We start from the raw sequence: 141,770 nt of genomic DNA on the forward strand, positions 1-141,770 counted from the left end.
GGGTAGCCTCGAGGAAGGGAAGAAACAGTTGCTTTCACAAGCCTTCCTCTCTTCCTCTTCCCTCCTCCTTTCCCTCTGTTGGATTCAGAATCCCAAACAAAACCAGGCAAAGAAACTCTCATGAAACACCAACGGAGCCCACTCCCTTCAGCCAGCTGCAGCCAGGAGCTGTATTTTATGAGCATCCTGATGGGTTCCCTGCCTTTCTCTCTCCCCTCACAGTGCCTGGACAAGCCACACTGCAAAAGACCAGGGGGAAAGGAGTTGAAGTCACAATCTGTCTCAGACACCACTTTCAAAAGCCACTTTGCAACACGGGAACCCAAAAAGCCCTTCCTTGGCTCCGTGCCCTGGATGGCAGTGACATACAGGAGACAGGCTGAGCATCTCCACCGTCCCCTGAGCCCTAGGATGCCCCTAAGAGCTGTGCCCACACCAAAGCACGTTGGGGTCCACCCGACACAATGCCAGCAGGCATGTTTTGTATTTATTTCCCTTGAAAACATTTGCTTAACAGGTGCTTAATGCTATGATTAAGCGACAAGGAATTACACATTTTATTTAAGAGCAGGCACGAGGAACAGTGTAATTCCCTGTAGACTAATGGTGTATTTCTCCTCACAGACAGCCAATTAAATATTTAATCAGCAGAATAGCCAGTTAAGTATTGTATATGGGCATAAATTCAATGCAATACTTTTCCATGCCACATTAAGCTAAAGCTTGTGGACAGTTGTCTCCTCAGCATCAGTCACAACGGCTCGGTCAAGGCATCATTCAAAAATAGATTCTATTTCTTTTCTGCTAGGTAAAGCAGGCATCGTTTCTGTCCTGTCCCAGCCAAGTACATTAACTCTTCAGCAGCACTGTATGAATAATCTGCATCAAATTGTGGATTAGGGGAAGATTGCCACCTTCCTGCTCAGCAGCTATCTGAGCTGACTGTCAATTTCCACAAATAATTTCTCTTTTGGTCACATCCTGGAGCTTCAGTGACACTGGAGGGCCATTGCTCTCTGCACTCCTCAGATGCTTTAGAAGAATCAGGAGGTTTATCAATTAAAGACACAAGCTAAAGAAAAAGGGGAAAGAGCAGATTTCCACTTCTCATTCAATGAAACATGCTGAGGTTAAAAAAAATCCATTAAAAAACGGCTTTTGAGACAGAGCATTGCCACAGGGAGGGAAGGACGTGGCTTACAGCACCCTCCATGGACACATTGGACCACTCAGCCTCAGCTCTGGTGAAGGTGCAGCACAAGCTGTGGCTGTGGGCACGAGTGGGGTTTCCCACAGGCAAGCAGAGCTGGCCCCAAAGGAGGAAGAGTATGGGGTCCATGACTGCAGGGCTATGCCCACTGCAGTGTACCGAGGGAAAAACGTTCATTCCGTTTTCCCACCATCCAGGGGCATTCATTCCACGAGTGTCTTCCTTCGGGGCTGATTGCTGTTCAGCTGTCTTTCAGCCTCCACTTCCCAAGCTCTCATCGGCTCGATTATAACTGTAAGAGTAAATCTATTTACGGTGCATTGTTGCAAAATGAATCGATAGACACGGAACAAACATAAGGGCAAAGCCTCAGTAACTTGAGCAGGCAGCTTTGCGTTGGCTGCAGCAGGGGCTGCCCCCCACACCCCCCTTGTATTTCTCAGGAAAGGGCTATTTGCAAACACAAAGGTTGTTCCCGGGAGAGAAAGTTAAGCATGATGAATTATTGACAGATGATTTTCTTTTCTGGCCTCTGAGTGACTTCAGATATGAGTCGAAATCTTATTCTCAGTTCTGCAAGCCATAGTGATCAGTGCTGGTGAAGTAAGGAGGGGAATATGAGCCACTGCTTGTGGAGGCAAAGTACTCTTGGAAAAGGGGTGTTTGCTTATTTCAAGACAAGGCTATAACACAGAGCATGCTGTGATCCAGCACCTAAACGTGACAGAGACTGAGAAATAATGGGATCACTGTCAGACAGCACCTTCTCCACTCAAAGCATTCTAGGGCTTTGCAAAGCTCCAAACTGGCAGAACACACGCAGGGAGAAGCTGGCGCTAATCTGTCCCACGCTAGGATGGGCTTCCCAAACATCAGGAATGGTTTAACTAGAGGGACATCAGGGTAAATCCTGCAAAATATCTTTATACACAGGCTTTTTGAGCCATCCTTTAGAGAGCTAGAGACTGTGGAAGGATGGTGAACAAGCAAAGTATGAGAGGGACACTAGCTTTGTCTTAATTTTATCTGTCTTAGGAGAGTTGCTCTAGAAATCTGTTATGTTAAATAAAGGTTTTGGGAAAGCGAAGGCTGCGTGCCTTGCTGGAGACCCATGAACCAGCACCGCAGCACCATTCTACCCCCGTGACCAGGGCCGATGGGCTGGGCTACACTGAGCAGGTTCACATCTCCCCAGTGAGCTGTGGTGGCCAGCCAGGACTGGGATAACAGGCTTCATGATCTCATGGTGCTTTAATCTAACATGTTATTCCATCCTTGGCCAGGCTGTAAAGACCCTTGTGACGATTACATCATCTTGTCTGAAGCACAGTAAAGCTTTAAGCCGCATGAATGTCCTCAGTTCTGCACCCATTGCTTTAATTACAACCTGAATTTCATCAAAGGTTAATTTAATCCTAGACACGGGGAGAGATGAAGCTGGGAATCTGTCCCCAAGTGTCCCCAGCCATCCCCACTGGCTTCCTACTAATAAATCTCTTTCCCTTAAGAAAAAACAGGCAATGCTAGGGGTGGTTTCCACTTTCCTATCTCTGCTGCTCTTAGTTCAACCTCTGCAACAGCTGCCAGGAGCCATAAATCACTGAGCACAATCTTGGAGCTGGGGATCACTGTCTTGTAAAACAAATATCTTCCAGATTTTGTAGCGCCTGATGCTTGTTACAAACTGTTGGTTGTCAGGTTCCTCCTCTTCTCTCCCATTTATTTCCCAGCCCTGCATCTCTGCTACTCCTTGTCCGCTATATATCTCCTGTTTATTGTTATTTCTTTTCCCCCTTTGTTTTAATAACTCTTTTACTGTGTGTTCTTGTAAAAACAGCTGCTCTAGCCAGTAAAGAAAAAAATAAAGGAGTATCTGGAAACAGATGCCCTGGCATTGCTTCAGCTGTAATCTGCTAGATTTATAATTTGTCTTTGGTTCAATATTGATTCAGAATAAAGCAACTCAAAACACACTGGCAGCTCATAGCTTTTTGTAGTCTTCTTCCATCTTTCTTCTTCTCTGCCATGACATTTCTTTTCATCCACACAACTAAAACGTACAGAGCAACAAACCAATGCAAGCTGATGAGAGACACCCGGGTGCCTGTAGAGCAGAGGGTTTATGTCTGCAGAAACTCAAGGAGATGTTGTCAGCTCATTTTTTGTTGTTTTCATTTCTTCCCTCTTGTCCAGTATTATCTGCCTCTTCTCAGCATTCCGCCTTAAGTCGCTCTCCCGTGTTTCATGGACTTACAGAGTCCCTGGGGCTCCCACGAAGGCAATGGCAGCCTGGCAGCCCTGGTCCAGGCTGTGGCACCTGCCATAGGGTGCAGTTATGCTTGTCCTCCTTGGGTGTGGGAGCACAGAGGGCAGGCACTGGGGCTCCTTCTCAGTCCATCCGCCTCTGAACGGCTGTGCAGGGGTTAGTGTGTCCCTTGACATCACACTGAAATGGAAACACTAGCATTTCCCTTTCGTGAAGTGCCTTGAGAGACACAGAGAGAAAGCTACTAGAACACTTCTTTGGGGTTTGTAAAATAAGCCCATTTGGGATACAAGTATTAAATACACAATTTATACCTCCACCAGCAGCCTGAGTCCAGGCCTGCCTGTAAATGCCTTAAGGGTCACACCATCCACCCACCAGCACACAGATCTCTTCTGACATACCCCATGCTGATGATGAGACTGCATCTACATGCAGAGTAAAAGGTTTCTTTGGAGTGTACAGGAGGAATCTGCTCCTTTGAACATTTCCCACCTGTCAGACAATGCCACCTCTCCCCTAACTCTCTGTTTCTTGCAGGGCTATTTGGTTTGAATACTTGGGACTATTTATGTATGGCTCTTCCCTTCCAAGCCCAGTCCTCCCTTGCTCCTTCCTGGCAAAGCTCTGCAAGCCCTACAAGCTGTGTCTTCCTGGCAGAGCTCTCATTTGGGTGCTGTAAATTAGCCTATTAATTTCTTCTTCAGCAGAGGAGGTGGTCTGGACTCTCTTTAGCTTGTGAAATCTCAGGTGGTCTCCAGTTACCACATCTCACCCAGATACAGTACCACCTGCATTCTCCAAGCCCAGCACAGCCCTTTGGGTTCCCTCCAGGTTCTCCCCTGGGTTCCCCTGTCCCTCTGGCTGCCTTTGCCTCTGAGGAGAGGGATCCAGCTCAAGGGCAGCACATGAAGCCCAGCAGCCTCACATGTCTGTGCTTACCTAAAGCCTGGCAGTAAGGGACACAAATTTAGGAAGCAGAAGTAAGGGATCAGTCCTACAATTAGGCAAGAAACATCTTTTCTAGCAGAGCTGCATTGTGGCAGGGCTTTTGATTTGGGAAAACAAGATCCAGTCCTCCTAGCCAACAGCCAGGCTGGCTGTCTCGGTTGGGCAAGAAGTTCACTGATTCCTTGGGCTCTGCCACATGTCAGCCTGAGGCTGGGAAACCTTCAAACAATCATTTACATTGCTGTGCCTAGAATGGCAGGAATGCTCCCAGAGGCTCTACATCAGCAGAAGAGCCGCTCGCTCTCTGTGCTGTCTGCCTGTGGACTGGACTGCCTGTACTCTCCCAGTATGGAACAATATGGCAGAGTGGGTGATTTCTTCAGCAGGCAGAAGGGATGAGAACGTGCATGAGTTTAGCAAGCTCAAAAGCCATTTTTGGCATGTTGTCCCAACCCAGAATATGTACTAGCCTAGGAAAGTGTCACGGGCAGGTGGCTTTCTGTGCCGAGAGACCTTGTGGTCCCCAACCAGACATCAGACCCAGCCTGCTGTAATCAGACAGCTGAGAGCTCCCACTGCCTACCATGACTGCAGCCCAGCAGAGCACGTGGGCAGCCCTGGAAAGCTGTGAGAGAATGGCAACAGCGAAGTAACTGAGTGTTTCCAGCAAAGCATGGGCAGAGGTGTTTGGGGTTCTAGGGGTACAAGAGTGCATCAGCATTGTTCCCTGCTGTGGTCCATCACCACTGGTAATCACTTCAACAGTCAGCATTTCCAAGGATGTGCAAGCAGACAGATTCCAACACGGCCTCGATGTCGAAGGCAGGGAGCAGTGCTGTCCCAGCCCTGTCCCAGCCCAAGGAGGAACAGGGTCCTGTGGGCAGCAGGTCAGAATGGAGAGGGTTCGCCTGGCCCAACAGCCGCCAGGAGCTGGCAGGCATGTGCCAACCCGTCTGGGCTTGTCTTAATTTGATTATATGTCAGCTGCCTTCAGGGTGCCAGAGACGATGTACTCAGCCAGGATGTGCTCACGGGTTCGTGACAGAGATTCATTAGGCTCATTGCATACCCTGTTAGACACAGTTATGAGAGCAAGTGCCTCTGACACAGCTCTCCAGCAAAATTTGCACTGACGCTGCTCTTCCTTGGACTGTCTTTATTTGTTCCTGGGAGGGAAGGGGGATCTGGACATGATGGTGGCTGGAGAAATGGCCTGTGTAAGTCCACAGGACAGTTCATACTTCTGTATGTAGGAGCAAGGAAACGTTGTTTCCCAGTTGAGAGCATCACTTCTCCAGCACTGGACGCATTTGCTGTGTGTTCATGAGGCCCCTCTTCATCAGCAGTGGGTAAAACACCCTCCAGAGGAAAGAAAGGCAGATGTCTCTGGCTCTGTGTCAGCAGGAGTAAGCAGTGCTGGGGCTCTGTCAGGAGCTGGCCAGGGTGGCTCTTGAACCTTGATAAATCATAGCTACTCTTCTCCCTTCTCAGACAGCCCAGCAGCAAAGCAAGATGCTGCTCTCTGATCTGTAGTTCAAGCGGATCCTCCCTCCTGTGCTCTCCTGGGCAAACCCATACATCAGCTCCAGGCTGAAATCCAGGAGTCCCAAAACTGACCTTTTTCTCTGTTTTATTTTTCCAGGTTTCAGCAAACTCAGCAAGCAAACACTGGACTTGCAGCTGGGTGTGCTGGGGCACAGCTGACTATGAACATGTCCCCTTTGTCTCTACCTTGGTAATAGGGGAGTCCTGATAGTCCACCTCCAGCTCTGGCCCATCGTGACAGTGATCACACAGCTCAGGCCAAGTGATTTTTGTGGCTGTTATTTCCCCTCTGCTGCCTCTCCACAATATGGACAAGGCTCAGCCTCAGGTCTCCCTGAGAAAATGGATTTCCCTGACACCTTGGAAGCTTTGAGGTGTTTTTTCCCAGGAGGGAGGGTCTGGTGAACCCCATGGGAAGTGCTTTGTCTTGCAGTGTTGTTTATTGCAAGACAATGGTTGTTAGCACACTGGAAGAAGCTGCCAGTTATCTTTCACCCTGCTGTATCCCCTGGGAATAAGAAACCTCTGCATAGAGGCTTGCTCACTCGGCTCAAGACTTAACAGTAGGGTTGCTGAGTTACAAATCCTCAGCAATGGTAGCAGCAATGCGATACAACAGCCATAGCCTGGGATGTCTCTAGTGTCTTGTGTCTGCATCTTCTAAGCCACACAGGTATGGGACATGCGGAATTTTGCTTCCCAGGCTTTCTCCAGAAGCATCCCTTCTCTCTTCCTACCATCACCCCAGCCCAGTGTTGGTATCCTCACATCCTCCTCCCTGCAGAAGGAGCCCAAGGAGTGCAAGCAGACTGCCAGTACTGACAGCTTGTCATGGTGAGTTTTCCTGATGGTCCCATCTCATGCAAACAGCTATTTGAGCTGTGTCACAGTGCAGGAGGAGAGGAAGGAGGTGGAGGAGGATGGGAGGGATGGACTGCAGACTGCAGGAAGAGGAGAAGGAAGGACATTTGGTACCTTCAGGATGAAGGCAGCACTCTGTACCCTGAGCTTTACTCCAATTTTCCAGTCCAAGTGAGTCATTGTAGCATTTTATGTAGTTAAAGAAGAAAGAAACACCTTCAAAGAAGCAACTGTCTGTTAGAAATAACTGCCAGGACAGGGCCTTCCAGAGAGATGACTGCCTCTTCATTGACCTTGATAGTCTGTGTGTACTTGCAGATATCAGAGTTAAAGAATAATGGGATTTTGGTTGAGCTGTACAAGTCCTTACACAATGTCTTTGTGTGTTTCAGAGGTCAGAAGTATTACCAGACTCTGATGCAACAAAAAGAACAAGAGAAACCCTGGGGACACTGGGCAGGAGAAAGGATACAGGAAGGTATCCAAACCTCTGGCTTTATGAGTTTATCTCTAAAAGATAACAACTGGGAAAATAAACCGAGTGGCTGAGCAACTCCATCACTGACTGATGAGTACCTGAAGCCAGACAGCAATCTGGAGATGTGAAACTCCTTGAAGATGTAGAAGACAATGCCTTTGAGACACAGCAAAATGCTGACCTGACCTGGCACACCTCAAACTGTGGGCCTGAGCAGTGGGTTCCTGGTGACACAGAGCTCTCTGCTCTCCCAGTGCATCACCGTGGGTCTGCACCACAATACCAGTGAGCACCTGCCCTCCCAATCTCACCTTCTTGTCTCATCCTGCACTGCATCTGCCTTGCTTCCCTCCTTCTCAAACACTGGGGTTTTTCTGCCTTTCATTTTAGAAACTGAAAATAAAGGACAAAGGACCTGTTTTCCTTCTGGCTCTTGATCACAAGAGCCCTTGGAGAGGGCCTATTTTAAGAAATGAGAGCCTTCCCCCCGCTGGAAAAGCAGCTCAGCAAGGGCAGGCTCAGCGCCATGCCTTCTAGTCAGGCACTTGAGACACCTGCTAGCAGCCACTTCAGCCACCAAATACTCATCAGGCAGCGGCAGAAACCACCACTGCACACCCCCTACCCTGGCTCGCTGCTCGGGCGGTGGCAATGCCACCTTCTGCCCAGGGTGGGCACACCACAGGCGATGGGCTGAATGGCTCAGACCCGCTCCGAGGCTGAACATCTCACACTTTGAATCCACGGGGCTGAGGAAGCAGGAGGTCCCCATGAGAAGAGCTGCCCAGGCTCTCCTTGCTGATGGCAGTCATTTTTCAGTATGAAAACTCCAGAAGCTGATGCTATATGGGATGCAGCAGAATGCAAGGCAGGGCAGAACCCTGCAGAGGCCATTTGGCACATCCTGCTCTCACACTTGTGCTCCAGGGCCACATCTCACCTTGGAAATCCCCGACGTGGCCCCTCCAGCCTTGTCTAGCAAGTCATTCCCTGCTTTCCTGATTCTCCACTTGGGAAGGTGTTTCTTGACATCTGTTCTGAATTTGACTCTCTTCAATTTATGTTTTACAGCCCTTGCTCCTCTCCCCTTGGTGGAGCTGAGAGCTGTAACTTGAGATTATATTACCCATATCGCTTAAGTTTTTATGCACTTCACTTAAATTTTCTCATAACCAGCTTTATTTTCCCCTTTCTCCTGGCTATCATCAGCACTAGATATTTTAGTGCTTGGTTAGGCATCTTTATCCTTCTTTCCCTTTTCCACAACGTTATTTTTTAATGCTGTAAGCATAGTTTATCGCACTTAGCAAATAAAGGACAAGTTGAGCACAGAAGTGTTCTTGATCCATTGCAGATCCTCCCTGAAGAAGACCTCGGACCCAAGCAATGCTCCTCTCATCCTGGAGTGCAACCAGTGAGCTGGAAGAAGAGCATATCTCTCCTCCAGGTTCAGTTAGTGATGCACAAACTACTCATGTCCATAGGAAAGCTGCAAAACTCAGCTATCGGCTGAGTACTCTCAGCTGCTATGGGAAAGAGTCAGAAAAGTGAGGCTGAAGGCTAAGATGTTCAAAGCTGTCTTTATTAGAGCGTGAGCTTTCAAATCCCTCAAGAAGCACAGAAAATATTGGCCTCAAAATTCATGGTGTGTTCAGAGAAGTGAGAGCCAGGGAGTTTTGGGGACATCTTGACTGCAGTCTGCCTGGCTGGCTCCACTGGACTTGGAATCAGTCCGATTCATTGCAGCAGCTCTGAATTCAGAGCAGAGGGAGCAGACAAGGCTCATTGCCTATTCCAGCCAGAAAGACTGCAACAGCAGTTGTGGGTTTTGTTTTTTTTAATAAAAAATAAGGTTACTTGAATAGATGGCCAGGATTAGACCCTCTGTCTCTTCATCCCCAGAGCGACCCTCGCTGATAATTATGCACAAACCATCAGGGCTGCTTTGGGAAAACATTGCTAGAACTAAAGCAGCCTGGTGTGGTTTTGTGCAGTGCTTTGCCTGGAGAAGCGAGTTCCTCAATGACCAGTAACGTCCAGAGGGGAGAGCAGGGACTATTCAGTCCCTGCAATGTGATGCAAGGACTTTTTCTCCTCAGCCACTAATGGTCCTGCTGGTTGGGCAGCCAGGCCCAGAGGTGGGCAATGGATTCAGGTTACTCCTGGGGAAAAGCATATTCCCATGCAAAGAAAATCTCCAGATTTGCTGGTACATTTGTTTGCAATGTGGAATGCATGAGCCTCACATCCCTCCTTGCTTCACGCTCTGCTCCAGCATTTATCCTCCCAGCAAGCCATCACCACCTCATCCTTCAGAACTGTGCTTCAACTTAGACATCAGTAATTTCCCCTGCCACAGGCAATCAAAGAAATTACCCACCTGATTTAAGGCCAGGGGAGTTAGAAGAGTGTTACACTCCAGGAAACTCTTCCAACAGCTTGGTTGCTTTTACACCTCTCCAGGCTGCAGACAGACCCAGACACTCCTACTTTGCACCAGGTGAGAGGAGTGATCACTGGCAATGGCACTGCTTTCAAAGCAGGATCCTGAGCATCTTCCACCAGCATCCAGCTTCAGATGCTCTCTCCTGCCCCAGGCTGCTGGGCCCTGTTTGTCCAAAGCAAATGCAGGCAGATTTCCCTGTTGACTGTTGGGATTTTGCTTGTTCAGGTGGATCCACTGGGAATATCAGCATTTCTGGTTTCTTTTCCTGCTAAAAGCTGTGCATTGGTCTGTCCTATGCAGATAACCCCCCCAGGTTATGCCACAGATAGCATCCTACCTCATTTATGGATGTTGGTGCCCTCTCTCCATCCCTGGAAGGGGATGGGGAAAGGGTTGGATGACCTCCCACCATGCCATGGCTTGCCATTTCCTTTTAAAAGCCTGTAATCATCCTCACTTCTCTGAGCTAGTGAACCATTTGCATTGTTTCACAGAATGTCGAGTGCCATCTGGAAGCAGCTTCAGAGTTCAGGGGGAGCCCAGCAGGATTGCTGTGTGGGGCTATGCTGGTGGGTACCCCCCTGCTGAGAGCAGAGGAGGGCTGTGCTCCTGCCAACAGGTGAGCTGGCTCCTGGGCTTTGTCTTTTCTTGGGAAAGAGAAAGGGGAAAAAAAAGCCCGAACAAATCAATTCTGTTCACATGAGATTTGAGCTGAATTTTAAGCAATAAACACTGAAGGATAAAGAAATGCAATGGAAAAAAAAGTCCTGTTGTGACACAACCATGGGTGAGGTTTTTTATTTTTGTTCTTTTTCAGACAAGAGAAAGCATCACCAGTGTACTTTGCTATCAGAGGCAAATATGTCATCTCTCTGACAGTATTTTCTCCCACTAACCCAGTTAGGCTGGCACAGCAGCTGGGGACATGGAAAGCTGGGTCTTATCTCACTCATGACCACTTGACAGGAGAGAAGGGACCTCATAACTGTTCAGCTGTCTTGCAGGGATGTAAAGGAACCCACTGGTTTCCATCACCCACCCCTGTGGGAGTCCCAAAGTCAGAATCCAGCCCTTCACGTGAGTCAGCCTCTGCCCTGAGGAGCTGCAGCAAGAGAAGACCAGACATCAGGAGAAGATTGATCCCCTGCATCTTTGCTATCTTGTTTCCATACTGTTATGCCAGCTGTGGGCTTTATCCCAGGAACTCCTGTCACATCCACTCTCATTGGCATTTTGCAAAGATCTTTTGCTCTTTCCCAGTACCTGCTGACAAAGTGCCTCTGGTCATACCTGCTCCTCAACCTTCATCCAAGGCTTCATGATGCTGCTACCCTCTCTTGCTGCACTCTGCCCTACAGCATCTCAACAGATGAGCTGGAAACCATGCAAGCCGTCTCACTAGCAAAGACAGCTTCCAAATGAGGACGGAGTTGCTATTAATTTATCCTACATTTGTTTTGAAAAGATGCCTGGGGAAGGTACACCACTTCCCTTTCCAGTTAGATGCTCAACAGCCACAGGGTCTCTTCTTTCTCGGAAACATAAATCCATGTTTATTTTGCATGTACCCAATTAAACTCCAAGGCATTGCATCCAACAGGCCAAAATCAGAGGTCTGTCTCCACCAGAACACTTCAGGAGGAAGTGGAGAGGGAGAAATGCAGGACCTTTAATAGAAGAAACTAATCTGTTTATTTGGTAGAGTCAGCTGCATAAATGATTTTACTTGGTAACTCCAACAGGATTCACTCTGTCTCAAAGAGGGAAGGAAAGACATGGAAAATCCTTTTCCAGTGTGATCTGAGTAGGAGCCAGACTTCAATTCCTATGAGGCTCTTCAAAGGTTTTGATCGTTCAGGATGCTCTCATATAAAAATACTGATTTACCTGCAGAGCCATCCATATTCTGTTCCCAGTTAAAACTTGTGCAACTCTGCTGAAGCCAATTTACGAGGCAAACATTTAATTTAGCAAGCAGACTCACAATCCTAAATTTAAACATATGTCAAGCCAGCTAGTAGCTTTGTTTTAATTAACTCTCAAACTTTGTGGCTGTCATTTCTTTATATAAACGAGGATGTTCTGCCAAGGGCAGACTGTAATCCTATGTGCATACCTACAAAACCGCCTGCTATTTCACAACCACTTTTCAAAGAGCTCTTGCAGAGGCAAGGGGATGGGGATGTTATTATAAGGGTCCATATGGCAGTACGCTGGCATCGCAGTATTAAATCAGAGGCATTGTAGCATTCCAGCCTAGATTCGCACAGTACCAGGTAACGTATATGTAGCTTTATTGTTGTACAATTTTAGTGGCCATGCATTATTCAACAGCAGCCAAAGTCTCTGCGCCGCCAGAGGTGATTCAGTGATGATAAAGGGAATACGTTTTGCTCTAAAGGCAGGAGCAAAGGGATTTCACAGGTCGGTATCTTCTCCACCCACAGAGGAACGGTGAAAGCATTAACATTTCTAGTAAAGAAATCAGCAGTCGAAAAGTTCTTGTTGATAATTAAAATGAAAGTACAAGCTGCCTTAACATGCAGTTAGACTTAGGAAGTGTAACCTTCTCTGCAAATTAAATGCTTTCCTCGATAATTTGGCTCTTTCAGTGGGCATGGAAATCTGCTGGAAGATGCCATCTAGTGGGTTATGGAAGTTTTTTGAAGTTTAAATCCACTTGCAAGAGTGAAAAGAACTGCAGATGCTGGGGTGTATAATGGTTTTCACAGACTTTCTGTTGTTGTTGTTCAAGGAAATAAAAAAATTGCCTGCAGGGGTTTACATTAGAAGAGACCAAATGTTTATTTTATCCGACCTCCTAGGGGGGCAGGGGACTGCCACAGCTCCACTGTTGACTTCAGCCAAGCCGTAGGGCTGTCCCACTGGCAGGGCATTCTCCTAAGCATGAGGGCTGTTTCTCATCATTTAAGGAAGGAATTCACCCCCCTTGTTGGGAAAACCTTTACAGCCATTGCTTCCTTATTAAAAAAACCGCACCAACCTATGCCTATAAATTATCTAGTTTATTCTATAGTAGAAACTACCTAATTGGTACCCAAATAAACAGCACTCCTTTCTAATGGGAGCCACTGATGGGGAACGGATTGGAAGCAACCCTGCCCGTCAGGAAGGCCACGGGCCCATTGGCCAAGGGCAGCTCCATGGATGGAGATGCCATGGACAGCAGCCCCACCATCCCTGCAGCTGCCACGTGTCCGTGGGGCAAGCTGCAGTCCTTCAGGGACCACCTACACCCCTCCGGGACCACCTGCAGTCCTTCGGGCAGCTCTACCCTCTCCTCCAGAGCCCCATTTATTCCCCCCTATCCCCGGGGGCCCGTTCCCTCTCGCTCTCCTCCCGTGCCGGATCCGTCCCTCCACACATCCCACGTGCTCCCTGTCTCACAAGCCGCTAATTCATTTTTCCGGGAGAGCCTTAAGGAGCGCCGCTCCGCCGCTTACTGGCCGCGGTTAATGCCGCCGGGCCGCTAATTGCGGAGCCTCTCTGAAGCGATTCATCGCCTCGGATTCCCCTCATCGACGGCCGGCTGGGAGCCCGCTCCCCGGCCTGTTCCGCGGCGCCCAGCCAGGCGCCCGCCGGTGCCCGCGCAGCCTCGGGCGGCCGCTATTGGAGGCTCCCGAAGGGCGGCTCGTTGGCGCGGAGCGGGCGGGCGCGCCGTCGGGGCGGTGGGCGGGGCCTCCCCGGGCGTGGGCGGGGCCTCCCCGGGCGTGGGCGGGGCCGGCGAGGCCACGCCCCCTCGCGCGCGGAGCGGAAGTACCGGAGTTGCCGCCCGCCGCTGCCGCCGCCGCGCGCGCGGGGGAAAGTTGGGCTCCCTGAGGGCGGCGGCGGGGGCGGCCGGGCTGGCGCGGCTCCCTCCTTCCCTCCTTCCTCCAGCGTCTCCTCCTCCCCGGCGGCGGTTCCGATGCGGCGGAAGCAGAAGCGGCTGCTGCAGGCGGTGGGGTTGGCGCTGGCCGCCCTCGTCTTCTTGCCCAACGTGGGGCTCTGGTCCCTGTACCGCGAGCGGCAGCTGGAGGGCGGCGGGGCGGCCGGCGGGGAGGGAGCCGCCGCCGCGGGGCCGCCGGGGGCAGCGGCCGGCGAAGCGCCGGTGAGTAGTGGCGGCGGGGGGGAGGGCGCCCAGCGGCCCCCCGTGTGCGTGCAGGGAGGGAGGTGGGAGCCGCTGGGCCAGGGGCGCGGGGCGGGCGGCGCTCGTGGGAGCGGCAGCAGCCGCCGTCGCCCGAGGCGAGGGCAGAAGGGGTTCGTGTAGGGAATGGGCGCGTCCCTCTCCCCGGTCACCAGGGGAAAGCCTCGGCAGTAGCTGGGAAAAGCGGGGAGAGAAGCAACAGCCGTCCCTTCGAGAGGAGGGAGCGAGGGAGAGGAGCGCTTGGACTCCTGTGCCCCCGAGGAGGAGCTGCTCTTCCATAGCCTCTGTCTGGGTTGCAGGGGAAACGCGAGTACTTTCTTGGCAATTGATGGATGCGGGGACCAGAAGATCTGCTTCCCTTTTTTGGCTGAGCTTGATAAGGGAATAAAGCGTTGCTTCTTGCTCCAGGGAGGAAAGAAGGGGTGTTTGTCCCAGCCTTATATAGAAGACGACAGGACAGGAATTCTGTCTCACATAGGTGCACCTCTGTGACATTTCTCTGTACCCGCCTTGGAAAGATACGGGAAGCAAACATCCCCTATTGCCTTGGGTCCCCCCAGAGATTAAACCAAGGGCTAGGAGAAGGTACCGAGTGAAGCCTGAAGATTATGTCTGTGTGTTGATCCTCCTTTGGGAAAAGACGAGCAGGTAACTCTTCCTGAGAGAGGCAGAGGATACCTGCTGGATACATGGCCTGGCGATTTTGCAGCTCATGACTGCATTCTTTTCTTGTCCCACTGGTGTAGTAGTAAATTTAATAGACAAACCCCTTCTGCTTAGTGTGTGAGAGTGGAAGGTTAGATCACCAAAACTAGACATTTGGAAGCTCAGTTAGCTGCATTTTCTTTTGGCTATGTAATTACGTTATCCCCTTCAGGGTTTGGCTTTGTACTATTAAAAATGATTGGGACTTGAAAGCTTAAAATGTCAGTGTGTAACTATCAGTTCAGCTGCTACTCTGTAAAAAGCCTCACACTAAGAACTCTTAGTTATCTAAGTCTTTCCTTCCTTAGAGGCTTGCCCCTATGACTGTACTGTAAAGGTGGAGAAACCTACTGTGGCAGTATCTGCTCTGAGGGAGAAAAGACTCTCTTTAGAAAGAGATGTAGTCAAACTGAAACTGAGCTCTTCCTTCCCAGAAGGAACATTTTTTTTTTTTCAGACTCAAGCATTTAGTGCAAGATAACCATGATTACATCTTTGTAAATGTCCCGTGCTGCTGGGGAAGGGGATCAGCTGTTACCTGCCATAAGCCAGTACATTTGTAGCGAATCCTCAAACCTGCAGAGAAATCCCTTTAACCTACACAGCAATCATTACATGCCTGGAGTCCCTGATGTTACTGCCTTATGCTTGTGTTTCTGTTGGATGTAGGGAATCTGTTTTGCATGAATGATGAAAATCAAGGCTTGTAGTCCACTGCTCGTAGCTTCACATGGTATATAGTGTTCCAATGAAATGAAGGCCACTGTAGAGTCACGTGTCTTCTAGAGGCTATGAGGTGAAAGTTGGCAATCATTCTTAGGAGGATTCAAAGTTCCCTGTTGAAAGTAGCAGTTAGTTCTAGTCAAACGTGTAAGAGATGAAAAAACTGACGATTTGACTTCTTGGTCTTGAGCTTCCAAAATTGTGCTTTGGGCTCTGGGTAGCAGTAAGTCAGACAGTTCCTACGGTGCAGTACATCACTGCTGATTTCTGTCTGTGTTCCATGTTCTTGGTATTTAGCTATGCTGTATTGCTTGTGTTATATGGAATGTTGACTCAATTTTTCTTTATGTCTGTTCAAAGTATGGCAACTACCAGTAAATTGAGATTTGCTTTTGTTTTGATGGTGCATTGAGCTGGGCAGTAAATGTCTGTGCAGCTTACAGGAGAAGTTGCAATAAAACCTCTCTGCACTTGTGTAAATCAGAGTTACTGGGTTTTAGGCTGAAGGCTTCTTCTTCCAGTCTAATTAACATGGAGTTATGGGCTGCAGTGGGTCTGTGAGTGAAGATATACTTGTATCATATGCCTGGTTTTTTGAAGGGCCTTGAAATGATAGCTCCTCTTACACTAGGCATGGGAAAACACACCCTAAAGGACACTTGGCTGTCTAGGTAAAAATAATTTCAGGTGAAACAGAGTCAACCAAATGTTTGGTTGGTTGGTTTTGCTTGTTTGCGGGGTTTTTTGGTGTATGACTTTTGGTTTGTTTGGTTTTTTTCTTGCTGCTGTTGTAGAGGTATCTGCCAGCTGACTGCAGAGGGTTTTTTTAGGCATCCTCAGATTCAATAGTTACAGCCTCTTTTCCTTGGTCCTGACAAGCATTCACAGCTTTTGTACTCACTGATCAACTTCCAGCTTGTAAATGAATATGCTGTTTATCTGCCTGTTCATGAAGCCATTTGAAAGAGCTGACTTCTTAAATACCAAAGCTCTAGATGATAGGACTCTATATCATAAAAAATTATATTCATAGCAGTCAGAAAAGATTTTCATCTGTTTCTGGCTGTAATTTGCCTTTTTGCACAGGCTGATCTTTGAATTGCGGACATTTGTGATGTGATACAGAATTGAGCTTTTCAATGAAATCTCTGTCCAGACTCCTTCTTTCTCTGTAAGTGGTGTCTGCTCTTTTAGTCTGTAGTTCTCTCTTTCAGAGTAGCAGCAAAAGGGGGGAAAAAGGTTTTACAAAACAGCTGAATGAAAGCTATAAAGCAATTCCTAGAACACAGAGTTGATGTTAACATTTTGAAGTTTAAAACCTGCTAGGAGTTCGCTTTGTTGTCTCTCTTGTGCTGCATGTTACCTTCGAAATGGCAATGTATCGATGTAGGTGATTTTTGCCTTATTTAATCTTCCTAGTGCCTGAAACAAATGTGTCAGAAAATTAAGCAATCAGAAGCCATATAAATATATTCTAGGAAAGATTATGCTAAGTGGTTTCTGCAGAAGTGCCTAGACAGCTAATTGCTTCTGTATTTACATGTTCAGAGGAAACATTGTGGTGGCTGAAAATAATGTATTGCTTTAATAAGGTGGATTAGGTCTGTGTTCTTCTGCTTTTGGGTTTCTTCTGCAGCTCTGTTGGGTGCTTCTTGCTCTGCAGCGAAGGTGCGGCCTTAAGTCATCAAGGTCTTGGCCTCAAGGTCGTGCTGTAGATCCCTTTAGAAAAGCTGATGCATGGAGTTACTCTTCATTACAGCTACATGCTCAGAAGTGGCCTTTATCAGTGTGTGTGTACAGTAACTCAGGAGATGATATGAACTAGGAAGTCTTTTGTTTTTTGTGGTGTGTGTGTAACAGGTCTGGTTAGCTTCCTGGCGTTTAAATGGGGATGACGGTATCAAGGTACTTGAAGTGTTTCTGCTGACAGAAAACATATTAGCTTAGAAGCTTGTTACACTTCATGATTCTACTTCTTTCCTCTCCAGTATGCATGTATCAGTATGCTCACAAAATGCAGATTGACTTTTGTGTAGTTTCATCTTTTTCTTTTTTTAACTGGTATTCAATAAATACAAACATATGAGCTATAGCTGTGGAGGTAGGAGGAAGCAAGAGAAACATCTCATCCTATTGTGTCTTGAACCTGCTGTTTGCCTTAGAGGCTGCTGGTTGTCCTCAGCCAAAATGTTTAACTGGTATGTAGTCCTGTGTTATGTAAACCACAGATGAGTTAGTTTGCAGGCTAGTGGTTTATGCTTGGGCTCGTGCAAGTACTTAAGTGACCTGTGCCAGGCAGAGGAACCTGTGTTGTCGAGGCAGAGATCCATGCTCGCTCTACATGAGACCTGTTATGGGAATGTAGCATCTGAACTCTGGGAGATACTAAGCTTGGACGTCCCTTGCTTTGAGTTACTGGCTAAAAGCATTGGAGCAAATTAGCTGCCTTTCATTGCATGCAGTTTTATCTGATATGATGCATGCTTTATAGACTCACCCTGTAGCTTGTTGTAGTAGTAATTTGTGCTCAATAAATTAACTCACAAGTATGATGGAAGTACATAAATCACATAGGTGATTATGTGGTGCCCTCTGCTGCCAGCCGACTGGAGTGAAGGGGAATGCACTTGCCTGCTGTCGTGAATGAGAAACCTACTGCAAACTTGTGATTGAAAAGCGGTTTGCAAGAATGCTTCTTTTTCTAAGTCTTAGGCTGTAAACTTTGGCTTTAGTGTAATTAAGCTTAAAGTTTCCTGCTAGTATTGCTGAAAATGTAGCCCTAATGATGAGGTGAGTGGAGAGGGACATGGTGCTGCCTTCCAGACTGTGCTGCTGCTGCTCGTGTCCTCCTCAGCGGAGGAGGTTGATCAGCTTTGCCATTGTGACCTGGATGCAGCTATGAAGCAGTCAAGGATTGTCAGCTTCATGTTGCAGTTGGCAAAAGCTAGTAAGCAACAGAGTGGTTTAGTAGGCTCTGTGCTGCCAAGGCTGGGGGAGAGGGAAGAAAAGGGCTTGGGAAAAGTAAAGGAAAAGCTTTCTGCTGTCTGCCAGGCAGAGGTAAGTAGAACAATCAAGTTGCCATGCTTCCTTGGCAGTTATGCTGATTGTGCCCTAAACCTCACTACTGACATTGAACTCTGGGGCCTGGCTCTTCATGGACTGCTGTGTTGGCAGTGGTATTTGCAAGATACTCGGTTGATATAAAAGCAAAGTTTGAAAAGCTAAGAAGCAGAGTATAAAACAATTGACATTTAAGGACTAGAGTGCAAGTGCTAGAGCTGAACAAGCCTGATTTAATGGAAAAGTGACCAATATCCAGTTGGACTACTCCGAGTTGGACCATTTCAGTGCACTTGTGAAACAAGCAGATTTTCCTGCACTGGGTAAGTGTGGCCTGTACTTCTGATTAGCAGTGACATGAAGTGAATGTGAAGTGGTTAAACCACCTCACAAATGTGCAAAGAACAATTTGGAAAATATGTTTATTAAGAAACTGGAGTTTTAGTGGTCTGCACTTGGGATCACATTATCCCATCTGTTGACCTTCACTGTAACAGCAACACAGAGCTGAATGAACAAATAAGCTGTATGCTAGATCTCCTAGGCCTGTGTGAAAAGAAAAGGTTTATTACACTTGTATTGTGTAGCAGGTGCTCCTGTTACCCGGCAAGTGGTTCCATGTTTCACCATTCAAGCATGCTCCATGAGTAGTTCTTAATAGCTGCAATAGTTACCTTTGTTCACAGAAGGAAGATTTCATCAGGAAGATTTTTATTTGGTTCCTGTCTTTTGGACTACCTTTTAGCTCACTAGTGAGAATGAGAATTGTGCAGTGATCTCCAGAGCTGTAATGCTTTTCCTGTATGAGTATGGATCAAAGCGTGAGAGACAGAAAGATTTAAGAGCAAGTTTTAAGTTATACGTTGGAATTAAACATTTCCTGACAGATAACTGCCATGTGTTTGACCAAGCCAACTGATAAGCTAACAGAAGGCTTCTTAACATCAGTGAGGAGTATTGGTGAAACTGGGCAGGACAATACTATCTATCAGACTTTCAGTTATGTGGTATCATCTTCTACTTTCTATTCAGATACAGTTACAGACATTACTGTGAAAAGGTAAAGAACTGCAGTTAACTTTCCCATCACTCTTGTATTTGCCTCCCTGTGGAGCCAGCTGGAACGTTACACTAGGTTAGAACCGATCCTCTCTAACCTGAACTCTAAGCAAACTGTTATCCAGGTGTAAAAGCTGTCTGCACACTACTTGTTTTCTTTGCAACCCTTTCCTATACCAGGCAACACATGCAGGTAGCCTTCAGCTTCTTCCTGTCAAGTAAAGAGCTGGTAGGGTGCATCAGGAGTTTATAGGAGGTATTTCTCTGTGTGCTTGAAATGCAGAGATTTGCTTTGATCTCCTCTGAAAGCAGGCATTTCAACCTGCTGGCTTGGTACCCAGAGCTGCCACAGACAGGCTTTTACGGAGTTCACCTGAACTGGAGTGCACTGCACAGAGTTGCACTATGCTCCAGGGTGGTGTAAATGCATTTGTAAACAAAGTTGCTGTGATATTTACGTTATGCTTCATGTTATCCATCCTGTTAACTCTGTAGTGTAACCTCTATGTTACGCTGCTTTGAATTGTTTCATAGTAGCATGAATAATGCATGATACTGTGTAGACATGGGGAGAGAAGTGGCTTCAGTGACTTAGTGCATATGAAATCTTTAAAAAGGGGTAGATGCTCTCAGGTTAAGTGACCAGAGTGTATGCATAGGTTCTCTTCTGGATCACCTTTACTTGAAAACTAGAAAGGAATTTTTTCCGTGGCTAAGTGGAGTAAAAGCTGGCTATTCTAATGGGATATACTGCCATGGCAAGCAGATAGTAATGATTAAGTAATCATTCATTTAAATAGTATTTAAATTGTTACTTCAATCAGATGGAGGTAGATTGGGTTAAAGCTGTTAACTCTTTGTTAACCTTGTATCTATCTGTTCCTATTCTAGAGTTGAATGGGAAACATCCTTCTGCAGTACATTAGCACTTTTTCTTAATCTAAGCTAATATCCCTGGACAGAATGGTTTCTGTCAGTCGTGGTGAAGTTTGACCAGCCACGTATTCCTTCTACTTACAGCCTGGCCTGGGATTCTTCTGCTTCTGGAGAGATGTCTAAAGGACGTTCTGACTTGAGTTCAGGTCCCAGCTTGTTTGTAAAACCTATAGCTGTTGGGGAGGCGATTTTTAGCAGTTAACAGAAAGTGTGAAACTGTTCATCAGGTTTCACAGACTCCTGAACAAATCCTGATGCTTGAGTCCCTTTCCGGACTATAACAGCATGATGCTTTCCAAATGATGATTTCCAAATCCAGGGATAACAGCCCCTCTCTTTTTCCAATTTTAAATTTTTATCTTCTTCTTTTGAACTACCTTTCATCTTGTTCGTGATGAATAAACTTTCAAATTCTCCTTTATCTCGTTAAGAGGCTACTTGCTGTTTTACCTCCAGTTCTGGCATGTTGCTCAGAACTTCATAAAGGCAGCTAGGAAGTGATACTGTTCTTGCTTTGTTCAACATGAAGCCTAGCCTCTCAGTGGTAATGGGATCTTTTCTATCAGTGTAACCGACACTTGTGGGGTTATTTCCTGTATTTTGTGTTACCCTGGCTAGGTGACGGATGGGTAACACGAAAGGGAGTGTTTATTTCCACAGCTTTGTTAAGAATATAAGTAGAACGGGATATCAAATGATGGCTGCCTTGTCAGACTGTGCTGCTTTTGTTAGATTTAAAGGGTCTGGCAAACGATCGGAGATAAGTGAATCAATATGTAGCACAAAGAGCTGCCAGGCAGCCCTGCTTTTCAAATGCCTAAGTAGAAGAGTAACTTCTACTGTGTCTGAGATCTGCTGGCAACTCTGCATCCAAAGTCCTGTGGACCCCCTAAAATAGAAGAAATATGTCACTTGATACGTCTCCTTATTGTTCATAAACTTGATAAAGGTTTAAATTGCAGCTTCAAAGGGGGAAGTCTACCATTTTTTGGTCCTTAAGTTTGCTTTTCTTTCTAAATGATCATCTCTCTTCTCTGCCCTTTTGCAGTTCCTCCATTTTCTCTAATCTTAGCTCCAGGGTTAAAAGAGAGCTCTCTAGAGCATATATCTATTATTAAGGCCTTTTACCCACAGTTACAGCTAAGTATAAGCAGTGCTCCAGTGTTACTGATACCCAGGGAAGAAACTTGCTTTGGTAGAAAAGCTGCTGATTTTATTACAACTGAACTCTCTACGGTCCCAGTCGTGGACTTCCCTCTGATACCACTTCATGCCTTCCCACATTAGTTATCTTTCGAAGGCTGATGACCATCAATGGCATATCTTCAGTAGCTCACGGGAGTAAAAATATTTTGTTCTGCCTGTCATTTTCTTGGAAACACATTCTGCCAGCTATTGAGTAGTGTCCCTCGTGGGTGTATTCAAAAAGCTCGAGGAAATGTCATCCAGCTCATTTCCAAGGTCTGACTTCTTTGGGTCTTGCTGTCCAAGCATCTGAAGTAAAACACAGCTTTCAATAACTGTACAGATGATTGATGGCGTTCACCAGCCTTTCTTCTTTCTGGAGGTTGTGATATAAACACATGAATGTGTTGTCACCAGTGTGAGTTAAGGGTAAAATTCTTCAGTCTAGGTGCTCTTGTAGGTCTTACAGTTATAGTGAGCAAGAGCACACTTAGAGGCAATTACTAAACAGTAGCTGATGGCTTAAAATTTGCACCCTACAAAACTTGGTTTATGTTACAGTTTCCTTTGATTTCTGTACTCCTGAGTCAAAAATGAAAAAGCAGTTTAGATATATTAAAGGCTTAAAATGGAAACCCTGTTTTAAGACAGTTGGTGTAAATCCTTTGGGTATTATGATTCTTTCCTTGGCCAGAAATAGAAAGCAAAGGAAGGGAGGAGGATGGATGGAGTCATCAAAGACTTGGCTTCATAGTGCCATCCAGCCTTGTGGGGTTCATGTTTAACATTTATTTGGTGACTCTTTCAGTCCCAAATCCTCATTAATTTTTCACCTGTAATACTTTTTTCTTCCCAGTTAGCAGAAGAGGTAGCAGAAAGCAACTTCTAAAAAAGTCTTTCAAAACAGTGAATGCTGACATCCTTCCCTGTTAAGCTGAGTATTGCGTCTGCAACAAGGTAACTAAACTTATGTTCAAAATGCCTCTCCTCAGCATTTTTATGTTTCTCACATGTATGTTGTGTAGCTGCTGTAGCACTGACCTGACAGGGTTCCCTGATGCAGCTTTCAAATAGAGAACCTGGCCCATTCTGTGTGATGTGGTTCACAAGGTGGCTACTGAAGACAAACTTCCAAAAGGCATTTCAGAATACCCTTTTAAATGCACAGAAACTGCAGCTGTTTACTGAAATAATGACCAACCAAGGGGTTACATTTTAAATGTGTTAAAATGTGGCTTTCCAGGTACAAATATTTCAGTTTGGGTCTTAAACTTGCATGTCTGTAAATGAACTCTGTTTTCCTGCTGTACAGCTATTTGTTCATAAAAATAAAGGAGTTGCAGAATAACAGTAAATCAGTCTGTCTCCTAAAAGAACTTTCTGGATGCATCAAGTCATGGAATCATTATGGTTGGAAAAGACCTTTAAGATCATCAAGTCCAACCACTAACCTCACACTGCCAAGGCCACCACTAAACTAAACTATATCCCTTGGTACTTCATCTACACATTTTTAAAATATCTAGGGATGGTGACTCCACCTTCCTGGGTAGCCCATTCCAATGCTTCATAACCCTTGTAAAAGTAGTGTTCAGTCTAAACCTCCACTGGCACAACTTAAACCCATTTCCTTGTGTTCTGTCATTCGTTACCGGAGAGAAGAGATAAACCTCCACCCCACTACAAGTCCTGTTCAGGTAGTTGTAGAGAGGGATCATTTGTCCTCTCAGCCTCCTTTTTTTTACTAGTCTTCCTTTCCAAAAAAATCTGATTAGAATGACACTGTCTCTGTTGGTCAAAGTCTTGTGATGTGTTAGAGCTGTTTAAGATCTCATGTGGGGACAGTCGTCTGTCCCTCCTCCATGCCGAGCTGGAACTGCTTTGCTTCTGCTCTGTCGAACAACTGTTTTTAAAAGATTAAGTTGTTATGAGAAGGTGTGCTCTGCATGATCTCTAAAGCCTGAAATCCTTTGCTTGCAGTTGGGTGTACTCCTTTTCAAGAGAAAGTCATCCTCTTTGTCTTTGCTTATGATTTGGAAGATCTAGCACTTAAGACCTTTGGTTTCACTCAGTGGAAGATCATGTAGGCTTGTCTTGGTGTAACTTACCTTGACTTGTGTTCAGATTCATTTGGGAAATTACTTTTACCTAGTTCATGACGCTGGCAAGAAAGCAGTTTTTCTCCATGATGGAAAAGAGGTTGGTGTTTTTCTTTCTTCAGCTTACCTAACATTTCTCAGCCTTCAGATGTAGTCCAAAGAAGAAATTTTCATGGGCAGTAGTAAGCCTGAGCTGTTCCTTAATAAATAAAACAGGTGAAACGGAGCTTGAGTGTTCTTAATGTTTAGACCAAAGTTTTCAAGGATGTCTTAGAGTGTGATGTTTCTTTGAAAAATAAGAGTCTTAGTGACTTTGATCTAGGGTAATACAAAAATAACCATGTAACCAGGTCTGGCATCCCATAAGGTTTTTTATGGTTTTCTGTCTGGTTTTTTTTTGAAAGAGTGAGCAACTCCTTTACTTCTGCTCTGACTGACTTTAATCTTAACTCTGCTTCGTTGGAAGTGGCTCTCTTTAGAGACTGTACTTTCAGTTCAGATGAGTAAAAGCAAAATATATTTTCTCACTAAAAAAAATCAGAACCCCAAAAGCTAGATAAATACAGACATAACTACATTGTAAAGGGCTTCAGTTAGGCAAGTAAGTTATTTTCTGTAACATTACAGAAGGTCACTTAAATTTAGCCTGACTGTCAGTTCGTGTTAGCCACTACATAACAAGCTTATTCTGGATCTCAAAAAGAAGTGAACCCTGTGATTATCTTCTGTCTTCTCATTTATCGTTCAGGTGGCTTGTTGCCAGGGTTTAGAGTGTGATAGCCAAGTAATAAGAAGTAACCCTTTTTCCCCCTCTCCTGCCTATGTTAGTTTTGCTGTTCCACCAAATAACACTCCGGACTGGCACTACTCTTTGATTCTCAAGCTGCAGCTTACTCTGTTGGAAATATCTAAAACTCCTATTGATGTTTAGCTGTTGCATGCCATCTCTTTTTTTTTTTTTTTTGACTGCTTTGGAAAATGATTCAAGGTACTAATTTAGCCTGGCAAAAAAAAAATCTCCCTTCAGAAAACCAGCATCTGTTCACAGGTGTTGTTCATAGCAGCAAAGAAGTTATATTGGTACAAAGTGTTTGGAATGAGACTTCTCAAACTTATTTTGTTTGCCTCATTCAGGGGGTGTGGAACTAAGCTGCCAAATCACCTGCAAAATACTGGAAGACCTAGGATTTTATACAGAAACTGGAAGAAGTGTATTTGGTTATATGTATGGAGACAGACGACTATCCAACTTACCATTGTTGCCATTTTCCTTCTGTTGCTGATGACTCTTTGGAAATGTGGTTCTTTACCTATTCTGCCTCAGATTGTTTCAGGTCTTCAGATGTGGATTGTACTCTGTGTGTAGGGATGCAGGAGATGGGAATTCTTACCTGCAACATGTGAGGGTCCTACTTGTGTTGTCCTTGATTTTGATTGCTGCAGAGAATCTGTGTATAAGAGATAATAGGTTTTCTTTCACCATATTTGCATATTTTCTGCAAATAGACTTGGGCCAGCTGATTGCAGAAAAAGTCCTCAGCAAAGCAATTAAACTAACAAGAAAGTGTGTCGAACCTCAATCCGTGCCAAAGCTTTTATCAGCGTAAACTAATACTCGTTACCACGGGTGAAAGGCATAAGCTCTGGAAGCAAGTGATGTTTTGTGGCTTTCCAAGTGCCAATATTCTTATAATAAAAGGCTGCTCATAGTAGAAATGCATAAGAGATGCTGTGAATTGATGCACATGAGCAGGAAACACTGGCATTGCTGGTAAATTAGCTGGGAATTGTCAATTGTGTAAAAGAAATCAAATATTGGCTTAACATGAAAATGTTAAATGAAATATAAAACTACAGGTTTTCTCTCTGGATATTTGAAAACAATAACAAGTCATCTGAAAACTTGTTATTTAGAATTATTTCTAGAGGGTATGAGTTTTCAAGACTAATGCAGTGAAGTCTATTTTTATAGTCCTTGAAAACAAAACCTGACAGACCGTATTTGCCAGCACTTACATGGCTCTGGTGACAGTGTTTCTTTTTAAAGCATGCCAGAGGAAATGCTCTGTGCCGAAGCATATGTCAGTGATTAGTGGGACCAGTGCTGCAGGATGAAGTAGGAAAAATGTGGTTGTGTGTAGCAAAAGCCAAACGGACAGAACATGACAAGTGTAGCAGTTCATAGATTGGTTTTACAGTGGGAATGGAAAATTGTTATCTTTATCTGTTTGCGACTGACATGCCATCTTCCATATCAGTTGAGGTTAACTGAGAGGACAACTGGTGCCTTTCTCTGTACGTTTCCCTTAATTTCTTATTCATTTACAAAACTGTTTGCCCTTTGACTCCATCACTCCATCATCCATTTATATAGCACAGGTATTTGCATGTTTTGTTTATGCAGAGTGAACTGAAAGCCCTAGGAAGTGAGAGACTTTGGTACCCAACTCTTTTTGTGGGTTTAGGCCTAAGTGTATTTAATGGCTCGGGCAGAGAGTGATCCTCAGAAACTGTCTGACCCACTCCAGACCTGACATCCTGGGTCCAGAGTTATTCCCAGTCAAGCCCCTGGGGCACATGCTTAGGTTTTCCTTCCAAGTAGCTCTTGCCACAACCTCCTTCCTGAAGGCCAGCAACCATCCTTAGCATTGACCACCTCTTGTCAAGGAGGCTGTGTTCAGAGCACAGCTCTCAGATCTGAGTTCTCCATGACTTGTGTGAGACTGCAGGTGCTTGCATTTGAAGCTTTGGGGTAGAGTGGGGAGGAGAATGGTGCCTTGCTACCTTTCCACACAGATCATTGATGGCTTTTACTTGAGTGTTGCAGTGCAGTAGCTACAGCTCTCAGACAGCTTGTCCTCACTGCTTTGTGCAAAACAAGAATTGACTCTGTTCTGTGTTTGAGAGGAAGAGGCCACCTTGTATATGAGGACCATGTACCTAAGACCTGGAGAACTCAAAGGTCAAAAGTCTGTCATACCCATTTGTTCTGAATTTGATCCTGAAGGTGTTCACAGACCATACTAGAGGACACGGGCCTCATTGTGGGATGGCAAAGCTGGAAGTTGAGCTGCGAGATACACAACATTGCAATACCAAAGTTTCTTGTAGATTTAGCCCTTGACATCATAGATACATTGATCACTCAAGTGCTGTTAAAGATGTTCTGCTGCTTTACCCTATTCTTCATATCTTGTCAGTTATATTTTCTGTTCAATATAAATGGGAGTAAAATGGAAATGCTCTGCTCCCTTTATCACAGTTCATGTCTGTATTTGAACTTTGCTCATGTTTGTTTATGAAAACTGCTTGTTTCCCCCTCTGGAAATCTCTCTGTTGGAGCAGCTCAATACAGCTTGGATTAAGGCAAGTTGCAAGAGGTTAGAGAATCCTTGAAAACTAGAAAAAGAAAGTGTTGGACTGCAGTGTTGCATTACGTTGCTAGAGTAAAAATTTGACTCCTCTTTTTGTAGAGTAGACATTTGACTGTTAATATTTAAAGAAATAATACAAGAAGCCAAGTTATTTCCAATTAAATCCAAGTTATGAAATAATTGTCATGAGCTCACTACGGCTGTGACTTAGCTGTCTTATGCTTTTTTGTGTGTGTAAATGTTCTTGTGTTTAAGAGTTTAAAGCTGTTTTAGGTCTGTTATTTGCTAGCCTGGAAATTTCTTGCTTTTGAGTGACTTGAGATAATTGGAAAAAATGGAATTAAATTCCTTGAGTCCTTTAGGGAAAAGTGGTGGCTTCGTGAGGATTGATTTTTATATTTCTATAGCACACAGGAGTCCCAGTCAGAAATCTACAAGGAGAAAGTAAAACACTCAAAGACTGCTTCCCATAAAGAAATATCAACGGAAAATCTATTTATTTTCCTTCCTTAAAAGTTGTTCCGTAGAAAATGCCTTAAAAATAGTTTGCTGACACTTGTATCAAAAAAGCAGCTTCTCAGCAGTGCAGTAATTTGATTTTTATACTGTATCACAAGTACTGTACAGCTTTCTGAAAGGCACAGCTAGAAAATGTCACTGGTGATTGAATCCAGTCTTGACCAAAAATACAGAAGATTGTTTTCTGATGTGTGATGCAAGAGATTCCTGGATCCAGTTTCTTCCTCCTTTGCTTGTCAGAGTTATGAAAGGATCTGACTTTAAAACCTTGATTATTTTTAATCTCTCTTTAATTCTTTACAACTGTTAAAGATCTAAGTGTTGAAGAGGAGTACTGCCATACCTCGTTTGTGAGTCACACCTTCACAGTAACAGGACGTCTTCGGCAAAATGTTTTCAAGCTCAGTGAAGCTGGATCCATTAGTAATGGGTTTGTGTGAGCTTTTGGCTGTACCTGCATATATAGTCTGGTGAGGTTTTTTTAGCAGACTGTGGACAAGTGGCTCACGGAAAGGCTTCTGCTCCTGAGTAACAAAGGAAAGGCAGTGGCTCTGGAAGATCAGCAATGAAGCAGGATGTTCGTCCCTCCTCTTCTGATTGAAAGCTGTGAAAAACTGTGTCTCATGCTTGTGAAGTTGTGTGATGCATTGTTAAGGTGGACCTCTTTGACTGCAGCCATCTCCATTCAGCAAGTGGAAAAGAATAATAAAGAAAATATACTTCCAATCCTATTTATAAACTTTGTCAGTTTAACATGAATGAATTTGGGCATGTGTTTGGTGCTGGTGGATTATGTAGTTAGGATTCATTTCTTGCTTCCTAAACAAGACCATGTAACACGTTCAGTGTGTATGTGTAATCAGTTATTGGTTCTGTGCTCTGTGCAGTCAGGAGTAAAGAGATCAGTTAACTGCACCTGGATCTTCCTTGAAATCACAGGGTGCAAATCTTCTAAAACCTCTGAAAACTCAGTGGCTCCTCAGAAGAGAGAGCTTGTTGGCAGAAGCTGGAAGCTGCTTGATTATAAATACTTTTCAAATTTAACAAAATATAACCCAACATTTTAATTTGATACCTGGGCTTATTAATTTAATATTTACCTTAACGATTTTGCTTAGTATATAATGGAGCTAAATGATTTCTGTAACAATCTCCTCCAAAAGACCTTAATCTTTAGACATTATAGAACTTTAAAAAGCAGGGAGGGAGAAGCAGCAGTTGCAAAGATATCACCTGGTTTCTTGAAGCTCCTCAAGTTTTAAGTGTCATTTGTGGTTCAAAGCAATATTGGCTTTAGCTTATGTCACAAAAATTTCCTCCGTACTAGTCTGCAGAATATCTTGGACAACCCACAGTAAGCAAGTAAGAACTTAGTGTGGTCTGCAGCCAGAATGGTAGAGGCATTCTTTATGAAGAGAAGAATGCTCTTTAGCAAAATAACTGCACAACGGCCTTTCCAAAGGGATTTTGTTCCTCCACCAGTAGCCAAACGGTGGCTTGTGTCCCTGGAATGCAGAATGTTTGAGAAATGGCACAGTTTGCTGTGTTAGTTTAGGTACATCCCTGCCATGTAATGCTGTACTATGGCTTCAGTCAGTACTGCAATATTAAAGGTTTTTGCATCTTTGTTGTTGGCTTCTGCTTACCAACCCTGCCTTTGCTGAGAGGTGGCTATAAGAGAACACAAGGAATGCTGCCAAAACTTTAATCCTCTGACTGCTGCACTCGAGATCTTTGTAATTCCTCTGTTTGGGGTTGGAAGGATAGGCATGGAAGGTTGTATTATTCCTTGGATAACCAATCTGTTGCAGTTTTTCTTACCTTTGGGATGTATATCTGTGTGCCCAGTCTCAAATGGATTGCTACTTCAGTGATTCTTGCTCTTCATAGTGGTTTACATTCCAGCCCAGCATAGGACAGTAAGAGAGCTGACGTAGTTCTTGCCAATCACACATTCACTGACCACTAGAAGAGTCACTAATTGTTCCACTTCCCAAGTGCAGAGGCTGGTGTGGGAATGAGGAGCGCAATAAATGGCTGTTTTTTCATCTTGTCCTCAGATAACATCCTATTCCAAACCCAGCTGGCAGAATGGGCTGCATTGGGCAAAACACTTGGCACTGACTCTAGCAAGGCTGGCGGTTTTGTAGTACTAGACAGCTGGCATCCCATGGATCTGACAGAGCTTGACATAACTATTAATCTCTGTTAATGGGATTGCCTGAGTGGCTTCAGTTTTGCATTGTGGAGTCAGCAAGGTGGATGCTTCAAGTCCATGGGACTGAATTTGCACTCCCAAGCACCCATCCATCCAGCTCCAAGGTGGAGACCATATTCTGGTGCAGCAGATTATGTGCAGCTGACACAGGAGGTGCTTGCACTAAAGCAGCAGTCTTGGAGGTAATGGATTGCATGTCCTCTCTTGCTTGAATCTGTGAGAACTCTGTCTGTCTAGTTATCTACAGCTTGAAATTGAAAGAAAATGCCTATTTTGTAAACATTTTTGTGTATATATAAGAAGCTGTAAATGTTAAGGTGTTTTGTTGTCCTTAAATGTAATGTACCACCTAGAAACTGTGACATCAATCGTCCGGGCAGCTTTCAGAAAGAAACATCTCTGCTGTAGTTTTTGCTCTGAGTTTTGGTTGCTAGAAGGAGACCTGCTGTAGTTTGGAAAGGTTATAGTTGAAAGAAGTTAGAAAGCAGCGGCCAAGCAGAGTGTAATCTCCTCAAACTAATCTCTTGGGAACTGTGCTTACTTTTGATATGCCTTGAAATGTCTAAGCCTTCTCTAAAGAGTAAAGGAAAGTTCATTGGTACCCAGACAAAGACGCTTTGGCCATCACGACTTATATGTTGTCTGCGCTTAGCTTGTGGGCGAGTAAGTGCTGTCTGAGCTGTGGGTATAAGGTGCTATGCAACATATTTTAGTAGCACTTAAGCTCCCTTGACCTAATTCACTTGCTTTTTTTTTGCTGGAGCATGGATTAACAGGGGCTTGCTAGTGTAAAAAGTAAGCAGCAGTTAATTCTTGTAAGTCAAGTCCTGTGCAGCTGTGATTTGGATAATGCCATCTTTTTGAAAAAAATGGGACAAGCTCCTCAAATGAACATGACAAGTGTTAGGCGAAGGTGATCCTGGTGCCAGATGAGAGCCAAATTGCATGTTTACTACTGGCTGTGCTGGCTACTGACTGTTTCTTGCCTTCTCCAAGTCACAGCTGATCTCAGGTCTGCCAGAGCAGGCTTCCTTGGGGGCTGTAACACATTCCACAGGATTCCAGATTGTTCTGAAAATACTTTCTAAATGCTGTCTTAATTAAAGATTTCTTTAAGTCAGAATTATTAAAATGTTCCAGGCATTTTCTAGAAGTCTCTGAAAGCTGACTGTACATTCCTTTCAGCATTGATCTACTGCCTGTTATGGCTTACAAAGTAGTACTGTGTTGCTTGTGGGTTACAGATAAGTTCAAATAAAAGTATGATTTTTGTTGCAGCAGTTTGCCTTCAGGTGAGCTGACATTGCCATTGGGTCACTCTTCAGGATTTTGCAGTTGTGTAGTTGTGGTCCTTTAGCAGTAATGGGAAAAAACCGTATAGTGTTCCTGGGATGGCATTTCCAAAATCCCTGGATAAGTCACACCAGATAGTGCTGCCTAAGACAATAAACTAACAACCATCTAAAATGTTGTTGCTTTGTTTTACTGAACCTGTAGCTGCTTCTAAAACACTGGATGATCCTACATATAGGGTTTGTACTTTACAGAAAAAATGCATTGTGCAGTTACGGACGGCTCACACAGCTGTGGTGCTGCAAGTATGTAATATGCTCCTTGGGTGGTTTAAAGGTAACAAGTGATTAAGAAAAGTTCCTTTACAGACAAGTTGCACTGTCCTGTGTCTGTCCCTAGCAATATCTGTTAGAAGAGGTATTTCTCTGCCATTATGGCTTTTAGATACATATACTGACATGGATCGTGTGCTGTCGTTTTGGGTGTCTAATTAGGGGTTTAGGATTTTCAAGGCACACTGCTACATGCTGTATTCTGTGTCTAATTGAAAAGACTGTGTATTGGAGCAAAGGGAATTTCTGAAGCAGTAAAGCAAAGTTCTTAGCTTAAAAGATGTATTTCTAAGCTCTAGCTCTATCTGCTCTCCTTTCAAATCCATGTTACGTTCTTTGTTACACTTAGCTGGTGGTTCTGGAGGAACTTGTGGCTTCGGCAGAGTTGTCACCTTTTCCTGGTGAGCTCAGCTGACTTCTGCCAACGATGATATTCAATCTCCCTTTTACTCAACCAGCGTTAGAAAAATTTGACTGCTGGTTCAAAGATGAGCTCACTGCAGAGGTGTCTTTCTGAGCTTGTCATTGGCCTTTGACATTTTGCTGCCCGATTCTGTAAGGCTATAAAAGGTTTTTAAAAAGTAATGAAATCAGAACCTTATTAGTTCATGTTGCTTCTGCTGGGGCCCATGAGCAACCCTGAAACTGCTTGTCAAGGTGCTGTTAAGTTTCTGACGGGAAATTGCAAGAGCATGTCAGGTTAGAACTCAACCTGAAAACAAAGATGTTTGTAGAACACTATTGTCATGTACACAATCCCCAAATTTTTTTACAATAAGGTGTTTTTTCTGCTTTCTTTGCAGGCTAATAGTGTATCAAAAGCCATGTAATTATCTATTCTTATTAAGGTTCTGCAGGTGGAATGAATGACTGTCTCCATATTTGCTGTGCAATTACTGTTAAGTAACAAGAAAGTCTACTAAGTGGTCAGTCAGCAAAAGCATTACTGGGAAACGATGAGGATATTGAGCACTTAAAAGCTAAAGACAAATTTTGAAGTGTCTATTTTGTTCTGAAAGAAAGATGGGAGGCAGTTCTTACAAACTTTGGACTGAGATCAGAGACTAAACGGTGAAGGCAATAAGTGAGTGCATTAATCTATGAGGCTGAGAAAAACTTTTCGAAGAGAACATAGTATGACAGGGCTGTTTATCTTCTGTAAGTTTCCCAGAAGGTATGAACCCAAGCTATGTTGTGCTCAGCATCTTGTGTCATTGTACTAGATAACTTCTTTGTAAAATATGCTACCCAGAGAGGTCACTTTTCTAGCACAAGGCTTGCCTCTCTGTTCCTGCTGTGTTCTGGAAAGCGTTTTGCAGATTTGCCTTGTTTGTGAGAGGCGCTTCCTTCCAGAGCAGCACAGCTTTAAAAAATAGAGTTTAGAGCTGCTTGTGTTAAAAAGATAAGGCAATAACATGGTTGTATGACAGTTGCGTCTCTGACCCACAAAACGACATCTGTTGGGGAAGATTTATGTAGTCTTTTGACTACTTCACTCTGAAGCACAATTTTTGTGCTTATTCAGAGGATTTCTACTTGCGGTATGTAATTTTCCCGGTTCTCTTGCTCTGGATTTGGACGGGGGACTGTTCTTAGGAGTGTGAGACTCTTTGTTTCCAGACCACAAAGCTGTGCTGAACATTTGATATCTGTTTTGAGTTGGACATGCTTGCCTGCCTGTTGGGCAAGTTGTTTCAGTTGGCTTCAGCCTTTCTGTACAGAAATGCCTGTTTGGGCCATAGGAACAGATGAAATAGCTGTTTTTCCAGAATGTTTTGCTTGAGTTGTCTCTAAAGCCAAAGCCACGGGAAGCTTTTTAATACAGTAATTTGGCATGAGCAAATGTAAAGTTAGGCAAAGCATGTCAAGCTAGTGGCAGCTGAAGACTTGTGGAGAAGCTTTCCCTAAAGGAAGGGAGCAGCTTTCCAGAGTGTCTTAGCAGCAGCTAGCTGCGTGCCCAGCGGGAAACTTTGCTGCTGTTGCATTGCTGGGCATGAATCTGCAGCCCTGTAGGTCTCAACTATAGTTGTGATACAAGTTGCTCTGCTTTTCGAGCCTCAGTGTTTGTGTACCTTATGTTCGTGGTGATTTATATAGCTTAAGAACCTTTGGAGCAGGAAAACACCTTCTCTGAATGGCTTTCATTCAGAGGAAATGTGAGACCTGGGTCAGAATTGAGTTTCTGACCGGATTAAAATCCCTGCTCTCATTCACTTAATTTGAAGCAATAAGACAGTGTATTTGAGATGGAGTTTAAATTTCAAAACCACAACATAAATTACTTAGGAAGGGATGCCATTTTTCTGTATCCATAATGGCGATAAAAATCACAGGAAACTTATTTCTGGTGGAGAGGTCGAGGGAATTATTCTGGGCATGTCACTTTTATGATAACTTCTGGAGCTTATTCCTCTTACCAGAAAGATTTTGGATGTTTGACTAGTAGAATCAAAACCAGATGGATTATGGGAATTGTAAGCACATTTTTAAACAGCATTTTTTTTAAAAGCCCAAGAAGTCCAATTAGTAAAATTCAATCCATAGGAGTTTAAACCTTAATGGTAAGTTACCTTATAAAATAGAGATCACTTGAGACTAAACTAAGAGCAGACATATGGTTTTGATAATTTTTTTTTCCTTCAAACACTGGCACAGTACTGAGGCCAGACAACTTTATTTTCCTGATGCATTATAACCAGCTGCAAATGTTTTAGATGTTGTCGCTTCCAAATGGGCTTTGACAAATGTCTCCTGGAAGCCAGCAGCATTAAGTATTACATGCAGTGTGTTCTCAGGAAACGTTGAAAAGATAGTTTCAGGAATTAAATGTTCAGTGTCTGAATCAAGGAAATTTGCTTTCTGCTTTTATCAGGGGATTTGCCTGCTGAAAACATTTTGAGACATACACAGGTGTTAGTTGGGACACATAGACAAGTACTGCCATGGATGGTCTTGCATGGCATGTTGTTTACAGTCTCTATTACTGCAAGATGGACACTTACTTGAAAAGGTGATATCTAAATGTTGAACTGAAATTTGTAACAGGCATGCAATTTTCAGCAGTAAGGCAAAAAAAATATTGACATATGCATTTGCACATAAGGATACACTGAGATTTGTCTGTCAGGGACAATGGCTTGGCCCTTTACTACAGAAATTTCTATGATATTTCAATTACTCTTTTCAGGACTGAAATATGGGGTACAAAATGTTATTTATATGTTGAAATGTATGGCTTTAGGGTGGAGAGGGAGTCTAAATGATTATTGATATTGGAATTGCATCAGATGACTTTGACTTCCAAAATTCAGACAGCTGTATTCATCACTACATAAACCTTTCACTTCTTTTTCTATACCCTGAGAGAGGTTAGGAAAATACCTATGCTTTCCTGCTTTTCCTCATTAAAATGTGATTCGGTATGCAGCATGCTGAGTTCTCCATCTCAACACAGGAGGAGAGAGAGGAGACATCCTGAGAGTGCCTAGAGGATGAATACTCAGAAGTAAGGAGTGGAAATACCTTCCTAGGCAGGGATGTGCCAAACAGGCACATCTGGTAAAGGTTGTTTATATGTTAGCAGTTCATCAACTAATTGTTTTAAATTGTTGGGGGGCTGGGTTGCCAAAAATCCTTATAGAGAGTTTGAGAGGGAAATGAGGATTGCTTAAATGCTATCAGTAGCTTTTTGTGCAAGTACTTTTTGTTGTAAAAAGGTATTTCAGAACAAAGTCTGTACCTCTGTATAGATAAAAGGTTGATGATGCACCTGATTTGTACCACATGGGGTAACACAGGGGGATCTCCTTCTTGTCTGTGTTACCTCTAAAGAGCCTTCCTGCAGCCTTGGCCCGGTTTGAATGTAAACCAGCTTGTGCTCATTGAAATCCCTAGTCTGCCTGGCACTGGGGAGCAATTCCAAGACAAGATTAGAGATAGCATCAATGGGTAACTACCTGAGCCCGGACCTGCCTGCTTTGCTTGAAGGGGCATGGCACACTGCCCTGCAGTGAGGAGCAGAATCAAGCAAATGCGAGTCTAATGATTTGGATTTTGCTGCTTCACATTAGTGTTTAAAACTGCTTAGATATAATCCTCCTAGCAAATCTCTCCTTGCTTTCAGATGGCGAACATTCATTGCTGCACACTGATTTTAAAGTATGAACTGGTTATAGTTTTGTGCAGCCAAACAAAGGCTCTCACAGACCCCCAGCAAAGGGGAGAATTTTTCAGGTTTGATTCTGTTTGTACAGGAGCATAAAACGGTTCTTTGTATTGATACGCTATAACAAATGAAACATTCAGCCAAAGGTTTGGCTTTGATACTTGTCACTTGGCATGGTTTGACATGAAGCCGTTTCTGGTAAGGGGGAAGGGGCTGTAAAGATGGCTTCTGTAAGAAGTTGCTCAAAACTCTCCCCAGCTCTGAGCCAGACCCACTGCTGGGGCTGAGCCAATTAGATATCTCCACGATCACTTTTTGAGAAGCTGGAAGAGGAGGATTCTCCCTTCTTCCGTCTCTTCTTTTCCGGCTGGTGGTGGTGCGAGGAGTTGGAAGAGAGAAGCAACCATGCAGACTCCAAGGTCAGTGAGGGAAGAGAGGAGGAGGTGTGCCGGAGTTGAGGCTGCTCTGCGTTCTGTGGAGAGGTGTGGTGAAGCAGTGATTTGTTTTCATTTTGTTAAAGACCCAGCATCAGGGCAGTGACTGTGCCCAGAGGAAGCCATGTCCTGTGGGGGAGAACTTGTATCTGCAGTAGTTGCAACTGTTGGGAAGAACTCACACCAGAGATATTCAGTAAGGACTGCGTCCCGTGTGAGGGACCCTGTATTGGCAGAAGCTGCAGCTGCTGGGAACAACCCACACCAGAGGGGAAGAATGCCAGGAGCCGGCCTCATCTGAGAAGAGAGAAGCGACAGAGCCCATCTGTGAGAGACTGACCACATCCCCCATTCCCTGCCCCCCTGAGCCATTGAGGGGGGAGGAGGTAGAGATATCAGGAGCAGTGAGCTGGGCCCGGGAAGAAAGGAGGGATGGGGGAGGGAGATCTTAAAGTGCTGGTTGTATTTTTCTCATCATCCTATTCCCTTTTTGCTTTTACTCCATTCTGTTTCTTGTAGGTAGTAGAATAAACTTTCCTACTTTCCTCTTTAAATCTAGTAGTAGTCTGTTTTACCCAGAACCATAATTGGCAGCGAGCCCTCCCTGCCCTTGTCTCAGTCCACAACATCCTTGGTTATCTTTTTCCTTCCATTTCACTGAGACTTCCACTATCCTAAGGAGGGTGGGGGTGAATGGAAGGCACTGAGCGAGAGACTGTCATGGTGCTTCATTGCTGGCTGGGCAAAACCACAACAGCAGTTGTGCAGTGACTCTGGGAAAAAATGTGTCTATCAAATACTTGGCCAGGAGGCAGGGGATTCTGCAAAGCTGCTTGTAGAGCTACTGGTTGCATGTGTTTTAGTTCAATGTGTTTTCTTCTCTTACAAATTATTATTAGGAAAGTTTGTTGAAGGCTGCTGTTCATAAGATGAATCTTTTCACAGTGGTTGCTCACTGGAACCACAAAGAAGTTTTTGCCCCAATCACCCAGGATGTTTCCACTGTCTCTAGATCTTGCTCTGGTTTCTTGCTGTGACTTCATTGGAAAAAAAACCATTTCAAAGATAGCACGTGCCCCTCAGTTGTAGCTACCATAACATAGTTACGCTTAGAGATGCTTTCTCTGTGCTGTGTATGGAGCTCAAAGTCTTCCCATTTCTGATTAAAAGGCCACAGCTGATTTTCTGAAACATCACTCAAAATCATGCAGTGTTTTTATGCAGCGCTCGGAAGATTGATCTGAATACTTTGAAATCTGTAGTAGCTATGAACTTTGGCTTGCATCTTCTGGTAAGGAAAAGAAAATGATCCTACCTTTAATGGAAAGTAGCAGAAAGTTGGCTTCTATTTAACTTGAAGGAATTGGGGTGGTTCCTTGTCCCTGTGGTCTAAGTGTCTTATCTTGACTTGTCCAAAACAACTGCTGCTTTTTGAAAATGCATTGAAAGGAATTTTGGAGGTTAAAGTATTTGATTTTCCCATATCACTACCTACTATAGTTTCTTCATACCTTCCCTTCTTGGATAAAATGTTTACTGTACAGTAGCTGCTGCATAAACTATTCCAGACAGTCTGAATAGTTCTTACTGAGGATGGAGGATTACGTGATGAAGGCTTTTCACTACATGATCCCTGAGCTTTTTCTGCATGCAGTGATCTTCCTGAAGCTTGCAAAGATTATTTAAATAGAATGATGTTGCTATGGAGTTGTTGTTGTTTAATTGCAGTCTTACCATGGGCTTGATGTCAAAACTAAAGCAAGTGCCTACTTAAAGTTTTATAATAGGGAAGGGGGGTTAAATTGCAGCAAGTAATTGGATTCAGCTGTTTGGAGATGTTAAAAACATGAGTATTAAGCAGCCAAAAAGATGCTGAACTTCCCACCTACTAGTAAGCATTTCTTGATTATTTTAAGGTTGGCATTGAGGTTTCCCTTCTGTTTTTACAGAAGCAACTTTCTGCTTTAGAGGGTTTTTAACCTCTTTGGTTGAGTAATCCTGAAAGCTGGGGGAAACTGGAAATTGGTACATGTTCCTTTGTGAGGGAGTATGAAAGTGTGAAGTTGAGTAGTAGAGATAGCAGAGAGTAAGTTAATTACCTGAGTATGCTCTCTTGCCTAATGAATAATGATCAGTAACCAAACAATGTGTATTAAGGAGGGCTTTAACACAAGTTGTCTGGGTATCAGAGATTATTTGATGATCTTGGCGCCTGTTTCGCAGCTTGCTTCCCCCTCTGTTCTGCTGATGCAGCTCGGGATGGAGACCTGCTGTAAAGTTAGATCGATGAGCTGAATTTAAAACAAGAAAAAAAGCCTTTTAACTGAGCTTTGCTGCCAAAGACAATGAGTACAGAATAGCAGTGTAATTCTGCAACCTTTTTTTGCTCCAGTGCATAGAAGAGAAGGACTGTAGGTCTCATCTGTTCAAACACTCTCCAAGGATTTACTTTAGACCACAAACAAAAGTGTCAGGATTTATCAGTCTAAAATTAGTTTTGCTTGAAAGTATGTATCAGGCTTGATTTTGTTTTGTTAGAAAAATTGGAAAGTAATTTTGCTCACTTGCATATATTAAGCATCTTATGTTCTACTTTTGCCAAGATTGACATCTCATCATTGCAGTGTGTGTTACAGTCCTTCCTCCTCCTAATGTAATTTGTGAAAATCCAGCCCTATGGAGGCTGCCTCTGAGCAGCTGTCCTAAAAGAGATTACTGAAACATTGACATTCATCAGAACTTTCTACTTCTACAATTCATAATAGCCAAATGCTCTGGTTTATGCTTTCTGGGATGGTGATTTCAATGGCCTTGCCTCTTTGCACAGTAGTAAATTTGTGGAAATGCATAAATATTTCCTAATCTCTGAGCATCATTTGAACACTTAAATCTTGAAGTGTCTTTGCTTGCTAATTCAAGTTTCAAGAGAGATTCTTAGAAGTTAAAAAATACTACTTCACTTAACGTGTGGCCCCCTAGAATGTTTTATAATACGAGGCAGGGTAAAGTAGGTCTAGTTGAAGGCATCTGTGAAGCAATACTGAGAGTGAAGTAAAAGCTTGAGGAGGGGTGAAAGCATTCCATTGCCCTATATGCATGTTGAAGTGAAGTTAAATGCATCTAAAAGACTACTGGTTGGCAACTTGCTGTGCAATACCAAGGCTGACTTTTAGTATGTGTTAGATATGAATTATGAAGTGATCTGAGTCCATAGTCAATGTGCATCTCTTAATAGCATAAAATTATTCAAAGTTGAGTTGTTTCCTAGCATTAAATGCCTGGCATATTTATGATTCCCTTGCCTTTCCAGTAAAGGTGGTAACTTTCACATGTAGCATTTTACTTGTTTTCTGAAGACAGTTGCTTTTTCATATTGCCTTAAAATACAGCGCTTGTCTCCCAGTGGTCTTGTATCAGCTGCCTTGCAAAAGTAGAACTGTATGTACCTAATGAATTTAGTTTGGGATTCAGACTAATATTTTTAAGGGGGAAAAAAAAACCCAAACCACTTGCCATGTAGCATCATGTTCCACAATTTCACTGGGAGATGTTGCTCACAGACTGGGATGTGGACTAAATAATCTGCCTACTTAATACTACAAGTTTTGGTAAACAATGTGGTGCTTTTTTCTTTTCTTTCCTGAAGCTTGACAACCTTCAACAACTTTCCTCTTGTGGTTCCACTTTTACTTAAAAAGCAGTCTCTCTTACCACAGCCTTTATCCTCCATGCATTCTTTCCCTGAGGGTACCACTGCAGAGAAGATGTTTTCAACAACAGGTTAGTTGATTAAATGCTATCCCAAATTATTATAGCTACTTGAAAGCAGTTGCTGTTGACGTTTCATTTTTCAGTGTCAAGTTACTGTGCCTTAAGTAAATGCCAAAACTCCAGGTCCCTTTTGCAGAGGTCATTATATGTGGCTCACCTGTTAACATGTCATCCCTGTATATCTTTTCCTTCACAGAGGGCAGAACAGATGTTTCTACCAACTAAAAGATGCTTCAGGCACATGCTGCAGGAGATGGTCACCAGGCTGTCAAAAGCAATCTTTATGGGCAGCCCGGTCTTTCACAAGGAGATGTGTTTACAGAGCATGAAATTAACATTTTTGCACAGAGGCAAATAATTGCTTACAACAGAGACTTTAGTAGCAGATTTGAAGCTTGAATGATTATTAGTAAGGTCAGATGGAGCACGAATTGATGTCCACCTCCTGAGCAAAGTAATTCAGAACTTCTTAGCTGTTCATTTATGCTGAAAGGTTTTAAGATGTTGTAATGTTCATGCCTCCAGCTTATGTTTGATAAAAACTGTGTTCCTTTTTCTGTATATGTGGTATGATTCCTTCAAAATCATTCTTGAGTGGAAAACTGTATTTTAACTTGCAGAAACAAGGAGGGGAGCCTCTGTTCCCATTATCTTCCTCCTTCCTTGGAGGTCTTCAATACCCGCCTGGACATGTTCCTATGTGACCTCATCTAGGTGAACCTGCTTCTGCAGGGGGGTTGGACTAGATGATCTCTAAAGGTGCCTTCCAACTCTACCTTTCTATGATTCTATCTTAGTCTTGAAGTATTATCTAGTAGTACTCTAGCGATGGCAGGGTTTTTGGGAGACTTTGCGTGAAATGTCTGTGAAACAAGCCTTTGTCACAAGCAAAAAGGATCTCTGTGAAAGCATTCTGTGGTTAGTAGTTGGGTCTAAAAGGCCAATAGGTCTCAGGTAGTGTTGGCTGACCTAAGCTGCTCTCTCATCAGGTCAGGGCTTTTTTTTGAGCAGTGATGAAAAACTGATTCCAAAGAATAGATATTGGCAAGCTTAATCAGATTGATTCTTCACTTACGACACAGATCAAGTCTTGAACCCCAATCTTCTATATTAATAAGACCAGTTTATCATCACTAATTGTATCTTTTCATTCCTGGTTTCCTCAGCCTGCTTATTCCCTCAAGGTGACTTCCCCACTCCACAGATGTGTGTGTCTGACAGAACATTTAAAACCCACTGAGCTTGAGGTAAATGAACTTTTGTAAAAGAAATTGTGTTTCATTGCAATTAACCACATCACAGAATTGAAGTAAGTCTGACTAATGTTAAATGTGAGTGTCCAGTCAGACTTCACAATGGAGGTAGCTTTCCTCTCTGCATACCACTGTTGGTGCTTAAGGATTGGAGTGTTCCATTTTCAGAACATCAATGCTTCTTTGCATGAGAGGCAGGGAAGTAACCTTCATCACAAAGGGTGTTCTGAAAACCTCTTTTAAATGCTTATGATCTTCCCATTGCTTTTCTGGAGGACATGATTCTGAGGCAGTGGGTCTTCTTGCTTTGTTCACAATGTGCTGAAAAGCCCTATCCATAATACCTTTCAGGAGAGTTATCCTGTCTGTGCTATGAAAGCCAGTGAATGTGGCATTTAGAAGGAACATCTGAGCATTGCCTTAAATACTCCCCAGAACAACTGTCTTCAGGGACAGTTGAGGAACACCCAAAATCTAGATTGTCTCACTCCCTGCTCCCATTAAAAGAAGGCTTTAAAATAGTTTAAGCTACTTCTGTACAAGATTGGTCAGAGATTTGCCTTCAAAATTCCTTCAGACAGGTGAAATGGAGCTCAGTGTTTCTGTACATTTTGTGCAGGCTGTGCAATAGCACTGGTTTTGCCTTAAACACTATAAATTTTCAGAGGTCATGAGAGAGATCATGGATATAGTTAGTCAGTTACTCTGTAACAAGCCCTGCCAATAGCATACTCTCTTTGACATGTCCTAACATTGTGAACTTTTTTTTGCCAGTTAAATAAGATTTCATGGAAAAAGCATCTAAGCAAATCGTAGGAATTTGTACCTGTCATTCTCTGCTGTATCTGCCAGTCACCAGTGGTGCTCCCCAGGGCTCAGTGTTGGGGCCTGTTCTGTTTGTTGTCTTTACCAATGATCTAAATGAGGGGGTCGAGTGCACCCTCGGTGAGTCTGCAGATGACACAACACCGAGTGGGTGCGTAGAGCTGCTTGACGGCAGGAAAGCTCTTCAGAGGGGTTTGAACAGGCTGGATCAATGGGCCAAGGCCAATTGAATGAGGTTTAATAAGGCCAAGTGCTGGGTCCTGCACTTGGATCACGACAACCCCATGTAAGGCTACAGGCTTGGGGATGTGTGGCTGGAAAGCTGTCTGGTGCAAACAGACCTGGAGGCGTTGGTCAGCATCTGGCAGGACATGAGCCAGCAGTGTGCCCAGGTGGCCAAGCAGGCCAATGACATCCTGGCTTGTATTAGAAACAATGTGGCCAGTAAGGCCAAGGAAGTGATTGTCCCCCTGTACTGGGCACTGGCGAGGCTGCCCCTCCATTCCTGTGTTCAGTTCTGGGCCTCTCACTGCAAGAAAGACACCGAGGTGCTGGAGTGTGTCCAGAGACAGGCAATGAAACTGATGAAGGGTCTGGAGCACAGGTCTGATGAGTAGCAGCAGAGGGACCTGGGAATATTCAGCCTGGATAAGACGAGGCTGAAGGGAGATAGGATCACTCTCTACAGCTACCTGACAGGAGGTTGTAGCGACTTGGGGATCAGTATCTTCTGCCAAGTAATGAGGGACAGGGCAAAAGGAAATGGCCTCAAGTTGCACCTGGGAAGGTTTAAATTGGAGATTAGGAAGAACTTTTACCCTGAGGGGGCTGTTAGCCACTGTCCCAGGGAGCTGGTGGAGTCGCCATCCCTGGAGATACTTAAAAGCCGTGTAGCTGAGGCACTGAGGGATGTGGTTTAGTGGCGGGCTTGGCAGTGTGCGGTTAGTGGTTGGACTCGATCTTAAAGCTCTTTTCTCACTAAAATAATGCTATGATTTTAATTTTTTCTTTTTTTAGTTGATGCATAAATGGTATCCTTTCAATATGAAGCGAACCTCATAAAAATCCTAGATGTAACGTGTTTTGAGTGAAATTAGGTACTACTTTATTTTGGTATGACAAGCTACAAAATCTCTCTTTCAGAGAATGTCCTGCTATACAACCATTTTTCTCGGTCCCATGGAGCTTCATTATAGGGAGGTCAGACTATGCACCATAGAGAGGAGAATTTATATTTTATCACAGGGCTAACTGCTATGCTGTTGTAATGACCCTGAAAGACAGTAAATGCTCCAAATAACTCAGTTTCTTGGACTCTAATTGCCTCTTGGCCCAAGGTGGAGCATACTAATTTCTCATGTAGCTGAAAAGCCTCTTCCTTAATTTTGTGTTGTGCTTTTAATTTCATGTGTTTCCCTTTTGTCCTTTGCAGCAGTGTGGAAAAGTGCAAGGACTATTTGTGATACTTGCTGTTCCTGTCTGCCCTAGTCAGCACCCATTACTTTGCATTTCTCTGTATATAATGTTTCTGCAAATATCTTAGAATAAAACTTCCCTTTTTTCCAAATGGTAGGGCACAAATTGATAGTCTCTGATCCATCATCATCCAGAAATAATGATAAAACAGATGCCGAACAGCTGCATAAGAAGTCACTTAAGTCTTGCATTTGTACAGTTAATGCCTTCTTTACATGCCCTTTGAATTGTATCCCAAATTTTTTGAGGCGTTGTTCTGTTGTCAGGACCACTTTAGAATTTTAATCCTTTTCTCCACTGAGCTGGCAACATCAGCAGATTTAACAAGCATGTGTTTCATTCCAGCATTGAAATCGATAGATAATTTTACAGGGTCTAGACAGATTCTGGCAAAGATCGTTTTGACACATGACCTGAATGCTTGCATCACAATGTGTAAGTTTTGATAAGATTTGTGTGAATTTCAGCTTGGCTACTAACAATAACAAGACTCTGTGCGTTCAGGTTTGCGTCATTGAGTGAATGATGCAGGACAGGCAGCTCTTCTCTGTCCTGTCTGCCCAGTTGTTACCTGTCCCAGAAAGAATCTGCTTGTTTCTTAGTTTTTAATCCTGACACTGCTGTAGTTAGTAGCTGTTTGTCATACTTAAGGTGACACCCAAAAGTGATTTGTCACTTTTTAGGCATCTGCAATGTTTTGGTGTCTGCATCCCCCGCCCTGCTTTTCTGTAGTTCCCCCCGAAGTATCTGTCATCTTGGTTGGAAATCTCATCTTTCTTCCATAGGCACTCAGAGGCAATGGCCCTGAGACTGTCAACCAGCTTCTTCCCTGACCCAACCAATTTATTTTGCTGGTTTCTAGTTTTTCTCTGTTGTCTGCTGACCAAGCTTAGTGTGCCCTCTTGTTATACTGGCACAGTGAGCCATCAGGTAGTTTCTTGCTATATCACAGCTTGCAGCTGCCCACATCAACTGGTGATCACTAGAGACTATCTCTGGGAGGGATCAACATACCTAGGCAACATCTAGCCTCTAGATTCAGCATTTCACTGTAGATTACTTGATTCTTTCCTGGCCTTGGGTCAGCCTCATCTCAGCCCAGAGTGGAGGCATGGACAATTAACAGCTTTAGGGTGGCATAAAGATCTGTAAAGTTAAGAATTTCTGCTGTATTCAGAACGGGCAGAGTCAGGCCTCTTGAGCAGCTTGCTTAAGAGAGAAGTATTAAACCTGGAATGTGTGATCAGATGGCACATATGGTACATGAGTGCTGCTGGGAGTGCTGCCAATGCTTTTCTTGTGGAAGGAGGAGTGTCAAAATGGTGGTAGACACTCTCTTGCTGGATACTGCACTTAGCACTTCAGCTTTTAACTGGTGAGAAGTACCTATCTGTTATTTTCACAGTGCCCGGAACTTTCCAAGGGATAACCTTCCCCATATGTTTCGTGATGGGGGTTTCAGTCCTTAACCATGTGATGTGCATATTCTGCAAGTCGTCTTTGCAACTCAGTGGTGGTGGTTTGGATTCCTAGAAGAGATTGAAGACACTTCATGAGACTTTTGTCCTTGGCTTTTTGTTCCCAGTGGCATAATGCAGCGTGTGCCTGATCTCAAGGAGTGGCTTATGCCTCCTGATGAGAACACTTGCTCTCAGGAACACCATAATGGTGCAAGAATTTCCAGCACCTATTGCTTAGCAGCAAGATTCCTCACCATCATGAGCAGTAATTCAGTAAAAGAAGCATCTGGAGATGCAAACAAAGCACAAGTACGTCAAATGGACTGACAGCATAAATGGGGGAATTGGTGGTAGCATGGCTCAGACTTTTTTGAGTAACTGAGATAATCAACAATAAGTCTGCTCCTGGGAGGAGTGTGATTAATCCTGGCACAGATCTGTGCCTTTGCTGGCTGCAATGTACTAGTTGTTTGAGCAGCAGTTAAATAGCTTCTTGGGTAGAAGAGGCATGTTAAATGTTACTTTTTAGTGCTGATGTTTTCAGTTTAACAAAACACTGTCAAGAGGCATCAAGTCTGCCAGGAAGCTGATAGAGAATTTACATGGAAATCTTTAAAAATAGTGGTATTCTGCAGCTGAAAATGCAATGTTACTGCATTGCTGCTAACAAAAAGCTGTGCTGAGCACTGATGCTAATGTGTCAATCAGGAAGCAAAGCAAAAGGGGGACTCATTCAGAGCACCACCTGAAGTAGTAGTAAATGTTTAATTGAAAACAATGATATCTTTTTCTTTTTCACCTAAACCAAAGCTGTTACAGTGATTGTTATGGGTATTGTTGATTTCCCAGGGACTGGAAGGCAAGTGAGTTGTGTCAACACTGAAGGTACTGTGTGAAGAGGGTGGAAAATAAAATAGAAAACTGCTTGTGATTCTTTGCTTGATTGGAGTTAGTGAGAGCTATTTTGTTCAAGTGATGTTTTAAGTGTTACGTCAGCATGGTATTGTTCCAGGTAGCAGGAGATACTGGGGGAAGAGTACTCTCTGAAAAATACCTGTAAGCTTCTTAAGTTCTCCCTAGAATCCTTTTGGCCTGGATCTTTATTCAGCAGGGGAGGTGTGTCAGCTGGCCACATTTCCAGCGACAGTTCATTGTTAAACTGCAACTGTGATCTGCTGAACAAGATGAGCTGGCAGAGCACATCTGGGGATTTTTTCCTGTACTAGCTGGTGAATGCTGCTGGTAGATGACTGGATACCCTCTGGTTTTGGGGCTTTTTGGCAGATGATGTTCTCAGGCAGATTGCGCTTCCTTTCAAATTTCTGATAGGAGATATTTCTGTAATTTGGTGTGTAACTCCTAATGATGGGTAAGGGCTCAAGACAAAAGGCCAAATACAGACTTTTTTTAGTGTCTTTCAAAATTCATTAGGAAAAGCAATTTCTAGGCTTGATAGGGACCTTGCTATGGGAAGCACTCTGTCTGCTGACATAAAACAAAATCTCAGTACTTGGCACACAACTAAATGGGAATTGTGGTCCTTGCCCCAGTTTTGGAGTGATAGCTGTCACATAGATTTGTATGGAATGAATGTATTTTTCAGTAGCAATAAATGCTGGGGCTTTTTTCCCTTTTTGGAGTATTCTGGAATAGTGGTATTAAGCTTTGTGGAGCCAGTGTACACTGTATACTGACAAATCTCTGCCCCTCACCAGGGCAAACTTCTGTAACGTGCCCTTGACTTTCACTTGGGTAAGTCTGGCGTCAGCCCAGTTTCTGCCAACAAAGGTAAATATCTGATCTACACTGTCAGCTGTTGCAGAGACTGCTGCAGCTCTGGGAGGTGAATGGATACCTCACAGTGCTCTCTTGCCTTTCCAGGCAAAATCCAGATCACTTCTGTTTAGTGTTATGAACTATCACTGTTTGCAAGCTTTCAAACCGCCTTGCTCATCCTACCTCCGGAAGCAGGTTATAATGCAATCCCTTGTCTTACTTGTGCCTTTCTCTCTCATGAAGTATAAGGCATCCTGATAGTATAGTGTGCACATTAAGTCCCAAGACTGAGTGGTTTTCTCTTATTTGTCTGTCTTCACAGAAAATATTTAGACTTTTTCCTTAGAGTGTCTAGCAAGTAGGTTTGTCCCGTCCTCACTTCAAAGGTGGTGGAAGCATTAGCAGCCATCTCTTTTTGTTATCGGTTATTCCGGGAGTTCTGCCAGACATTCCCAAGGACCCAGTGCTCATCCAGATAGATTCTATTTCATGGAAAGCACAAACTGTCATAGTTCTTTCATCATTCAAATGGTTACAGATGCTGTCAATATTTTTAAATAACCTGAACAAAGTCAGGTTCTCAATCACATGTGTGCCAGGTCCAACTTCATGCAGCAGCAGCAAACGTCATTTCATGTTGGTTGTCCGAGCCCTGTGAATTTCAGTTTTGTGTGGTATCTCTGTGTTGAGTTTATATCTTGAGTACAGAGAATTCATGGAATTGACAGAATCAGTAGGTTTTGTATCCTGCATTTTTATTAAATCTTAATTCAGATTATGGAAGAGTTTCTGCATATGCAGCATCATCTCGAAGTCTGACTGCTAAGTCAGATTTCAGAATCAGTGCTCCGAAGTGTGTCCTCATAGGGGAGTGCTGCGGCTTTGCGTGCCGTTTGCTGCTGTGAAATGGAGCGTGGGGATATGCAGACATCTGGAGGGTTCCGCTTCAAAGGTCTGTTTCTCAAATTGATCTCCAAACCAGCTTGTTCACTCTTCTTTCTGTGAATAATGGGCTTGTTGTATTTAAGACAGCTTCAGATAGCACTCCCATGCTGTGGAAAACAAAGTACATCTCTGTCGATTTCATACTCGGAGCTTTTGGCAGGAGCTGCGGTCAAAAAACAGCTCTTGGATGCATGAGAATATGCTACATGTATGTTGGTTCCTTGGAGAAATCACCTACTTTGAGGTTTGCAGAAAGGATGTAAAGCAGAAAGGGAAAGTGGGAGGGGTGAGGTCTTTAATCTCATTTGAAATGGCAGTTCAGAGATGACTTTAGTTATCTACATTTTCATATTTTGTGTATTTGCTGTTAAAGCCCCTCTTGGCTGTTGTACCTCAGGCAAGGTGAGTAATGAGTTGTGTCTCCCATCGTGACCAGAGGGTAGCCCAGGGACTGACATCTTGTTCAGGAGTTTTGTGTACAAAGTGTTGCTGTGTGTTAAAGCAAGGTCAAATAAATGTGCTTATTGCTTGAGGGAGGGAAACAAGGTTTCAGATGCAACTAAATGCCTGCAGGAGCTGTTTCCACAGTTTTGAGTAGATCTCTGAGACTTGCTGCTCTGTGGGAAATGTAGCATTTCTGTAGATGGGAAGGGCAGTAAATGTTTTAGTGAACAGAAAAGGTAAGAAATCTGTTGTGGGCAAATAAAAGCAATGAACCCAATTCTGAAGTCTAAAACTAGGCCAGCTGGGTATTTAACAGCTGAAAGTCTGAGACAGAAACTGCTGTGCTGTCACAAGGTGTGCTAAAACCCAGGGAAGAACTTGCTGCTTGCTGCTCTGTGCTGACTTTGAGAAGGCACTGTGCATTGGGAGACCCAGATTGAATTAGTCAAACAGTAAGTTTAGAACAGCAAACACTACAAGACTATAATATTATTTCTAACAGCAAGTCAAGAACAAAGTGTTGTAAGGTGTTCAGTAGAGACAGATGACCAAGCATGTCATTTGGCATATATTGCTGTCCTCAGCAGATGTCTTTAGACTTTAATCGACTGAGGAACCAGGACGTTTTGCCAGATAAAATTTTGTTTGTGCTGAGGGATTTTCAGCAACTGAGGTTGAATAAAACTTGTTAACTGAAGGAGTCTGAAGAGGGAGGGGAAAAAAGTTTCAGTTCAAGCAAATGCTGTCCCACCACTTTGTGCTTTTGAATGCAGAAAGCTTTTTGTATTGAGTCAGCTAACATTGGGTAATGCTTAAGCAGTAGGCAATCCTGTCCCCCAAGGTGCTGCAAGGAACATATTGAATAGCTCTACAAGCAGCTACCAAGTGTCCTTGGGTACCGTGCAGAAAAGATTCTGCTTTGAGTCTGTGTGCATAGATCTGTTCAGCTGGTTCTGGTCCAGCTGGCGTGGTGTAAGGACTGATCCAGGAGTGCTCACAGTATTTGTGGCTCTACTTTCTGAAGGAAGAAGAGGGTTTTCATACCCTGAAGTGTGACTTCCTCAAGGAAACACACAAATCTGAACAAATGTATTTCAATATTGCTGGTATTTCAGGTGAGAAAGAGGAGAGTGATAGGCAAATGGTAGCATCCTGCAGGAAACATTGAGTCCCTTTTGAACCTGTTGCTTGGATCTGAGTCACAACAGAGTTTTGAAGATGTACTTGACTTTTTTTGTCTTTGAAAGCACTTAATCATTCCCCATGATGGGCTGCCATTTAGTCCTGTGTTGCCTTTTAATAGTTCCTGAAATGTTAAAGGTATGGATTATGTTAATGTAGCTTTTAAATTTTTGATGGACTGAAATAGCTTCAAAAATTAACCTTTTGAAAACACTTGGGTAGATCTCACGACAGCCATTTAGCAGCTTTCTTTTTCTAGTAGTATGCTATCTCCTGTTCCAATAAATGGAGAGCTTTGACTGGCCAAGGTTATGTTAGACTTCCTGACCTAGGACAAATGCCCCCGCCTGAAGCTGGAGATAATTTGATTTTTCATTAGATCGTCTGAAATGCTCAGCTATTCTCATGTCAGTGGGAAGGATGGTGGCTGTTTGTGCTGTGTGGATGCTGTACTGATTTATTATTCAACATACATTAATAGATCTCTGACAAACCAAAGGTATTTATTTCTTCATGGTGCAATAAGACTTGATATCTGTTTGCTTATGAAAGGCTTGCCAACATTTAGTGTGGATGGTCCCGCAATGGTTAAAACCCAGGCTTCTTGCTGCAGTGAGAGAGAGAGAGGGTTCTTCCTGGTTTTTGCCAGACCTGTTTTTTTCCTCACGTTTCCTGCTTTCCAAAACCCCTTGGTTATGCTAGGATGTGGAATATTGGAGAGAAGCTGTCTATGGATGCTTATTATTTCTGCTTTGCTGTGGCACAGATCACGACAACTAGGTTGTGCCCAAAGTGCATGCTCTTGAATCTTCCATTGAGTCTGCCTCAGGTTGTGACTTCTTTGCTAAACAAGAGAAATGGTTTTTTATTTGTTCTCATTTTCCCTGTTGCTTTTCTGGATTGTTTTGTCACCTTTGGCATCCCATTGATGGATGGAAATGCAAGATGTATTTGCTTAGGTGCTGGGATAAACGAAGAGACGTAGGATGGAACAGATGCCCCTTTAACACGGTCTCTGAAGATCATAGCTTCTTGGGTCTGGTCACAGCTCCTTGGTTTAACAGAAATCAGTAAAACAACTGTTGGAACAGGATTTGAGATCTTACAGCATTATGAATAGCCTATGCACTTCAGCAAATCTCTTTTCCTCCTGTGTAGAAAACTCTTGGCTTACATCTCCATCCACCCTTCTTATATTCTAACTGGAACCAGGCACGCTAAGTTATGATTACAGCAGAAATTAAAACTGCATTTTTGTGCATTTGGTGTTGGAATGCTGATGAGTTGCTTCGGCAGCGTGTTAAGTAACAGCGTGGTAGACAACAGAAGGGGCTTGTTTACAGCAATCTGTCTAAATCAGTTTTCAGTGTATTGCTTAATATGCCTTTCTACTTCAATTCATTTTCAGTTTTTAACAAATGAAGGATGGAAATAGGCAGGAGATAGTTTAAGATATTGCTGGAGAAGTAATCCCTCTTTAGCAGTAAACAACTTCCAGTTCTTAAGGAAAAGAAAATGTGCTTGAGCTGAAATGGAACTTATGGGCTTGCTGTAGGAGTTCACGGATAAAGTTCAATGGCTTGTGCTCTTGCATACCTTGACTAAATGACCAAAATGAACCCTTCATGCTTTGAAATCTGCCTTTACCATTGTTGTTTACAACCGACCCTTTAACAAAGTTTTGCAAAATGAGAAGTTAAAGTAGAGCAAGGCAAAGTCTCCTTGCTGACCTGTTTTATAGGGACAGAAATCCAGCTCCATATGGCCAGTTTCCTCTAACCGTGCAGCATTGATCACTGCAATGCTCAAACGACCGCCGCTGTATTCCACGGTTAAATGTACTGGTGGAGTCTGCACAGAAAAGTTCCACCTCCTGCCATGCAATTACAATTAATGAGAAATTAGGATAAAAGTGAAAATTGACATGAAATATAGCACTACTCAGAAGACAGCTCTCCATATACGAGATGCTTATTTAATAGTTAAAGCAAAAGTCAGTCCTAGGAAAGTTGCTGTGTTTTGCAGATTGCTTAGATATCACAGTCTAGAGCGTCTGTTGGAGGAGTATCATCAAGTTATGTAATTTGCATAATTGAGTCAAATCCTATGCAGCATCCCTGAAGGAAACCACTAAAAAAAGCAACATTCTGGTCTGTGTGCTCTGTCTGGATTGCTAGAGCTCAGACAGCTTTTACAAAGACAGAAAAAAGAAAGGGAAAGAAAAAAACCCAGAAGCTTCCAAAATAACATCAGTGTCAGCAACCTGCCCATGTTCACAGTGAGAGAGGCTCGGAGTGTGCAGGGGCATGTCTTCCCTCTGCCCACGGTGGCATGCAGCCCGCAACTTTCCACAGTGCTTTGCTGATAGTGATGACTTGAGCATAAAATCTGCAGTCGTGTGGGGGGAAAAGCAATGTTTTATCCTTCACACTGACTTCTTTTTGGGTAGCCTGCTGAAATTAAGTTGGTCTTGAAAGTGTGATTCGTAACAAGAAATATGGTACTAATCAGCCTGCTGCAGCTACACCTTCTCTTCAGGGCTGTGTGGCAAGATTACTAAAGCAAAGACACTGATATTCATTTTCTGACACTGAAAGTCACTTCAAACTTAAATGTTCAGCCATTGTTGACAGAACTTGTGAGTGGCTCACAGCAGACCTTTCGGATAGAGTGATTTAATAGCAACCTGCAAAACCAGTGTAAGCGTCACACGCTTGCTTTCGGGAACGCTGTTAGAAATATTCTAACCTAAGTTGAATTAAATTTAATGGAGCATTTCTAAATTAGATTGACTAATTTAACTTCTTTGCCCAAGACCAAAAAAAAAAGCCCAAGGACACAGCATGTCTGTCATGACCATCTGCAGCTATGTCTAGCCTTCAAAATTTTGGAAGCCACTTTAGAGGTATGGCGATCCAACAGGTAATGAGTCACCCCATACAGTCCTCCTTTTACTCTGCCGGTGTCAACATGAAGAAAAGTTGGTCCTTACAAGTCTCCAAGACTGAGAGGTGTGCAGAGCCTGTTTCTCAGGACTTAGGGATCGATAACTGTTATTCTGTGTGCCTCGAAAGTCCAACACTACAGTCCAGAAAGGTCTGAACAATGGATCCATGTACTCCATAGTTTCCTGTCTTGTCTAATTTAATGTTTACAAATTGCTGAAGTGTTTCTCTTGATATGTGTTGCCTTGTCAGCGTTCAGCTTAACCCAGCTCAAAGATGGTTTTTTGTGTAAACTTACTTGGGACTGAGAGAAGTAATACATCAATCTACCTGACTTTCTGCTGTCCTCCTGCCTGATTTGGGCTCTGCATGCAATACGGTGGCACTCTGTGGTTTCTCCTTTTTCTTCCTTTTTAACAGCTCTGGAGGATGGCATGCTACTGCCAGCTTTCACTCAATATCACAGTGTTTAAATTGTTGCTCTGAGGGTATGTAGTGCATGTTGCTGACTTTCCTCTAAAGAGTGGTTGAAGCTGTGCAGAAAATCTCTTCCCTGTTCATGTTACCCTATATTGAGCATACAAACACAAGGGCGACTCCAGCCCAGAGCCTGGGGTGCCCACCCTGAGCAGGAGTGGCTGGAACTGCTCTTCAGTGGCTTGTAGGTTGCTGGTTGGCCTGATGAGCGTCGGTTGCTTTGGTGGTTCAGCTTTGTAATGATGTGAGATGCCTCTCCTGAAACAGCTGGCAGCCTGATGGTGTGGCTTCCCTCAGGAGGGTGCTGGATACATTGGTGTGAATCCTTTGGGATACACATCAAACTTGTATTCCATGTCCTGAGAGCTGTTGTGGAAGCCAGCCCAAGGTCTATCCTGTTAGCCTATTTTGAAATAGGGCAATCCACACAGGTCCCTGCAGTGGAGGAGTGTCTTCTAGGGGATATTTTCTGACTAGAGTTTGGAGGGAAGGGGATGCCTCTGCAATTGTAGTGTCAGTTGCCTGAATCCCAAGAAGATGTGGTATTAAAACCTCTTACTTGTGCCCTGTTAGGCAGCTAGGATTTTCTCCTTTTTTGCTGGTGGGTCTCTTTTTCCCTCTTTTTCTCCAGGGTGCTTCACTTCCTCATGTCAGTTCACAGAGGCTTGCCCTGGGGTGCTGAACTACCTTGTGCATAGAAGCTGTGAGGCTCAGAGTCCCACTGTGCTGTTGAATCTAGTCCCTAGATACTCTTACAATGCTTTCTTCTTCAGTGATGGGTGGGATTTCTAGAGTGGCTGCTGCTAAGGGGTTTACACATGTTGAATCACTGCAAATGGCAGAAGGGGTAATGGCATTGTAAACAATTTTCCTGATGTGCTCACTCAGCCCAGAGTGCTATAAACAAGAGACAAAAGAGACTTAAAATATTGAGGTTTCAGACTTGCCAGTTGTTCCCATGCCCAGTATGACACTTGTGCACAAGCCTAGTGTTCAGAAAGTTGGCAAAACTCTCTTGGCAAGGAGGTGCTCTGGTTTGTGAGAGCTTTCCAGGACTTTTCCTGGCAGGGGATTATCCTGGAGAGGAAAATGGCTGGTGAGCAGGCCTGGCAAAGGAGGGATCTTTCAAAATAGAGACAAAAATCTGATAGAACAGTAGTGTACTCTGTGGGCTATTTAGAAGGGATGATGGGTAGGGTGGTATTTTGTCTGAAAAATTGCTGAAACACCACTGTGCTGACCAAACAAGTAGAACATGCTGGACTGATGCAGTAGCACAGAGTGACTGCTTCATGGTTGATCCATTTTACACTGAAAATAACCAGGCTGCTGTTCCTTCTGCCTGTCACACAGCTGCCATTCAGACCTGCTCACATTAACTGGCAAGAGCTGGCAACAGTCAGGTAGAGTTTGCTTAAATTATTCTTGCAAATATTTGGTCAGAGGGCGACACTAAGGATGCTGGATTGGGTTTGCCTGCCCTGGCCCACACCTTCTCTGACTCATCACTATGAGGAAGCACCTCACATCACCTTCTTTCCACCCACTGTTTGGAAGCAGCAGCAACCACCTATGGTGGAGCAAACATCAGGTTCCTAGCTGATGTCATATATCCTGTATGTTTTTCAAAGTGTGATTGTGTTGCTGACACCAGCCTCAGATTGACCCGGGAACAAGCTGCACGCTTGTTTTTCCCCAGAACTGCTGTTGTCCATTGTGTTCAATTTGCCCTCTCAGAGCTCTCCTGTATGTTTGGTTCCTGGCTTACATGTTCATCTTGACACGTAAAAGTACCTTTTCAATATCAGCAGGTAGAAATTCACATAAGAACGGTGGTGTTTAATGGGATGGCTAGAAAACCACAAAGCAGATCAAGCAGTTTGCTTTGGTATTTCTCTGGTGAGTTCAAATGAACCTTTCTAGAAAGGGAGTTTGGTTCTTTACCACGGTTCTTTACTACATCTTCATTTACCTTCTCCTGCATGAGGAGAATCGGTGAGGCTTTTGCAGTGCCTCTCAGGAAACATCTGTCCCTCAGCAAATTCAAGTCTTCAACACACACAGTCAGGAGTGAGCTAAAGACATTGGATTACTGGTGGTGATTTTCATTTTATGTTCTGACAGGTACAAAGGGACATTCAGGAAGATGCTCTGCGAGTTTTTGTATTTGAACAGAAATAGGGTTCATGTGCTAAAGAGACAGTAACTAACATAAAAATGAACTATTGCTTTTGATTTGTTTAACTTCGTCAGAGTGGAGCAGGAAAGAGCAGCTAATAAAGATGAAGAAAATTAAGGAATCATTGGGGTAAATGAGAGAAATAAAATGTAGCATCTAAATATAGGTCTACTGGGATTTTTCTTAAAGTGATCACTTTTCTTCTGGATGTAACTGTCCTTTTCCTGCTAACCAGCCTTTTCTGGCAGTTGGCTGGTTTTCACCACTGTTAATTGCATCCCATGATGTGGTCCTGCTCTTCCTGTGCTGCCCTGAAAGTTCCTTTCCCTCCATCTTCCAGCATCATAAGTATTTTTGGACAGTATACTTATTAGCTCCAGGGTGCACAAGTAGAAATTCCTTAATACTTGTTCCCATCATGAACTAGCTGTGTGCCTGATTTCTTGTCCATCCTGAGTGCCTATCGGCTCTTCTTCAGCAAAAGTCAAACTAAATTGCAGGGAGCAGGAAGGAAAACACTCTGAGTATTGATGTTAGTTAACTGAAATGTATAACTGAGTGTCTGGTTTCATGGATGAAATTTGACTTCTACCAGGTGTGTTACCATCTGCAAAATGTCATGAAGCTGAGTGTAAATCATTTTATGATCTGCAATTGAAAAGATCTGGATTGATTTAAAATCTCTTATGTGGGGAGGAAAAGTTCCAACAGTTCACAGACCAGCTTTTAATTAGATGGAACGTTTAGATCACCGGTTTATTGCCCTTTGGTGTGGTAATACAATCAGCACAACTGAAGTTCCTTTGCTAAGGGTCACCACCCATAACAGAGCAGGTGGAGGAGAGCGTGTATCTGTGTTCAGGCACTCTAGTTCACCTTGACATGGCAGCTGCAAGCTCTCTGCGCTGGTGGTTTCGTACACGGGACTCCCTTCCCGTTAACTGCAGCAGAAGAGGGATGATGCACTGGGGATAATCTGCAAAACTTTTGCAGCAAGGTTCACCAGAGCTCATCTGTCAGACTGCAGTGAGGTGAACTGCATCAGGCAGGAGTCTGGCGCCTTGGAATAACAAGTAACATGTCCAAATGCCCTATTTTCCCAATACAAATCTAGGCATGAAAATGCAGAGTTTGTAATTTAACCATTCAGGTAAATGCCATCTGTGTCCCAGATGCCAAAGTTGCCTGATAACCCTGCAAGATTACTATGCCAACCACTGCTTTTTGGTGGTTGGTTGGTTTGACTGACCCATTAGTGAGACTTTAAACCTCCTGCTCTCCAAGGAGGGAAGCTTTTTTTCTTTCTAGGAAATTCTAGCCTGTAGAGTTCTCTCTGTAGGTCATGAGGAATTAAAAGGGATAAACCTCTAAGTTCTTTATGTAACTGCTTCTGCAGTAATGATGCTACAAATTACTTGCCTTTATACTCTACCAGCATATTACAACATAATTGAAAGCTCATTAGATGTTCTATTCTTGACTTAAAATACCTCCTTAAATACATATATTATTTTTCCCTTGGATTTGGGGAATGTCAGTGTTTGAGATGTGTAATGGTTTCCTTTCCACAGACCTAGGCACTTTGATCCTGAATTCACCTGATCTTTCATTTGTTAAACTTGTTTCCAAAGCACCCATTGCTTTTGAACTTCAGGAACAACACCATGGAAAGAGGAGTTCTAATTGGGTAAAGTGCAGGCTCATGCCTTGTGTAAAATTTGCTTTTAAACTGGGCAGCAAGCGTATTAATAAAGGACCTTTTAAGTCTTATTTTATTCAGGTGTAGCAGTGTGGTCATTAATAATGTTCCTGCAATAAGTCTCCTATTATGGCTTTTTTGTTAATTAAATAGGATGTAAGATGTATTGGATGTTTTCAAAATGAAAATGGGAGTTTTTAATAGATTCCCTGATTAAGAATACTGGTCTGTATATGTGATGGTGCCCTGGGAAAAGAAAAAGACAACCCACTTAACAGCTATAGATAAAGTACTGCTCTGAGGCCTGCTTTCTCACCCCTTTCAGGCTAAAACCTGCTTGCTTTTGATGGTCTTGCCCTAAGGAAGACGTTTAAAGGTTTGCTATGTTGTTTACTTAATATATTCCATCTTTTATTTAAAAGGCACTGTACATGAGGCAAAAGAAAGACCCTTACTTTGGTGATGGACAAAGGAAAAAGGACTGGCATAACAAAGAAGCTATAAGAAGGGACTCTGAGCGTGTAGGTATGTAACATTACTACAAAAATGACTTAATACAGATAATTTTACTTTATTTAGTAGACTGTAGACAGAACAGCATCTTTAACTTCGGGGTCAAGATGATGTTCTTGACATGATGCAACAGTTCCTGCATGTTAATCCCAGTCAAAGCCTTTTCCCACAACTCCACAATAACTATTTTGAGGTGAAAACATCTGGATATCATCTTGGTATTTTTCGGAGAGGTGCAGTATTGATTTTTTTTCTTAAAGATTACCAAAAAATGTGTGCCTGTACCTCTTCCAAAAATGGGAGATGGAATGGAAGAAGAGGGATAAGAAAAATGTTCTAAATTATAGCGTTCATGCAAAATTTATTCCATAGTGCTGGGCTGTGTCTTGCATCACATAAAAGAGTGTATTTTGAATGTCACAGCTTTATGCTAGTGTGTCTGCAAGGGACCTACCTCCTCTCTGAAAGAGCTCAGGTTCTTAAATATACAAATCCATCTGTGCTGAAAAAAGCAACAGTGATGAGGTATTCAAACCATATGTATTCTTCCTGCAGTGAAACAAAAAAACATTCCCTAGATCCTCCACAGCACTGCCATAGCCTTGTCATCTCTTTCTGGTGTTAGAAGGAAAACTTTTTAACTTCTGTGATTTGCACACCTGAGTGGTTTGTAGCAAAACTGCATCTCTAATAAAATTGTTGGGTTGACATGGTTGACCCAACGCTAAATATGATACAGGGCACAAAACTAATGAAGTTTTGTTCAAAGAGCTGTAAGATAACTGCTTTTCTGATGTATGGATTAGTTTCAGGCCAGTTAAGCACCAATTAGTAGTAATGATGCATGTTTTCTTTCTATCTGTAGGAAATGGAGAACAGGGAAAGCCTTACCCAATGACTGACGCAGAACGAGTGGACCAGGCGTACAGGGAAAATGGCTTTAATATCTTTGTGAGTGACAAAATTTCTCTGAATCGTTCCCTTCCAGACATCAGACATCCAAAGTGAGTATACAGTTCGCATTCCTAGAGTGAAAGTGTACAAGATGTAAATTACTGCATCTGTAGGAGTGTGCTCCTCTTTTGTTATGGGTTCTTGTACCTTTGTTCATCAAATACAGTCCTTTCACTACTGGGTCCCACTGTCTCTGTGATAAAGGATTATTGGTAGTAATTGCCAATGCTTGGAGGGGGGAAAACCCCTTCTGATTCCGAGACTTAAACTTACTAAAAGCTTGCACCCCTGCTCAGAAGAAGTGACTGCTTCCTTCACCTCTCACAATGTTGACAGTTCGGTTCCTGAGCCCACTGACATAGCTGATGGTTTTTGGCAACTAATAATTTGAAACAATTTTTTTCTGTAGTGGATACTGATGTAAATGTCTGACTCAGTTGACAAGTGCCCTAAGTGCAGTCAAGCGATGACTTTGTCACGAAACACTCTGTCCAGTCCTTATGTTGGTCACTAGCTGGAAATGACCACATGAAATGCTCAGAAATAGAAGAAGATACAAGTAGCTCCATTCAACTATATATGAAGAGTTTTATCAGGAATCCCTCTGATTTATGGATCAATTTCTTAAGACATCTTCCTCAAAAACCTCATCAGGGTTTACAAGTAGAGACTAGTTCCAATTGAATGATGGCTTTTGTGTTCAGCTATTTTTGGACATTATCTGTTAGGATGGTGTCAAATGGGATTTTGTGCAAGACAGGAGAAGTTATTTGTTAACAAAAGTGCTTCAGTTCTGACTTAACCTTTGTTTATACAAAGCTGAAAGGTTTGTAAATACTGTTTATGTGGTTCTTAGTCTGAAAGCATCGTTAGACGTTTGAATGGAAGCTTGTTTTGTGTAAAGCTGTTTTTATCACAGTTTAGTGAATCCGAATCCAACATTTACTTTATTCATGAGATGTAATTTCCAGAAGTCAAGTTTTATAATTTGTTAGCTGCACGTTTGAGGGATTACCTCTTCAGCTGTCACAGCAAACTAATCAAATACACTGGCTTGACACCCTTTCTCTATATATTCTCATAAACCAGAGTAGTGAGTATAGCTCCATAAATATTTTAGGCATGCAGCTGAAATGTTTAAATGTGGAGATAAATCAGGCAACTGAAGATGCTTGTTGATCTGCACATGCTCAAGTTCTAGGAAATACAGTTTGAGTTTGATAACCTAAATTATACCTAGGCCCCATTTACAGGGACTGCCATGGGCTTTGAGAATTCAAACTTCAGACAATGTCGGTATTTCCTCATCCTGAGCATTTAATATATCACATGGAATCACTGAGGTTGGAAAAGACCTTTAAGATCATTGAGTCCAACCATTAACCCAGCACTGCCATGTCCACCACTAAACTATGTCCCTAAGTGCCACTTCTATCCATCTTTTAAATACCTCCAGGGATGGTGACTCCCCTGGCTCCCTGAGCAGCCTGTTTCGATGCTTGACAACTCATTCAGTGACAAAATCTTTCCTAACGTCTAATCTAAAGCTTCCCTGGCAACAACTTGAGGCCATTTCCTTACCTCATATTCCCCACTGTTTCCCAAAGTTGTTGTCTCCTCGTTGCTAATCCTGCTGTTTAAACTTTTTAAAGATTTGGAACTTGTAACTCCAGTCACCAGTTAAAATCATTAAGTGAAGTGTCTGGGTCACCAACAAATTAGGCTGTGAGTAATGGTACACTACAGCAGATTTGCTTGTTTCCTCAGTGTAGTGAGTTATAATTGTGAAGGTCTCAAGGAGAGGATAAACTGTGTGTATCTAATGGATGCCAGGAAGAGCTGGTCAGGGTGGGGAATTACATGTAATGGAGACTTGCAGTAAAGGAATGAAAAGTTCTGTTGTGTGTTCCCCGCGCCTGTTAAAGATACACCTGAAATGGTATGGCTGGTGTTAGTTGGGAGTTTGAGAGTGGCTTGCAACAAAGTTCAGCTGAGACCAAGTCCATAAAGAGCACTGTAGAAAGAAAGGAGCTGTATTTTACAGCACTGACTTTACATAGTCTTTTACATACACTACAAGATAATAGAGACTTTGTCATTTGGAGATGCACCTGCAGACAGTGGGGAGCGTAAGGAGGTGAACTGGGGAAAAAAGCAGTGTCTGTCCCTCCTGAGCTCTGGGACCACAGCTGGGATTCTCCCCAACAGCTGCCTGGGTGGAAAAGGACAAATCAGCAGCTGATGTGTTTGCTTCCTTCTGAGATGCTTTGTGTGGACCTTTATGTACCAAATAGTTTGTCACCTCAGCTTTCTGCTAACCACGGGAATTGAGGTGCTGAGGAAGGGCATTTGAGGGCGGTGCACACCATTGTTTGTTTCAACAGTCATGTCTTCCCCTGCTAACGTTTCCTTTAAGTGCTTCTGGGTTTTTTAATATTAAATACTAATTTGGCAGGTCTTGTAAAGCAATTGTAGACATGGTAGCTGGAGGGAAAGAATTTCACTCAATACTTAATGGTTGAACTTAATAGCTGAAGTTTGCTATTTGTTAAAGTTAGTCAGAAAATGAATTCCAGTTTAAGAAGAGGGAGAAGAGATTTTGGGAGTTTGGTTTCATGTTGGAAAAGAATTATAGCTAGTAGCTATCTCGGAAGAAGGTTAGGATTGCAGTGCCAAGGGCTGGATGAAAGCAATCCATGTAGCTTTATTTTACATCTTGCATCTGTGCGTTGCAGCCATAGCCTGCAAGCTCTTGGCAGAACCCCAAGACAATTCATTAAACCCAGAATAAGCTACTGTCCTTTCAGGCAGGCACCACAGTCACTTCCTGTAATCACAGATTTATTGAGCTTGTATAACATAGGTGCATCCTCCTCCATTCCCTGGGAAAGGTACCAGGAAAAAACTGCCACTGCCAGAGCCATTTTCCTTCCCATCTGACCATCTGGGGCCCTGGAGGGGGAATTCCCTTCGTGCAGACACTGCATTGTGCCCTAGTGAATGGCGAGTCAAGCACCTGGGGAGGAGGAAGTCTGCGGCGTGGCTGTGGTGCAGGCTGTGCCAGAGCTGTGGTGTCAGGGAGGGCAGGGAGCACAGCCTCCCTCCCCTGTTAGACAGGGCAGTAGCATTGCCTGCTGGCAGTGTTGTTAATGTATCCTAAACATCTCTATTCACACAGCTGCCTTAGTTTTGTGCTGGACATGTGAGGTTCTAAGAATGAAATAGATTTTTGTCCCCTAATGAACAGCTAGTGGGTATTTTTTAACAAGAATTGTTTGCTGTAGGGCCTTAACAAGGTTCAAACTCCACTTTGGGTCACACCTGCAGGAAAACAAACACTGAACTTATTTCTACAGTTTAACACTTCTTCATGAAGCTGCCTTGAGAACGCCCCCATGAGGCAGGAGAGCATTATCCCTATTTCCAAATGAAGAAGAGTAATGCTGTGGGGCAATACCCCCACATTCAAGGGGGCCCCACGGGGACTCTGCATACCTAAATCTCCAGCTTTATCCAAGTTCTGCAGTGCTGTGTTCAAAGCCCAGCTTCCTTCACCTTGGTCTGCAGAACCCATCCCAGGTGTCAAACCAGACCTGCTGAAAAATGGGGAAGACAAGACTGATTGGTTAGGAAAAGTATGATTTGAAAAATTATCCCACGTGACAAAGGAGGCCTTTGGTAAAAGTTGGAGGTAGGTTTCTTTATTGAGCAGTTTTTACCATGCAATAACTTCTGGGACTGTTTAGGAAAGGTGCTGTCACACAAAATCCTTGCTTCCTTCACATTTTGTTTTAAAACAACTGGATGACAGACATACATACAATTTGAGTGGTTTGCTTCTCTGAAAACTGGTAATTAGTGTGCTAAACCAATGTACTGATAATGCCTACAAGAGAGGAACTCCATTTCTGAAACAACTTTGTAGAAACTCTTCTTCCAACTGATCTGTGACGTATCAGGACAGAGAAAACAAGTATTTTAGAGGTTTTTATTACCTTGAACTATGTAACTGAAGTTTGCTTTAAAAGCAGCTTCAGGACCTAATAGATCCCTCTGACTTTGTGTTGCTAAGCTTCAGTGTCCCTTAGCAGGCCCCACTTCATATGTAATTTGTTTTGCCATGTAGACTAGATCAGGTCAACACCAGCTTGACAGGGCTTGAAATTGGTGGGGTTTTTGTTTTTTGGCACATTGCATCAATATGAGGAGTGAAGAATGAACTGAGCTACTTGATAGTAAATAATGTGGAAGTGCGGGTGAGTTTCGGCACCGCCGTTTGATTTTTTTCTGTGTCCAGCTGCAGGAATAAGCTGTACCTGGAGAAGCTGCCCAACACGAGCGTCATAATACCGTTCCACAACGAAGGATGGTCCTCCCTCCTGCGCACAGTGCACAGCGTCCTAAACCGCTCCCCTCCAGAGCTAATAGCAGAGATAGTGCTGGTGGATGACTTCAGTGACCGAGGTATGATGGTTTCTGTGTGACATCTCCACCTGTGCTTACCTACCAAAGGGATCAATGAACTTCCAGATAGGTGTGTGATGATTGGAGTTCTTACTTGCCACTGGCAGAGCTGAGATGGACCTTGCTGCAGTACATATGAAAGGTCAAAGGTCTAGCAAAAACTCATGTTCCATATTCAGTTTGTGCTGGTTTAGTTGCTGATGGCATGAGCTCTCCTGCCTTTTGGGCAATGTAAATAAACAGGAAGCTGATTCAATATTCTGCTATGGGCTTTGTAGACTTTTACACTTAATATGAGGGTTAAATGTTTGATGCCTGGAAAAAAAAGAGAGGGGAGTAGCCCACTCCTCACCTTCTGCATTTTTTTTCTAGACACAGAACATGGTAAAAGAGCTTTGATAAAAAGTTTCCATCTCAGGCTGCCTATGACATGGCTTACTTTTCTCCTGGATTTTGTGTTACTGAAAAGTAAATCTGCACCATCCAAACCTTTGACTGCTCTTGCTTACTGACTTGCTTGCAATTATTCTCCTTATTTTTTACTGCATTACTGGGACTAGTCATTTTGGATTGAAGGGCTACATGCAAAGACACGTAGCCAGTGGCATAACATGCCACCTCAAATGGAACAACCACTTGTAATTGTAGCAGCAATGTGTAGATGTAGTTTCTGAATTTACTTGTTCTGTAGCAGAAAGGCAAGAGATCTCTTTTCTCTCGACCATTTAAGTGCTATGTGCTATAAACTAAGCTAGACTTCGTTTTATCTTGTAGTTTGCTGTGGTGCAGAAGGCAATCAAGTGGAGGAGGAGTGAATGCCTCTATCGTGTAATCATGGCATAGCCAATAAGTCCTCTGAAGCATCTGATGCTGTGTCTTGAAGAGAGTACAGTAACTTCTAAGGAGTCATGATGGGATCTGGCAACTGTATTCTCTTCTTTAAATTTACCAAGACTGTTCAGTTGTATGAACTCTACAGCTTAAAAGTGCTGCCATTGAAATCTTTTAACTGGGGGAAAAGAGCTCTCTACACAGATACTAAAGGATACACTTCCAAAAATCTGACACGTAGGAAGCTTCTAAAATGAGTTTGGAAACAACTTGAGTGTTTAGTGTTCTGACCTATACTGACTTTCAAATAAGCACTACCCAACAGCTATAGTATTTGTTCTAAAGTACATCTCTAATTAGTTTGCAAGCAAGGCATGCTGGCTTGAACAAATCAATGTTATATGAAATAAGTATTTCTTTAGAGGACTTTCAGACTAAGCTGAGGAGGAAAAAAACCCATCCTGCTAACAAAGTCTCTTTATTGCTACTCAGTCTAGAAGCAAATTAGACAAGCTCATGCTGTAACCACAGCTGAACTGTACAAACAAGTTTCTTTGAGAGAAGTGGAAGTAATGAAATCTGGTTTCCTGTGGATCCATTTTCTTTGTTCTTTAAATGTGCCCTTCTGACCAAGCAAAAGAGAAACACTCCTGGCTTTCCTACTCCTGCTACTCATCAGTCTGTACACGTTATCCAGCGCTCTCTGCCTCCAGCCACTGATAAGATGCAAGATCTTCTCTGTCACTCATTTATCTTTCATGCAAAGGTTGCAAGAAGTAGCTGAGATTAATTTGTGCACAGCATCTATTTATAGGTGGATATAAAAGACTACTGGTATTGGACAGTGAGCTAAATTGTCAAGGCAGGAGAGTGACACAGAGGCAAAGAGAGTCTAATAAAACCCTTTTTTTTTAACCAGTGTTTTCCTGTTTGCTCAGTTGATCTGTGCATGTTGGGACCATTACTGGTTAGGATGAAACATTTTTCTTTTCCTACTGTCAGTTCTGTATCTGCTGGCTGCTGTTCCTTTTCCAGCAGTCAACATTCTTCCTTAACCACACTGGGATTGGCTTCCACATCCTTTCCTGGGTTTAAACAGATCTTTAGTCTTCAGAAGGTCTGTTAAGCCCAGAGCATGTGATTTTAACTTAAGGCTGCTGGTTAATATTTTCTGGTATTAATTTATTCATTGTATGCTCTAAGAAAACCAAAACAAGGACAACTAAAGAAAAGCCCTTCAACTCCATGGCTGGGAATGGGTAATTTAATTCATCAGACTGATCTCCATGAGGGAACAGAGGCTCAAGGAAAACTTTTACATCACATGTCGTATGTTTGTAAAGGGCACATCCTTAGATTTGGATTGTTAGCCCTTCTCTCTGCTCTGGTTGTCTGTTTCACATGATTAAATTAGGCAGATGATAAAACCCCTGTGTCCAGATGGTCGTCATCACTGTGCCACAGAAGGTGAGCAGTAAAAAGAATGAGAAGGAGATTTCTTGTTTTTCTTTAATCACTCTGCGTTGTCTGCATGGTGGAATGCTGTGCTGCTCTTTCAAAGGCTACTCCCACAAGTTTGTAATGTCGTCTTTCTTCTAAAATTACAGAATCACTGTTGGACATAGCGATAGTAGAGGCCATGCTCGAGATCAGAGGCGTAGTATGAACAGTAAATGTCAGCTTCTTCCCCAAAGAGATCAGTAAACAGTCATCATAAACTGCAGTGAAAAGCAAGAGACAAAAAGGGTAATTTCTCAGTAAGAATCTATTGTTATTTTTTTTTATCGAGAGGTTATCCTGACCAGATTAAATGTCAGATATACTCTGCTGTACCTCATGATGGCCCCTTTCTTGAGAGTTATCTCAACAGACCTCTAGCACTTCAGTAACTCTTAAAAAAAAACACTAGCATTCAAGAACTTGGCTTTCTCTGGCAAGGAGACTGTGTCCCATTTGCTGGTGTTTCATGTGTACTGACCTTTGTTGGAGTTTAACACTGGACTTTGCCAAGCTGTCCTTGAGGTTCTGTGAGTGTTGCTCTCCTGTCCTGCTCTACACTAGTTTCTGCAGATGGTAATGTTAGTGCCAGTCCATTGACCTCTTTCCTCTGTGTGTCTCATATACACAGAGAATCTTTGCTTCACATGAAGTAAAGGTTCCAAAGAAGTACAAGGAAGAATTTCTTCCCTGTGAGGGTGAAGGAGCACGGGAAGGGGCTGCCCAGATGGGTTGCAGAGTCGCCTGCTCTGGAGACATTCAAAACCCACCTGGATGAGTTCCTGTGTGACTTACTCTAGGTGATCCTGCTCTGGCAGGGGGGTTGGAATGGATGATCTTTTGAGGTCCCTTCCAGCCCTTAAGATGCTGTGATTCTGTGACTTTGCTAATAATAGAAATGGTAAGTATGGAAGTCTGGCTACCACACACATCAGTGGGGTTTTTTTGACAGATGTTACTTTCATATGTTTTGCATCTGTTTTTAAGCTTAGGAGTGAATAATTTTTGGTGTGACTACAAAGAGGGTTGAGAATTTGGCTAATAGTGATAGGAGAGTGAAGAGAGATTTCTGGGTTAGCTGTTGGCTGCTGTGGTCTGCAGCTTACCTGAGGCACAGCTGTGTTGCTTTGCATTATCGTAGCGCTCAGATGAATCATAATCTGGAAGCGTCAACAGCCATTTATTTCTTAATTTGTTTGAGACAATTCTGTGACCTTTAGCAATAAACATTTTTCAACTGAAAAAGGTTGTCCTGATGACAGCAGATCTTGACAGTGAACAGCAAAAGCTTTACGAGTCGTGTCTTTGAGATGTTTCCTTTGCTTTGTATTTGAAAAATCAAAATGTGCTGGAACAACTTGCTCTTTGGAGGGTTTTGGGTGTTTTTTTTGCGTGCCTGTAGTATAATGCAAATGATCAAAGTCTAGCCTTACTTCAAACGCTTAGTGCTGGATTCCACACAGCCACAGTGCTCTGGGAAAGGCTGCCTGTCGGTAGGATCAGCTTAATGCGATACAGTGGCAGCACCTTGTTTGCTTTGAGCCATGGTCCATATTGTCACCTCCAGCAGCTGTCTTTACTGACACTTGAATCTTTCTTTGTGGGGATTCTCTTGTTAATGTTGAAAAGCTTAATAGAAGCTGCTTTCCAGCATGTGCCGTTCATCACAACGGAGTAAATATTGCGAGTCTCTCTTCTCCCTTCTCTAATAGCAGTCTCTAGTATCAATGTAGAATTCCCAGTGAGGCTGTGCTAGCTTATGCTCTTTTCCCCACAAATTTGATTGGGATATCTGTGATATAAAGACTTTCTTCTCCTGACAGTCGGAACAATTGCAGGAGTTCAATGCATAGAAAAATATAGGTTATATTGAAGAGTGACACTCATACAGCAGACTTTAGGAATAAGAAGTAACCTGCCTGCTGTTGTGTGCTTCTTCCTGCATGCTCCTGAGTACTGCTAAAGACCCACAGACTGACCTCCTTGGATTAACCTCAGCTCCTTCAGGGTGGTCCAACATAACGCCTACCCTTCTGGATAAGCAGAAATCAGAATGCTATACATGTGAATTACTGATCATAAAAACGCTTAGCTGTGGCAGTCCTGTGTGGATTTGTGGCTTCACTTTTAATTTCTACAGCTATTCTTTAGCTCTGCTCTCAGTTAAATTGAGCCTTTTCATATGCTGGCTTGCAGGGTACTAATTATACCCCTCTGAGCTGCTTGTTACCAGAATGGCCCCAAGTAAACTAAAATGCTTTTTTCATCTGTATCAGTTTTCTCCTGGGGAATGTTAGATGTGAAATTTGTTTGCTTTTTGATTATTTAATTACTGTGCTGCTGAGTGGTAAGTGGGTTCAGTTATATCATAGAAATGAGAGAAGGTGAAGAGAAGTTGAAATGCAGCTCAGTTTGTAACAGTGCAGCTCTGATGGCATTTCATTATTGATAGCAGGCAATGAGTAACAGACAGGCAGTTCATGATTCTTCAGGGTCTGCTTCAGTCCCTGGACCTACAGTCTGGATCTGGCTGTGGTTATGAGAAGCTGAATTGTTCATCTTGTGTCATCAGTGTCAACTGCCTTGTACAAAGGGTCTCCATTGGATTCTTGTGGGTTGTGGATTCCTTTGCTGTATAAGCTATCAAACATAAAGCTATGCTCTGTCACTCACTAGATAAATGAACAGCCTTAAGCTGAAGCAACAGAGGGAGGAAGGTGGTGCACTTTGTATTTGCAGGATACTTGTCTAAATCTCCTTTGGTTTTCACCCGATGCATATTTGGTAGCTCTGTACAGCAGTGGAACATGAAGTATATGCTATTACTGGATTAAATAAGTCAAACTCTCCTCTCTTCTGTCTGTTCTGGAGAAGAGATCTGCTTCAGGTGGAGGCTGGACTGGAACACATACGGAATAACAAACAGTCGAGGTTGCAAAGGATGTCTGGAGATCATCAAACCCAACTCTTCTGCTCAGTTACAGCAGGTTTCTCGAGATCTTACTCAAGTTTTGAAAATCTCCAAGGGTGGTGACTATAACATCTCTGGGGAACCTGTTCTGCTATTCAGTTACTCTTACAGTAACTTAGTTTTATTTTAATACAAAAAATTCTTAAGCATTATTTCCTGTACTTCCATTTGTGCCCAGAGGCTCCTACGTCCTCCTCTGCAAAGCTCCTTCCCAGCTGTTGGGTCCTCAGTCAGTAGTGGTGCACAGGGTTACTCCCCAGGTTCAGGAATTTGCACTTACCTTGGAACTTCAAGGTTCCTGTTGCTCCCTTTCTCTCACCAAGTGGAACATCAGCCATGCCTCCCATGGCACACCTTCTAAGGCCGCACCCAGTCGTGTCATCTAGGTCTTGAATGGAGATGTGCAATGGTATTAGCCCTGATATTGGCCCATAGGATGCGCAGCTATTGACAGTCCGGGCCTGCATCTCAGCTTTGTGCTGCTGGGAACAGCCCTTGGACCTCAGCCACCTCGCTATCTGCTTCTGTAGCCCAAATTTCTTCAGTTCATCCATAAGGGATATCCATATGAGAGGCAGTGATGGAAGTTAAGATGCCTTTCATAGGTGGGAAGAACTTAAGCATGAGGGAATCCAAACATACTGGAAGAGTAATCCTAGTAAAATGGGCTGCATGAGCATCCTGTGTGCCTCGATGCCCTAGTCTCTGTTGAGTCACCAAAGGTATAAATAACTGTCTAGGGAAGGGTTATTACAAGGACAAGTGCAGAGTCCTGCATCTAGGAAGGAACAACCCCCTGTACCAGTACAGGCTGGGGGTCAAACTGCTGAAGAGCAGCTCTGCAGAGAGAGACCTGGGAGTCCTGATTGATAAAAAGCTAAATATGAGCCAGCAATGTGCCCTCGTGGCCAAGAAGGCCAATGGCAGCCTGGGATGCATCAAGAAGAGTGTGGCCAACATGTCAAGGGAGGTTCTTCTCCCTCTCTACTCTGCCCTGGTGAGGCCTCATCTGGAGTCCTGTGTCCAGTTCTGGGCTTCTCAGCTCAAGAGGAACAGGGAACTGCTGGAGAGAGGCCAGTGCAGGGCCACCAAGATGATCAGGGGACTGGAACATCTTTCATACAAGGAAAGGCTGCAGGAACTGGGGCTGTTTAGTCTGGAGAAGAGGAGACTGAGGGGACATTTACAAATATCTAAAGGGTGGGTGTCAGGAGGTTGGGACATCCCTTTTTTCTATAGTAGCCAGCAACAGGACAAGGGGTGATGGGATGAAGCTAGAATACCAAAAGTTCCACTTAAACATAAGAAAAAACTATTTCAGTGTTTCAGTGAGGGAGCCCTGGCCCAGGCTGCCCAGGGAGGGTGTGGAGGCTCCTTCCTTGGAGGGCTTCAAGACCCGCCTGGACACGTTCCTGTGTGACCTGATCTAGGTGACCCTGCTTCTGCAGGGGGGTTGGACTGGATGATCTCTAAAGGTCCCTTCCAACCCCTACCATTCTGTGATTCTATGATACCTCTAAAATTTAAACTAATTCTTTGCATTTGTATGTTTATCCTGAGCAAACCCACATTGTGTATTTTTCAGCCCATCCTTTAATGTAAAGCATTGTAGAGTTTTTACCTTTTAACCTTTGAAGCAATCAAAAAGTTTAAATTATTCAAGACATTGTAAACTTACTGTGTGCTGGAAGGCTGAGACTTAATTGCTGAATGTCATTTAAAGCAAACATCTTGCCATGTACTTGGGGATAGCTATGTGCAGAGAGGAAACAATGTACACACCACACAGGTGAGTCAGAAGTAATCTGGGTTTATCTTATGGCTTAACTCGACAGAAACCAGTGATTGTAGCTAAGTGCTTAAATTTTGTATAAAACTCACGTTTCAGCATTCAGTTATTTGCATATTGACTGACAGCTTGTTCTTACTCATTTTTAAGACTACTTTTGTATAACTGACAGTGTTTTAGAACAAGCGTCCCTTGTTGAAGAATGTGAAGCACAGCATTAGTTGTCCCTAAAGCACACCTTCTGTGCAGAGCACTGTGCTAACACAGTAATAACATTGAAGGTGGCAGCACTGTCAATACTGCAGTCTCCAAACAGCAGGATAGTTCTCAAAGTGTTAACCCAGCTGGGCTGGCTGCCTTCTGGCATGATATGTGGTATGTCTGTACAGTGGCAATCCGTGAAGGCTCAGCATCCTTCTTGCAGTAACCAGTCAAAATCTGAGACTGAGGGACAGTAAGTTTCAGCTGAAGTACGTGAGTATGTTTAACCCACTGTGATGAAAACATGTGCAAAGTCACCCTGCTGGCTTTTAGGTGAACCAGGGCTGTGCTAGGGTGTGGTTATCCAAAAGGCATGCACACTTGGCTAGAGCTGATTTTTAAGGGAAAATTTTGTTATAAACAAGATGAATGGGATCCCTTTTTCCCTCGAGGGATCGTTATGGAGGTTCCGGATTTCAGCTCCATCTTACTTCCAATACTACCCTGTTTCCTTGAGCCTTACTTTAATCCATGAAAACAGTATCTGTTTAGGAGTTCAGAAGATATGTGTTCAAGCTATTTTTTTTTTTCTCATTATTTCTTCACTTTTTTCTTAGTGGTTTGTTTCAGCAGTAAGCAGTAGAGCTGCTTTCTGACGTTCAGGAGACAACAAAGCATTGTGAGCCCCAACTCTGGCATGTGGCCACTGCTCATCTTTGAAAGGCAGCAAGAGGCTTTTAGGCCTTTTAATAAAGGAGTACAAGGAGTGTTTTCCCCAAGCAGTGATATCTCAGCCCTTGGTTTTGACCAACATTTCCCCCTTTGTTTGCCCTCTCCCCTCCTGTATGGCCAGTCAGCTTCCTTTGTTTCAACACTATCCTGTAGCTGGCTTGAACATTTACTGTCCAGGGAGTCTCAGAGCCCATCCATTCAGCGAGTGTCAGAGGAAGCCACAGCCAAATCCTCCTTTTTTTTTTCCTTTGAAAATAAATCCCTGTGACTTTTTAAATCTCTCTTTATATTGCAGTACAAGTAGTTCTGGAGGTAGCCATATGGGATAATCTGAAAGGAAAAATGAATGTGGGTAAGGCTACTTGGCTGAACCACGTGCAGCATAATTTGGTCTGAAGGGCAGAAGCCACTAAGTAGTGTACTGAAGGGAGAAGGCAAGGGGTGATTAACATGCCATTTGGTGCGGCATCAGGTATGTAGCAATACAACTCTGTTCCATTAACTGCATCTGCCAGGCCTTAATTGAAAGAAATCATGTTCTTAGGATCTGAAATAGAAAAAAGGTTTAATACTTTAATTTTTTTTTTATCTTTAAATGGAACAGTAAAGGATTTATGCAGCTGAAGAGATTATCTTTTCATCGCTAGGCACATACATTGAAAAAGTCTCTTTTCCTCTTAAATGTGCTAAAGTGCATCTGGTTAGTACATCCCTGAATGTGCAGTGGCTGTGCTCAGGACAAAGTGGTGACAGTCTTTCTAACTGAATTTTCAACACATGAGTCTTTTAAAGCTTTTTACCTTAATATATTTTAAGAAAGAAAAAGCCAAGCTTTTTGTATGCAACTGTGTTTTACTACAACCTTTCCTTAAACGTTGCTTTCAAGGTCTCTTGCAGAAGTTGTGGGAACTATTGTCTCAAACAACTGATAATTTACAAAAATAATCCTTTTAAGCCACAGAATAAAGGGGATTTTTCCTTTCTGTTAGAATTCATTGCAGACCATCTCAGGTCTCTTTAGACTCTCATAAATAACAGCTTTGAAGCAAGTGCCGGTGAGATCTTCCCTTGCGTAAGTGGGAGAAGCTCTTCTAAGTGAAAAGTCTTGGAAGTCTGAGAAAACAAATGTACCACTTAGTTTCATTACAATGAAATTCTGTCATGAAACATACACATTTTGATACCCGTATGTCATGAAATGTCAGGGTTGTGGGCCTGACATTTGTCTGGTGGTTTAACGCTACCAGGTGCATAGAGTTGTGGTGAGCAGTTCTCAGGCTATGGTCAAGTGCAAAGAATCTCGTATTTAAATGGTTCTGATGGAAGCCAATACCAATGTCGTTTTTCCATGTACAAAATTAATTGTTTTGGGTGAATACCACTAGTTCTGGTAGTGGCACCAATATCATGAAGTGAAACAGGCTTCTAAGTAATTTCAGTGGTTGATCCACAATCTGGATGTGATATTTGTTACCCAAACACTGGTGTGACTTATAGGTGGCACAGCAGAGCACTTATGGGTGTAGGGGTCAATCTGGGAGCTTACCAATACTGTTTGGTAGTGAGCACCAAATGGAGTGAAGCCATAAAATAAAACCTGATGCAGACATCCAATTTTGGTTTATGAAACGAGAGGGATGTGTTATTCTCTATTTCTGGCAGTGTCTGTGAGTGTGGGGATGCTTTTGGTAACTTAGTGACACTTTTTTTGAAGCCATAGGGAACTGTGGATGGGGCTCAATTTTGTTTTCCTTAGTATTCATTTTTATGTGTCTTTAAACATAATTTCTGCTTGTGTATCCCTTTCATAAAGGGATATATTAAACCTGCATTGTTCATTAGGCAATGGCTGGAGAGTATTAAAAATATATTCTCTAGTGTTTTGAGGGACCAGAGAGCCCGCTGTAGTTGTTTACTGCAGCTTTTTTGTGACAGCCTAAAATAACTAACCAGCTTACTTTTCATCATCCTATATTTATTACTTTTAAGATGCTATGACTGAAAGATCCTTCTAGAAAGGAGGTGAAGTGGCCTTAAAAGGTCCTGTTTACTATGACCTCTTTCTCAGCTAATTACTGTGTAGTGAAGGATGTCTGGCAAACTGAAGTTTTAAAGAAATAAATAATTGAGGAGCAGAGTTTCCTTTACAGCTCATTAAATGAATCCAACTGCATTGCTTGCTACTAAGAAACCCTGTGCATGTAGCTTCTATTAGGGGGATTTTGCAGGAAAACAGCTTTAATTTTATTCTTCTCACCTTGAAGTCATATCCTCATCTGCCAGGAGTCAAAAATCTAGATATCTGCCAGCTGCAGTGCAAATCAGCATTTTAATACTTTACAGCTGCTTCTCTATAGAAGTTAATTAGAAATGTGATTCAAACACCCTCTGCCAGTACTCATGTATGATGTCTATTATTGGTAATCATAGTTTCTGCTATTTAAGTTTGCATTTGGGGTGGTATTGACAAAGAAGCTGTTCCTACATAGCCATTTTGATAAAGGTGGACACTTCACTTTGAGAAAATTGGAAGGTGATGCTGCTGCAGTTTAAGAGTAGGTAATCTAAACCACATGCCTCTTCTGTATAGTTTTAGTTGCAGTGATGTTTTCAAAGAAATACCTCACTCAATCTTTCATTTCACTATCCATTTATAAATGCCATGAGGACTACTGTTGCCTGTTACCCACATCGTTGTCTCCAGTAGAACACAGCAGTCCACTATGCTGGATTGAAAATCAGGGTGCCTTCTGCTGTGAGTACTACCCTCTCCCCTCTGTCATCCAGCTAAAATTAATGTGTTAGCTGAGAACAATATTTTCCATGAGATGGTTCAGTTTTGGTATCAGTACAGCTGTGAACTGTCCTGGATTTGTGCTTCAGGATTGAATAGAATTATTGACCTTTCTGGGGATGTCACTGACTTATTGTGATAGTTCCATTTCTTGCCAATAAACAAGAGCATTGGGAACTTGAGGCCTGGAGGAAGAGTAAATATGAGTTTGTAAAATATACTTCTGACATGCCAGAGTTTGTTACTACAAATCAAATGTGTCTCTATTTTTCTGCAACTGTATTCATAACTTTCATTTGCCAAGTACTTCATTTTCTGTTCTCTGGCATACAGGCTACAAGACAAACACGTTTTTACTGTGTCATTCATGGTTATTAATGTGTGAGCATTACTGTAGGAATGAAGGATTATCAGTTTTCCAATATTCTGTTTGGCTGCAACCCCAAAGCAAGAATTTTGTGGGTCTGTGCTGCTGATTTTTAGGGTTCATAGTTGTTCTTCCTCTCTTAGACGTTTGAGATCAAAGAACTCCAAGAGGGTGCATTCCTACCAAATCAAAGCAACTTTCAAGTGAGTTCCATCTTGGACCTAATGGCATAATAGCAAGATGAAAATCCAGAGTAGAGTTTTGTGTTAATTCTTGTGCTCTGTCTGAAATATTTCCTTTTATTTGTTGGTTTGCAAAGACTAAATACTTCCAAGTCAAGCAGTTATTTGTACGTTCATAGTGCCGATAAAGGCAAAGCTGAATCTCTGAAGACTGAGTTGGGTTGGGGTCTTTTGTGGGGTTGGGGTTTTTTGCTTTTTTTTCTCCAGCAAAACTCCATCAATGACTTTTAAGGCTTTCATCTCATAGCTTTGATATGTTCCAGAATGTTTCAGTCTGAAATGTCTTAACACTTCATCTGCAGGCATCTCTTCTAGTGATGGCAAGTTTCATCTTGCTCTTGATCATAGGCTTTAGGTTCATGTCAAAATACACTATCCAGTACAACTCTGACAATAGTGAATGCACACTAATGTGCTCACCAGAAGCAGACACAGCACACCTCTCCAGCACAGCAGCTTGTTCTGACTTTATCCCTGTGCAGCTGCTCTGTTCTGAAGCCTGTGAGCTGCAAAGGAGTTGTGTTAATTGGAGTTGTTCTGTCCTGTGAGCAAACCTCTGAAACACTTCTGCACCCCTGCTTGTCTTCCCAGTGCTCAGAAGGCAGGCAATGATGTAGATTAAAAGCAGTTAAAGACTGATCTGACCTCTTGTGATTTTTAAGTCTAACATGGAAAATGGAGTATAAATTTGCAGGATCCTGTGTATATTAGCCTCAAGCTGCTGGAAGTGGTGATGCCGTTGGTACAGTGCCTTGGCTTAATGCTTTTCAGTCTTTTCACCTGCCCATACAGTGTTTATCTGTTCAGTAGGGGAGTGTTAGCATTGAGCAGGAGTGCAGACATTCTCTTGGTTGAACAACTGGATAATCAAAAACACTTATTTGCCCTTAAGATAAGGGCACAGATTCTTCATGTTGAAGGCGTTATTTGGGACAGTAATACCCTTCCTGCTAGTCACCATGGCTACATCAAACTTGAGCTGAATATTAAGTGTACTGCAAAGAGTTCACTCCTGTTCCAGGGACTGCAAAGGCTATGTAGGCCAAAACCTGCAGCTATCTAGTTTGTATGTCAGCAAAGCAGCCTCTCTGGTGTTAAAAGCAATCTACAATGACTGGGAGTCACAAAATCACCTCTTTACATCAAACGTAGTCAACAGAAGAGGAAAAAACCTAAGTGGAGGCTTTAATCTTGATACATATTTAATGGGAAGGGAGAAGAGTAAACTAATGAGAATGATTCTTTGCTCTGGAAAAAATGGGTTATGGCACAGGAAGGAAAACTGATATTGTAGTCGGTGAGTCAGTGTGCAGGAGTGAAGATGAGTAAATGGGGCTTTCTGGATTCTCTCAGGAAGAAACAGTTGGAATAGAGTTCCTTTACAAATGAAACTTTTCTGAGAGATTAGGTGGTTATGCTGTAGCTAAAGTGTTTATTCCCTGTGTGTTTCCCTGAAGCTTGAACTTCCCCTGGGATCTGGGTGTATCTATATGCTAATGCCCATAAATGTGAATTTTCTCATTTTAAGATTACGCCTTTGTCTCAGTATTCAATGCTATGGCTTTCCTGAAGCCATAACTGAGCAGGGTTTGGATGGCTGCTGTAGAGTGGAGGAAGCCATGAGAAAGTTCCCTTTACAAATTCAGGAAGCAATTGATGATGCAGGCAAGCCAGCGCTCAAAGCACACAGCACAGGCTCGCACAAATGGTCTTTGCCCCAGCAACTTGCAGTCTGGTTTATTTCTTGTGCCCCAGGCTTCCACTTCTGTGCACTTTATTGAACCTAAAATGGAAGCTTGGTTTTAAAATATTTAGAGAACAGTTAACAAGGTTTCTAGAAACCTAGTTCACTTAATATTTGTTCTAATCTAAACAGTGATGGCAGTTATATTAGCAAGTGGGGTGGTACACCTTCAGCTATTGTCAAATGCACAGGAACCTTTTTTTTCCCCCTAGTACTTGTTTGCAAAGATGTGCTGAGACCCAACACTGATGCAGAACAAGCAGTGGAAACTGGGCCTCCTCCCCTTTAAGAGTCGACCACAGCACTGTAGTCAGTGAAGCAACAGATACTAATTTTCTCCCTTCCCAGGCCTTTTCTTCTTTGTTTGTAAGAAGACTCAGCTTGGAAAGCTGTAATCAGCTTAATCAGTTCTGCTATTATTGGGACTGGTGTTCATAGTACAATTTATTAAATCAGTTTATTATCCTCCCAACCAACTTCAGCAATCAGAGGGTGAAAACACTGAAAGAAAATTAAAGCTAGTCTAAGTGCTGCCCGTTGGGATAACAGCACATTCTGCTATTTAAAAGGATTACTCATCTGCACCAAAACAGGGAGAGAAGTTAATTTTAATGATGTAGAGCTTTCTATTTCAGGGAGACCTGGTTTGCACATTGTGATAGATTCAGGAAGAAGTATAATTCATTCTTAAATTGTTAAACAGCATGTTAGGGCCAAGTATCTAAGTAAAGATGAATGGATTCGTTTATCTTAAACGAGCACGTCTGCATGTGGGAGGGTAGGGACAGGAGGCTGGGATAACCTGTAAACAAATGCCAGATGAACACTTCAGGTTTTGGTGGTTGAAAGGTAACAAAAATAGCCTGCAAGGAAGGGAAACCAGCCCTGTCTACTTTAAAAGGAATGCTGCAGATCCTCCTGTCCTCTTCTCCTGTGCCATGTGCCCTTCGGCAGAATATGGGAAAAGTTCCTGAATTTCCACAGCGCTCTCCCACCTTCATAATCTCTCCAGCCTTCTGAGTGTAAGCTGAGGCAAAGCCCCTTGGCAGGAGGCAGGATACGTAAGGCCAGAGGGAACTTTGGGTTTACTGGTGGAACCTGAGTGACACGAAAGTGTGGCTGGGAACATTTCTGATCTCTGCAGAGATCAGAAATTTGGGATTGGGTTGATGGTACTTGTAGCAGCAAGGACACTAGTGTTGCAGATGTGCTCTGTACAGTGTGAAATTCAGAAACGACAGTTGATAGGGCCTAAAGTAACACATGAACCATGAAACGTTGCACTAGTAGGACAGGGCAGATGTTTTCGTCGTAGTTCTTTCTCTGGACATAAATCTGTATCATAGTTTCAAGTCCTGACTGGTACTTCAAATGGGTTTTGGTTTTTTTTACTGTGATAAATGTTGATATTCCCTTCCCAGACAAATAGTGCAGGGATGTCACAGGGCCGTATATAAAAAGATATGCCAACCATGTTATTGCCAGACAAACAATTTTGATCCTAAAAGCCTTAACCTGTTGTCCTCTGCAGTTTCCTGAGTGAAAGTAAAGGGTTTGCTTGCAGCTCCTTTGAGTTTAGATATCTGTGAAAACAAAGGTTTCAGGGAACAGGACCAAAAAAAGTTGCTATCTTTTGAGCCCTGGGATCAATCAGTGACCTTGACAGCTCAAAAGCCTGAGCAATGGCCACATTATTCAAAACATTCCGCTTGAATCCTGCCTCTGAGGGCAGCTCTGCTGGGATAGTGAGGCCAGAAGGAAGAAGTGTTGTAAGACCACAACAGGAATTTGACCAAGTCAAAAAAGAGATCTTCTTTTGGAAACCTTTAACCCTGCTGCTGTTAAGCAGGCCTGCTGCTGAAGCTTCTCTGCTGCCTTCACAGTTTTATTTACAGCTCAAAATAAAGAAAGACGTAGTTCTTGACTGGTACTTTTAATGTATACACTATACATCAAGTTTATTGCAGAGTCCGTTAGCAAGCTCCAAGCCTAGTTTTTAATCTACAGATAATCTTTCTCTCATTTATATGTTTGGGCTGTATTACTTTGCCCAGCGTAGGCGCAGCCATTGGAATCCATCCAGTTCACCTAACAACTTTCATTAAAGAAAATTGCCCTTGTAATAAAAATTACTCACTGAGACAAGATTCCATAATATATTTTTTAAAGCCTCATAAAATTTTGCAGCAGTTAATGACACTTGTTTGGTTTTTTTGAGATTTTTCTTTTAAAAGCAAAAATTGACTTAATTGTCACAATATTTGTAAGAGGAAGAAATGACTGTTTTCCATCTGGGCAGACAGAGGCCATGCTGGGCTGCAGGAATAGCACAGGGATAAGGAAATAAGAAAACCTTATCTTTGAAAAATGCATTTTATCATGTTTTGTACATTGGTTGTAAGGTTGCTTGAAAAGTTGTGAGTAAGGGAAAGTAAATACAGTAAAGTCTGCTCACTTGCAGTTCATGATGCATAAGTCTTAACCTTACCAAATGCAGTGTTCAAGCATGGATTTCTCTGCAGCAATTAAGAGCAACTTATTTCAGCGTCATTCCTCCTGGCTGCAAGGGCAGCACTTGGTGTATATATAGCCCTTGCATCAGTGAGAATCACAGAATCTTAAGGGCTGGAAGGGACCTTGAAAGATCATCCAGTGCAATCCCCTGCCAGAGCAGGACCACCTAGTGCAGGTCACACAGGAACTCATCCAGGAGGGTTTTGAATGTCTCCAGAGAAGGAGATGCCACAGCCCATCTGGGCAGCCCCTGCCAGTGCTCCCTCACTCTCAGAGTGAAGAAATTCTTCCTTGTACTTCTTTGGAACCTCTTGTGTTCCAGCTTATACCCATTGCCTCTTGTCCTGTCATTGGCCATCACTGAGAACAGCCTGGCTCCATCCTCCTGACACCCACCCTTTACGTATTTGTAGACATTAAGGAGGTCACCTCGCAGTCTCCTCCAAGCTAAAGAGCCCCAGCTCCCTCAGCCTTTTATCATAAGGGAGATGCTCCACTCCATCATCTTTGTGACCCTGCCCTGAACTCTTTGCTGCAGCTCCCTCTCCTTCTTGAACTGAGGCGCCTAGAACTGGACACAATATTCCAGATGTGGTCTCACAAGGGCAGAGTAATACCTGGGTACTTAAGGGAGTACCTGTAGCTTTTTCTCACTTCTTCCAGCTGTCATAGACAGAAGAAGATTCCTAATGTGTGAGATATTTCTTACCAGTGCACTACAGAAAGTGTGAAACGCTTTGGCATTTTTTTCCTATGGAAATAGTGTTAAAGAAGTGCTGAAGAACGGAATGGAATGGAATGGAATGGAATGGAATGGAATGGAATGGAATGGAATGGAATGGAATGGAATGGAATGGAATGGAATGGAATGGAATGTCAGTGGATTCGACTTCCTGCTGTCTCTTTGCAGACCACTCACCTGTAGCTCCTATGCTTTCTTTTTTTCCTGTTACATTGTAAAAATGGGAGGTCTCTCAGTTTTTAACTACTTGTTCATTAATAGATTTAAATCAGCTTGCCTTCAATTAGTCTGTAGCAGAACAGCCATCATCACCATTACAAATATGGCCAAATCCAATGACTTTTTCTTCCCTTTCTGGTGTGTGTCTTCTTGCCTGAGGCAAAGATGTGCTGTTTTTTCTTGGTAGCAGAGTCATAGCCCTCAAGGAAGCCAGTAGACTGCCTTTAGGTGTCACCACAGGTGAAATCACACAACAACCAGGACAGTTCAGAAAGGTCCAGGATGCAAAAATGTAAAATGACAAGCACACAGGTGGAAAACAAACGTCTGGGATCTTTCACAGTCTCATTTTCCTGTTTTTCATCAAAATGGAGTTGCAGAAGGTCTACAGATACTTTCCACTGGTTCCGAGCTTTGGGATTTTTAAGACTTTCCAGTGCTTTTTAGGTCTGGTTTAGGTAACATAAATGTTGTGGGATCTGACCTTGCAGGCGCCACAATATTGGTGGCTGCCTTTGGACCTTCTTAGTGATGGCTACCTCCTTTATTATAATGAGCACCCACTCTCATGTTGATGTTGTCTTGGGTACATTAAGGAGTACCTCCTGGTTTGGACTTAGCTCATTTCTACTTGAAATCAGAATTGTTTCTTGTCTTGTCTTATAAACTAATCTTTTGTGATAAACTAACAATGGTAGGGGAGGGTCTGTTATGGTAAACGGTGGTGGTGGTGGCTTTTCTTCTTTCTTTCTTTCTTGGCGTTTTAAGCCTACCCACCGCCTCAGGAGGAGGCAGCTGCAGCAATAAAGTATCTGCTCTCTGGGGAAGGCCCTTATTTGAAAAAAAAGTAATTAAGTGGATAAAATTTCTGGTTGCTTTGAGAGGATCTATTCAGAGGAGACTTGAAAAGGGTGAGGGAAAAGCCTGCTAGACAGCAAGAAGTACTAAGAGCTCTGTTGAGGAGGGAAACCTACGTGGCTATTGCGGGACAATGAGGCTTGTCAGGCAAAACACTAAAAGGTATTTGTGAGGAAAAAAATCCTGGGGAATGTTAAATAAAGCTTTGAAAAGAGCCAAGACCAAGGCAGTCGATTTGGATGATCTTTGAAGGCAGGCAGGTGGTGTCTGCTTCAAAGAGAAGGTGCAGAACGTGTGTTAGTCATAGGGATTTTGCTCATTTTTTCCCTCCAGTAACTAAAACCCTGAAGCACAATTGCTCGGTCAGAACCATGAGGGAGAGCTCATAACTTAGTTAAGTTTATTTGCCCCTTTGCTCTTTTTAGAGAGCTATTCCAAGCCCCAGCTTCCCTGGTGCCCTGTTTGGGGGTGCTTTCACACTGGCTGCCTTTTCAGCCTCTGCCTTTCATGCCTGCTTCGGAAGACTCTGCTGTACAGAATGGAGTGGATTTGTTCCCTCTAGTCAAGGCAAATAAACCTGTGAGGATATTTGTAGTCGAATGATTGCCTCTGTTAAAGTTCTGTTGTGCAAGATTTTAAGATTAATTAGTTAATTGCTTAGATCTAACAAATGAGCTTTTGCCTGGCGAGGCTGGTTTCCTTGATTGGGTGCTGATGGCAGTGGGTAGTACAGTGCATTAATGAACAGTCTCTGGCACACTGTGAATGGAGTTTGCTGTCAAATAAGTCAAACCTTTCAGATGCCTGAAGATCAACCCATTAGTGATTAGGCCAGTGTCAGCTCAGCCTATTCTTAGATTTTTCTTTGGTGCTTCACTCTTTGATGTAAAGACAGCTGTGTGCCCCTCATTCTTTGTGTAGACCAAGCTTTTTAGTTCCACATCTAAACAAGCCAGACATTGTTTTGATTGCTCAGTAATCTCTTTCTGTAGCTCTCCTGTTTGAATTCTTGTTAATCATGATGACTACAAGTATCTGTACTAATTCAGACGTGGCTCCAGTCCATAATCAGTAGCATAAATGTTTCCATATTTAAATGCAAATATCTCCTCTGATAAGCATTTAACGTAGCCATCCAAATATACACAGCAGCTCTGCCTGCCACACCAGCTTAGAGGGATCTCTGACTGGACTTTTGCTGTTTTTTATTTGTGTGGATGGTCATGTGTGTTCTGAAGTGACCAAATGCAACTTTAAATGCACCAAGTGCAGTTTACTTCTGAAAGTAAATTGTCTTGTGTCTCTTCTAGGCTACATTGGTTTTCCACAAAAGTGTCTGAGAGTCCCTGCTTTAATAATGTTCTCCCAGGGGTCTGACAACTAGCTTTTGATTCCTATTCCTTTGCTGTTTTCTCACCCTGCACTCCTCCATCTTTTCCTCGTTCCTCTTTTCTTTTTTTTAGTTTATTTCTAGTGTTTCAGAACATCTTCACAAGTCTTGGTTAAGCAGTCCTGTTAAACCCTGGATTTAAAAGAAGTTATTCTTGCTTCCTTTTTCCTGTCTCTGGAACTGTTCAGTGAGTGTTTCCAAAGACACGTGCTTCTGGTAAAGAAGGAGCTGTGTTTTTAAGGAATTCTTTGTTACAGTGTTTAAATTTCTCATTTTTATACAGAACACCTGAAGAAACGCCTGGAAGATTATATGGCCCAGTTCCCAAATGTAAGAATCCTCCGAACCAAAAAGAGAGAAGGGCTGATAAGAACCCGAATGCTGGGGGCCTCTGTGGCCATAGGAGATGTCATCACCTTCTTGGATTCCCACTGCGAGGCCAACGTGAACTGGCTGCCACCTCTGTTGGGTAAGCATGTGGTGCTGTACAGGGCTGAAGAACGAGCTCTGGCAACACATGTTGGTGTGGAATTTATTTCCAACCTGCTGCTTTCCCCTCATGCTATGGGTAAAAGGAAAATGAAATGTCTTTTGAAGGAAGACAAGCAAACAAACAAAAACCAAAAAAGAAAACTCATGCAACCAACTCAGGTGAATTGTTGGCAACTTGTAGCCTTTAACACAGGATTTTTTTGGAGTCCTGCATCATACAATAACCCTGTCGTACCCTTTTCTTGGTTAACGAGCAGAGATTGTTCTCTTCTGTTTCCTCACCAAATGCAATCTTAAATAATCTACAGATTTCTGGAAGAGTAAATTGTCACATGGTCATTCAGTAACTTGCAGAGAGGAATGGCTTTATGATACGGAGGAGATCTTTATGTACAGTTTTTAAGTAGCTTTTAGGGGTTTTTTTTCCTCCTTATTTAGCTATATTTAACTTAATAGTCTCCAAGCCTGTGGAAAATACTTCTTGTGAATGACAGCTGCTGGTTCGTATTTGTAGAACATGTGCAGTGCTTTCCAAGGCAGTGCTTCATCTTTAAGGAGGCATCAGTTATATGTCAGTTCTTCTCAAGGATGACTAATTGTGAGGACAATGCCTTCTGTTTCTAGTACCTGTGTGCCTTTGGCCAGTACTGAACTCCTTTAGCAGCCGGATTGCCAGTGACCTGTCAAAGCTCTCTCTGAGGTGCAGCCTTGTCAAATAAACTGTGGCAACAGTAGTCAGGTGGTGGTTTAGGAAAACAGATTTGTCAGCAGGATTGTTGGAATGTAATACTGATGCTTTCACTACAGTTTCTATTTGACAACAGCATAAAACATTTGCAGTTTCATGAGTCCCAGGGAGGGAGGACAGAATTAGCTTAAATGCAATTTAAATGAGAACTCATAGAGTGTGCTTTAATTTTAAAGCATGGGAAGGGCTTCTGTCAGATGTGCATTGGAAGAAGAAACATTGTTTGTTACCTCTGCTCTGAAAGCTGCCTTCCAACAAGAGATGGTCTTAGTAATAAAGTATCTAAGAAGTTCCAGATGTTTATGCAGCAATTAATCCTGTTTTGAATTATTTGGTTGGAAAAAAAGGTTTAGGGGAGGAGGTACACTTGCATTTCTTGAGCCTGCTGAGTCATTATGCCATTAGTCTGAATTGCTTCCTGCCAGACTCTGGCAGAGCAATAAAAGCAAGGTGGTACCAGGGGTTATTGCCCTGGCGTTGGATCAGGGCAGAAAGGGTTCATGTCCCGGGTGTTCCTTAAAACAAAGACTGTTCACCAAGTAGATTGTCTGGGTTTATCCTGGTTGTTTAGGTATCTGTGGTAGTGTGGCTGCGTTTTTCAGTTCTGCTTCTAGGTGGTGGTCACTGTAGCACAAGTGCCTGGTGGTTTTATCTCAATAGCTATAGCTTGAATAACTCAATGATTGCAGAAATAACCAGATAAATTGATATAAATTGGAGCAGCTGCCTAAAAGAGAGCAAACAGGAAGAAAGCATGTCAGCCATGGACAACTCCATATTATGATGCTCTCTTCTGTCATTTCATGGTCAAAGGAGCCAACTGGTGCAGGTTTTCTAACATGTTTCTCCAATCTTCAGATCGCATTGCCCGAAACCGCAAGACGATCGTTTGCCCAATGATCGATGTAATTGATCATGACCACTTTGGATATGAGACTCAGGCTGGAGACGCAATGCGAGGTGCATTTGACTGGGAGATGTATTACAAGAGGATCCCTATTCCTCCTGAGTTACAGAAACTTGATCCCAGTGATCCCTTTGAGTAAGTTACTGGAATGCAGCGTGCTAAGAGCTGGCTAACAGAGTAACACCCTGTTACAGGGCTGGTTTACACCTCGGTGTAGTAAAAGTCAGAAGCTGGTGTTAAGCTTCTTGCTTTTTGGCAGCTGTTTGCTTTGTTACTTTGAAGGAAATGCATTATGTAGTAGCTGTGAACACTCTCCTTTTCATTGCTATTTTTGCCGCCTTAATTCCTCCAAAATTTAACATTTCATTTAAAACTGTAATGTGTAACATTTAATGTGGTCATTTATTACTGAGATCTTTCAAACATAACTTAGTACCCCTAATGCTCTGCCAAAAACAACAAACCAATGGTGGCTTATATGTCATTCCCAGGTGGGGAAGAAGAAAACCTAGCAGAATAATTACAGCAATTATGATGATTGCAGAGCATTGCAGAAGTAAATCTGTGATCAAGTTATGTTCTGTTGTTGCTATGCTTGCCAACATGAGACAGTTCTGCTGTCCTTTTATACTTCTGCAGCGTTCAAAAAAAATCTCAATGAAACCTTGACCTCTTGAGGTCAAGCTCAATGACTTGATTGTACCGCTGAGACAGAGCACCTCACGTGCAGTGAATGGGTCCCTCTGGGAGAGGTTATGTCCTGTCACTTCATTGTGAACTGCCTTGCCTGCTTGGAGGAGAGGCATTGACTGGTTCTGAAGGGAGCCTAGTCTGGTCCTCCTCATTTCCAAGCGGGAAATGAGTAGATAATGCAAACCCAACTGTCTGATGCTCCCAACAGGGCTGCAAAAGTACTGGGAACACTGGGTGGTGAAAAGAATATTTATCAAATCTTGTTTTGTTTTATAAATGTTTAGCTAGAGATCTGTGTCTTTGAATGTGTTTGTAATATGGAGTCTGGTTTTTCCTTAAGGTCTCCTGTAATGGCTGGAGGACTGTTTGCAGTCGATAGAAAGTGGTTCTGGGAGCTGGGAGGGTATGATGCAGGTCTGGAGATATGGGGAGGAGAGCAGTATGAAATATCCTTTAAGGTGAGCTATGTTCTCTGGAAATTACTTTTGTTTTAAAAAGTAGTAATTATTCTGAGGCACAGAATGCAAATGATCTGTCTTGTCCTTGCTTTTGCGTGTGACTAAAGGTTAAAGAGCTGGGAGTAGTAAGATAGTACACAGAATAAACAGCATTGATGTGCCCAGTCACTTGTGAGAGTCAGTTTTGGAGCATGGTCAGCTGGGGTGTCCCTCATTCTGTGGTCACAGCTTCAGATGCGTGCAAGGGTAAGTCAGCTTGGATGGAGCTCTCCCCGACTCCTAGGCTGTGCTTAGTACCCACCCTGGCAAGACAATGAAACACTCTCCTTCTCGAGGGAAGGGGAAGGTTCAGGCAGCTCAGTGTTTGCCCAGTTGAGTACCTCATGCCTGAGCTTGAATTCCCAGAGACGAGAGTAATTTACTCTCTGTAGTCAATCTCTCTGACTCTTGGCTGCAAGGACCTGAGACTATTAATTACCCTGTAAGAAGTCCTCAACAACTGGAATAATAACACTGTTGCTGGCAATGACTTCAGATCATTATCTGCCTGGCTTGGGGACAGTTCTGTTTCTTCCCAAGCTGTTCAGTTGAGGACTTTACAGTTTTAGTTAGCCAGCTGACTAATAATGTATACTAATGAGTCACTGTGGCACACAAAGACCACTGATACCTGTGTTATCTTGGAATATGGCACCTGAAATCCATTCTAGGAAGCCCATTGGAGTGTCCCAGACCACCGAAGGCAGATGGCTAGTGGTGTCATCAGGAGTGGGAATCCTTACCATAGCCTATAGTGAATCGAGTAAAGATTTCTGCGTTAAACTCTGTTTGGCCCACCGTGAGGTTTGTCTTTCAGAGATTGAATGTATAATCTTACTGGTATCTGGATGCCACTGAGCTAAGCTAGTCGACCTCGGCACAGGCATAGAAGATGGTAGTGATAACATAGTGCACAGTTCAGCTTCAGCAGCTAAAATTCCTCGTCTCCTCTGACAAGCGAGTCATGACTGATCTCTTACAAAACAGATTCCTAAATCTCAAAGCCTCTGTGCAATTCAGAGCTCTATCCAGTGTGTACTGCTGTACAGCAAACAAGAGAAGAAAACACAATGTTTTCAAGACAGAGGGTTTGCTTCCATTGTTTGTTCACCAGAAGTCTTAAGTACTAAAGTCTCACTGGAGGTCCCTTGTCCTCTGTAATAGCAGCAGTAAGGGAGGGGCAGGGGCAGTCTCTTTGGAGATGTCATTAGGGTTAGAGACATTTATTCTTTGCGTTGCATGTAATGAAATTGTGTGACAATTCCATTCTCTGCAGGAGAGGCATCGACAGTATTCAGCCTCTTTTCCTTGTCCCGTTTTGACAATACTGGTTTCCAAGAGTGCTGACAGTGGCCGGGCAAGCCCTTTGTGTCTAATGCCACAGCAGACAGTCTCACTGCTTGATCTGCAGGAAATAAGACCACTTTATTCATCTGTTTGCTTATCCTCTCTGAAACACACTCTGGTTTATTTCAGTCCCGAGATGGTAATTTATGGAGGGATAAATTTGCTTTAATTAATCTCTGCAAAGACCCCCTTTTTTCTTTCCTTGTGCAACAGAAAAATGAAGTTTTAACTGAAAGAGGCTCAGTGTATTTTCAGAAATTAAGATAAATTGATACATTCATCTGTGGCTGATAGATTTAATAATTCTGCTGGAATTGCAAGAATAGAAGGTTTGTTCATAGAATTTATGAAGCCATGACATTTCCTGGCCAGCTTAGAGCCACGTTTTTACCTTTAGAAGCAGACTGAGATTTTGTAGTTAAAGGGGCACTGTCAAATAATTTAAAAGTCTGGATTTAGATGCAGGGTGCCTGCTCTCACATTATTTATTATCTGCTGGGAATTCAGATTTTAAGTGTGCCAAATTTACAACCTGGCTTTAACAAAGGATCCATTCCTGTTCCTGGGAGTTGTGGGTGCAGGTATTCCTTCGTACTCTTGCTCTTGCATCCGTTGTGTCAGATCTGGCCTTCTCGAGCCTCACCGGGAGCAGATTGATGTTTTTTACCTTAAACATACTCTGTTTTGGCTACCTATGGACTGTGCTTTAATTTTTTTTTTCTTTGCCTGTATTTTAAAATCTGTTGCTGGGAGACTGGAAATAAATAGGAGCCTTTCCCATTTCTGTTTTGAAATCATATGTATTTCTGTCGTCAGCTGGCTCTGTGTACTGCTGAGAAGAAGCTTTCAGGCTGAATGCAACCTAACAAAGAAAACATCAGTGTTTAGGACCTCAGAAATCATTTGGCCAGTAGATGGATCAAACTCCATTAAATAGAAGCCTCACTTTTGTGTGAAATGTGTGCACCAAACATCACCAGTAAACATCACTAGTAAACGTGGCATGCTGGAGAGACAAATAAAAGATTAGGTTAACTTGAAGTTGCAGTCAAATTTTCTAACCCTAACTGCTGGTTTGGAGTTTTCTGGGTCTTCTCATTCCCTTAAACAGAAACTTCTAGATTAGAAATGAGGGACTCAACCTCTCTGTTCCATATTCAAGCAGAAAACACCTGCATCTTCCTTCTCTTCACCTGTGTGTTTCCAGAACGGCTCAGTGCCTGTAAGGTCAGGGATCCTCCTATTTCATGTCATCATCACACGTAACAGGAAGGCTGCAGTCTTGAATTTTAGTCACAGGCATTATACATGTTCAAATGAGCCTCATTTTTGTCACGAGCCCTGCTTGCAGAATGCTCCAGGCAGACTGCTCTGCAGGTGAGAACCATTCTCCTCCCCTCAGTGGATTACCAGGTGCTGACCTCTGAGTGCTCCTGTGTTTTGGAGAAAGTTAGCGAACACACACAGCTGTCTGTGTGGCACTTGCTACCCATCCTTCCTGCTGCCCCTAACTCTACAGCCGTAGCTTCTCTGATCAGTGGACTTCACTGAGGTTTGGGTTTCCTTTGCTTTTTGAGGGTCACTTCCATACCTTTCCTCTCTTACAGTTTTTCCTGGTCTTCTGTGTCTTTCTGCAATGGATGCGAACAAAACAGAATACTTTACCCAAAGTGATAATGGTGTGTCTTTCCTCTTCTAAACACAACTAATGGCTCTGATTTTCTGAATGCTCCTGCATACCCAGCAGATACATACCTTCTGCTGCCTACGTAACCACTTCATTTTCTTTGAGATTAATGTATTTAATTTGGAGCACTGTATATGAAGCATTTAAACTGTGCCTTTCTGCAAACACTACTTTGAGCATGGAGAAGTGCTGTACAGTTTTATTTGCCATCATGTTGCCTCTTTTCCAGTATTTTTGTGGCTTCTCTTCTGTTTGGTTTATGTAGCCTTCACTAAACTGCTTCACACCTCTCTCCCATAAATATATGGTCTCTGATTTTTTTGGGGTGTAAGGAAACAGAAAAAAGTGATAACCCTGACTTGTATAGGCATAAATATAGATGTACTTTGTACCTCAGGTCTTCAGTGGTGTGATTTTCAGCCCTGTAATTGTACATTGTACTTCAGGAGTAAAGAATGAGAATCCATGGTGTCCCTCTCTTGGCAATGGATTGTTTCAGCTTTAGAAATGTTTGACTTGTAATTTAGAGATCGTAGAGCCTTCACCACATTTAAAGGGCTTAGTGCAAACAAGCCATATCGATGGTTGTCCTGAAGTTAAGGAGGAAGCAAAAGACATGGGTGGTACTTGTGATCTTCACTCCTTGCTGCAGCAATAGGCAATGTCCTCTGCACTTACTCTGGTGACCATAGGTCACTGCGTTTTTCCAGATTCTCTTCCCAAAGCATACACATGGATTGGTTCTTCTGATTTCCTTAGCATAAAACACATTGCATGTTTTCCAACAAAGTGCTCCGTAGCTTCTGTTTGCATATCTAATGCATGCATGTCCTTTGCCCCATGTCAGCAGCACACTTGATTCATGTTTTTGCCACTGGCCTCCTGGCAGGTGTGTGGTTCAGGCGCAGCTGCCAAGGGATCACTCCTGATGGCATTTCACTGAAGTTAGCACTGACTGTGAGCCTCCACTGCTTATTCTTGGCACACTCACGCTACTCTCCAGCAGGTCACCTTTGCCCACTCTGAAACAGACTGGGCATTCTGTTTGGGGTGTTTTTTTGGTGGTGGGGGGAAATTTGTTTTTAAGCTATCACATGCTGCTCAGTTCTAAGGCTCTCAGCTGCAGTACAGAGTGACTTCTTTCTCCCTCTCTGGAGATGCAGAGATCAATTTCAGACAATAGACTTGAATTTTTGGGCTCTGTTCACCCTGTGTGCTTGGTTCAGGTTCCAGAGTAGCCTCCCAACAAGCAGCAGCAGGAAAGTGCACCACTGCACTCTCTGAAATGTGATTATTGGAAAATTCTATCATTGCTCTGAAATGCTCCAGACGGTAAGGAGGGGCCTTGCTGGTATGTGTTGTATGAGAGAAGACATTGTGCAAACACATAGGTGGCAGTGCATTTTGAGCTACCTTAATCTTTTATAGAGCAGTAAGTCCCAGCTCCAGCAGTAGCTGATAATACAGAGGATTACAATTTTTCTGAATTATTGGTTGCCCTTGCTTTCATCCTCTCACCTGCCTCGTTACGCAGAGAAGCCTCTTGACTTATCCACTGTGTCCTTCTCGCTTTTCAGTGTGTGCTCAGACAACCAGATAGCTTCTCTCCAGTGTTCCATCCCATGGTCTTTATTTCTGTTGTGGCTTGCAGAAGCAGCTTTCTTTTCAACGCTTGGCTCTTCCCTTTGTGTTTTTCCCTCTCTTAGGAAGCATCGGCTCATCACGGTGCAGCTTTCGGAAACCATAAACCTTGTGTACCCAGATAATTTGTGTTCACACACTGACCGTGGTATTGTGTTTTGAGAGGAGAGGTTCAGCTGTCTTACGTGACACTACTTTCTGAAAGAGCAGAAAGGGAATTGGATCAGCCTAACATTCCCATGTAGAAAATAGGTGGCATATTCTCTCGTGCTTTCATAGCACGCTAGCTGAGTCAAAGGTTCTTGAGTTGCTTTATGAATACAGCTCTCCAGGCCACTGAAAAGATGGAAGTAATATCACCGCTGGTGGTATTTTACTTCTCTTATATGTGGTTTTATTATTGGAGTGAGATTGTGGCCTTAGAAAAATCTATTGTAGTGTGCCCACTGACCTCAGTGCAGACAGATTTTTCTCTTAATTCCAGCAGATCTGTCAGCTGCTGGATTCTCAGCTCAAAACGTAGATTGGAAAAACTGCGCCTCAGGAGGAAGAGAAATTTCTTGTTCTCTCCTAATGAGATGTGATTAGATGATGGTATAAAGCACTGCCTGCCTGACCAGCTTTAACTCGTGTTCTGACGGCATTCTTGTCAATGGCTGCTTGAAATTAAGTGCGTCAAGTTCAGGCTCTGATGTTTATTGTCATGTCAGCCAGGGAGATGTGAGGCACCCTCACACGCTTCAGTGGAACAGGGAACAGCAGCTGGCTGCCGTGGCTGAAGGACAGCACAGTGAGTGTCACGGGGAAGGCACAGGGTGCTGCCCTGCAGAACAGCGCTGGTCCAGCTGTGTGACAGTGCTGTGTTTTTAGCAGTGTAAGTTCTGGTGTGTCATGCCTGTGAGCTGTACCCGTGTTTAAAAACAGCCAGGTATTGCAGAGTTGGAAGCCATAGCTCAGCTAGCAGGCAGCTGTTCCAGGTTTACTTCACTTGCAGTTATTCCCTGACAGACCCCTGGATGTGATTCCCCTGACCTTTAACTCCAGCTTTCTAATGCTTTGGTTAGCTGTGTTTTACCAATGCTTGTCACGCTCTTTCCTTCTCCCCCTTCTTCCAGTTTTATAGATAAGGACTGGTAATTGTCTTTATGGAGGTTGTAATGAGTTCTGTCACCACACAAAGCAGCTCACTAATAAAATAAATCAAAGCAGCAATGAATGAATGGAAAGCATGCTTTTAAAATTAGATTTGTACTGCAAGTGCTGTACTGTCACTTGCAGCAGGAAACAATGTTAAAAAGGCACTGAGTTGGCAAAGTAACTTGACAGGGTCAGTGAGCTCTGCTAGCAGGAACTGGGAAGCTCTCCGTTGCCTCCATGCAGCACTGGTAATCACAGCATCATTTGGAAGTAAGTATTTCAAGGCATGATTTAGAAAAGAGCCCAGAAAACTGATCTTAGATTTCCCTTGTTCAGTACCTCAGTTATGTAGCTTTTCTTTTGTTATTACATGTGTCTTCTGTAATGTCATCTGCAGTGCCTGGAGCTCTTGGCCCAGCGTACTGTCAGTTCCATCTAGCTGCCCACTGCCCCCACCTCTTCAATGCACCACTCAGTAGATGAGTGCTGCCTGTGTTGCTGCTTCACGAGGTTCAAAGTGCTCTCCTCCCCAGCAGCGTATTGACTGCAGAGGCCCGTTTTTCACCTTAGTTAGGGCAGTTGTGTTTCCAGAGATGTGTATTCACTGTGGCCTGACTGAAGACAGAGATCTGGGGCAGGTGAGGCGTCCTGTGGGCTGGAAGCACAGATAACACACGCTGCTGTTTTCATTCAGGCTTATCTTGCACTAAAATGCAGCTGCTTGTGAAGTGACAGGGCTTTAGTGTTGCAGGACACGGGGTAAGAGCGCAGGTTGTTGGGGAGTGTGTGTGTCTCTGCAACTGAGCTTCAGCCTTATTTAGCTGTTTCTGCAGGTTTCTAGTTTCCAGATTTGTTGTACTTCCTGCAGCCCTGCACAAACCATTTCTGTCATAGAAACATGAAAGTTTCCAGACTCTTGTTTCCTCAGCCTACCTGTTAATTTCCAAGCAGAACAATCAAACCGTGGCCCTCTGCAGCAAAAAGCACAGCGGCTACAGAGTAAGAAGCATTTCTTATTCCACTAGAAACCTCACAGAAGCTGAGTGCTAGTTCCTTTTTTCATCTTCATCTCTTCTGTACCAGCCTCTCAACACACAGCAGGGACAAAAGGAATGACATTCTGTAGAATGAGTGTTTGTCAACTTTCTTCTTGGCACGCTCACCGTAACGACATGTGATGAAATACCTTGAACTTTAGAAGTTGCCTGTGAAAAATATTCCTCTAACTGAGAGCAACCAACCTCCATTAAGTTATACGCAGTCAGCAAATGACTGTAATTATTAGGGCCAGTAGACAGAGCTGAAACTCCAGAGGACTTTAGTGTCAGAGCTAATAATTATGCAGGAGCCTTGGCCAAATATTTCTCTTCTGAGCTAAGTATTTAATATTGTCACTGTAGAATATTAATGGAATTGCCTGCTATGTGTGAAGCTGTTGACTAAGCTCGTTGTACAGTGAACTGCGGTGGCTCAAATTAGCTACAGTGAATGGAGAGATCAAGAACGCTGCATCAGCCTGCAGCACCAGCAGACCTTCTGAAATTCTGCTGCCTCTGGGGCATTAACATAAGAACTGGGGACAAAATGAAGGGCAAGACAGAGTCGTGCTCCAAGAATTCAGAAAGTCATTTGTTCTGCATACTGAAGGATACTTTTTCTTTCGGTATTGATTAAATATCTCTGGGAAGCACGTATTAATATATTTCTTAAACCTAAAGAAATTCAGAAAACATCTTTGGTTTCACTTGGACAAAATTATTACATCCATGCTATAAATAAGGAATAAAAGCAAGTTGTGTCAGAGCGTTGGCACAGAGTGAAATCTTTCCAGATGGGGAAGGAAACTTCTGCCATAGACATTAACCAAGCATCAAGGTAGTCGTTTTCAACTCACAGTGTGTTCCAGTGACATCCTGAGGCCTTTTTTAAAGCTAATTGTGTTTTCACCAGGCAGGGATTTCTACTTAATTGTAAGGCAGCAAAAGCAGTGAGTGCGTGTCAGCAATGAAACCATATGAGAGCATCGATGTCTACAGGGGGAAAGTAGCAGTTTCTTCTGCTTTCTGGCACTCAAACAAGCTCATGAATTCCCTGGAGTGTTTAGCATAACACATGACCTGCACTACAGGGATGGCCTCCCTTTTTACAGCAGCATTGCACAACCTACACCCAGGTCCAACACAGCAGTCCACTTTAGCTGTTGTGGTTACTATTGCTGTTAGCAACATGTATCAATTCGAAATGTGCTGTTTTCTGGCTGCTTGGAAATTTTTTCATGTTCTTTTTCTCTAACAAATGCAAAATTAAACTGTTTAGCCATTGGGCTTGATAGCACATGTGCTAAATCACGGCTTGCTTCATGGCTCAAAGTAGGTAGTTATAGAGTTTGAAACTGAGGCAAGGAGGGGAGGGTGTTTGGGAAAGAATGTACTTTAGAAAATCCAGGTTAAGCTTTTTCGTGATTTTAAAGTCTTTTTCCTTTTTTTTCTTCATTTTGTTCCACATAACCAAGAGTGAATTTGTATCTCTGCTGTTCCACAGGTATGGATGTGTGGGGGTCGCATGGAGGACATCCCTTGCTCTAGAGTTGGCCATATATACAGAAAATATGTTCCATACAAGGTTCCAACAGGAGTCAGCCTGGCAAGAGTAAGTGGCAACGGCATTGCCTGTGACAGATGTCTTACTGCAATGTGACCGTGCTGTTGTCTTCTCTCACTCCATAATGGGAAGCAAATGTAGCATTTGTAGTCCAGAAGTTGCACTTGTACAGTGGTCAAATTGAGCAGTTTTGCAGTGGTGGGTGTGTAGCACGAAGGGAAGAGAACCTAGGGGAGCTGCAGACTCATGTGCAGGCATCTGCTACGCTGCAGTCATCAGCCATTGCTGGGTGTTGGGAAGGGACTTTGCAATCAGGCGCTGGCTATGGAATCACCAGTAAATACAGCTTTATTTGTGTGGTACTTCTGTCACTTCATAGCTGTGCTCTCCAAGAGCAGCAGGCTTCAGTGTTTTGGTGATTGAAAGACCTCTCAGCTTCAAGCTTCACAGACCAGCGAATGAGCAAGCTGTCATTTTCCACAATGGAATGTTCTGTGTCATCTTATTTTTTAATCTCGTGTAGCCCAAAGAGGAGAGAGCTTTTGTTGCCTATCGTGCATTAGGTTTCTCCCAGTTATTTTCCAAACTGAGAAGGGATTGCATTGCCCTCTGGTGGGAGGAAAAAATCATAGGAGTGGGAAGGCTGCAAAACTGAAAACCACAAGAAGGTGCCCTGCTGTTCTGCAGTCTTATGGCTTGCACACTCTTAAAATGTTTGCCAGTTTCATAGCAGCGCCCTAGTTATAAATTTGGATTTATTCCTCAGCCCGGCAATGACTTGTCAGAGCAACAGAGTGCTCTCCTGTCTGTGCCATCTCTTCAGGAAGGAGCTGTATTTCTTTTGATTCAGTATTTGGCTCTTGCATGCTCCCACAGTACTGGAAGGAGATGGCAGACAGGTGTAGGGGAGGCTGTTTCTTGGCATTCTTGGCTACAGTCACCTTGAGATGAACACCTGCTCTTGTCAGTGTAGGCTGCATTTGGGGCAGGGTCAGCACACTGCTCATTCTTAACGTCCTAATTTTCTTGGTAGTAAATGTCAGACTGACACCTTTGTGCAGGGTGAGCAGCACTTTGGGGTCACTGGAGTCACTCCTGTGCGTGACATGTTACTGTCGGGCACCAAGGTACCCGATCTTGCCAGAGAACGGTCCAAGGTCCAACAGTCCCTGGAGTGTGTTGTGACAAATGGGTATCTCAAGAGGGTGGTGCTCATTGCTGCCTTGGAATTGCACAGTGGATTAAGCTTTACAGTGATATGTGAAATATACTGCTGCTGGGGAGTAAACACTTTGCTTCTATTCTGAAGGGTCATCACCTGCAACTTCCTTATTCCTGCAATATATGAGTTTCTCTTCAGTAGCTTTTTACTCAAGAAAATGGAAAAATAGTAGTAAGAGAGCATATTGTGAACTGAAGCTTTCCAGAAGGGATTACTGCAAATCCCATTCCTAGATGAATAGAAAAGATGCAATAAGGAGTTTTTTATAAAGCAGCTTTTTGTCAGGCACCTTTCAATGTCCAGTGGTATTTACCAGCATCGCTTTCTGACTAGCTGCTTTACAGAAAAAAAAGGGGAAAAAAATGACTTTTGATTAATGCTGTTTTTCTTAGCCACAAGGAACTAGATATAATGGCCAAGTGCCAAGATTCTGTTTTGACCTCAACTGAAAATATCTTTCTAAAAGTCCTTTGGAGCTAGAGAATAATAAAAATAATCTTTGTCCTGAAGCTGGAGAGAAAGAGTGGCTGTGAATGGAAATCTTCTCTGAGGAAAAACAAGAGGGCTGTTCTGAATGCTAATGTCAGTAGTTTGTGCAGAGTCTTCTCAGGTGTGTTTTCTCTCTCGTTTTCACACGTGGCTGTTACCCACTCAGAACTTGAAGCGGGTGGCTGAGGTGTGGATGGATGAGTATGCAGAGTACATATACCAGCGCAGACCGGAGTACCGGCATCTTTCTGCAGGGGACGTGGCAGCTCAGAAGGAACTTCGCAACAACCTCAACTGCAAAAGCTTCAAGTGGTTCATGAACGAGGTTGCCTGGGACTTGCCAAAGTTTTACCCACCCGTGGAGCCTCCAGCAGCTGCTTGGGGAGAGGCAAGTTTGTGCTCTGGGATCAGGCTGTGGTTTGGGTTTTTTACAGTGTGCTCCAGTATAGGTTTGTTGTAAGGTGGCAAGTGAGTGTTTAAAGATCCTGTGATATGTTTCAAAAACCAGAAGTCCTCTACCATTACATTGCCCTGATCAAAGAGGCAGTTAGACAGCCATTCGTGCTAGTGCAGAGCTACAAAGAGAACAGACTTGGCTTGTTCTGCGTGGTGTGTATTTAGTAGGAGGCAGAACATGCCAACAGGGAGGACTAAGGAGAGGCGGCAGCTGAGCAGTAGTGTACAAATCTCATCTTTCCAAAGTGCTGCACAACTGTGTTGAGCTACTCTGTTCCTTACCTTTCCCATCTGAAAGCCAGGAAAACCATCCCTATTCTTGAAAGTCAGCTGTGGTCCAGGAAGAAGAGTCAGTCACCCCAGGAGTGAAGCTGTAGATTGTTACACACAGCACGGTACCAGACTCCACAGTCCTGTAGCTAATGGGTTTTGCTGTGTCCTGGGGGTTATCCTACAGCTGACGATGGGTCTCATTTTAAGTTCCTGTGCTGTCTTCTAGCTGTTATCTGCCAGCTCATACATAGTTAAGGGAGAAATCTCGAAGCTGTCTTCATACAAACATTGCCACTGTTTGAGGCAATTTAAGCCTTCTGTCTTGTCACTTGGTAGGAGATTCAGTGACTCATTTACTATTTCAGATACGCAATGTAGGAACTGGATTATGTGTGGATACTAAGCATGGAGCCCTGGGATCCCCACTGAGACTGGAAAACTGTGTGAAGGACAGAGGAGAGGCAGCGTGGAACAATGTGCAGGTAACAGTCTGATAAATCATCAGCCCCTAAGTAAATTTGAGGAGCAGGAATTTAGAAGAACAATTGTTTAAGAAGGAAGGCCATGGCAGAACTGTCAGGTGAACAGAGGGTGCTATGCATCCCAAGGCTCATGTGCTAATTATATTTTATGGGCTTGTAGCAGGATGTGGCTTGTGCTTGTGGCAAGGTCTGGAGCCTGTCAGGCTTTATGCAGAGCTTTTACCTTTGCTTCACAGTTCTCAGAGTGAACAAAAGGAAGCGCAAGAAAACAATATGCCAAAATAATAAACCAGTAACAAGGCAGCTGTAATATGTAACAAAGTGAATATTAACTTCAAAGGTTGTGCTGAAAGGAGTGATAGAGGAGCATCATGCATATTAATGAACCTGTAGGAGCATTCAATAACTGCTTGCTATCATCCCTCTGACAGGAGGCAAATGCATTATAAACACCCAAGCATTGCTGGAGAGAGATGAAACTGGCCAGGCTATAGATTCACCCTCTCAACATATAAGGTGCCAGAAATGACAGCTTTATTGTAACAGAAGGGAGGGAAATATTAGTTTGTCTAAACTGTAGCAGCTGAGCTGAGAAAAGATCAAGAAAACAATGCCTCTATTACAGTGCCATGCATAACTCTTCGGGGGAATGGCTTCAGTAGGAGGAGACAGAAGGCTGTCGTGTATCAATTTTGATGCATGAAAACTAGAAACAAAACCAATTTACTCAGGCTCGGTCCAAAACTAAAGCCTCTGTGGTGTCAGGAGGTTCTCAAACAATTACTGTTGGCTTATGTTTAGGAGGAGAATCTGTTTTGAACTCCTATGCAGCATTGAGCTTAAACAATTGTGGTAATTTCTCTCCCAAGAGAGGTTTAAAGGAGAGACAGAAACAAAGTAGTGTCTTTGTGCAGAATGTTTTGGCCATGCTGCTACAAATACTAGCACCCTGCTCACGACTGATCTTTCTTACTGCCCCATGAGGCCTCTCTGAAGGAGAGAACCATTCCTCCACCTGACTCCAAGAGGAGACCTCAGAACAGCCCTTTCCTTTGGGGACTGAAAGAGAAGTGTGCTGGCTAGTAGCCCTGCAGAGCCACATTGGCCAGTGCTGGTCACAGGGGACACTTGCACCCTTGCCAGAGATGCCGTCCTTGTCAAAGCAGGAAGCCAAAGCTTGACAGGAGTGCCTGCCTTTAAACAAGTGTATCTTTTGTGGTATTGAGTCCTATGATGGCTTAAAACATGTCGTAAGTGAAGCCATGATCATAAGACTGAAGATGCAGCTTGACCACACTACTGTCTCATGCTGTGGCCCAAAGCAAATGCCACTGGTGCAGCGCAAGGAAGAGGGCACGCCTGTGGTGGTACTTCCACTGACTGTTCTCCTATGACCTGATCCCAGGGGTTCAGGGGTTCCCTGGCCTCATGTGCTGGCATCTGGGAGCTCTGGGTTGTGCCTAATTGCTAGAGCTAAAACCCACTCTCTTCTGTAGTATCTCTCATTTTACCTGAAAGTGCTGAGACATCATTGCAGGGTCAGTAGAGGTGTGTGCCAGGAAGCATTATCCCAGTCTTTTCCCTATGACACTCCTGTGGAGTAGGGTGGGGAGCTGTGGGCTGGTCGCTCGCCCCAGAAGGTGTGGGACAGACTCAGCTCAAGGTGACTGCAGGCTGCCTGTGCAGGCTCGGGTGTTTACTGTTAACTCAGAGCTCCTGTAGCTCTCTGCCTTTTTTTGCTGGCTGTGAAGTGCTGTAATGGGTCAGCTGCTCACTTAATCCGTGATGTATGTCTGCATTGCAGAGCCATTCAAGGCTGCTATTAGTACCCAAGCTAACTAGCATGGCTGTTCTCAGCAGCACAGTCTCATTTAGCATGCTGTGTGGCAGACCGCGGGGTAGCTGTTAGAGTCCCCTAGGCACCAGACCCTGTCCACAGAGGTGGAAGTCATTTTCCTCTAGAAGATGCTGCACTTTCCGTGACGGCATCCCCACTCTGTGGGCAAAGAAGGGAATGTCATTCTGATGGGGCAAGCACTGTGCCCAGTACCAGCCATCCTGAGAGCCGTTTGTCCCGGCAGGTATTCACGTTCAGCTGGAGAGAAGACATCCGACCCGGGGATCCTCAGCATACCAAGAAGTTTTGTTTTGATGCCATTTCCCACAGCAGTCCTGTGACCCTCTATGACTGTCATGGAATGAAGGGCAACCAACTCTGGAGATACAGAAGAGTGAGTCTGTGCTTACATATATGCTCATTTAAAGTGACAAATTGCCCACAGGCACTTAAGTTTCCTTAAAATGTCACTACTCCTCTCTTGTTCCTCTGTTCTATAGCTGTGGTAAGAGAATCTGAGGGAAATCTGGTGTCATCGTGCATTTAATTTCATTTGATTAGAAAGAGGGGACTCCCCTCTTGCACTTGTTAGAAACCGTGGCAACTGCTTCTCCGGGGCCTGCTAAGCAAAAGGACACTCCTTGCAGTCCTGTCCACAGCTGGCACAGAGGTGATGCAACACCCTTGAAAAACCTGTTTGCAGAGAGGTGTGCTGTGTTTGTTACTTTGTTCTGTAGATAAGGATTTATCCACCCTCCTGGTAAGCAATGCTTTTGTGCCAACAGATAAATAAATTCTTGACCAAACGTCCTGTCCAGGTCCATGCAATCTTGGTGCACCAGGCTGTGGGCTGCAGCAAGCTGTGAGCCTGGAGGCTGGAGGATCTGGCTTCAGACAGTTTTTGAGTGTCCCAGTGCAGGTGTGAGGATTGGGCTAGATGTTGGAAGTGGGAAAGGACCTTGACACTCGCCAACCAGTGAAGTGTGGAACAACGTCTTCAGATACATCTAAGTGACAGAACAGCTTGCCTTGGTGTTTAAGACTTCTTTCTGTTGGTGACAAAAGAGCTTTGCTTCTCTGCTTAACTACCTCACATCAAATTTCTCTTCTCTAGGACAAGACCCTGTACCATCCAGTAAGCAGCAGCTGTATGGACTGCAGTGAGAGTGACCGAAAGATCTTTATGAATAGCTGCAATCCTTCGTCTCCGACGCAGCAGTGGATATTTGAACATACAAACTCAACTGTCTTGGAAAAATTTAACAGAAATCTTGATCTTTGAAAGACTAATATATATATATATATATATTTTACAATTATAGTTTTTACTGGGGAGGGTTACAAGAAATTTTTTTAAGAATACCTTTTTTTTAAACAGTTAATGAAGGTAAAAGGGAGAATCTCAGGAGAAGGTTAACTAGCAGGCCAGTCTTTATTGTGAAGATGCTGCGTCCTTCTCTTCTAGGGATGGTGGAATTTTAAAGGCTTTGCCAGAGACACTTCTTTGCTGAGACCGGAACAGCAACTCTGTTTTTAGAGGAGTCTGAATGTGATTCAAACTGCTAGGTTCTTTTTTCCTTTTTTGTTTTTTTTTGCTGTTTTGTTTCTCACCTGGGTCTGATGTTAAATGATTTTGTTATCCAGGACTCTCTAGCCTCCATACCACCCACTGAAGCATTCCCACATACGTGCTTTATCTTCCTAAGTCCATATGAGTAAAATCCTGAACACAAGATTTAATGCTTTGATCAAAAAAAGGCCATAAAGGTGTAAAATTAAATGATTCCTTTTTTTTTCCTATACCAAAATATATTTCAAACAGGTTGAGTATTATTACTTTTGAAATCATAGCTCTGATAAAGGAATGAGCTCTAGTGGAAATGCAGCCAAGTGTTGGGAATATTGCTGTAGTTACTCATGATGAGGAATCTGGGTTTCTGGTCCGTTCACTTGGCAGTCAGTTTGGCACTCGCTGTTGAATCTTCAAGGTGAAAGATTAGTGGAGAGTTTCTAAGTAAGCCCAGTTCCAATGGGTGAAGATTTTTGCTAAGATCAAGTTCCAAATTTGCCCCTTTATCAGAATCTTTAGCATGGACACCTCTAGGGTTTCTCAAGAGTTCAATCTATTACACAAAGGCAACTTCCATTTTCCCTTTAGCGGTTTGAAGGCTAACTTGATGCACAGTTGGTGGGAGCAGGTTAATTCAGGATAATTAAGTCAAGGCTGAGATCAGCCATTGGTCTTTAGCCCCCAGTCTGTAGTTTGTTGCAGTCGTGACTCCTGTGGTCAGTAGTGCTCTAGGCTTGTGGGAATGTGCTACTGATCTCGCCTCTTTTCCCAGCATCCACAGCACAGTACACTTTACTGTGGCTGGAAATCTGTTTGCTTAAGCAGAGATGTGAGATTGATGGGCCCATTTTACTGGTGCCCTATCCCCTGTCTAGTCGGTGAGCAGTGCAAGGTATTACCCATCTGGTTTGGCTGCAAGATCTGCCAGACACTGAACCGGAATTGTCTCATCCCAGAAGCTGGAAAAAAGTACCAACGCTAAAGGATGAATAGAGGACCATTGGTTTCAAGTCTGTCTGACCCCCACACTTTAAAATGAAGTTGTTACAAAGACAGATTTATTAGTTCAGCTGACTCAGTCTTATGCTGGAGGCAGCAGTGGCATTTTCTAGTAAAAGCTGTGAATGACAGTGCAGTTAACCTTTTGCAGAGTTGCTGTGTAAATCAATACAAGCAGCCCTTTGCCAGTGATTGCCCAGCTCCATGGCCTGTCCAACTGCCTGCACAGGCATACTGCAAGAGCAAGGAGTGCCCAGCCAGCTCTGGGAGTGAAAGGCTGAAACACACCAGGCAGGAGCAGGGCAACCCTCTGGGACTCTTGATGAACACAGTTAATGGGCTTCTCCTCCTTGGAGGGGCAGGGAAGCTTTGCACTGGGCTGTCCTTCTCTCGTGTGAAGGCAAGGAGATTTTTGCCTAGTGTCAAGAAACAAGCAAGCTGGCTCCCTCTGCAGAGCTGCAGAAGAAGGAATTGCTGATGTTGCCAACTGTGGGATCGTTGCCCGTATTTCAGGTGTCTTTGGGGCCACGTAGTGCTGTGTCTGTCAACTGAGAGCAAACTGGGACACATCTATCTGCCTCTCATGTTCTCAAGACTGATGTATTGGCTCAGAATCATTGCCACCTCTCATCCTCACAGCTGAGCCCACATCTGACCTCTTCTGCCAGCTTACCTGGTAGGTGCAGGTAAGCAAGCAAGGGAAACCTGGGCACTGCGTTGCAGCTGGGACCAGGCTTGGCAAGTGTGTCCATATCTAACATTTGGGGAGTGAAGAAAGAAAAAAAGCCTCTAGGCTTTTCTTGTGGCAGTTTTGCAGCAGTATTGCTATGGAAGTGAGACCAGCATCAAGGAGAGTTGACATCTTGTGCTCTCAGTAGCTACAGTATGTCTATCTTTAGGATCCCTTTTCCTTTCTGTGGGAGACAGAGCCACCTTCCAGTGCTTTGTGTCTGACTGTCGCTTTCCTTAAGTTATTAATGCTCTCATTAGTCTGGTAGTGCTGACTGTGGATCACTAGATGGCCCGACTAGATGTCTTTATGAATGTTTTAATACCTGTGGAACAAGAAGCTGTTTGTCTATGAACACTGCTAGTTTTTTATAACTGGGACACAATCAGCAAATTATGTAAATGGACTGTAGATCATTCTGCTTGCAGCTTGCAACTTTGTATGTCTTAGTTTTCTAATGAGAGGATTAGCTTCTGTTGCTAAAATGCATGGCTTGCTTTGTACTTGGGCTCACCTTGTGAGGAGTCCTAGCTGCTTGGCTTGCTGGACGCTTGCTTCAGAGAGAACTGCAGTAATGAACAGGTCTTTTACCACTTAGTGATCTTAATTTGGAGAGAAAGGACAGCTCTTAGCAGTTTGCACCAAAAGATTAGGTAATTGTTGAGGCGATTTCTGTTTGACAACCTACCACCAGTACACGGCAACTGGGAGTTTTAGTGTGAGTGGTCTTTCTGGGTCCTTCTCAGTAAGGCTGGTCTGCTCTGCTTTCTGAAGGTTTGGGATCTGAGTCATATAGGTGCCTCACAAATTCTGTGCCCTTCCAACTGGCTCGCTGGGCTTTGAGCTGTTAGTTTATTTACATCAATTATACTTTTCAATACCCTAGAGGCTTTGCTGACTAATGAGAAGACTTAACATAGCCAACCATCCAGTGATTGAGAAAGAGAAGCTGTGTTTCATCATCTGCATCTTTAATTGGGCCTTTGCTGAGCAATCTGGTTAATTATTTGAATCACTTTTGGTTATTTGTAAGCAAAATTGCTAAAGCATGAATGCATAAGGAAATCTTCACATCTGCACTCACGTCGAGACTGGAGATTAAATACCAGTGATCATCTAACACAAATAAAATGTTGTCATATTTTTTCCCCAAAAGTATTCAAACCCCTCTCTCTATGGCTGCATAAATTCTGCTGCTTTTAAATATCAGAATCACAGACAACATCCCTGGATCTCTGGATGTGTGTTATGTTGCATAGAAATACTTTTATTTGCTCTTGAAGCTGTTGTTGATTTATACTGGTGCTAATCTCTAAGGCCTACAAACAGAGTAATTGGTTTGAGGCTCTTCTGTGTGCAAGGTGTGTTTTTTCATGCCTGAGAAGTTAACTGTCTTTTCCACACCATAGTAGGAGAACGTGTGAACCTTACTGAAAGGGGCATACAGCATCATTCAACTAAATATGTGCCTTTTTAAATGTAAATGTACAACAAATGCTTAAACTTGAACCATTTCCTAGTGCCTTGCTGGACAGGAGAGAGGAGGGGAAGAGGCTGGGAGATAAGGATGTGAGAGAAAGCTTGACTCATGCAGTGTTTGTGTGTGTTTTGTAAAATGTCTAACCTGAAGTGCAAAATTTGTGTGAACAACAGTCATTTAGAAGCTCCTGGATTTCCTCTGTTAAATCAATACCATTAGTGACTCGGGGAGGGGGTTGTCAGTCCTAATAGGGAGGCCTGGAAAGGATGGCAGGTTCCTCTTGGTGCACTGTAACAGCTAAAGCTAGAGCAGAGGATGTCTTGGTTCACTGCCTGGTGAGGGCTCCTGCATTTCACTGGCATGCAAGATCCTGATCCTACATTTTATCTTCTAAGGGTCCAAATCAGAAATCCTAAGTGGTCCCAAAGGCATGTCAGATCTTTAGCAGAAGTGTCTGTCAGAAAGTCGATGCCCTCCATCGCTGGGAAACTGTTAAAGGATATGTTCAAATCTCTTAATACAGAAGTAGCAAGAAAGCAATTCCTCAGCTTGACTTTCTTCCTGCTTTGCTTTTCAGTAGCCTATACACAGGACGTTGCTTTCATCTAGTGGAGGACCAGAGTTCCAGTCAGCAAACTTTCCCCTCCCTTCCGCCCTGAGACATCAAGGTACCGAAAGTCAAACAGGCACCACCAGCAACTGGCACTGCAAGAGCACAGTGCTCTCGTAGCTACTGCAGGTTCATTGTAGTAGCTGTGCTGACATACGGCACTGAGGGGAGAAGAGGGAGATCTCCTAAAAGGGATGCTGGGCAATCAGGTAACTGCTGGGTAAAAAGGCAGAAGCTTTTCTTTTTAGTTGTCTTTCAAGATGCAGACAGGTACCTGATGGTTTTGACTGGGGAGAACAGACAGCCTCTAGCAGTGAGCCTGTCACACTTTCAGTCAAAGTTAAGTCTACAACAGCCTGGCAGGGGGGATTCAAGTGTACCTTGCATCTCACAGCCACTCTCAGCTGCTGCAGTTCATGTTCCTACTCACCTGCAGTATTTCTAACCACTTGCAACAAAGGAGCCTGGTGGTGCCAAGACTGACCTTATCTGACAAGCAGCAGTCAGGGTTTCCATTTTAACAATCATTTAGCATGGGTAAGCTGCTTAAACAGTTAGGAAACTATTGCCAAAATGATGAGCAGCTTTAGGCTAATGTCAGAGTCTGTGGGATTAAAAGGTCTTTCACAGGATCCATAGCAAAAGGGGGGAGCTGGACTAGGAGTCAGGGGGATCCTGCTCCCAGTCTACCAGCAACCTGTCAGTTGATCTTAAGCAAGGAAAGTCTATGTGCCACCCTTTCCCAGCCCATGTAAAGTTTAGCTTTCAGTGCTTTATTTGCTCACCTGATGAGTGTTGACTCTGTATCTTAAAACAAGCTGCGAGTCCACACCTGGTTGGAGAGAAGGGGAGAGATGCAATGGGTGGGAAATGGGAAAGCTGAGATCTGAAATTTCCACCAGCGTTCAACATTGAGTTGTCAATTCATTTCATGTTCCTCATTAACCAGTCAGATTGATTTATTTACATTATAAATTTGAAGTGTAGCTCGAATAAACTCACCCTCCTGCTCTCATTGCTCCTTTGTGGTGTCACACTTTAACTTGGAGATCTGTATGAAACTAGGCAATGATAGATGATGGAAATCCTAATAAAAATCCTACGTCCTTTTTTTGGCCTCTGCTAGCTGAGTTCTCTCCTTTCTTCACTGCATTTGAGCTTTCTTGGTGCTTCTGTATGACTCCCAAAGGCTTCAATGGTTCCAACAGATGTGAGGGATTAGGAGCTTTTATATGAAGCCCCTGGATCTATGTGGTCTTAAATCTTACTGGTTCCACTAGGGGGAAAAAAAAAGGTCCTAATTCCAATTAGTGAGCGAGCAAATGCGAGCTTCAGCCACAAAACAAGATAAAAACCTGATCAAGCTCATAGACTGAAACGTGAGCCCTTACAGTAACAATAACAAATAGCTTTAGCCTCTAGGGTGGAGAAGGGAATCGGTTTCAAAATGCATTCTCCAGGATCTCGGTGATACGGTCTTAAGCTTGTCTGTTGCTTGTACTGCATGCGTTTTATCTGTGAAGCTGGATGGTGCCCCTTGAATCAGTGTGTATTTATTTCTGTGTGTATTAGGACCAACAGCCTAATATCCGGGGGTGGTAAAGGACTTGTAGCACTTTAATGTAGTAGCTTTCATGAATTGGGATCATTGATAGAATGCCTAGTGTTTTTAAAGTTGAATGGACTTCCTTTTATAATATATTTAAAATAAATTTTTAATGTGTTTTCTGAAAACTGTGTATGCAGAAGTGACTGTCCCTGCCTGTTTTGCTCCAGCAATTGATTTTCCTTCCCTCTGCTTCTTACGAGAACAAGCTTGGTTATTCCAGTCTGGTGTTTCCCCAGCTTAGGCATCCTGCCACCTCACATGCTGCTCTCCTCCAGCCCCCTCGGGGAAGCATCCTCCTCAGATGCCCTTTGTATTGGATAGGAAATGCAGAGTTTACTGTATTCATGCAGAAGCAGCCAAGGTGCTCATGCCCAAGCACGATGTTGGGCATCCGTGGCAGGTTCAGGCAGCTGGGGGCTGCGAAGGTCCTTGTGAGTATCTCTGTGTCAGCCCCTCACAGCTGCTTCCAGACAGTTCTGAAACTGATGGGAGCAACCCAAAACCTGTCAGAGGACCTTGCAGCACCTCAGCTCAGACAAGTTTAACCAAGAGCAGCAGCCACGAGGGAAGGAGACACCCGAGGTGAAAGGTAAGATGTGGGCAAGGCTGGAGATGTGGAGGGAGAGGTGTTCCTGCAAGGAGGCACTCCATGCCCCAGGGCGCAGTCCTGGAGGGACCGTGGCTGTGCTGGGTGACTTGTGTCAAGGTAGGAAACCCCTGAGAGAGAGTGGCCGTGGACATTTCTTGTTGGTAGGGCACAGAGAAGACCCAGCACAAAATGGTGACCATTTATCACCTTAGAGAATGCATGGGGAGAAGCTATGTGAGAACTGCAGCAGAGGGAAGGTGAGACTGGGAACAATGGAGGGAGGAGGCTTTGAGTGAAATTTAGCCTTGGTTTTCAGGGAAGGGTTTTTAACAGCTCACTGCTGCTCTTGTGTTCTAATCTCTGTGCAGGGACAGCAGCCTTTCAGCCCAAGGCAAAGTAAGTTCATAGGCATTGCTCCTGGCCCTATCCCACGCTCCCGTTAGGACCCTCAGCACTTTTCTATGGTCACCACTTCCTTCTTTTGTGGCCTTCCCAACACTCCTTTTTACTTACCTCCATGGAGTGAAAAACAGTGAAGTAAACAGGGGAGACAAACAGCAGCATGTGTGAAAATCTGCAGGGAGGCAAAATTGGCATGTATGAGGGAAAGGAAAGGCTCTTTGCTGGAGGACCAGCAGACAACTGCAGGGCACACTCCTAAGGGGAGGCTGTGCCATCATTCTTGGCCAGTATTTCCCAGGGGGTGTATGTGCCAAAAGCTGTGACAGCTTAAACATTTTAGAGGGGTCAATATGTGCTGCCCTAGAAAAATGCTGCAGAGAGTGAGAGTGTGGGAGAAGGCGCAAGGGCAGAGTCTCCATTGGCCCCCAAGGCACAGAAAATGGAAATGGGCTGATTTCTGACTGGAGTGTTAAAATATAAAAGGCTTCTTCCCAGGATGTCTCTGGCAGCACAGACCTTTGTGAGAGTGGAGTTTCTGTCCCAAGAACCCCGAATGGCTACATTAAAACAGTAAGTTCCAGATGACAGCTACGTCTCTGACTTACGTTTAGAGGGTAATGCTGTTCCAGCCACTGTTTAAAGGCCAGTACAGGCTCCCCTAATTTGATTAGAAGGCTGGCTTGGATGGGCAGGCTATTACAGTTTCAAAGGCACTAAAGCTGCCTGGGTGCTGATGGGTTTATGAAACATTGTTTGTCACTTCATTGCGGCTCCCACAAAGAATTATTAGATCAGGTTAGTGATAGATACCTAATAAAGAATGTCTGTATGAGGCAGTTTATTTCACAGCAAGCTAGTTCCGGACTAGCAGACTGTGAAATCTTGAGGTTCCCATGAGGATAAGTACACTGAAATAAATTTCAATTACAGGAACACCTCCACGTGCTTTTTTTTTTGAAAGACTGAAAAAGGTGTGATTGTGTTAGCCTGAGCTGGAGGTTCTTAGCACTGAATTAGCAAACAGATGGTGACAGAAGCAGGGTTGTTTTTTTCCTCTTAGTAGGCATTGCAAAGCAACTTACTTTTTTTTCTATTTGTATGGGATGAGATGAAAACACAATGATGACATACATCTGGTGATCAGCACCAACCTGTTCTGGCCCTGATGGGTGCCTGTTCCTCCAGCCGCTCCCAGCTTCCCCTGGCAGAGTCCAGGGAACACCTGCAGAATCCCCTCCTCCCAGGGACAGGAGGCAGTCCTGCCTCTTACCATCATGTTCCCTGGTATCGACTTGCTGCTATTAGCATCTATCTCTACAGTCTGTGTTTTCAGATTCCCGAATGTCAAGAGAGTCCTTCAAGATTTCCTCAGCCTGCCATTTGATTTTTATTTGCCATGTAAAGATAAACCTAGAAAGCTTCTTGTCTCCCCATCAGCTTTGGGTGTTTTCCCTTCCCCCAACTGAAGGGACTGTCTGTATGGCTTTTGCCAGAAGGGTGTTAGTTCAGGCAGGCAGATCTCAGGCAATTTGGCCAGGGGCTTTTATAAACAGTCATGGCTTGCTTTTAAAACCCCTTTGCTCTTCACTAACTGCTTGTCAATCTGCAGGTGAAGTCATTCATTTCCACCACCTTCCCATCGGGGTGGTGAGCTCCCCGGAGAGGGAGAGCACGGTGTGGCTCCCTCCTAGCCACAGGGGCAAACAGTAATTAGGACACCGGCAATAAAAGTGGAGGCAATGGTATTAAGTCCCAGCCCTCCACGTTTGTTCTGAGACATGTCTGATATTGCAAAGACTGCCTGGAAAACACAAAGTTTAGCATTTCTCAGCCTTCCTGGGAGGAGATGTGTCAGTGTTACTATGGAGTAGGCTGGTCTGATGACCAGGGGCTCTGAGGAGCCTCTTCCATGCAGAGGTGTTTCGTGTGTGATTGTTCATCCTGTGCTAACACACGTTGTTCCCTGTGCGGGATTTCAGGCTTTTGAAGTAATTTTAGTCTACGAAACCTTTATTCTGTTTGTGCAGAAAGGGTTTTATTCAGGCAGATGAAATCCTTTTCCATTTACAGCTGCCCACACACCTTTGGCAACAGCATATGCTGCACCGGGGTCACAGCCATCCCAGAAGACACAGCTTCTCTCCTCAGATGAGTAGCAGTTTCTTTCTTTATCCACCTCCCCCCCCGTGAAGATGAAAAGCAAGGCACAGCTTCACCTGGGAATGCTTTGGCAAAGACGTTTCCAGGTCCTATCATTTCACCGTCACTGCCTTGTAGTTAGGGAAAAGAAAGTAACTCTTTCCCGATCTTTCAGCCAGGGCCTCCTGTGCCAGCAGGAGCCTGTGAGCGGATGCAGCCGCCACCGGGCGCTGGTGGAGCACGTCGCTGTGCGTTCTGCCGAGGCCTGAGAGGGGCAGGCTGAGGCTGGCCATTTGTCACGGGAGCGGTGCCGCTCCAGCTCCGGCTGCGCGGCTGTCTGCGGGGCAGAGGGAGCCCCGGAGCTCGGCGGCGCTCCCCGGCTGCTCCTCCCGGGAAGGCTGCGGGGTCCGGCGGGGCGGCTGCGGGGCCCCTGACGCGGGGCGGCTGCGGGGGAAGGGGGGGGGGCCACCGCGGTGCCCTGGCAACGGCGCGCGGCCCCCGCCCCGCGCTCGCGCGCCGCTCTCCCGGCGACCTTCCGGCGGCCGCGGGGCGGGCGGGGCGGCGGACGGACAGCTCCTCTGCCCAATAGGCGCGCGGGGCTGCGCCGCGGCGCCCCGCCCTGCCAGCCGCACCGCCCAACCAGCGCCCCGCCCTGCAGCAGCGGGAGGCGGGACTTCCGCTGCCGGGGAGGCGGTTTTGTGTGTGTCTGAGGGGTGCGAGTGGGGTCGCGGCTCCCCCGCGGGCGGCGGCGCTTGGGGGGCCCGGCCCGGCCTCCGCAGACTGCGCTGAAAGGCGGCGGCGGGCGGCCCTCCCGGTGGCGCGGCCCCTTCCGCCGGCGCTGAGGGGGGTCCCCCCCTTGAGGGGGCCCCTACAGGAGCGGGGGGCCCCCGCTGGGGCGCTGGGCGGCGGGGTCCCCCCTCGAGGGCTCGGGGCGGCCCGGCGGCGGCGGCGGCGGCTCTGAGCCCGGTTCTCGGCTCCCCGGGTCGGGGTGAGGGGCCGGCAGGTGGGCGATGAATGGTTTCAGCACTGAGGAGGACAGCCGGGATGGGCCTCCCGCCGCCCCCTTTTACGGCCAGAGCTGCTGCCTCATCGACGACGGGGACCGCTGCGTGCGCCCCGCCGGCAACGCGTCCTTCAGCAAGAGGATCCAGAAGAGCATCTCGCAGAAGAAGCTGAAGCTGGACATCGACAAAAGTGTGAGTTGCGGCCTCCGGCCGGTCCTAGCCCCCGTCGCCGAGCACCCCCGCGGGGCCGGCGGGGCGCGCCTGGCCGTCCGCAGCCCGCCACCGCACTGCGGGCCCTCCCGGCGGCCGCGCTCGCTGCGGGCGGCCGCGCTCCCCGCGCCGCGCCCGCCGCAAAGTTGCTCCTGCGTCGGCGAGTTGGGCTTCGCGAGTGTCCTGGGGGGTTCCGCGATCCCCTGCCCGCAGCGGGGAAAGGGCTGCGAGGTGTGGCGGTTTGCGTTACAAACGGAGCTCCTCTGGGCCTCCTCTTCCTACCCTCAGTGCTGCGGCGCCGGTGTAAGAGAGGAGTGAAGATGCGGGCTTTCCTCGCGGCTCTGATTATCCCGTGAGGGTTAATGGAGCAGCACTGCAAAACGCGTTTGGGAGGCGAGCTTACGTGGTGGGGAGCGCTTGGTGTCGGGGGAAGCAAAGGAGCCGGCCGGCTTTGCTTCTGAGGCAACAGCGCCTTTTAATTTCGGTTTCATATTGAAAACCGCTGCTGCTTCTAGGTGAAATCAGCGGTGCGGGTTGCGACTTCAGTGAAGTGTCACCGACGCTACTTTTGTAATTGGTAGGAGTTCGTGTTCTAGCGAAGCAGGTTATTAAAAGCCAAGTAGATCAGCCAGGGTTGCTGCCTCTTAAACCGGACGCTCCAGCCCTTGTTCGCTGATCAGTCTGAACGCTGCAGTTTGCTGCTGACCCGCTTAACGACATAAAGTGACAGCTGTCAGCTGAAGATAGAAGCGAGTCGTTTGCTGAGTAACCAAATGGTTAGGGCAGAGCAGCCTGTTAAGCCTGCAGAAGGAGTTTCTCTGAAGTGACTCAGGTAACAGAATTCTGCTCCGTGGGCTTTGCTTACCTGATCTTTAGAGATTAGAACCATTAAAAACAACAACAAGAAAAGGGAAGTTTTGAGTCAGTCTGTTTGGCAGCTGCCCCAATTGGTTAGCTCCCTTTTACACAGCCAAAATACATCAAGTCACAGGAAGAGGTTGACTCAACTTGAAATACAATCGTATTCTTAAGAGAGTGTTTCTCCTGGTTGTAGTCCGCAGCAGATTAGTGGTATAGGCGTTTCTTTTATTTTAGAAGTGATTCTTTGTTGACCAATATAAGCCTTTACAAATAAAAAGAGGAAATCAAAGTAATGAACTCAAGGGGAAAGTATGAAGCGAGCTGCCTAAAGGGATTTCACATCTAGGGTGCTGGACTCATCCAAGGGCATTTTTGCCTTACAGGTACCCAATCATTTGGATCATTTGTGGCCCTTTGTTTTACATACACATTAACTCCAGTGAGATGTTATTTGTGAGAAAGGGGACTCCATGGCAGGAAAAGCTATAGGAAAGAAACATTTTTGCTTTTGGTGTGCTTGTTTTAATTGAGGCAGTTAGCAACTTCTAGTTGGTCTAGAATTGAGGCACTTGCATTCATAAATTTCTGTACTCTCCAAGACAGAAAGTTGACAGGAGTGGAACAGAATTGTATTTTCCTTATAGTTTCCTGTAAGTCCTGAAGCAAATGTACTTCTTCCAGACAATTACCTACTTTTTTTTTCTGACACATGATTGCAACCATAAAAAAACCAGATCATCTGCAGAGGTTCAGGTTCAGACAGAACTCTCAAGTCCTTGCTTTTATTCCTTGTAATGTAAATTATTTCTAACTCGAGAGCACGATATCAGGACTGAAGTTCCTCATTGTCCGAAGGCCATCGGTCATGCCAGCCACAAGGGCTGCCCTCTCTGATGTTAGTGTCTCAGTGGCTACTGTTGAATGCTGTTTCTGATTTGCTTTTTCACCACTTTTGATTCTTAGGTGAGACATCTGTATATTTGTGATTTTCACAAGAACTTCATCCAAAGTGTCCGAAACAAAAGAAAGAGGAAGACAAGTGATGATGGGGGTGACTCTCCCGAGCACGAAACGGATGTCCCCGAGGTTAGTAGGTACCAAGCAGGTGCAGGCTGCTTTACCCTTCTTGAGCATGTTGAAGTTTCAGCTGGATGCTTTCATGTGTTGAAAAATGTTTAATTTTTAACTTGCAACTCACCAAAACTACAATGGAGTTACCCTCACTTTTCAGGAAGCCTTTTTTTCAGAGGTGTAATGGCCTAAATTTCTTCATTCCTGGATGAGTTCTTTGCCCATGTGAAGTTTTCTATTAAAATAGCTAAACACAACTTAGCTAAGAGTTAAGCACAACTTCATGCATATACTGCTTCCAGAGAGAGAGCTGTTAAAGCAATATTTGGTACTTATTTTTTTTAAAGCTATAAGTAACATATTTTTGATGGTGACTGAGGCCCCAACATGGCTCTGGGTTACCTAGCACACATCCTTTTGCAAACACACTAGAGGATGCAGTAGGTCACTCTCTCTGTGTTTAAGCTTCTCCAGATCTTTGCATAGATGGTATTTGGGGCACTATTTAAAACTACCTTCAAATAATTCATAGCATCTTTTGTGTTTTCAGGAAATAGGCCTAGGGGAGGTTTGCTGTGTTACAGAACTCTAGAATAATCTATCTTCTGTGCCATTGTGAGCTGCATTTGCTTTGGTGATGTTTGTGGTGCAGTTGACATTGCAGAAAAGTTGTGCAGAGCTGATGTTTGCCCGGGAGCAGAGTTCTGGCCAGGTCAGCAGAGCCCTCTGCTGGAAATACCACCCATCTTGGCAAAAAGCTGTTTATTTCTGAAAAAAATACCAAAAACTTGGAGCCACCAAGAGCTGTTTTGCCAGCAAAGACACGTCTTGACTGCAAAGCTGTGTCTACACACCTACTTCAGGGGAGTGTTGAAAGAATAGCAAGATTTTGGGGTTTTTTTTAAGGACTCCTGACCTTTTTTTGTAGCCATTTGTGTTTCCATTCCACAAGGTTCTCCATCAAAACTTTCCTCTACAGGCTGTATGTTAGATTCCAGGATAATTGCTGAAGACCCGGCTGGCATCTAAAAAAAATATGAGTGCTGTAGAGCATGCAGGGTATTTGGTGGTTAAAAAAAATTCCCATTTTAATGTAATTTTCTTCTTGGTTTTCAGCAGAGATTCCTTTTGTCTTTGAAAGATGGCATTTCCCACATGGTCTTCATCTTCCTTCCTGTAACCTCCCCCCCATCACCCTTGCTTTTAAGCTGTGCACTTCCCATTCAAGTACTTGAATTTCATTTCTCCTCTGTCTCTGTACTCTGTTTTATGTCACAAGCCGTTTGTTCGGTGCCTGCTAAATTGATATTTCATGTGTGAGTCTTTCAAACCTTGTGGGAACAAAAGGTTCCCTTTTGCTTAGAGGTTGCAGAGGTGTAATTGAGAGCAGAAATTGGGCAGCGATTCTGTTGACAGCATGAGAACCAGAACAAAATTTTGTATTTCCCTGAGGCTGTTTTGGTCCTTTAGCATTAACAAATACTCATTATGCTTAGATTTGTCAGTACAGCAAGCTGATGTGGCGCTGAATGTGGGCAAGGAACAGGCCCTTCGAGGAGGAAGTATTTCTTTTTAGATAGTTCTGCATTTGTGCCTACCAGAAGCTGAAGGTAGTGCTCATCCCCTCTCCTCTGATTCACTTCCAGGTTGACTTGTTCCAGCTCCAAGTGAACACTCTGCGACGTTACAAGAGACACTATAAGTTGCAGACGAGGCCTGGACTCAACAAGGCTCAGTTAGCAGAAGTAAGTGACAACAGAGATGGTATTCTCTCTGTTTTTAAAAACCTTTTTGCCTCCTCTGCTCAAGTGCACTTTTTTTGGACACTAATACCTGCAGTGACTCTCTCCCCAGTACGTACCGTGTGCTCTGCAAAAGCTTTTGGGGGATGGCTCCAGCAGAAAGCTGTGTGCTTTCTCTCAGCTCAGACAGTCATGGAAGTCACAGAAGCTGACTCTTGAAAGCATGTTTCAGTAACTTGCATTTTAGTGCTTCCTTTCCCTCCTTGTTCGTAGTCACAAGCTTCAGGGAGCAGAAGCAGACCCTAGTTTCTAGTGGCCTGTGTGTTAGCTGAAGATGACTGTTCAACTGAAACTCAGACTTACAGGCTACTGATCACCTTAAATGCCTCCTTAGTTTTTCTTTCCTCACAGGCACTTGAACTGGTTGGAACTGCTTATTATTAAAGGCAGAATCACTGTCCGTGACTTCAGATTCCTTATTTCCCGATGGCTTATGATTCTATACTAAGTCAATAAAAAGCCCTTTCCTTAAGGGCCTCTGCTGCTGCTTTCTCACCATATGGGGTCCTTGTTAAGAAAGAAACTCTCTCTGCTATTTGGGAGTCTGCTCTGCTCTCTTTCCTGACTTGATCTGAAGGCATTCTGTGGGAAAAGTCTCCTCTGAACTTGAAAAAACTGTAGCAGTTACCGAATGGTAACGAGGTTGCATTTTTGTAAGCTGAGACTTTCAGAACTGTCTGCCCAAAACTGTTTTCCTTTTGCTTTAAAGAACAGACTCCAGCAGATGAAAAAAGACAGCAGGACGCTGTCTTGCAGTCTTCCAAAGTCATCTAGGGAGTGAATGCACAGAATACAGAGCATATGTAGTGCAGTGCATGTAGGAGCACAGTGAACGAAGCAGGGTGGGTGTATGTCCTCATAAGTAGTTCTGATTTGTCGTGTTCTAACTAACCAGCTTTCTCAGCTGCCTCCTGCCATGAAGGACTACTTACTGAGGCAATTTACCATGAACGTGCCCAGGAGGAAAAAAAGAGAAAACTACTATGCAAGCAGAAAATAAAGGGAGCCTAACTTAAAGTTGTCACACACTTCCCAGATTTCCTGTGAAGTCTGAGCAGCTTTGACCCTACGCTGGATCCTCGTCCAGCTCCCATGCTTGAATCACTGCTGCCTGAGACTCTTAGACTCCTGCTGCTACCCCACCGTAAGGAAAACTCAAACTTCCATAAATCTTCTCGGAGTGACTTATTGCTCAGCCTGCATCAAAGTCCAGTTCTGGAGCTGTGTTGGGTACCAAAAAGAGAGAGCTGCTTCTGTAAAAGAAGTAGGTCTCATCCAGCTCCAACGTGTTTTCTACATTCATTTTCTGAGGAAAAAGCAGCTAATGGTTCAGGGCTTATGCTAATGTCAGAGAGGAGTAGCCCTAACCAAACCCCAACCCTCCCATTGCAAAGCCCCAGGTGGTGTTCTCAATGAAAACTTATCCAGTGAGTTTTCCTTTGGACTCTAAAACTTTGCGACGTCTGGGTCACACAGCAAGTTGTTTTGTTATTTCTGATGCTCTCCTTCTTTAAAATACTGAGATGCAACAAAAGCTTGCTCTCCCAGCATGAAATGCCACTTAGGAGAGGCTGTGCTGCTTTGGCAGGAGGACATTCTGGCTTCCAAATTCCGCTTGTAGGTTGGCTGCAAATACTGCTGACATCGAAAGACTGTGCTACGTTCATATGCACATTCCAGCTGTAAAGACAGACAGAGGGAAACGAGGACTGACAGTTTGCATTGCTGCATGTTTGACTAAGAGTATATTATGCTCAGTGGCCAGAAAATTGCTTTTGGAAAGTGAAGAGAAACACTGTTCTGATTGTTTCCACTTTCTAATTTCATAATTTCTGTCTCTTTCCGTGTTGTCCTTCCAGACTGTCAGTCGTCACTTCAGGAATATTCCTGTGAACGAGAAAGAGACACTTGCCTATTTCATCTATATGGTGAAGAACAACAAGAGCAGGCTGGACCAGAAATCAGAAAGTAGCAAGCAACTAGAATGAAGAATATCGGGACTTGGAGTAAGAGAGCCCTTGAAGGAACAGATGGTATTGTACATTTTAGGTATACAAAAACTGTTAAAGTATATTGTAAATTTCTTTTTTTAAATGCAGTAAGTCTGGATGACAGAGGAAAAATATAGACATTCGTATCGGGAGTATCTAAAAACATGTGCCCAGCATGTTTCTGAAGACTCTTTTTTCCCCTCATTTCAACGTGACGTTGGAATAAAGAGATGAGGATAATGAGGAAACCGATTGGAGAACCTGTAGGACTGACCTGTGTCAGCTCGGTGTTTTAATCCATGTCTGGAAGGCTGCATCTCGGTGCAGGTCAGGCCACAGAGGGAGTGCTTCCGCTGAATTCAGGCTGCGTCACCAACACCGTGCAGTTTGTCGCGGCTCAGGACTGCAGTAGCGGCAGCGATACAATTAGTTATTGAGGTGTACGGGGTCAGAAGTTTGTCTGAAGCTTGCTCCCCACCTACACGTTGCTCTGTCTTGCCTTGAGTCAGTGCTTCAAGTCCCAAACTTCTACAAATGTTCCAGCTCACCCAGTCTGCTCCAATGAACACTACTTGACTAGCCCAAGATTGGTTTTTTGTTTTAACCGATTTTCCTCCCACCCCATTCCTCCACAGATGCCAAACAACTCCCTGCAATCTCTTGTTGTAATTTCTGGTATTTAAGAACTCACCAGTTAATTGTCTGTCTGCATTTCCTCAGCGTGTGGCATTAAGGCCAACGCAGCTTATTCGATGGGTTTGATCGCGTTGGTAGAAACGCTCGTTTCATTCACTTACACGCGTTTCCCTTGTATTCAGGGCTCAGTGGTGGTTGGTGGAACAGTGGCTTAAGACATCTGTGTCTCAATCTCTGTGTCATATCTGGTATCTGACACAACTGTGATGTGAATTTTGTGCTAATCTTCAGCAACTGTTCCAAAACCGCTGTCTGGACTGGTGGGCTCGGCAGCCCCTCTTTGGTGTGAAGCAGAGTTAAGCTAATGCGTGTAGCACCATCACCAGGTAGTGATCTGGCTGGAGCAGGAGGTGTTCCATCTGTCTTTGCAGCGGGCAAAGCGAGTGGAAGGCCTTGCCTGTGGTGAGCACTGCGTGTGCTTTGTGAGAGCTGCGCAAGGGCGAGCAGCGTGCTGGCGCTCTTCAGCCGGGCGCTGTGCGAGGGGATCTCTCTGACTTTGATCTTTAAAGCCAAGGTGTCCTTACAAATGTCACAGTGATTATTTTGGCAAAAGGAGCTTGTAACAGTGCTGGTTGTGACTGACTGTTCTCCAATGACCTCAGATTCTCTCTTCAGGGGTATCTCATGATTTAAAGCCCCACTCTGTTTCTTTGCTGTCCTAACCCGTGTCTCCATTCTGTTGCAAGATGCCAAGACTCCACATAGAGAGTATTTTCTCAACAAGCCTTAAGCAACGAACTGAGTGGTAGAAAACTTTGGCTAGCGTTTTGTCAACGGCAGGTTTTAATATTCCAAAACTGGATGAAGCTTTGTTGAAGAGCTAAATACACAGGTCACGATCCTGGCTTAGTACTGCGTCATGTAAAGCATGAAGGGTTCACGTAGTGAAGCTCTTGGTGAAGCTCTCCCAGGGTCTCTTTAAAAATCAAGTCACAATTTAAAGCAAGCTGTTCACATCACCTCTGAAGTGTTTGCTAGCACTCCAAAAAGGTGTTTGACAAACATGTCCAAGTCGTATGTCATAGGCAGAAATGCTCTGTTATGGTACACATCCCATTTGTGAAGTTTTGGGGAGTGATTGTCTCAGCATTTCCTTGTTCAATTCAGTACGGATGTTAAGAACGTCAGACAAGAGAGAGGTTCAAGGAACGAGGAGAGAATGTCTTGTGTCAGTATTTCATGAATGTTTAAAAATTCCCTAATTAAGCTAGTCCTTTCCTTATTGAAAGGATGGAGTAATTCCCACGTCAGTCAACATGATCTGGCTTCTCTCATTCAGGACAGACAGCTAGAAGGGTACGTTCTCTGACTGTGTGTTAATCTTCGAAGTGTCCCTGTAATCAGAGGATATTCCCAAGGGAAAAGAAGTGTCTGAGTTGAGGAAGTTACGCCTCGTTGTAACTTTTAGACCAAAACGTTAAAAATGTATTTAGTTTGGGATTTACTTTTTGTTGTTGTATTTTGGGTTGTTTTATTTCTGAGAGTAAATAAATCTGTTGGGGTGTTTTAGCAGCCAGCAGCAAAATGATTCATTTCAAGGAACTATGGTGGCAGGTTCCATCCGTTCAGGTGTGTTCACTGGAGTGCTTTTGTTCAGAGGTGGTGTCCAGGAAACTTTTTTGTTGTTCTTGTTGTTCTGAAAATAAGTCAATTGATGTGAACTGTGATCCTTGTTGGTTTCACTCTTAAAGCAATTATACTTTTCTGAAAAAAATCTTAATGAAGTGTGATAATGAAGAGATGTTTACCAGCCATTAGCAGTTGTTTATAAGGTGGAAAGCTTGGAGGCCAGACACCAAAGGAACAAGAACCTTTGGCTGTCGGACCCCACGGCCTTGTAAACCCTTGCAAATGCCTTATTACCTTGTTCTCAACTTAGCTAGAGCAAAACGCCTTGAGCAAAAGCAAGTCTTGTTGGAAGGGTCAGCCACTTTATGGCTGCCATGCTATAAACTGAAATCACACGTCGATTCAGTAGCAATATCCATGTTCAGGGTGCCTGTGATTCTTGAAAAGCATTTAGTGTCTCCTAACCAGAAAACGCAACAATGCAATCGTCATTCTGTCCAACACCATTCTGTGTATTTGATTCCTTATGCTGCATGCCAATTAAAAAAGCAAAAGAGAGAGACTTTCCAACTTCTCGTTTTAAACTTCGATGTGTTTGAACCTCACCCTTGTGAAGCCATGAGGTGGGACGTTTTCTCAGCACTTTTAGATGGGACTCGTTGGAAAGGCGGAAGACCCACATCGCTTTGGCTGGTATGATAAGATTTATTTTTGTGGTTGTTCCTTTGACATTTTGCTTTTCACAGATGGGCCTTAAATTCTGTCTAGCTTTGAACCACGGAGCACAAGCCTTGGGGCCGTGGAGGATGACCAGATGTCATCTTCCATTTGTAATAGTGGAAGCTTATTTCTCACAAGCCTGCATAGGTGACGTTCACCCTGGGGCAGAGGAACCGTCTTTGAAGCCCTCCAGCCGTCACATAGCCCAGTTCAGTGACGTGGCCTAATCCAGTTCTCACTGAAGACTTACGTGGACTTCATTAGACTTCTCAATAGATCCAAAGCCATTAGCGTGAAGCCCAAATAATGCAGAAACATCTCTTCCAGGGTTCATTTCATCCTCTGTGCTGACCCTCTGCTCACTTGAAGGGAAGAAGAAGAAGTCATTGCTGGTAGTTGTCGGCTTGAGCTCAACCGAAGGGAGTTGGAAGCGTGCAAAGACTTGAGCCGGTGGCAGTCTGATGGCTGAAGAGTGCAAATGGATCCAAGGAGACTGGGTTGGAGTGCATCTCAAAGAATACTGTATATCAACCTGAAGGAACCAACTGCATTAAAAGCAAATGTTTGTTTTGCCAGGCACTTCAGATGCTCGGCCTGAGAAGAGCAGAGCGGGCAGGTTTGTACCGGTTGTCCCCACTACTCCGGTGTCCCAGTTTTCCCTCGGAATGTGGCTGTAAACCACTAGACACCCTGGCGTGCAAGTCTTGACCCACACATATCAAGTCTGGCATTTAAAGTTAGTCTGGAGTGCAAGCTGGATTCAGAGAGGCTTTCAAAACAAGAGCTGAGATAAGCCACAGTAAGAGTGAGTTTTCAAGTGGGTCGGGGTGCCCAGAGAAGACGAAAGAGGCCGTGGCCCACAGAGATGGAGCAAAACGCAGCGTGGAGGAAGATGGCTCTGTGCTGGCTCTTGGCATGGATGTTCTATGAGAGGGGAAGAAGGGGGGAGCTGTGCACTTTACATCTTCTGGTTGAGCCAAATGTAAATAGCAATGGGAGATGTTCAGCAGTATCTGAGGTTGGAGGGGAGAGAAGTGATCTGCTGGGGGACTGTTTGTTTAAACTAGCAGATCCTTGCGCTTCCCCAGAGCACTGGAGTCACTTTGCCTCTGCAGTTCAAAGGAGTGGGTGGCACTAGGGAGTTGTTTGGTGCTTCTGTACCAAAGGAGTCCTTGTACCACCCAGGGCGCTGGCTGAAGAGTCCCAAAGGTGAAGGAATGTTATTGATGCCTCACTCCTCTTGTCACTGATGCCCTTTAGCCATCTCTACCTTATCAATTAGGGAGTTTTGATTTTTCCACTTCTAAAGTGCGGATGAACTGTTAGGATGTAAGATGCTCCTTGCACTTTTCACAGCTATCCCTGGTCTGGAGTTGTTGATTTGCCTGTCCACACGTGTTTGGAATGAATTAAGTGTGGGGAGAGGGAGGGGCTCCTGCCTTAAACCTGAACTTCCCTTGCAGGCAGCTCTGCGGGCCATGCTGTACGGCAGCAGGCCCCTGGAGCCTCTTGCTTAGCTGAGCCCTACCTACCAGGGCTGGGTTTACTCCGGTCCCAGCCGCAGCTCTGCTCCACAGCTGGAGTGCAGGGGAGGGGAATAGCAGGTGACTTACAGAACGGCTCGGAATCTTTGAGCTGGCTTACCAGGAGAGAAAAACTCTGTTCCCTCTTCTGTTTCTGGCCTCCATGTGTTGTGCTGATCTTATGCCAAATGTTTTGGACACCTTGTATTTTTAACTGTGTAATATAGCTGTGTATTGTTAAAGCAACTTAGTAACTTATAGCAAAGACTGTAGAACTCATTTCTTTGGGGTGTAGGAAATGTCCTGCTTCCACTGTGTATGAAACTTTAACTCTGTACTGTCTGACGAAGATAAAATGCTGAATTTCACTTTAATAAATGATCTATCTAGCAACAAGGCCTGCATCCCTTTGCTTTGCCCCTCTGCCCTCAGCACTTCAGCTCCAGAGCCCGTGGGGTTCAGCTTTGCGTAGGCGCCTGAGGCTGAGCTTCTCTGGGTCCCCTCCCCAGGGCTGGAAGTGCTGCAGTCTGGGGGGAAGGGGAGGACAGAGTGGCACCACTGCCTCAGGCACCTTGGGCCTGAAGTGGAAAATGCATGTGATGGGCTGTTTTGTGACAAACCGCGGTGGGTCACACAGATGCAAGTCACGGGGCCTTTGGAGTGCCACAACAAGATGACTTGCAAGAAAGATGGAGGTGGTTGGCGAGCCACGTGACTGCATTTTGGAGACCGTTGGGCTTTGCTATGATGGGGATATGTTTCCCCCCTCCCTGTATCATGAACAGTCATTCAAGTGCAACATCTCATTTGAGTCATGTTCCCTAATGAATCTTCTTTATGTCTAGTTCAGCTCTGTGCTTCTGCCTCCTCAACTACACCCTTGGCTACGTTTTGGGCATGACCTCAAGTTCCTGCTGTCCAGAGGTGAAGCTCCATGCCTAGCTGACAAGGTGGGTGCTACTCCAGAGCAATGCTGACATGCAGCATCCCAATGTTCAATCACTTCAGCTGCGAGATCCTTTCCCTGTAGTGCTTTGTCTCATTCCATTTTCCCATATTCTCTTCCTCCTGACTGTCAGCCTTACAGGCAAAGCTGCCTCACTTCTTGCTGCAGTGAGGAAGCGAGTGGTGCCAGAAAGTGGGGCTTGAATACTTGTTCCCCTGAACCCCCTTGTGGCATTTCCTCAGAGGTTGTAGTGTAGCTTCTCAGACACCTGGGCTCTCATGGAGGAGGGTGGTAGGGTGTTGAGAGCTTTACACTTGAAATACATGACCTGAATGGATCACTGTCAAATTAAATTGCATCGGTGATGTGCACAGATAACTCTCCAAAACAGTCCCAGAACATCTGCTGTATCCTTATTCCTTGCTGCTGTCCTATAACCAGCTGACCCATCTCCTCATCATCGTTCAGTTCATGGCACGGGATATAATGCCCTCTGGGAAGAGAGTGTCAGCTCCTGTTGCTGCCATATGGCAACTTCCAGCCACGCAGAACAGGCCCATTTCTATGGCCAGTGATGCACACAGGAGATACTTGGTCCTCCCTGTCCTGCATCTCAGAGTTTTAGTTTTCAATAGTAGGGACCTCAGAGAATGGAAAGGAATTGTGTCAGTGCTTTACTCTGCTGTGAGAAACAATCAGTGCTCAGTAGTTGTGCTTGAGTCTAGTACTCTCTTAGCTAAAGACTTGCTGTGTTGGAGAGCTGAGGGAGACTGGGCTGGGGCATCAGGAACTGACCCCAGTGTCCTCAGTGCCTGCCTGGAGAGGTGCCTGGAGGCCTGTGCAATGAACCAGGATCTTTTTGTGTGGGACAGCATCTTGCCATGTTACAGGAGTGTTGTCCCAACTCAGGGAGCTCTCAGTAGAAGAAGGCAAGACCAGAGGGCATCGCCTGCACGTTGTCAAGCTTTTTTAGGAGATATCAGGGACAAATGTTGAGGTGTGGACAAGGGCAGCACACCCCAGGGGAAGGGGAAAAGCTGTGTTGTTTGCATCCCCAAAGTGGTGAGTGTGGGCTCCCCTGCCAGCACAGTGAGATGTCATCCTGCCGAGGGAGGAGAGGCAGGAGGGCAGCTGCCAGCAGCAGCCTGGTGTGCAAGCGCTGGTTTTAGCGTCAGAGGGTATACTGGAAACTCCAGTGACACGAAGATGATGAATAACGCTGCTTAACCTCGTGTTTGCTGTCTGCCGCGAAACCCACAGAAGATTTCAAGCTCACAACCAAGGGGGAATCTGCGCTGCCTCTTTAACGTGTTCGCACCGAGAAACGAGGCAACCAGCGGGTTGACCTGACGGGCTTAAAACTGCTCGTCTGTCTGCGGGCTGCCGCGGGAGGGCAGTGCAAGCCCAGGAACGCGGCGGTGGGTGCCTGCAGCCGCGCCTCTGCGCCGGGGCTGCTGGCGGGGCCGCAGCAGCCGCTCCCCCCTCCCAGTGACGCCTCCTCTGCAGGAGCTGGTTGTACTTGTCGGATACTGGAAGCGGGATTATGTCGTAGTGGGATGCAAAGATCACAAAAATGGATTGTTTGGGGTTTTTCTTTTTCCTGGTTTGACGTGGAAATGGAACACGTCCGGCTGCCTGCAGGAGCTGTCCTGCAGCCCCCGGCAATGTTGATGGAAACCAGGCTTCAGCTCTCTGCTCCCCAGCAGAAAGGGCAGCACAGAGCACTGGGGAAACGCGAATGTAGATTTAATGGTTTTCTGGTTTAGAGATGTTGTGGAGCAGTCTGAGTGTACGGGGGAGAGAGCCTTAGGGTTTGCTTTGGGTTTTTTCCATTTGTTGGGTTTTTTTCCTTTATTTCCCCTGTATCCAATAAGGGACGACTGCACGGCTCTGCCAGTACTCAGTCTCACTTTGACAGAAGCTGGAGGTGCTTTCACGTCTCTTATCCCGGCAGACAGTGCTGGCTTCTGCCCTGAGTACCTCAAAGCCCCTTAATGTGCTTTTACTTGGTTGTTTTTGGAACTTTCTCCAAGATCTGTTCCCTTGACGTGTTGCAGCAAGGGCTGTGACTGCTGCAGCACCCTCGGCAGGGAGCACCAAGGTGCCCGTGGAGAAGGGCACAGACTTCCAGGCAGGGGAAGAGGAAAGTGTCAGGTAGCTGGAATGGCTCTGCTGCTTCTCCTACAACATCTATCTATCCACCTGGGACAGTGGAAGGTGTCTCTGCTCATGGCAGGGTGTTGGAACTAAATGATCTTTAAAGTCCCTTCCAGCCCGGACCATTCAATAATTCTTTGTATGGATACCAGGGACCAGAGAGCACAATGATGGGCACCACATTAGCAAACTCACTGGCTCAGGTTGTGATCACAAAGCAGAGAGGAGGCTCTGAGTCCAAGCAGCGTGTGCAAGTGTGTGGGTTGTCCATCTTTAGCAGAGGGCGAGTGGCGGTTTGTATCCAGTGGTCCTGCAGCCAGCTCGCTCCCAGCTCAGTTTGGTGTTCAGGTTTCAGCAGGCAGCCCTGAGCAATCTCACCTCTTTGATGTACAAATTGTTGGGGTGGGATGGGATGGGAAAAAAGGGTATCACATCCAGCCTCTCTGCACAGATATGTGGGAGAAATAGCCCAGCACCTTCCCAGCTCTGCCTTGCCACAGAGGACAGCCAAGATCCCTGTAGGTACCCCAACCAGGACTGGTAAGCAATTCCCGGTCCAGTCTGCCCTTGAAGGATCCCTGTACCCTGCAGGCTGGTGTTCTTACACACCCACCTTCCCAACAGAGCCAGGTTGTTTGATCTTTTCCCAGAATTTCCACTGGTTTGCCAGCCATAAGCCTTGACTCCCACATGAAAAGCAGAGCCCTTGGTGCACTGCTGCTGGCTTTGACTCACCTCAGCCCTCTCTGTCTATTTTCCTGGAATAAAAAGTAGGTCAAAGGCTGTTTTTTGGCACAGTGGAGTCTGGGTACAGACAAAGCTTTTCTGATTAGACTAACACAAACCACGATGCTGGGGAGCTGCTGGCCCTCACCAGGCTATTTCTTGTCCATCTCTTCTCTTGCTGATTCTGTTTTCCCCACTCCTCCCTGCTACTTTCCTGCCCCAAGTCCTTCATGTGCTCCCCAAAGCAGCCAACAAAGACATCTCCACAAGGGCCTTCCCACCTGTCCTTGTCACATTCCTAGAAATAGGAGCTTAAAAGGTCATTGGGTGTGGAATCATTTGGGTTTAGCCCTAAGCAGATGGCTTGGTTCCTGGATGCTTTGTAGCGTGAGTTGTTGAAGGCAGCAGCCCAGGCTCAAGTCTGAGTCAAGCTGCTGAGCTTCAGTGCAAGACCTGCCCTTCTGCTCTGTCACACACAGGGCTGAAGCAGTGGAAGCTGAACAGTGAAGGTGAGCAGAGGAGGGAGTTTGAGGCTGACACAAGCTTTGTGCACCAGTTCACATTCTTTTTCCAGCTTCTCACTTTGGGAAGGAGGTTGTGGCCAAGGCAGTTAAAGCAGACTCTGTCCCTCAGACCCCATGGCTGCTCCTGCAGGTCACTTACAGGCCATGAGAATTTTGTCAAGGTAGCTACAGTCTAAAGAAGCAAAAATACTAATTCCTTGTCCTCTCAATTCATCAGCTTTCAGGTGCTGGTAGTGCCATAAATTCCCCTACTTCTCTGGTTACTGTAAAGTCTTTCAGGGTGGTCAGGACATGAATCACTCACACAAAGGAACAAGCAGGGAAGAAGGAAGCTTTGCAAGCAAGGACCTTCTCTGGTTCAGGATCTGTCACAAGCAATCAGTGAGGCTCCAAGCCCCTGCTCCTGCCTGGCAGCCCCTCGGCTCCAGCCTCTCAGGTAACTGCCTCCCTCTTCTCTCACCAGTAAATCTCCTCCCAGCCTGTGCTTCCAGCTCATGCTCCAGCAGGTCCGTGGCCCCCCTGATCTGAACAGAGTGTCTGATTGTATCTACCACTTGCCCTGAGCTGATCCTCCAACAGACAGCCCTGGCTCTCAATCAGCTTCCATCCTGGACCTTAAATCCAGCTGCTGTGTGGGACACAAGTGGGCTGCTCTGCCACCTCACACCATCCAGCTTCACCTGAGGGCTGTGCTGAGAGATTGTGGCAGAAGATCATCCGAAATTTGGCAGCAAACTGTCATCACTGCCAGAGAAGACGCTTGCAGATGAGATTGCTCCACCACTGAGGACAAGAATAGGTCATTCTACAGAAAGCCATCTGGAGCACCTTTGCTAACCCCAGAGCAAGCACATGAGCCTTGTGAGAGGAGTAAATACTTTTCCCAATGTCTTGCACTGGGAAAAGGGCTTTCATGCAGTGAAGCAACAAAGGCTGGCTTTGGAGACAGATGGCCATGAGGTGGATGGAGAGTTTGTCCATTGTTTGAAGGATGATCTTGGGAAGGCTGGCCCAGGGTGCAGTGCTCTTGGTCTTCTCCCAGCACAGGCAGCTAGGTGGAGAAATACATCCCAGGCAGAGTTTAGTGCTAACAGACCCACACAGGGACAGCCAGCAGGGTGAAAACCTGGAGAGTCTGGGTTTGTTATAAAAAAGAAAACAGCTATGAAATGGAAATGCATCTTATTTTTCAGATGAGTCTCACAGTCACGTGACTCCAGAAGCATGCAGATTTGAGGAAGAACTATTGAATGTCATGAACTTTGCAGCTGAGGGGGCCTCTGCTGGACAGAAAACCTTCCCACCTGAGCAATACTCCCAGGAGACAGTCAGACTTAGGAGCCAGCAACAGGGCTGAGAGGCTCCGAGTGTAGGGAGAGGATCAAAAAGCTCCCCTGGTAGTAAATCTTTCACCTGCCATGTTACTCACTGGGGCTTGTGACCATTCCTCCGAGGTCGGCTCTGGGTCAGGATTTCTCCTGTCTCTTTAGCCCCCAAACCTGGAGATTTTTGTCTTATCTTTGACGCCATCTTGACACCGAAAACAAATTATGACCCAATTACCCTTACTGAGAGGGGCTGGGGCTACCTTAAGTGGCCAGATCAGGCGCTTCCTTAAGAGTGGGTAATTTGGGGTGGGGAGGGGGGCAAGGGCTGGCCGGGCCCCCTGGCATGGGGCTGCCCTTGCCCCCTTGCTTGGCATGTCAGGAGCGGACATCCCACACCAGCGCATCACACCCTCTCCCCACCAGCACAGTGTCTGCGGGTTCCCCCCTGCCCCATGCCTCCCTCAGCGCCGTGTCACCGCCTGGGACCCGGCCAGAGAGGCCCCATGACAGGAGGCAGCAGCCCTGGCCCTGGCCGTGACCTTCGGGGCGACCTTGAGCGAGTCCCTGCCGGGGCTGGGGACCGGCCGTGCCTCTCCTCCGGAGCGGGGCCGTTTCTGTGCTCACCCCAAGGAAACCGCCAGCGGCAGCATCATGACCAAACTGCCCTAAAAACCGACCTGAAACTGTAAAAATCCCTTTTCCTTCCTGTCTTTCGGTGACACCAGGACGCAGTCTGCTCTGCCTTTCTTGTCCAGGGCTGGACCACCCGCCGCCGTTTTCGCGGCCGCGTCTGCAGCCCGGCGCCCTGCGGGAGCTGCTGCCCCAGTGCCTTCGCCCGGGCAGGCGCTGCCGGGTGCGTGCGGAGCCGAGCCCGTTCCAGCATCCAGCGCAGGGGCCGCGCAGTGCAGCTGGGCACAAATACCGGCCGCTCGCCTGGCGTTGCAGGTTTGCTGCGGGTACCCGGGAGCTCCCCGGCGAGCGGCCGGCTGGGCCGGGGTGTTTCCTTCTCCTTTTTTTTTCTCTTCAGATTGGTATTTTATTTGGCTCCATACTGTCTACCGAGCTGTCCAGTGTAACCCTTCCCTTGCTGCTTCTGAGATAAGAGTAGGCTCCCCCGAGATCAGATAAACAGGCCCATAAATACCTACAACAACAACAAGCAGGGTCTGGGCTTGGCAGGAAGGGGGAAAGGGGGAAAAAAAAGGAGGTGGTGGGAAGGAGTAATTTCTTTGCACACCAAACCCCGGGGGTGAGGAGTGCGGGGTGTCCCTCTGCCCCCGGCGCTCGCCCCTTGGCCAGGCAGAGGGGTGAAGGGTCAAGTAGGGCAGGCAGCAGGGTGGCCGCGTCCCCTCCACGGTCCCTCGTGGGTGGACCCCGGCGGCGGGGGACGCGGCACGTATGGTGCTGCCCCGCGGCCAAGCGATCCCTGCGTGCGTGAGCTTCTGTCCGGGAGCTGCAGCCTGCGTGCCGGGTGCGCGCCGCTGCCCAGCCGCATCAAGTTCACGGCAGGGTCGAGCCGTTGGTATGTGCAAAGCCACCTCCTCTAGCCGATGGGCTAGGCTCTCAGGTGGCCAAAAATTCAAAGTCACTGGCCAAATCACTCTTCTTCTACCCGGGTCTGGTGCAGCCGGTACCGGGAGCTGCCTCTGTCTGCTGCGGGCTATCGGGACGGCTCTCCCGGCCGCTCAGGTCTGCTGCCTGAGGAGGAGAGGCTGCTGCTGTGCAGAACTCACACTCTCCCGCAGCTCCTCTCCCTTTGGGGGTGAAGGGGGAAACCTCATCCAGGCTCAGCATCGACACCCCTTCCCATCCCGGCAGCGGCACAGCCGGGGCGGGACGGGGCTCGCCGCTCGCAAAGACACCCGTCCGAAGCCTGAGCTTTGGGAGCGCTGAAGCCAGGCGGTACAGGAAACGTTTAGCGGTGTTTTGGGGCTTTTTCACTCCCAAAACGCTGAGACAATCTCGTAGGGAAAAAAAATCTCCTCCCTAGACAAGGAAAAACCTCTGCAGACGTGGAAACGGAGGGCGTTTTCACTGGCAAAATCGCGAAGGGGAGAGGGAGGCTGATGTGGGGGATTCCTTCCCCAGAAGTTCGCAGCCAGCAGGTACCGCCAGCAGAAACTTGTGGTAAGACAAGCCCCAGTCCTGCGGGTGCGGCCAGGACAGGAATAAAACCAACCAGGAAACCCAGCAGGAATAAAAACAACCTGAGATTTTCAGTGGGGTAGGGAAGCGTCCCCAGACTGCAAACGGTGTTCCAGACAGAGCCCGGTGTGCCGGGACCCAGGGCATGGACTGCTGTGTGGGGTCCTTACACAGCGCAGCAAGTCCCCGGTCCCCCTGTAACCCTTTCTCCCATCCGATGCCGGGGCAGCTGCGGGTGGTGCCGTGAGGATGTGAGGGTGCGGGCTGGCACACGAAAACAGCACCGTGGCTGGACACATTTATGAGGCGCTGGATTATGGTGCTAGGGATGGCTTGGGAGCATTTCCATTAAAACCCAGCCCTTTAAGGGATTGTGAAACTTAGCCATAAAGTAGGATATCTGAGGCCGATTTTCTGTGCATTTTCTCTTTTTTCGCCTTGAATGTTTTCGGGTTTAGAAATGCCTCGTTCCAGCTTCACTCAAGGACTCCGTACTACCCTAAACTTTTTGTAGCCTGTGCAAAACAATACCACTGCGGGCACTGATCTGCTCAGGCAGTCCATTTTCATCTCAGCCTCGAACTAAGAGATCAGAAAACAGAACAGGGGCTGGGCAGGCAGCCGTGCAGCGGCTCTAGAGGGATGAACGGCTGGTTCACACAGCCTGATCGTTCTGTGAGCTTTAATTATGCCGGCCACCACCTCCCCCCACCCTTCATGGTTTGTGTGTCCATCCATCTGTATTTGCACACACGCACAAAGCGGTTATAAAACCAGGGCTGCTTCCCCACGGACGAGTTGGTCTATCGTTGGTGTGTGTGGCTGCACATGCACAGATTGATCGACACGTCAGCAATTTATGGATGTCGCATCATTATTTCTATTCATTTAGTCGTAAGCAAAAACTTGGCTCAAAAGGGAAAATTTAGTGCTCTCAACTGAGCCCTCAGATTAACCCAAGAACGTGTGGCTCCTGTTCCCCGTGCTGGTTTTCTTTGCCCTGAGCAGCCGGCCGAGGGTCAGGGTTTATCCTGGTGTCTCGGGGAACGGCGGCACGGCCAGGCTGGCACGGCAGGATCAGGCCCAGAGCCCCTGCACGCACCCCTCTGAAGCCACCCTGCAATAACAGAGTTGTGTGTGTACACGGTAAGGAAACGAGAAGTCGGGTTTCGTTATTAAGGATTATCACCTGAGGTGACAGAGACGACTCTGGGCTGTGTGAGCGTTGGTATGGCTGAGGCTGGTGGCATCTGTCGTGTTCGGACGGTGAGGAGAGGGGGTTGCTCCTTCTAAAACACGGCCGAGGCAACACCTAAGAAGGGATGCCCGTGAGAAATCGCTGCCGATGCCAGAGCCGTGTGTCTGGGCAGAGCCGGGGAGCCGGGCCCTGGTTCTCCACGTAGCAGCAATAAAACTGGGGCTCCACAGCTCTGGGTGCTTGAGCCATCCAGCTGCTGTAACGGCCTGATCCTGCCCTTCTTCCCCAAGCCGAACACAAGGCTGGTGCCTCTAGCAGCTCTTCTGGGTCGAGAGGGAAGGAGTGGGAGGGCAGGGAAAGCGTTTGTGCCTGGGGCAGACCGCGAGTGCACATTCCAAGCTCTGCCAAGCCCCGGCGTGAGCCAGCATAAAGCAATCCCAAAGCGTCCCCCGGAGCTGCCCCAGCCCCGCGGAAACCCCCTGCTCGCGTGGGGGGAAATGATTGCAGAGGGGTCCCGAGTCCCGCGGGATTCGGGCCGGAGGGCAGCGGGGCCGGGGAAGGACGAGGGCTCGGAGCCGGGGAAGGACGAGGGCTCGGAGCCGAGGCTGGTTGCGTCAAATTTACATTTTATTTTCTTTTCTTTATTAATTATTCCGTTTTAAATACGTGGTGTGGCGCGCCCGGCCCCTCGGGAAGTGGTCATGCAGATCTGAGGTAGAAAACCCGGCACAGGAGCGTTCCTAAATGCACCTCTAGGTAGTTTCACCGCAGCCACACGTCGGGCAGGCAGCGGACAGGGATCGGGACGGGGACGGCTCGTATTTACAACAGCAAACGAATCAAACTGTTTCAGCCCGGCCCGGGAGGACAGGAGCCGCCGGTCGCTGCTGACAGCGGGAAGGAGCAACGATTACTGCAAACGGGGAAAGGAGCACGGGGAGGGGTGTGGAAATAGCGCGGCCGGTCCTCGGTGCCGACGGGGTGGGCAGGATCCGGCCCCGCAAGGCGCCCGTCGCTCGTCTCCCGCGGAGCATCCGTCTCGGCCGGGAAGAGCCGGGCCGGACTCCGCACCCTGCGCCTGGATGGGCTCTGGGGGCCGGGCCGGGCTCTCTCCGCCATTGCACATGGAGGGCGAGCGGGGAACGCCGTCGGGGCAGCCCTCAGGGGTTCAGTTCCAGAGCCCAGACCTGCTGGGGCCAACCCGTGCGGCCCTTCAGCTTCTTCTCGCCGTGGCCCAAAGGCTGCGAGTAGACCTCGGGCTGCTGCGGGAGAGGAGACGGAGAACGGAGGGGTCAGGAGCGGAGTGGAGGATCCGGGGCCGTCCTCCCGCACCTTGCGCCCGCCTCGGGGCTGCAGCCGAGCCCCGCGGCTCCCAGCAGCTTTTATCAGCCCGAAGGTAAAGAGGGTTTTTTCCGAGGTCCCCACCCTCCCATCCCGCTTGCTGCAGCAGTGGGAGAAGCAGCCGCCCTTGCTCCTAAGGCGCCCGTTCGCACTCGTCCCGGGCCAGCGGCCGGGAGCGGGGGAGGCTCAGCCGCCGGCCCCAGCGCTTCGTCCCTCGGGGAGAGCGCCTGGGAGCCCGCCTAGCCCGTCGGGGCCCCTCGGGGAAACGCGGGGACGGCTTTTCTCCGCCGAAGTGCCTCCCACGGCTGGTTTAGAGGGTTCTAAATTTTTAAGCTAGGGGGGGAAAAAAAGGCTTCAGCGAGGACGGGAAGAGTTGTTTTTTATCCTCGGCCGCGGGGCTCTCCCCGCGCTCCCAGCCCGAGCAGAGCGGGGGCAGAGGGATCCCGGCCCGCCTCTTACCGTCTCTCGTTTCCTCTTGTTCTCCCTGCCGTCGGCCTTCTTGAGCTCGGCTTTGAAGCCCTCGGTGTCCCCGGGCTGGCTGTCCTTGGCCAGCACCTCCATCAGGTAGGCGATGTAGCTGGTGGCCAGGCGCAGGGTCTTGATCTTGGAGAGCTTGGTGTCGGCGGGCACGTTGGGGATGCACTCCCGCAGCTCGGCGAAGGCGCTGTTGATGCTTTCCGTCCTCCGTCGCTCTTTCTTGGGTCCGCCGACCCCTTTCCGCCGACCCAGGCGACCGCTGAGAGCCTCCAGCCGCCCCTGGCCGGCCGGTCCGTACTCGGCGGGGCCGTAGCCAGGGCTTTGCCCGGCGAGCTCAGGGGTCACCTCGGCCGGGTTGAGCACCCAGCCGGGGAAGTAGCCGCGTTCCTGGTGACACCGGGCCGGTCCGAAGAGGAAAGGGTCGTGCAGCACGTGGTGGTGGTGATGATGGTGGTGGTGCTGGTAGCCCCCTACCAGGTTCATGGTCGGCGCCGCTGGCCCCGGGGGCCGCGATCAGCAGCACACCGTGGCCGCGGCGAGCGGCCGGGAGGCGCCCATGGCCCGGGGAGAGCGGCTCCGGCGTGAGGCTGCCAAGGCGGTGGCTGGCGCTGGGGTCTGGGTTGGTGCGGTTGGGGTTTAGGGTTCGGAGTTTGTTGTTTGTTGAGGTTTGAGCCGGTTTTGTTGGTTTTGGGTTTTTTTTAACCCCTTCTGGAGCCTCCCAGCCCTGCCCTTATATAGGCCCGGGCCCCCCCTCCAGCCGCGGAGCCAATGGGCAGGGGAGGATGCTCGGGGGCCCCGGGGGGAGCGGGGCAGCGGAGGGGGCGTGCGCCGCGCTGTTGACTCCGTTTATTTGGGCCCACACCTCCGCTGTTTGCTCTCGCCTCCCGATTGCTCCTGGCTTTCAGGGGGAAGGGGGGGAGGAGTGACCCGAGACGGGACCCCAGCCCCCGCCCCGTCGCGCTTCCATCCCTTCCACTTTCCCAGTCCCGGGGTGGAGGGATGTCCGAGCCCCCACCGAGATGGGCGGGGGACGAGAGGCGGCAGCCCTGCGCGGGGGAGCCGGCGGGACCGGGACGGCCGGGCAGGCCGGGCTATGTGGCTGCTCCGGACTTTCTGCATCCCAAGAGCCGGAGAGCCTGGCCCGGCCCCACGCGCGAAAGGCTCGGCCCTGTGGGAGTGGGATGCAGGGAGGTGGCGGAGCCGCCCGGGCAGCGCCAGGAGCTGAGGCATGAACTAAGGAGCTGAGGCCACTGGGGGAGCCGGGCGATGCGGGAGGGATGCAGGTGAAGGCACCGTCGGGAGGCCGAGCTGGGCACGGCGGTGGTGCCAGGGTAAGGGTACCTGGGGAGGCAGTCCCTCCCGAGCGGGGGTCCTTCCCTCTGCACACGGGCCATGCTGCCCACGAGTGCTCCGTGCTTATACGTGCGTGGCACAAATGCAGGCTGCAGACAGACGTGCCCGCATGCCTTCAGGCACACTGCACACATAGCAAGCATCCCTGCACATACCACAGCGAGATGCTGCACACACCACACTGCACACTCCCCACCAAATGCGTTACAGGCACTTCACTGCACCCGTGTGTGTTACACATGGGCTGCTCACACGGTGCCACCACTTATGTGTTACATGACACACACATAGTGTGCACATACATGCAGTGCATGCATGACATGCAAACACACGTGTGTGTGCTGCACACCCACGCACTGACACTGCACATGTGTAAAAATTACACCATCCACACAAAAAAACCCATTTATGGCAGAGAAGCGGGGACCTGCCCCATGTTTCCCTGTCCCAACCTGGCTACAAAAGGGCTGAAGGGGTCTTGTGGGGCTGGAATCTCGTACTTCCAACAGCCTCCAGCCCAGCACGGGGCCCGGCAGCAGACAGCACCTCCCACTGTTCTCTGCACCCATGGGAGACAGATCCCCAGGGCGACGTCTCCCAGCCCCTGCACTTCGCCCCAGCCCTGCCGGTGGATGCTGAGGCCGACCCGTGCTCCTGCTCCAGTTGCTCCCAGCGAGGACAGCGGGGCACGGCGGTGGCGATGGCTGCACGGCGGGGCAGGAAGGGGCTTTGGGCCCAAGGTATGTTAGCGATTAACGGCGCTTTCCAGCGATTCATCTTGCAGCAGAGGGTGGAAACGTTGGAGGGTTGTTTGCAGGCGCTTGTATTAATCATCCGGGCTAACACACCATTAACGTCCTCCTGCATTTTAAAGATGACAAATTTTATTTGACTTCTCTCAATCACGGTTCCCGGGCGGATTCGGGAGCCACTTAAATGCCTCGGATTTTCCATCGTTAGTTGTTACAAGGCGAGTTGCAAAGGCGGGAGGCCGGGGGGGCCGGGGCAGGGTGCAAGCGGGTCTCCGGTTCTGCTGGGATGGGGTGGGGCGGTGGGGGGGGAACCGTACTGGATCTGCCCAGCACCGCTCCCCGCTGCTTTGTTCTTGGCTGTTGCAAAGCCCCCCTCCCCTTCCCTATCCCATTTAAACAAGTGCCCTGCAAACATTTGCTAGTGATTACTCTCTTTGGAGCTGGCCTTGGGTAGGGCGTCATGTCCGCGGTTTCCTCGCAGACACCCATGGCTGGGTGGGATCTCTGAGCCTGGCTCCAAGACGGTGGGGGCCAGTGCCTACCTGGGAGAGGTTCATGCCCCACTTCATGCCTCACCAACCCCTCACGTCCGCACAGCATCAGCTGCAGTGCCCTGCTCCCTCAGTGCCAAGCTCCCCGCTGAGCCTCCTCCTGACTCTGTAAAAGCCCCGATCCAGCAAATCACCAGGATGAGATCTGTGCTGCTCAACCCCATCCGTGAAAAACCTTTCACCCCCCGAAAAAACTTCTATTCCCATAGCCCTGCATTGCACAAGCTACTCACAACCACGTCCAGCTCTGAGCTGCCGCCTCGAGCCGTGCACCAGAGCCGCCTCCAGCCTCCAACCGCCGAGCTAGGTAAGCTCAGCCCAAGCCCGGGCATTATCTTGCTTTATCCCCCCCATCCTTCAGAGATCCCTGCACCCCATGTGTTTTGGAAAGGCTCAGCTGAGCAAATAGTCGATTTTCCTTTGGAAAACTGTTCTAATCTTGTGTGTTTTAATAAAATAATAAAACCGGAGCCCTTTTCACGCCGACACCTTCTAAATCAAACCAGGCTGCCTTTGTCACGGCATCCAAATTTAGCACTTCTCAAACTTTTGGTGAGTTTCTTTAATTTCAGGTCTCCCCCGCTCGCGCGGGGAGGGGTGAACGCCGAGCGGTTCAGGTTAGGCGATTTATGGCTGGCACGGTGGGAGGAACCACGTTTCTCTCCACCTGTTTTCCTTCAAATCCTTCCCAGTGAAAGATTTCCTGCCCTCAATGCCGGGCGATGGTGAGGGGGAGCCAGTGCCGCGTGTCAGGGGGTGAGGTTATCCTGGGTCTCTGCACCCCAACCCCCGCAAGAGCTACCCAGCTCTGCACCCGTCCCCTGCCCTGTGATGGGGGCTGAGGTTTTGGCCCCAGCCCCTCGGCCACCTCCTTATCAGCGGCAGCCCGGGGTGTCCTGTGACTTTGACGCCAGCTCTGCTCCCCCTCCTTCCGTCGCCCTTATCTAAATAGGAGCGTAAATCAGGGCAGATGCCCTGGCAGGACAGGGACTCCATAAAAAGGGGCTCTGCTCCAGCTCTGTTTACATTGCAGCCCCGTAAAATATTCCGCTTGTCTTCCCTGCTAGCATCTCACTGCAGCATCCCAGCACCCTCCTGCTCCCGCACTCCCCCCGCCCCAGGCTCCACCACAGACCCGGGGGGGCAGCCAGGAAGGTCCCAGCCCCAACTCCCTGCAGCCCCTGATGTGTCTTCCCGTCAGGTTGTGCCCTGAGGTACCTCTGCAGCCAGGCTCTGCACTCAATCCCCCACTCTGACAGCCACGGCGGGTGCTGAGCGGGGCTGAGCCCGCTCGCCTGGGCAGCTGCGTTCTGTCTAAAGGTGCCCCTGGGTATTTATAGCACTCGCCCAAAATAATGCAATAATAATCACTCAGCACCTTCCTAACAGTGCTGCTCCTGGAGGCCTGGGGGAATGGTTGCAAAAAGCCCTGGGAAACTGAGGCGTGAGCAGGGTCTGCTTCAAGGAGAGGTGCCGCAGCTTGGAGGGGATTGTTTTCCTCCTGGAAATGTGAGAAGGGGGAGAACCTGCAAAATCAAGTGGTTTGATTGGCAATGAACCCAGCCCCAGGGTCACAGCTGGGGCTGGGCTATGAGTTCTGTGGCTGCAAAAGCTCACTCAGGGCATCTCTCCTCTCCAGAAGGGTTTTCCATCCATGTCTTGGTGCTGCAGAACGTGCCGTGTAGGGGTGGGGGCAATGCTGGGATGCAGAGGAGCTCACACGTGGGAGTGCTTGTGCACTTCTGCGCCCACACACTGCCCGAGTCCCTCAAACTCGGCCATTCGATCCTACCACAACATCACACAAACAACCCCAAGTGGCATTCAGGCTGTCAAAGCCACACGGAAGGCTCAGGAGGAGCTGGGGTGAGCTGGGTCCCCTGTGCCACGCTGGGGTGGAACGCTCCCGTCCTCAGCAGCAAGGCGCTGCGTCTCCTCTGCAGGCACACCTCCCGCGCACCCCTCCGGCGGCATCCAGGGTGATTGCAACCACCGCCTCTCAAGAAATACAATCTATTTATGGCCAAGCAGCCACTGCCACGGCTGGATAAATCAAAAGGAAAACAAAGCTTTATGGAAAAAGGAGGATTAAATTTTCCATGTGCTCCTGAAGGGATGCGCCAGGCGCTCGCCGTTTATTTCTCGTGCTCTCTCTTTGCTAGCCCCGTAAATGACACCGTGTTTACAAAAGTTTTTATGTCATCAGAGCAAAGTCACAGCTCAGCTTCCTCTCCTGTGTATTTTATGTAGATGGATGTGTCTGCGAGGAACATTCAAACTAAACAGAGCGCCGGTTTATAGGAAAACGTATTTATTTGAAAACCCGTAACTCAGCATTTCGGCAAAAGCCGGGCTCCACGTTTATTGCCACTAATGGGGTGTGGCGGCCGTAAATTAACCCGGGAAATTGCCGCGGCCGTATCAACAACGGCTCATTGTGCTGACGGGACAGAGCGGGGCAGCCGCTCCCCAAAGACGCCTCCTGACAGCCTGCAATTAGGTTTGGATGCAAAGTGTAGGCGAAGGGAAGGGAATGGTTGGAACCGGCCCCCTCAAAGTCGGTGCTCCAAGAGCTGGGGTGAGTACCCTGAGGCTTAACGTGGTGCCGTTCCCACCTTTGACTGCCACCGTGGAGGGAGACTCTGCCTGCCATAAAGGGAATTCCTGTTTATATTCTCTTAGCTGTCGTGGACGTGCAATTGGAGATGATGGGAAAAAAGGTATCTTGGAGCTCTGACTGGCAGCCTGGGTGATGGAGAACTTGTCCGATTGCTCCCTGGCTGGCCTCTCCTAATCCAGAAGAAGCTTTTGCACTGAAGCCTCTTCTCTTCTTTCCCCACTCAAGTTCCCAGCCGAGACCAACACCTACCCCCAAAGCCCTGGGGCTGAGTCCTGATCCCGGGGTAGGAGGTGCCACCGTCATCCTCCCAATCCCCTGGCTTAGGGCAGAGCTTGGGTGCTGACCTGTGGTGCCTTGTCTCCACTCTTGGGCTGAAGCAGAGAAGAGCTCCTGGCTGATGCAGGTCCCTGACGAAAACCAGCACTTTCCCCTCCTCCGTCCACTTTCCACTCCTGAAGCAAATTTACAAGGGCTCTAAAATGTCCCGCTCCAGGGCATCAGCCAACTGCTAATGGCTGGGGATTGGGAAAGACATTTCCTCCGTGTGAGAAGGATTGCATAAGCGCTTATTAAGGCAGCTCCTGGCGTCTTCGCGTAAAGCATCTGGTTTGGGGCATGGCTGGAGACAAACTGCTGGATCTGGATGGGGTAGAGCTGGGCTCGCTGCTTCCAGCTTTCCCCTCGTCTGGATGTGGGTGCAAGCTGGGGTCATCTCGTGCAGGATAAAAAGGGAAATGGGTTGTGATGTGAGATGTGTCTTTCTCCCCCTCCATCTGCTCCCCACCTTGTCCTGGTGTGCCACTGCAGGGACTCGCCTTCGCACCTTTTGCTCTGTCAGCTCTTACCTTGCAACACTGGGCAGGAGGAGGCACAGTTTGGGCCCTCGGCCCTTCCTATCCCAGTTGCTTTAACGCCTCACATGCAACTGGGGTTTTCCCAGTCCCTAGTCACAAGCAACATCCCACCTTCCTTGAAAGAGAGGCTTCCCTCCTGTCCCATTGGCACTGTGCCTGGTGCAGGGACTGGCCAAGCTCACTCAATCATATCCCACACTGTGTTTAAGTGACATTGCAGGCTTTGTGGTGGCAAAAGGCCAGTCACAACGGCCTGGGGCCACCAAAATAGGCTGTGATGTTGTATGAGTGCTGTGCTGTGCCACAGGCTCAGCGGGTGTGCTGGCACTGGGAAGCGGCCAGAGCTGGGGAGCAGCATCCTGCCCACATTCCCCTGTGGTGGGACCGTGTCCCAGTATCCCTGCTTCCCACCTTCCTCTCTGTGTGGAGCCACCCAGGGGTTTTAATTCATTTTCTCTGACAGTTTCTCAGGGTAATTCCAGATCTCATTGCACAGTGGCTTGTGCCAGGTCCAGCTATGCCTTCCCAACACTGCCAGGGTGGGACAATAAGCACAAGTGGTGGTGCCTCACTGTTTTACTTATCCCCAGCTCTTCCAAAATTGCAGGACCCCTCTGTCCTTGGGTGCAGAAGGGCTGGTTTGCTCCCAGTCCCCCCCCTGCATGCTGAGGGCTCCATGCAGCCATCAGATTACAGCAAGAACTGCAGGATGGTTTTGTTCAATGTCGGGTTCTTGTTCTGCAGATTGAGATGCTTTTAAAAATTAACAAGCGTCTCTTAAAACTTCCTTTGCAACTGAAAATTATTTGGGGGCTGGGGGTTTTAAATAATTTTAGTGCTTTTTTTCAACCCTTTCCTCCCTGTTTTATAAATGGGAAGTGACAGAAGCAGGATTACAACCAGCATCAGACCAGGGCTGCAAATACTTTCCTTTTTAGAACTCAAGTTTTGGAGGGAGGAGATGTTGGGGAGTTGGGGGACAGGTATTTATGTTGCTTCCTTATGTTTCCCCCCCCTAAAAAACAGGGAGAAGAAAGGGAAACCTGGAGATCCATAAGGGAGCTGTTTCTTTAGACACAGGCCGTGGGTTGTATGCAGCCCTTTACCTCACCTCACCACCCTTTGTAAGCACAGCCTGTGCTGGGAGGGATGGGAGAGCTGGTTGGGCTGCCCAGGTCATGGCCAGAGCCACTGCCATCTGCCAGCTCTGGAAAAGGCTCCCGAAACACACAATCCCAAAGGTGGTGCAGAGCCACCAGCCCCACACCATGCTGGGGACAACCCCAGGGCCTGCCACCTTCTATCTCTTTCCCCAGCAGTGAAGTGCTCTGAGTGTGGGTGGTTTGGGGCAAGGAAACGTCTTTTGTTTATTTGGGGTTTTTTTAGTATCATAGAATCATTTTGGTTGAAAAAGCCCCTTAAGATCATCAAGTCCAACCACTCAGCTCACACTTCCAAGCCCATCACTAACCCACATCCCTCAGCACCTCAGCTACACGGCTTTGCAGTGCCTCCAGGGATGGAGACTCCACCAGTCATCCCTGGGCAGGTCATTTGGTGCTTAATAACCCTTTCAGGGAAAAAGTTCTTCCTAATGTCCAACCTAAACCACCCCTGGTGCAACTTGAGGTCATCTCCTCTTGTCCTGTCCTTCATTACTGGAGAGAAGAGACCAAACCCCACCTCACTAACAACCCTCTTTCAGGTGTCTATAGAACGTGATCATGTCTCCCCTCAGTCTTCTCCAGGCTAAACACCTCCAGCTCCCTCAGCTGCTCCTCATTAGACTTGTGCTCCAGACCCTTCACCAGCTTCATTCCCCATCTCTGGACACACTCCAGTGCCTCAGTGTCCTTCTTGGAGTGAGAGGCCTAGAACTGAACGCAGTATTCGAGGTTCAGCCTTGCCAATGCCAAGTGCAGGGGGACAATCACTTCCCTGATTTCTGATACAAACCAGGATGCAATTAATTAATTAATGAAAGCTGCCCTGGTCCCACCCCCTGTTGTCCAGGCAGACCTCGGGTTTGGGTTCAAAACCTTTTCCTCCCCAGGACACAGCACAGTGGTGCTGGTGCCTCCAGGGCACCCACGGGCGTAGGGAGCTGGGGGGTACTTGGGGGGAGAATGGCTCAGATGTGCTGGGGTGTCCTGTAGTCGGTGTGGTCCATAGTGCCACTGTGAACATCACCCTGCCTTGTTTTTGGGTGGGGACGTGCTGAGAAAAGTGAAGCCAGACCTACAGAGAATAATGGCTTCATTTATTGCGTGTCAAGAGGCGACTCCTCCTAACACACTCTGGAGAAAAAAACAACCCGTTTGAAACTGAGCTTATGGGAAGGAATAAAAAGTCTCCCATAAAAATGCTGCTCCCTCCCCAGCTCTCAAATCTGAAACAAAATAGTTTGCTTTGAGCTGAAGACATTTCTGCTCTTGGCTCCTTGTTTTCCAAGAAGAGCAGTGAACATGAAGGCAAAACGAGCCTTCCCCATTAAAACAGGCTTAAAGGGAGCTCCAGCTTTCTCTTAAAGTTTGCTTGGAAACATTTGGAGCAGCTTCGTGCAAACCAGTTCTGCTCTTTGAGAACCCATTAAAATAAATACAAACACCAACCCAAAATAGCCATTTCTGCAGGAAGCATCTTGTTTGGACAAAAGAGGCTTGTTTTACACCATCAATTCGAACGCATGATGAGAGCCACCCACCAGCACCGGTGCTGGGGCAGCTCAAGGGAGGTCTCGCAGGACACGACAAACTGATGGGTGCTGATGGGTGAGGGCCACCACTGGGGTCCCACCACACCTTGTCCTGGCCAGGGGAGTACCTGCAGCTTCAGCACCGTGTGTTTTCCACCGGGATGGAGGCTTGCAGGGGGCGGGTTTCGTCAGGGAGAGGTTTTGAGCCAGCGTTCAGCCCCGTTCCAAGCTTGTCCCAGCACTCCTGTGGCCTCTCCAAAGGGCCTAGCCTGTGCAGGAGCTGAGGAAACCCACTCCAGGGCAAAAATCCCCTTCCCCAATGAGGTGTCAAGGCCCTTCTTAAAGTCCTTTTTATTTCTCACTGACTCTGTATTTCATATAAAAACATCCCTCTAATTCTTGAGCCAGCAATATCCACATCAGGAACCCTGAGTATGTTTTATATCTTATATTTTATATTATTTTCTACTTTTTATATTTGTAATATTTTTATCTTTTGTATTCTGTTATATTTTATATTCTTACATTTAATATTCTGCATCTTACATCTCTTATTTTTGGCATATTCTTTATTTTATATCTTCTATCTTAGACAATATTTTAATCTCATATTTTCTATTTTATCTTTTATTCTTTATATTTCATATTTCACATCAATATTTCATATGTTCTATTTTATATTTATATTTGTATTTTATATTTTGTTTTCTCTTTGGTATTATGGAAGACAATATTTTATTTTAAATACAATTGATAAGCCATACATCATGTGTTATATATTACATATAGTCCATTATCCATTGTTTATCTGATGTGATACATTACATATGAGATCTCTTCTAGCATGTGATACATAATATATCATATATTCCTGCTGTATGTAATACATGGTATTGAAAACTTTGTATCTAGAGATAAAAATACAAATGTTTGTGGCATGTCCCTCTGTATAGATGGTGCTGCTTTTTCTGCTAGTGGCATAAAACTGTGATCTAGGTACAAAGGTTTCTGTCCTGGGGTCTTTGGTGGTGAGTTTTTGACACGCAGCTGCCCAGCCCAGTGAGCCCCTGCCGGGGTGCCCACCCTGACACCCCTGCAATTAGGCAAAAGTCATTCCTTGTGGGTTTGCACGAACCCGCCAGCTGATGGGGGCAGCTGGGATCCCTCTGGATGGGTGCTCCTCCTCGCCTTGGCTCGCCATCTCAGCCTCCTCTCCTCTGCATGATGCCAAATTCAGAGGGTGGAGGGTCTCAGTGAGCCCCCTCCCTACCCCAAGAGCTGCTGCATCCCCCATCTTCAGGAGGGAACAGGGAGAGAAGAGGCCACACTGCTATGAGATGGCAGTTTTAGAGGGTGGTGGTTGTTTTCTCAAGCTGAAACTTAAAGAAACATCACGTCTAAGGATGACAGCCTTAATTTGCGGTGTCATTAACCAGAGCCGAAACTCTAGATGGGCTGGGTCTCCTGTGTGCAGCGCAGCTCCCCGCGCTGCAGCCTATCTGGTGCTGATTCTGCCAGATAAAGGCCTTTGCCGGTGCATTTCCCTCGCTCAGACCTTGTTTTTCTTCACATGGCTGTTATTATTTAGTATATGGACTGAGGAAGCGGTTTCTCCCCCTCTCTCTCGTGCCTCCGTGGCGGGTGAATGTACCCTCTGTAACACCCCAGCGTGCCTGTGCTCCCACATGTAGTTGCAGGGGGTTCAAGTAAGCACAAGGCACGACCCTTGGGAAGTATCCCCTTCTTACCAGGAGAAAAATTTTCACTTCCAAGCCGGCCACAGCCTTGAGATCCCATGGAAATAAGCCCCAGGATCTGACCCAGGGGTAGGATAGTGACACAGGTTGGCAGCAGGACCGGGGAGACCCATAAAATCCCTATAACCAATCGTCTCTTGGTCCTGCCTGTGAATACCAATCACATCCTCAGGCACCAGCAGCTGGATGTGGAGATGAGCCCCAGGCCAGGCAAGCTGGGCTGCAGCGTTTGGCCACGCCACTGCTCCACTGGACTCACGGACACCGGCACACAAAACGACTTTTCCAACCAAGGCAGTTACTCTCGGCTCCGAGCAGCTCTGGCCTTGGCACGCAGAGAGCCAGAGGTGAAGAGGCTCACAGGGGTCTGGCTGGGAGCTGAGCGTGCTGCCTGCCTGTGCTGTGCAAAGCTGCAGGGTCAGGGCATGGGAGGAAAATATACCGCAATAGGCAAAGCATCTCCCGTTTGCCTCTAAGCTCCAGCTCTTCCTGTGCTGATAACGAGCCCAGTAAATCTCCCTACAGCAGTGAGATATGGGTTCTTTCCCCTCTCCTGCCCTCGCAGCAGTGCCTTGTCAGACAGGGCTGGCTGTGGGAGCCGTGGTGGGGCTGCCCTCCTCACTCCTCTCCAGGGAAATATCCCAAAGGAGTGCAGCCCCCTGAGCTTCCCGGCAGGCTCTGGAGGCCCCCAGCCCTGCCCAGCTGAGTGCAGCCAGGAGCCGTCTCTTCTTAATTGTCCCCATCCCCCCGAGCCCTGTGGCCAAGCCACTTGCTGATATCTCAGGCCATCGCTGCTGGTGCCGGGCTGACTCGGGCAAGATGCAGACTGATACAGCTCCTTCATCCCACAGTGACAGGGGTGCAGGGCGAGCATGGGGGAGGAGGGGAGGAAAACCTGTCCAAAGCCTCCCTCAGTGCTTGTGCTGAAACTCGGAGCCTGAGCAGTGAGCTGGGCTCCCATCAGCAGCTAATGCTCAGCCCTGGGCTATGTGAACCTAAGCCAGG

General features: G+C 45.8%; 3 protein-coding genes across 6 annotated transcripts; 2 read left to right on the plus strand and 1 right to left on the minus strand.

The window, feature by feature from the left end:
- Positions 1 to 13,542: 13,542 nt before the first annotated feature.
- GALNT10 (polypeptide N-acetylgalactosaminyltransferase 10) lies at positions 13,543 to 104,889 on the plus strand. Of its 3 annotated transcripts, none has more exons than XM_062002137.1 (13): positions 13,543 to 13,865; positions 56,391 to 56,423; positions 56,858 to 56,960; positions 57,814 to 57,952; positions 62,200 to 62,366; positions 81,541 to 81,726; positions 83,356 to 83,539; positions 84,438 to 84,555; positions 92,948 to 93,055; positions 94,885 to 95,106; positions 95,813 to 95,929; positions 98,011 to 98,160; positions 98,881 to 104,889. In XM_062002137.1, exons 1-13 carry the CDS (start codon positions 13,683 to 13,685, stop codon positions 99,046 to 99,048), a joined length of 1,878 nt encoding a protein of 625 aa, XP_061858121.1. In that variant the 5' UTR covers positions 13,543 to 13,682; the 3' UTR covers positions 99,049 to 104,889. The 3 variants fall into 3 exon arrangements, with proteins under 3 accessions (XP_061858121.1, XP_061858122.1, XP_061858123.1); XM_062002139.1 differs by lacking the exon at positions 56,391 to 56,423 and adding an exon at positions 22,426 to 22,526 and having other exon boundaries at positions 13,797 to 13,865; XM_062002138.1 differs by lacking the exon at positions 56,391 to 56,423.
- Positions 104,890 to 108,569: 3,680 nt separating this feature from the next.
- Positions 108,570 to 119,737, plus strand: SAP30L (SAP30 like). 2 transcript variants are annotated; one of them, XR_009819270.1, is made up of 5 exons: positions 108,570 to 109,090; positions 110,933 to 111,055; positions 112,687 to 112,785; positions 113,738 to 113,986; positions 114,702 to 114,789. XR_009819270.1 is itself a non-coding variant. In XM_062002574.1 (4 exons), exons 1-4 carry the CDS (start codon positions 108,905 to 108,907, stop codon positions 114,828 to 114,830), a joined length of 537 nt encoding a protein of 178 aa, XP_061858558.1. In that variant the 5' UTR covers positions 108,570 to 108,904; the 3' UTR covers positions 114,831 to 119,737. The 2 variants fall into 2 exon arrangements, 1 of the variants encoding a protein (XP_061858558.1); XM_062002574.1 differs by lacking the exon at positions 113,738 to 113,986 and having other exon boundaries at positions 114,702 to 119,737.
- A 9,788-nt stretch (positions 119,738 to 129,525) lies between these two features.
- Positions 129,526 to 130,666, minus strand: HAND1 (heart and neural crest derivatives expressed 1). Its single transcript, XM_062002903.1, has 2 exons — positions 130,166 to 130,666; positions 129,526 to 129,627 (listed from the first exon to the last, which is right to left on the minus strand). The coding sequence occupies exons 1-2, from the start codon at positions 130,664 to 130,666 to the stop codon at positions 129,526 to 129,528; spliced, it is 603 nt and encodes a 200-aa protein (XP_061858887.1).
- Positions 130,667 to 141,770: the final 11,104 nt, after the last annotated feature.

The sequence above is a fragment of the Colius striatus genome, chromosome 9, assembly GCF_028858725.1.
Source record: "Colius striatus isolate bColStr4 chromosome 9, bColStr4.1.hap1, whole genome shotgun sequence".
NCBI lineage: Eukaryota > Metazoa > Chordata > Aves > Coliiformes > Coliidae > Colius > Colius striatus.

Coding starts and splice junctions, on each gene's coding strand:
- GALNT10 (XM_062002137.1), top strand. CDS start 13,683: ATGCGGCGGAAGCAGAAGCGGCTGCTGCAGGCGGTGGGGTTGGCGCTG. Junction 56,424..56,857: donor GAAAGAGGAGTTCTAATTGG/GTAAAGTGCAGG, acceptor TTTATTTAAAAG/GCACTGTACATGAGGCAAAA. Junction 62,367..81,540: donor GGATGACTTCAGTGACCGAG/GTATGATGGTTT, acceptor ATTTTTATACAG/AACACCTGAAGAAACGCCTG.
- SAP30L (XM_062002574.1), top strand. CDS start 108,905: ATGAATGGTTTCAGCACTGAGGAGGACAGCCGGGATGGGCCTCCCGCC. Junction 109,091..110,932: donor AGCTGGACATCGACAAAAGT/GTGAGTTGCGGC, acceptor TTTGATTCTTAG/GTGAGACATCTGTATATTTG. Junction 112,786..114,701: donor ACAAGGCTCAGTTAGCAGAA/GTAAGTGACAAC, acceptor TTGTCCTTCCAG/ACTGTCAGTCGTCACTTCAG.
- HAND1 (XM_062002903.1), bottom strand. CDS start 130,666: ATGAACCTGGTAGGGGGCTACCAGCACCACCACCATCATCACCACCAC. Junction 129,628..130,165: donor ACAAGAGGAAACGAGAGACG/GTAAGAGGCGGG, acceptor CCTCTCCCGCAG/CAGCCCGAGGTCTACTCGCA.